General features: G+C 46.8%; 3 protein-coding genes and 3 non-coding genes across 11 annotated transcripts; 2 read left to right on the top strand and 4 right to left on the bottom strand.

The window, feature by feature from the left end:
• Window positions 1-1,785: 1,785 nt before the first annotated feature.
• On the bottom strand, window positions 1,786-1,971 carry LOC135981969 (U2 spliceosomal RNA). Its single transcript, XR_010599188.1, has one exon. It is a non-coding gene; the product is annotated as a U2 spliceosomal RNA (small nuclear RNA).
• Window positions 1,972-3,520: 1,549 nt separating this feature from the next.
• Window positions 3,521-3,706, bottom strand: LOC135981970 (U2 spliceosomal RNA). Its single transcript, XR_010599189.1, has one exon. It is a non-coding gene; the product is annotated as a U2 spliceosomal RNA (small nuclear RNA).
• A 17,258-nt stretch (window positions 3,707-20,964) lies between these two features.
• TBC1D31 (TBC1 domain family member 31) lies at window positions 20,965-57,520 on the top strand. Of its 5 annotated transcripts, none has more exons than XM_005288756.5 (22): window positions 20,966-21,173; window positions 24,789-24,935; window positions 25,239-25,354; window positions 26,691-26,869; window positions 29,716-29,867; window positions 30,988-31,147; window positions 31,373-31,573; window positions 32,836-33,012; window positions 34,928-35,007; window positions 35,108-35,254; window positions 35,642-35,775; window positions 37,044-37,177; window positions 37,910-38,089; window positions 39,098-39,330; window positions 40,266-40,418; window positions 41,374-41,509; window positions 41,852-41,944; window positions 46,040-46,180; window positions 47,580-47,774; window positions 48,209-48,359; window positions 51,348-51,479; window positions 57,218-57,520. In XM_005288756.5, the coding sequence occupies exons 1-22, from the start codon at window positions 21,097-21,099 to the stop codon at window positions 57,361-57,363; spliced, it is 3,264 nt and encodes a 1,087-aa protein (XP_005288813.2). In that variant the 5' UTR covers window positions 20,966-21,096; the 3' UTR covers window positions 57,364-57,520. The 5 variants fall into 5 exon arrangements, with proteins under 5 accessions (XP_005288818.2, XP_005288813.2, XP_005288815.2 ...); XM_008165173.4 differs by lacking the exon at window positions 20,966-21,173 and adding an exon at window positions 23,670-23,692; XM_005288761.5 differs by lacking the exons at window positions 51,348-51,479; window positions 57,218-57,520 and adding an exon at window positions 48,009-48,110 and having other exon boundaries at window positions 20,965-21,173; window positions 48,209-48,345.
• A 6,278-nt stretch (window positions 57,521-63,798) lies between these two features.
• TRNAM-CAU (transfer RNA methionine (anticodon CAU)) lies at window positions 63,799-63,871 on the bottom strand. The gene has a single exon. It is a non-coding gene; the product is annotated as a tRNA-Met (tRNA).
• Window positions 63,872-75,869: 11,998 nt separating this feature from the next.
• On the top strand, window positions 75,870-104,471 carry FAM83A (family with sequence similarity 83 member A). Of its 2 annotated transcripts, none has more exons than XM_065586080.1 (4): window positions 75,870-75,920; window positions 95,100-95,267; window positions 96,858-96,982; window positions 103,609-104,471. In XM_065586080.1, the coding sequence occupies exons 2-4, from the start codon at window positions 95,112-95,114 to the stop codon at window positions 104,126-104,128; spliced, it is 801 nt and encodes a 266-aa protein (XP_065442152.1). In that variant the 5' UTR covers window positions 75,870-75,920; window positions 95,100-95,111; the 3' UTR covers window positions 104,129-104,471. The 2 variants fall into 2 exon arrangements, with proteins under 2 accessions (XP_065442152.1, XP_005288881.1); XM_005288824.4 differs by lacking the exon at window positions 75,870-75,920 and adding an exon at window positions 90,845-92,894.
• An 8,992-nt stretch (window positions 104,472-113,463) lies between these two features.
• C2H8orf76 (chromosome 2 C8orf76 homolog) lies at window positions 113,464-125,160 on the bottom strand. Its single transcript, XM_005288762.5, has 6 exons — window positions 124,566-125,160; window positions 120,601-120,696; window positions 119,828-119,971; window positions 118,324-118,850; window positions 115,831-115,963; window positions 113,464-114,785 (listed from the first exon to the last, which is right to left on the bottom strand). The coding sequence occupies exons 1-6, from the start codon at window positions 124,680-124,682 to the stop codon at window positions 114,627-114,629; spliced, it is 1,176 nt and encodes a 391-aa protein (XP_005288819.2). The 5' UTR covers window positions 124,683-125,160; the 3' UTR covers window positions 113,464-114,626.
• Between the last annotated feature and the right edge of the window lie 3,570 nt (window positions 125,161-128,730).

Below are 128,730 nucleotides of genomic sequence, written 5' to 3' on the forward strand. Positions count from 1 at the left end.
GGGCGCTTAGAAAGGTAAGTTTCTAGCTTGCCTGGTTCAGAAACCGGAAGGGAAATAAAGAGAGCCCACTTTTTTTGGAGAGAGAATCCTCATGATTTTTAAGCCAATCTTGTGATTTTGGGGAGTCTGACTCATGATTTTCCAATGGTGAGGGTGGCAACACTGAGAAGTTACCGATTATCATTTAGCATTTACATTACAGCAGGTTTGGGGTCGGGGGTGGGAGATCAGGATTGGGACCCGTGCGTGCCGGGTGCAGCACGCCACCTGATGCCTTGCCTTGATCTTACAAACCAAGGTACACGGAACGTAGGCCGGGTGGGGAAGAAGTCTATGTAACTCATGCAGTTGTTGATATACGTGTCAAGATGATGTTAAAAAAAATTGTCGAACAGAGTTTGAGCATAGAAGTTTCTGGTTATCAGGGAATAACATACAGATTATCGAGGGTGCCAAGTCTGGTTTAAGCTAAGGTGGCATGAGGAACACATAATCTGCAATATCCCCGATTGGGAGTAAAAGGTTGATGGGTCAAAGTACAGACATTGAGATATGAGGGTATGAAGTTCATAAAGTGGCTATGTTCGGGTGTGGAATATAATGAGTGGATATGATGATGAGGATGGATTGACCCTCATTTGGTGAGATTTAATGTTCAGGGAGTTTATGGTTCCAGTTCATGTAATCCAACGGAGAAGGTCACTTGGTCCCTTTCTCGTAGTGGGAGAACGATGTCACTCTGGCTCACGCCTCCGGGTACTGTCGGTGGCCGGTGACGTGCTCGATGTAGATGTCCCTGGACCATCGGATGGCGTCTGAGACCATGAGGCGCCGCATGAGACGTGCGTAGCGTCGACCGATCCCGCAGGTCCGCAGCACACGCTCGTTGCAGGGGTCCCAGGCGCCCAGGGCTCCGACAATCAGGGCATCCATCTGCACCTCATAGCCCTTCGCTCTCAGGGTGTCAGTCAGGGGGGTGTACTTTTCCAGCTTACGAGCTCGGGCTTCGCAAAATGCCGGAGTCCTGTTCTCAAAGGAGACCGTGACGTCGGTCTTTTTCTGGGCCTCGTCGGTGACGACCACGTCAGGTCGTCGCTGGCTGTCGGTACCGGGGATGGTGCAGTTCACGGAGATCTCCCCCAGGCGTGGCGCGACGGCTTTCACCAGGCGGTTCTGGATGGCGTTGTGGCGCAGCTGCCAGGCTCTGGAGTGGGGTTTGCAGCTGCACAGGACGTGGGGCAGGGTCCCGTTGGGGTAGCCGCACTTCCTGCAACGCTTGTCTCGGTTCCCGTGGCGGACGGCTCCGTTGAGCGGGACGCAGTTGAGCCGGGCACAGTGGCTGAACCGCCAGTCGGCGAAACGGGTGAAGCCGCCCCCAGCGAGGAAGTGGTTGCTGGCGTCCCACTTGCTGGTCAACTCAAAGGCCTGATCTGGTTTACGCTTCAGGGTTTCCACGTACAGCAAGCGGATGGCAACCTATTACCAACCTCCCTCCCCCCCCAAAAACCAAACAAAGAAACAAAAAACCCACCCCCAAAGAGACCCACAGTCTAGAAAAGCAGACTGTTGAAAAAAATCACAGCAGAAAGAAGGCAGCTAGCTAGCTTCTTAAACAGAGTCAGAAAACACCCCCAAGAAAGCATAACAGCATCTTGTCATTAAAAGAACACCCAAAGCACTGCTGGAGATTTCAGCTTTTTCAACTACTTGATAAAAATCTACTTTGAAGAAGCTTCTTCACAGTAAAATTCTTTCTGCTTTTCTAACCAGAACATTCTCCCCAAGAGGAGATGCACCGTTCCTGGAGACACTGCAATACCAGGTCAATGCATGGGGTGGACAAAGCAAGCTCCTATTCCATCCCCCTGTTTCAAAAATCAATTTAATATACAGTCCTCAAATAAAGGACATATCAGATATTAAACTGATAAGAACAGATTTAAATTTTATTAGAGAATATTTAAAAGAAATAAACGATACAGAAAATTTAAAGCGTAAGTTATTGGTCATTGGGGGTAACATGCAGAGTATGGGGGTATGTTGGTGTTTTGGGGCTGGGCAGCACACATAGTATATACACACTGCAATGTCCCCAATGAGGGGTGGGTAACCGGTGGGCGGGATCAGGACACAGTCGATAAACGGTGAGGGTCTATCACCCATACGGGAGGTAGAGATAGTCATGGGTATAAGTAAGCGGGCTGGGTAATGGGGATGGGGTGACCCTCACGTGGCGGAATTCAGCTAGGTTTGGTGGGTTTAGAGCTCAGGGGATAGGATCCAGCAGGGGGTGTGTGTGGGTGCACGAGGTCTCCCCGGCTCACTCTTGGTATTGGCGGTGGCCGGTGATGTGCTCGATGTAAATGTCCCGGGACCAACGGATAGCGTCCGAGACCATTAGGCGTCTCATGAGCCGCGCGTAATGACGGCCCACCCCACAGGTCCTCAGCACGCGTTCGTTACACGGGTCCCAGGCACCCAGGGCCCCAACGAGCAGAGCGTCGACGTGAACCTCGTAACCCTTAGTCCGCAGGGTGTCAGCCAGGGGGGCGTATTTTTCGAGCTTGCGGGCTCGGGCTTCGCGGAAGGCCGGGGTCCCGCAGGTCCGCAGCACACGCTCGTTGCAGGGGTCCCAGGCGCCCAGGGCTCCGACAATCAGGGCATCCATCTGCACCTCATAGCCCTTCGCTCTCAGGGTGTCAGTCAGGGGGGTGTACTTTTCCAGCTTACGAGCTCGGGCTTCGCAAAATGCCGGAGTCCTGTTCTCAAAGGAGACCGTGACGTCGGTCTTTTTCTGGGCCTCGTCGGTGACGACCACGTCAGGTCGTCGCTGGCTGTCGGTACCGGGGATGGTGCAGTTCACGGAGATCTCCCCCAGGCGTGGCGCGACGGCTTTCACCAGGCGGTTCTGGATGGCGTTGTGGCGCAGCTGCCAGGCTCTGGAGTGGGGTTTGCAGCTGCACAGGACGTGGGGCAGGGTCCCGTTGGGGTAGCCGCACTTCCTGCAACGCTTGTCTCGGTTCCCGTGGCGGACGGCTCCGTTGAGCGGGACGCAGTTGAGCCGGGCACAGTGGCTGAACCGCCAGTCGGCGAAACGGGTGAAGCCGCCCCCAGCGAGGAAGTGGTTGCTGGCGTCCCACTTGCTGGTCAACTCAAAGGCCTGATCTGGTTTACGCTTCAGGGTTTCCACGTACAGCAAGCGGATGGCAACCTATTACCAACCTTCCTCCCCCCCCAAAAACCAAACAAAGAAACAAAAAACCCACCCCCAAAGAGACCCACAGTCTAGAAAAGCAGACTGTTGAAAAAAATCACAGCAGAAAGAAGGCAGCTAGCTAGCTTCTTAAACAGAGTCAGAAAACACCCCCAAGAAAGCATAACAGCATCTTGTCATTAAAAGAACACCCAAAGCACTGCTGGAGATTTCAGCTTTTTCAACTACTTGATAAAAATCTACTTTGAAGAAGCTTCTTCACAGTAAAATTCTTTCTGCTTTTCTAACCAGAACATTCTCCCCAAGAGGAGATGCACCGTTCCTGGAGACACTGCAATACCAGGTCAATGCATGGGGTGGACAAAGCAAGCTCCTATTCCATCCCCCTGTTTCAAAAATCAATTTAATATACAGTCCTCAAATAAAGGACATATCAGATATTAAACTGATAAGAACAGATTTAAATTTTATTAGAGAATATTTAAAAGAAATAAACGATACAGAAAATTTAAAGCGTAAGTTATTGGTCATTGGGGGTAACATGCAGAGTATGGGGGTATGTTGGTGTTTTGGGGCTGGGCAGCACACATAGTATATACACACTGCAATGTCCCCAATGAGGGGTGGGTAACCGGTGGGCGGGATCAGGACACAGTCGATAAACGGTGAGGGTCTATCACCCATACGGGAGGTAGAGATAGTCATGGGTATAAGTAAGCGGGCTGGGTAATGGGGATGGGGTGACCCTCACGTGGCGGGATTCAGCTAGGTTTGGTGGGTTTAGGGCTCAGGGGATAGGGTCCAGCAGGGGGTGTGTGTGGGTGCACGAGGTCTCCCCGGCTCACTCTTGGTATTGGCGGTGGCCGGTGATGTGCTCGATGTAAATGTCCCGGGACCAACGGATAGCGTCCGAGACCATTAGGCGTCTCATGAGCCGCGCGTAATGACGGCCCACCCCACAGGTCCTCAGCACGCGTTCGTTACACGGGTCCCAGGCACCCAGGGCCCCAACGAGCAGAGCGTCGACGTGAACCTCGTAACCCTTAGTCCGCAGGGTGTCAGCCAGGGGGGCGTATTTTTCGAGCTTGCGGGCTCGGGCTTCGCGGAAGGCCGGGGTCCTGTTCTCGAACGGAATCGCTACGTCGACCAGGATGATCTTTTTCCCCACCTCGTCCGTGACGACGATGTCCGGGCGCAGCGGGCTGTCGGTGCCGGGGACGGCGCGGTTGACGGTGATCTCTCCCAGACGCGGGTTGATGGCCTTCACTAGACGGTCCTGGACGGCGTTGTGGCGTAGCTGCCAGGCTCTGGCGTGGGGCTTGCAGCAGCATAGGACGTGGGGCAGGGTTTCGTTGACGTACCCGCACTTCCTGCAGCGTTTGTCCCGGTTCCCGTGGCGGATGGCACCGTTGAGCGGGACGCAATTCAGCCGGGCGCGGTGGATGAACCACCAGTCGGCGAACCGGGTGAAGCTGCCTGTGGGGAGGAAGTGGTTGCTGGAGTCCCATTTGCTGGTTACTTCGAAGACTTTACCCTGGTCCGGCTTTTTCTTCAGGGCGTCCACGTAGAGCGCGTGGACGGCGGCCTTCAGCGATCTCTCCAGCACGCCTCTGGCTCCGGGGGTGACGATGATGTTGTCCTCCGTTCCGATCCGCGGTATCAGGACTCCCAGCTCCTGCCGTTCCTCGTTCCATTCCCAGCGGCAGCCCAGGCGCTTTCCCAGCCGGCGCGTGGCAATGCGGGCGCGGGTCCACAGCGAGGCGAAGTCTCCCCTGTCCCGGGCGAAGTCGCCATCCAGGGAGCCGCTCATGAAGGTGGCCACATCTTGGTCGGAGGGAGGTCTGCCGATTCGTTTCTCGGTGGCGGCGTGGAGGGCGGCCATTGCAACGTTCTTCACTTTGGCGTCCGGGCACGTCAGGAGGCGGAAGGCGTGCGTGAGGACCGCAACGTCACAGAGGTCTCCCATACGGGGGACGCCGGCACCACCGTGCCTGTGCTTGATGTATACGAGTTCGTTGCTGGCTCTCCGGGGCAGGGACATCCAGTTTTTGACCAGCTTCCGGATGGCGTTGTCCGCCTTGTTGAGGGGCACCTTTGCCACGGCGGATCCCCTCAGGACGAAGGCGATGCGGGGGATCAGGAAGGTGTTGAGGGCGTTGATCTTCTGCCACGGCGCCAGCAGGGATGTGTCGATTTTGGCGACGTCCTGCAGGATCCCCCCGATGGTGTCTTCTGGGGTCTGCTGGACGCGGAAGCCTGTCGGTGTGCCGAGGTGTTGGTATGCCTGCCCCTCCGCCAGAGGAACGACGGACTCGCCCTGGATGAGGAACTCCGTCATCAGTACCGAGTCCCTCTTGCTCCCGTCAACGTGGAGGGACGCACACTTCTTGGCGTTGAAGCGGAGTCCCGTCCAGTCCGCGGCTCTCCCGATGGTGTCGAGCATGCCCTGGAGCCTCTCGGGGTCGTCCGCGATCAGGACCAGGTCATCCGCGTAGGCCAGGACGCTCACCCTCTCGCCGTGCAGGTCGAAGCCGTCGCCGCCGTCGGAGATCGCCCGCAGGAGCGGCTCCATGGCGAGGTTAAAGACGATGGGGCTGAGGGGGCAACCCTGCTTCACGCCGCTGTGGATCGGTATCTCTGCGGTCTCCCCTTCTACCGATCGGATGGTGGTGCTGCAGCCCTCATACAGCTCCCGGATCAGGTGGAGAAAGGTCTCTGGCATCCCAAACTCCTGTAGGGTGTCGAAGATGTGATGGTGGGGGATGGACCCGAAGGCGTTGGCCAGGTCGAGCCACGCTATCGAGCACTGCCTCCGCGTTCTCCTGGTCGTCTGGATGACGGTCTGGAGAAGGAAGTTGTGCTCGTAGCACCCCTCCGACGGCATGAAGCCCTTCTGGGCAGGGCTGATGGCTCCCCCGGTCGTCGCCCACTCCGTGATCCTGGCTGCCAGGCAGCTGGCGTACAGTTTGTACATGGTGGAGCAGAGGGAGATGGGTCTCCAGTTGCTGGGGTCATCCCGCTCGCCCTTCTTGGGAATCAAGACGGTCATGGCCTTCTTCCAGGAGGTGGGGGAGCGGCCGAAGCGCTTGCACAAGTTAAAGATGGTGGAGAGCAGGAGGCAGCCGGGGTCCCGCTTCTTGAGGAGGCTGTAGGGGATGCTGTCTTTTCCGGGTGCAGTGTTCTTGGTTCTGGAGAGCCTGGCCGTCACCTCTTTAGGGGTGAAGTCGGCCTCCAGGCCATCCGCGTCGGGAATGCGGGGCAGGGGGCGGAGGCACTCCGGGCGCTGCGCGTCGTTCCTGGGCACGCCGCCGAACACTCCGAGGAAGTAGTTGTAGAGGCGCTCGGGCGGGATCGTGCAGTACGACGGGGGCCCGTCGAGGATCTCTCTCACGGCCTTGAGGCGGTTTGTACGGTACATCTTCTGGATCCTTGACGCGGCTGCCGGGTCGAAACGGCGGCCGGTGTTCCTCCTTCCAGCTCCCCTGGTGTTGTTGTCACGGTGCGGGGCGGGCCGTCTCGGGGCAGGCCGGGTGGTCTCCTGGTTCGGTGTCCTCCTGAAGGCAATCTCCGCGGACAGCTCGCGGGTGAGCCTGTCGACGAGTGGGTCAAATTCCGCGAAGGAAGCTGTCGCTTGGAGCTCCTTGATCCAAGCGGCCTGCCAAGGCGTGGCTGGCCTAGACTTTGGCCGCTGGCCCTCGGGCTCCTCAGTCGGCGTGGGTCGTGGGTTTGCCGTGTGGTCAAGGGGTTGTCTCACTGGTGGGTCGGGGGACTCCTCGGTTGGGTCCCGGGGCGTAGTCGCTGGTGGGGTAGGATCGTCACTGGTTGTTGGCGGAATCTGGACCGGGTCAAGGGGGGCGGGGGTGACGCCAGGTCTTCTGTGTGCGGCTGCTGTCTGGGGGGTTGTCACGGGAACGTGTGACCTTCTGGCAGCAGGGACCGGCCTGGTGGCCTCTGGGGCCGTGCCGGTCCGCCGGACGACGGGGGTCTGGTGCCGCGGCCCGGTTGTGGCGTTGACTCCTCTGGCAGCAGTAGTTTGTGGAGCGGGCTGGGGGGTGGACCCCGTTCCCTCGGCAGGTGGGGTTCGCGGTGCAGGTTGAGGGGTCGCATTAGCTCTTCCTGCGGTTGGCGCCCGTAGGGTGGCCTGGGGACCGGCGTCGGGTCCGCGGGGGGCGGGATTCCGGGCGACCACGCGTGGCGGGGCGCTGACCCTTCTTGGGATGGGGTTGCGCTGGTTGGGCGACGGGAGGGCGCTGAGACGCCTCAGCTCAGAGAGCTTACGGGCTACCTGGGTGGATGTGAAAGGTGTCCAGCTGGCAGGGGCTCGGTCAACGTTGCCTGCTGTGGGAGGTGCCGTCTCGATGGTGGATCCCTGGTCCAATGGCTCGGGGGTTGGAGTGGGTTGTAAGGTGGCGGTTGGCGGGGGTGCCCCGTTTCCACGCGGCGCGGGAGCAGCGGGCCGGGGCGCAGGGGGGCGAGAGGCCGGAACCGGAGCTGTCGCTGAACGGGCTCTCTTGCAGCTGGCCTGGTGTGTCTTGCATCTCTTCTGAGTGTCGAAGGGCAGGTTGCAGAGGGCGCAGCTGAAGGTGGTGGATTTGCCATGGCACCTCTTCAAGTGCCTGGTGACTCCTCCGAGGAGGCGGAAACGCCGGGGCGGCGAGCAGATGGGGCAGGTGAGCGCATCAGCGGCAAGGGGGTATGTGAGATAGATGGTGTCCTCGTCACCCCCCTGCGGAGCGGGGGTCTCAGTGGTAGTAGAGGTTTCTCCAGTAGGGGTGTCCCGCTGGGGGTCGGGCGGGGACTGCTGGGGACCAGGGGGTGTGACTGGTGCCCGCCGGGGGACAGGGGAGCCGTCTCGTGGTGGCTGGAGCTGCTGGGGAGCAGGGGGCGTGTCTGGGTACCGCAGGAGGACTGGGGAGGCATCTCGTGGTGATTGGGGCGTGTGGCAGAGTTCCCTTGGCAGCCGGGGGACGTGGGGTGGGGTGTTCAGCAGTTGCGACTGCTGTGGGGCGGTGTGGGGGTCTCCCGTCGGCTGGAGCAGCAGGAGCGTGGAGGATGTCCCTGGCGGTTGGGGTGGCAGGGGAGTGGTTGGGGGGTCCCCCGGTGGCTGGAGCGGCTGGTGGACAGCGGGGGAGTCGCTCTGCAGCTGGAGTGCCAGGTGATGGGGGGGCAGGTCTCCCAGGTTCTGCGGCAGTCGGCGGGCAGCGGGTCGGGGTCCTGTCCGCCGGGGCGCATCAGTGGGCTCCTCGGGCACTGTGAGCGGTGGCGGCTGGAGCGCAGGGTGGGAGGCCCCCTGTAGCTCGGGCGGTGGCGGCTGGGGCGGGTGGTGGGGATCCCCTGGCTGCATAGGCGGCAGCTGCGCGGGGCAGGAGACCCCCGGGGGCTCAGACAGCGGCGGCCGGGGCGGGTGGTGGGGATCCCCCGGCTGCATAGGCGGCAGCAGCGCGGAGCAGGAGATCCCCAGGGGCCAAGGCAGTGGTGACTGGGCCACGTGGCGGGGCTCCTCGTGTTGCCCGAGCAGCTGCAGCTGGGGAGCGGAGCAGGAGTCCCCTGGCGGTGGGACCAGCGGTGGCTGCGGGGTTCCGCGGGGCTCCCTGGGCTGCCCAGGCAGCGGCAGCCGGGGAGCGGGGCAGGAGTCTCCGGGCGGCAGCCGGGGCACGTGGCGGGAGTCCCCGAGCGGCGGCGGCGAGGGTGCGCCGCGGGTCTCCCCGGGCCGCTCTGGCCGCGGCAGCCGGGTAGGGGGGCAGGAGTCCCCAGGCAGCCCCGGCCGCGGCACGCCGCGGGGCTCCACGGGCCGCGGCAGCCGGGGCGCGGGGCGGGAGTCCCCGAGCGGCGGCGGTGGGAGTGCGCCGCAGGGCTCCCCGGGCCGCCCAGGCAGCGGCAGCCGGGGAACGGGGCAGGAGTCCCCCAGCGGCGGCGGCGGAGGCGCGCCGCAGGGCTCCCCGGGCCGCCCAGGCAGCGGCAGCCGGGGAACGGGGCAGGAGTCCCCCAGCGGCGGCGGTGGGAGTGCGCCGCAGGGCTCCCCGGGCCGCCCAGGCAGCGGCAGCCGGGGAACGGGGCAGGAGTCCCCCAGCGGCGGCGGCGGAGGCGCGCCGCGGGGCTCCCCGGGCTGCTCAAGCAGCGGCAGCCGGGGAGCGGGGCAGGAGTCCCCCGGCGGCGGCGGCGGCGCGCCGCGGGGCTCCCCGGGCTGCTCCGCTAGTGGCAGCCGGGGAACGGGGCAGGAGTCCCCTAGCGGCGGCGGCGGAGGCGCGCCGCGGGGCTCCCCGGGCTGCTCAAGCAGCGGCAGCCGGGGAGCGGGGTAGGAGTCCCCCGGCGGCGGCGGCGGCGGCGGCGGCGCGCCGCGGGGCTCCCCGGGCTGTTCCGGTAGTGGCAGCCGGGGAACGGGGCAGGAGTCCCCGGGCGGCGGAGGCGCGCCGCGGGGCTCCCCGGGCTGCCCAGGCAGAGGTGGCCAGGGTGTGGGGCAGGAGTCCCCCACCGGTGGCTGGGGTAGGAGCAGCTGGAGCACATGGCCCGGCTCCCCAAGGTGGACACGCGGCAGGGGCTGGGGCTCGGGGCAGGGGTCCCCAGGCTGCGCCAGGGGGGGCGGCCAGGGCGTGGGGCATGGGTCCCCTGGTGGCATGGGCGGCCGCTTTGGGGAGGGGGGGCAACCCCCCGGCGGCATGGGTGGTGGGGGAGCCGCGGGAGAGTCCCCTGGAGGGGGTAGGTGCTGGGGCTCAGTGGAAAGGATACTTGGCCCCAGGGGCAGCAGATGGTCAGCGGGGCTCCTCTCCAGCAGCTGGGACACGTGGGGACGGACTCCTGGCGGCGGCAGCAGCTGGGCAGCAGTGGATGTCCCGGGCAGCAGGGGCGTGGGGAGGCTGTCTCTCCGCGGCTGCGGCTCTTCCCGCGGCAGGAGCGAGGTGGAGCAGGCTCCCGGTGGTTGCAGCCGCTGGCGGTCGGCTGCAGGTTCTTCCAGCGGCTGGAGCACTGCAGGGCGGCCTTCTGGCGGCTGGGGACCGGGGTCTACCTTCCTCCTCTCGGTGGTGTTCCTGCAGGCTGGTCTGCGGATGGAAGAGCTTTCTGCAGCAGCATCTTGGGGGCGATTCTCCTTGTCTTCGCACTTCCCTCTGGATCTGCTGGATTGCCATGGCTCTGAGACACCGAGAGTCTTCTTTCGGGTAGTGGTCTGAGAAGATCTCCGGGGAGGACCAGGCGTAACAGCCGGGAGCCTGTGTCGAGCAACAGGCTGTGCTGGGACAGTGGTCGGAGCTTTAGGTTGCGTGTTAGGGGTTGCAGAATGCATCCCAGGGCACCATGAGCTCTTCAGGATGGCTGATACAGTGTATCAGTAGAGATTACGATTAAACTGATATAGATCTAGGTAGTAGCGTATCATGTTCAATTAATAAAGATTAAACTGATAAGAACAGACACTACACTTGGACCACAGCTCAAAGAGCCAGGAAGCGATGCAGAAGCTCTGCGACGCACGCACACCCCCTGCTCCCACCGCTTTCTACCGCACCGTGACGAGCTCCCAGACACGCAACCACCATAACTAGGTAACTCTAAGTGAGGATCACTTCCCCGAAATGACTCCAGTGGAAGATTTCAAAGCAAGAAAACCCTTAACGCACGATTCTGTTCAAAGACAGACAAGTCTTGCAGCCGCCTTCCTCTCGCTGGTTTCCCTGTACGCTCCTAATTTGCATAAACTCACCCACTGACCCGTGACTGGCAATCTCTCACTGTTAACTCTTTCAGCAAAAAAAAAAGGGGGGCAAAGAAAGCCTATATTATCTATCCCTTTCTTATACAGAAGCCGTTCCATACCCCCTCCCTCATCATTTTTGTTGCCCTTTTCTGAATCTTTCCAATTCCAATATATCTTTTTTCTTTTTGAGATGGGGCGACCACATCAGCACACAGTATTCAAAGTGTGGGGGTGCCGGGGATTTCTACAGAGGCGATATGATGTTTTCTGTCTTATTATCTATCCCTTTCTTAATGATTCCCAACACTCCGCTGCACATTGAGTGGATGTTTTCAGAGAACTATCCACAACGACTCCTAGATCTCTTTCTTGGGGGGTAACAGCTAATTTAGATCCCATCGTTTTAGAGGTATAGCTGGGATTATGTTTTCCAGTGTGCATTACTTTGCATTTATCAGCACTGACTTTCCTCTGCCATTTTGTTGCCCCGTCACCCAGTTTCGTGAGATCTCTGTGTAGCTCTTCGCAGTCTGCTTTGGACTTCACTATCTCGAGTAGTTTTGTATCACCTGCAGATTTTGCCACCTCGCTGTTTACCTCTTTTCCCAGATCATTTATGAATAAGTTGAACGGTACCGGTCCCAGTACAGACCCCTGGGGGACACCTGGGGGTAAGAGGGAAGATCCTCTTCTGACACTGGCAGGCCAGGTGCCAGCTCATGCCAAGGCCCCTCGGCCTTACTGAAAAGTGACAAATGCATGGCTGGAAACTAGTCTTGCTCGCCTGTTTGTTAGTGTTGTTAAAACAGGCGTTCGATTTATAAAAATGTGTTTCGTGTTTAGACTTTATGAAAAGCTTGTGAGTGGCTGCATCATTATTCTCACCTATACTATCTGTAGCCCACGTTATAAGGCGATAGATAAGCGCTGGCACTAAAACTGTAAAGCCCCTTGCCGCCGCCAGTCAGGAGAGAAGCATTGCCAAGTGTGAAATGCTAGTTTACCAGAAGAGGAGTGTAAGGATGCTGGTTCTGGCGCGACCCAACTGACAGGGCCAATTCGGGACAAATTGCTTAAAGCAGGGCAGTTACAGCCCAAGGCTGGGGTTTTCCCACCTCTAAGGCAAACCAAACCAGCCCGACAGGGAGGACTTTGGTTTTACCCCACTGGCTAACCACGGGTCACACGAGCAATTCCCTTCTACACTCCAGTTTCCCAGTTATGGGGACCAGTGCCACTCGTTCTGGGGACAAATGGTTATGAAAACCAATACCCCAGTAAAAGAAAAGAGGTTCTCTTGATCCCAAAGGACCAAGGCCCAGACCCAGCTCAATACACAAATCAGATCTTACCCACAAATCACGCTGTTGCCAATCCTTTAGACTCTAAAAAAAAAAAAAAAAAAAAAAAATCGAAAGGTTTCTTCATAAAAAGGGAAAAGCTCTAGATGAGAGCTAGAATTGGTTAAATGGAATCAATTACAGACAGTAATGGCAAAAAAAAAAAATCGAAAGGTTTCTTCATAAAAAAAGGGAAAAGCTCTAGATGAGAGCTAGAATTGGTTAAATGGAATCAATTACAGACAGTAATGGCAAAGTTCTTGGTTCAGGCTCGTTAGCAGTGATAGAATAAACCGCAGGTTCAAATCAAGTCTCTGGAGCACATCCCCCGCTGGGATGGGTCATCAGTCCTCTGTGTAGAGCTTCCCTTTGTAGCAAAGTCCCTCCAGAGGTATGAAGCAAGATTGAAGACCAGATGGAGGAGCTGCAGCAGCTTTTTATATTCTCTTGCCATGTGGTCTTTCTTTCTTTGTTCCAAAGACAAGCATTCCATCACCATGGCATGGAAAAACCTCAGAGTTCTGTCCATAGGCAGGTCCCTGCATACCTTGCTGAGACACAAGGCGTGTCTGCCTTCTCTCAGTGGGTCAATGGTATATCTGATGGTCCTTAATGGGCCATCAAGCAGGCTAGGCAGAGCTGACACCAACTTGTCTGGGATGTCACCCGGAAGGAGAGCATACCTTTGAAATACGGACAGTATACAGCCAATATTCATAACTTCAACTACCAAAATGATGCACACATACAGAGAGCATAATCATAACCAGCCAACCATCACCTTGTCTTAGACACCTCATTTGACCCCCTTTAAACAAGATTTGGTGCGACCACATCAGGGACCTTGGTTGCAACCATGGTCTTTACGGCCCCAGTTCAAGTCAATAACGTGACAAGGAGTCATCTCCTTTCCAACGAGAGAAGGCCCCGAGACATCAGACAAGCCACTGTGGATCATCCGTGGACAAAAGACTTGGTTGATTGCTCCCCGTCACACGCCCACCAGGAGGCGGAGACCCGCACAAACGCTTGCCCCATCCGCTTGAGCTCGGGGGGGGAGGGGGCTGGCGGGAAAGAACGGAATAAAAATCCCTGTCGAGAAGAAACTGTTGCCCCTATGCTGCTTGGACTTCAGGGAGATGGCACGCCTTCTAAGCGTAAGCAAGGGATCCCGGCTGTTTGGCTAGGGTTAGCCCTAAGGGACATACGGAGCTTGCGTGTTACAGCAGCTTCTACTACTTTGTGAAACCTCAGACTGTAACTCCTTTGTGTGAGTATGTTTACCTGCTTTAACCTGGTAAATAAGTGTCTTATTTCTTTTCCTAGTTAGTAAAGAGATTCAGCTAGTTTATTGGCCACGCACGTTGTCTTCGGGTTGAGATCTGAGGTGCAATTGACCCGGCTCAGTGACCGGTCCGAGTGACCGGAATATTGTTATGGTTTTTGGTGCAAGGCACCGTCTGTCACAAAGGCAGGCTCACCTGGGTGGCAAGATAGATTCAGGCTGCCCATGGGGGCTGCCTGTGACTCCATGTTAAGGCTGTTCTAGTGCCCGAGGAGTTCACACTTGATACTTGGTTGGTGAAATCGAAATCTGGAACACACAGCCGTGAGGAGCCCCGCTGTCTGCCAGCCCCGGGCGCTTAGAAAGGTAAGTTTCTAGCTTGCCTGGTTCAGAAACCGGAAGGGAAATAAAGAGAGCCCACTTTTTTTGGAGAGAGAATCCTCATGATTTTTAAGCCAATCTTGTGATTTTGGGGAGTCTGACTCATGATTTTCCAATGGTGAGGGTGGCAACACTGAGAAGTTACCGATTATCATTTAGCATTTACATTACAGCAGGTTTGGGGTCGGGGGTGGGAGATCAGGATTGGGACCCGTGCGTGCCGGGTGCAGCACGCCACCTGATGCCTTGCCTTCGCAGTCTGCTTTGGACTTCACTATCTCGAGTAGTTTTGTATCACCTGCAGATTTTGCCACCTCGCTGTTTACCCCTTTTCCCAGATCATTTATGAATAAGTTGAACGGTACCGGTCCCAGTACAGACCCCTGGGGGACACCTGGGGGTAAGAGGGAAGATCCTCTTCTGACACTGGCAGGCCAGGTGCCAGCTCATGCCAAGGCCCCTAGGCCTTACTGAAAAGTGACAAATGCATGGCTGGAAACTAGTCTTGCTCACCTGTTTGTTAGTGTTGTTAAAACAGGCGTTCGATTTATAAAAATGTGTTTCGTGTTTAGACTTTATGAAAAGCTTGTGAGTGGCTGCATGCATTATTCTCACCTATACTATCTGTAGCCCACTTCCAGCTCCAGGCGCTCCTTGCACCACTGCCAGCGGCAGCCAATCCGCTTCCCCAGGCGACGCGTGGCGTTGCGAGTGCGGGACCACAGTGAAGCGATGTCGCGCCCCTCCCGTCCGAATTCCCCATCCAGGGAGCCGCTCAGGAAGGTGGCAATGTCTTGGTTCGAGGGGGCTCTGCCATTCCACTTCTCTGTCGCATCACGCAGGGCGTTCGCCGCAATGTTCCTCACCGTGGCGTCGGGATATGTCAGCAGGCGGAAGGCGTGGGTGATCACCGCGATGTCACACAGTTCACCCATGCAGGGGAAGTTGGCGCCGCCGTGCCTGTGGGCGATGTAGACCAGCTCGTTGCTGGCTCTCTGGGGAAGGAACAGCCACTTCTTCACCAGCTTACGGATGATCTTGTCTGCCTTGTTGAGGGGCACCTTCGCTATGGCGGATCCCCTTAGGGTGAACGAGATGCGTGGGATCAGGAAGGTGTTCAGGGCCTTTATCTTCTGCCACAGTGCCAGCAGGGAGGCATCAATCTTGGCGGCATCCTGCAAGATCTCCTGGATGGTGTCCTCGGGTGTCTGCCGGACACGGAACCCTGTTGGCGTGTCCAGGTGCTGGTATGCCTGCCCCTCTGCCAGGGGGATGACGGGCTCACCCTGGATCTGGAACCCCGTTGTCTGCACCGAGTCCCTTTTGCTGCTGTCAATGTGCAGAGTTGCGCACTTCTTTGCATTGAAGCGGAGCCCCATCCAGTCAGTAGCTCGGCTGGTGCCATCTAGCATACCTTGGAGGCTCTCTGAGTCGTCCGCGGTCAGGACCAGATCGTCCGCGTAGGCCAGAATGCTGAGTTTCTTGCCGTGCAGGTCGAAGCTGGTCGGGCCGCTGGAGATGGCTCGGATGAGCGGTTCCATGGCCAGGTTGAAGATGATGGGGCTAAGGGGGCATCCTTGTTTCACGCCGCAGCGGATGGGGATGGCGTCCGTTTCTCCATCCGTGGCGCGGATGGTGGTGGTGCAGTCCTTGTAGAGGTCCCGGAGGATCTGGATGAAGGTTTCTGGCATCCCGAACTCTCCCAGGGTGGCAAAGATGTGATGGTGGGGTATGGACCCAAAGGCATTGGTCAGGTCAAGCCATGCTACTGCGCACTGCCTCTTGGACCTCCTGGATGGCCGTCTGAAGGAGGAAGTTGTGCTCATAGCATCCCTTGCAGGACATGAAACCCTTCTGCACTGAGCTGACGGCGCCCCCGCACACTGACCAGTCTGTGATCCTTGCCGCGAGGCAGCTGGCATACAGCTTGTAGATGGTGGAGCAGAAGGAGATGGGCCTCCAGTTGCCGGGGTCGTCTCGGTCGCCTTTTTTGTGGATGAGCACGGTCATGGACTTTTTCCAGGAACGGGGAACACGATGGAACTCCTTGCATTTGTTGAAGATGGCAGCGAGCACCAAGCAGCCGGGGTCTCGCTTCTTCAGCAGGGGGTAGCGGATGCCATCTTTTCCAGGGGCGGTGTTTTTGGTCCTCGACAGCCTCGCCTGCACCTCCTGCGGGGAAAAATCTCGCTCCAAGTCCTCATTGAGGTCGATCCGGGGTAGCGGGGAAAGGCACTCTGAGCGTCGCAAGTTGGTCTGGGCCTCGTGATCAAACACATCCTTGAAGTAGGAGTAGAGCCTTTCAGGCTGGATGGCACAGTAGGAGGAGGTCCCGTCGAGGATCTCCCTCATGGCTTTCGTCCGGTTCATCCTGTATAGTTTCTGAATACGGGATGCAGCCGCTGGATCATAGCGGCGGCCGACGTTCCCTCTCCTGCCTTCTCTGGCGGTGTTGTTACGGCTCGGCGCAGGGAATCTGCGAGTGGCTCGTGCAGCTTCCTGGGGTTCCCTCCTTCTGGCCGTAATTTCCGCAGACAGTTCTGCAGTCAGTCTGTCCATCAGGATGTCGAAGTTCTCAAAGTCCTCAGCCTTTGCCAGCTCCTCCATCCAGGCGGATTGCCACGGAATGGCGACCCTCGCTCGTGGCCATCGCTCCTCCTGCTGCGTTGTCTCTGCAGGTTCAGGTGCTGCGGGGACTGTCTGCGGCCTTGTTGTCCCTCGGACTGTGGAGCGGTGTTCAGGTGGGTCTTGAGGCGGGGGTCCTGGTGTGGTGGGGAGGGCAGCTCTTGGTGTCTCCGAGGCAGCACTGGATCTTCCGGGAGGGAATGGGGTTCTGGAAGCACCGGTGCTGGGCTTTGTGGGGGCGTGGTCGTGTTTGGAAGTGCTGGGGATGGTTTTGGTTCTTCTGCGGGCGGCATCCAGCTGGTGGGTCCTCGGTGGGGCATGGGGTTTTTGGCGGTCAGAGGCTCTTTGAGTAACCTTGGAGGAGGTGTTGGGTCTCCCGGGGGCGGGGTCTGGCTGTGGGATCTGGGGGCTATGGGAGGCTCCTCCCTTGGCTGGATCTCGCCGTGTAGCCTGGGGGACAATGCTAGTTGCTCCTATGGCAGGGCGGCATGAGGTTACCTGTGGGGGAGTGCTGCAGCGTCTACTGTCCGTGTTGTGCCGGATGGTTTTTATGAGGTCGCTGAGGCATCTGGTGAGGTTGTTGACCTGGGAGGTGGCGGTGGTCCCCCTCACAGCAGAGTCCAGTGTGGGGATTCTGGAGACGGAACTGGTCCTTTTGGTAGCATCGTCAGTCCTCGAGGTGGGGGTTACGCTTCCCTCAGTTGGCGGTTGGTCCCCCCTTATCTGCTGTTACTATGGGGACGCTGGCTGGGGTGCTGAAGCCAGATCATCGGTGGGGGTCAAGGTTGGAACCCGGAGGATGTCAGTGGGATTCACTTTCGTGGTCGTGGGGGGTCCTCTGCACATGGCTTGATGAAACTTACATTTCTTTTGGGTCTCGAAGGGGAGACTGCAGCGGCTACACCGGAAAGCAATCCGTTTGTTGTAGGTCTTACGAACCTGTTTGCTGAGGGCCCCGAGGGTCTGGACTCCATGGACGGGGAGACAGAAGGGGCAGAGGAGGAGACCTGTAGGGAGCGGGTACTGGAGGTAGATGTGGTCTTCTTCCCCTGCCTCACCCTCCGTGGGGAGGATCTCTGTTGTGCCTGCAGACTTGCCAGGTGATTCCTCTGGGTCTGGTAGAGAAGCTTGGGGAGATGAAGTCGCTCTTGGGGGGGCGCTAGACTCACTGGCCACATTGTCTCTTTGCCTGGAAGGACAGCGTGCGGCATTGAGATCTTGGGCTCTGAAGTGCATTCCCTTCGAGCGGCCCTCCTCCGGACAGCCGGGTGGTAAGTAATTTTGGGGTCTGGGGTTGAGGAGGTGGTTCCTTCCGGACCATCCCTCTCTGGAGCAGCGGGGCAGCGATCAGCATCCTGGTCCTGGGTCGCCGGGGGGCTCCTCCGGTGGCATCCTTCCCAGCGGGGCAGCGATCAGCATCCTGGTCCTGGGTCGCCGGGGGGCTCCTCCGGTGGCATCCTTCCCGGCGGGGCGGCGATCAGCATCCTAGTCCTGGGTCGTCGGAGGGCTCCCGCGGTGGCTTTCTTCCTGGCGGGGCGGCGCTCAGCATCCTGGTCCTGGGAAGCGGGCAGGGTTCTCCGAGGGTCTCCCTCCTGAAGAGCTGTTGAGATATCCTTGCTCCTGGATGTGAAGCCCCGAAGAGCCGTCCTTCTGGAGCCAGGTCTCCCTGCAGAGGTATCCACGGGGGGTTTCTTCAGCCAGCTCCTAATGCTTTTGTTCTTGCAGGTGGTCTGGGTCTTCTGTGAGGCACCAAGGGTGATCTTCAGGATAGGTTTTTGCTGAGCTTTCTGGAAAGCGGGAACAGCAGGAGCCGATGACAGCGTAGCTGAAGCTGAAAGAGTTTTCTTCCAAAATAAGAGAAGTGGAGTATATCTTCAAAGCAGCATCAATTTTTTCAAAAATGGCTGCAGGAGATTCCATCTTCTGGATGGGTGTTTGCAGTTGTCCATCAGAAGAAATTAAACTGATAAGAACAGACACTACACTTTGAAGCTTGAGGAGGTGAAGTTACTCCTGGGGGAGTGCTGGACTCACTGGCCACAATATCTCTTTGCTTGGAAGAGCAGCGTGCGGCATCGAGATCCTGGGCTGTGGAGTGCATTTCCCCTTGGAGCGGCCTTCCTCCGGGCAGTAGTTTCGGGGTCCCAGGTTAAGGAGGTGGCTCCTTTGGGAGCATCCCTCTCTGGAGCAGCGGGGCAGTGATCAGTATCCTGGTCCTGGGCAGTGTGAGAGGTTCTCCGGGGGTCCTCCTCCTGAAGAGCTGGCGAGATGTTGTTGCTCCTGGATGTGAGGTCCCGAAGAGCTGTCCTCGTGGTGCTAGGTCTCCCTGCAGAGATGTCCCCAGGGGCTTTCTTCAGCCACGTGCGGATTTTTTCATCCCTGTTGGTGGTCCGTGTCTTCCTTGAGGTGCCAAGGGTGGTCTTTGAGATGGGCTTCCACTGAGTTTTCTGAGAGGTAGAGGATGTAGGAGTAGCAGCAGCAGAAAGTGGAACTGGGGGTGTCTCAGGAGCAGAGAGAGAATTTTCTTTCAGAATAGCAGCAGCAGAATACATCTTCAAAGCAGCATCGATTTTTTTCAAAAATGGCAGCAGGAGAATCCATCTTCAGAGCAGGTGTTTCAGATGTCCATCAAAATAAATTAAACTGATAAGAACAGATATAACTTAGATAATATTTTTACTTCACGGTCCAAGAGACACAGACAAGGTTTTCATCTCGAGGCCAAAAGACCAAAAACATCAAGACACTTAATCACGGCCTTTGATAGGCCAAGAGACTTAAAAATTTTATTAAAGTTAATGTTTAAAATCAAATTTACACAAATTAAGAGGGAAGGTACTCTACATCTGGGGTCGGGCTTGGGTTATGGGGGATTGTGAGTATTGGTTACAAGATTCACTAGGTACATACATATCACAAAACCAGCATAGATCCAGATTGGGGTGTGGGAGTTTTTAAAGCGTCAGTGGATAAGTGGGCTTGAGTACGCCACCCATGGAATGTATTAAGAGTCCAAATCGATATTGGTGTAGATAATAAGTACATGGGTGGGGTGTGTCCCTCAGTTCGTCAAGGAAGGAAGTGGGTTATTTCACTGGTCGGTGTTCTCGGTTACTTGACCTGGTACTGGCGGTGTCCCGTGATGTGTTCCATGTAGATGTCTCTGGACCACCTGATGGTGTCAGACACCATGAGCTGTCTCATGAGCCGGGCGTAGCATCGACTGATCCCACACGCTCTCAGTACTGGCTCGTTGTGGGGGTCCCATGCACCCAGGGCTCCCATGACCAGGGCATGGATCTGGACCTCATACCCCTGACCTACACTTGATATTAGCTTATAGAGCCGAGATGGGGTTTTCTACCTCACCATGACGAACTCCCAGACACACAACCAACACCATAATTAGGTAACTCCCCGAAATGACTCCAGTGGAAGAATTCAAAGCAAGAACCCTTAACACACAATTCTGTTCAAAGACAGACAAGTCTTGCAGCCGCCTTCCTCTCGCTGGTTTCCCTGTACGCTCTTAATTTGCACAAACCCACGCACTGACCCGTGACTAGCAATCTCTCACCGTTAAACTCTTACAGCAAAACAGGGCAAAAAAGTCTATGCAAGCATTGTACTGCAGCCCCAATGCTCTTTTCTGCTCCTTCCCACAAACTTTCTCAAACATACAGTCAATCACACAGTGACTAATATCCACCATGTTGCATGTATGTCCTAAGGCCCCAATCTGGCAAAAAACATCTATTTTAGAGTTTTACTTATCATTTCTTTTAATCTCCCTAAATTTTGTTTCCATATTGTAATAGAGGGATTATATCTGACAAGCCACAGTACAGAAATACAGTCTGTTGCTGCAAGCCAACATATTGTCTTTCTTGGTGATTACAAAGAACCAGTGGAGAGCTCCCTAAATCACAATGAAGCAAGCTTTTTTAAAAAGAAAGCATCCAGGCCCAAATCTCATTGGCCTTACCCAATCCCTTGAGTCCAACTTCATTGAAAAATAGGGGCAAGCGGTGAAAGATGAGATTTGGGCTCTGCAGGCCACTACTGTTTTATTATTCAACATGCTTGGAGGCCTGTAGTCAAAGAGTTATTTTTTGTGGGGAGTGAAGAAAACCCAGGGAGGGAGTCCCCGCTGGGGACAGCTATTCCCTTGAGTTCCTTCCTCAGCCTCCTGACCTGCTTACGCTCCCCTCATACCTTCCCTCTTGCCCCGCCCACTCCGCTCAGGCCTGAGCCGCCGGCCACACCCACAGCCTCCCCCAACCCACAAAGGGAACTACACTTCCCGGCAGGCGCCAGTGCTTCCGGGATGCGTGGCCTGTTCCATTACCCCGGGGTGGGGGTTAGGGCTAACTTTCTCCCACCAGTGTGTTGCATTCATAAGGTCCAACGGACTGTACCATGGTTCGCACACCCCCTGTGCTCCCTTCCCTCCTCCCGCGCCGCGACCGGCGGGAGAAGTGGCGGTTGGTGCGGAGCCGCCTCGGGGTCCGCGCTGGTCGGTGTAGCTGTGTAGGAGGGAAGCGCCTCCCGCCGCGTGAGGATGCAGAGCTCGGACCTGGGCAACAGGGAGCAGGGCAAGCTCTGGCACCGCAAGCCCGCCCCGGCCGCGCAGCAGGGGTAACGGGGGAGGACTCGGAGGGAGGGGGAGGCGGGACGAGGAGACCGAGGGGGTAGATGTTGATAAGCTGCTCAGGATGAAGGCCGCTGCAAGGGCGCAGCCAGGGGGCTGGGGCGGGGAAGCCCCTGCGCAGGTCTCCGAGCTGTGGGCTGGCCTAGGAATAGCCCATCATGAAGGAAACAAACATCAAGAGGGGGAAGGGATAGCTCAGTGGTTTGAGCACTGGCCTGCTAAACCCGGGGTTGTGAGTTCAATCCTTGAGGGGCCATTTAGGGATCTGGGGAAAAATGTGTCTGGGGATTGGTCCTGCTTTGAGCAGGGGGTTGGACTAAATGGCCTCCTGAGGTCCCTTCCAACCCTGATCTTCTAGGAGTCAATCAAAAGATTTCTCCCCAGGCCAGAAGTCTGTAATACTTTTATTACAGATCTTATGCTGGCACTTAGTGGCCTTGCTCATGGATCCGGTTGTGTTAGGTGCTGTACAAACAGAACGAAGCCAGGCTTGGCCCCAAGGAGTTTCTAGTTTAAGCATAAGACCAAAGACATCAGACGGATCCCGACAGATGGGAGAGTAGGGCGAAACAATGAGGCAGTATGGGTCAGCATGATAGGTCTCAGCACACCCCTTGTCCTAACTGAGTATTTTGTAGGCTTCATGGCCAAGAAGAGTTATAAAGCGGGATTTGAAAGTAGATAATGAGCTAGCCTTGCAGATGTTTACAAGAACACCACCTCCTGCCTTGTGGGGCAGCATAGGAGAAAGTACAAAAGTGCTTGTCTGAAAATTTGACGTACGCAGTGGAAGTTGGCGCTTTGGGCTGATCAGAGGAGAGCCTCAACAGCTTGATAGTGCTTGAGAGGTGTTGGTGAGGGTGGAGATTGAAAACAAGCATCTTATGTTTGATACCATAGAGAAGAAGGAGCCAGTGGAAGGACTCAAAGAGAGGGGTGACATGGTCAAAGTGATGGGCTAGGAAAATAATCTTAGCAGTAGCATTCTGAGTGGATGTGAGTGGGACAAGATTGTATTTGTCAGGGCTAGAGAGAAGGATGTTGCGGTAATCAAGTTGCGAGATGAGAGCCTGGACCAGAGTTTTAACTGTGTTGATGGATAGGAAAGGCCATATTTTAGAAATGTTATGCAGAAAGAGAGAGTTCTCAGTTGAAGATGACGCACAGGTTACGGACCTGAGTGACATGCGGGATGATGGTATTGTCCATAGTGATCAAGAAAGGAGATAGTGGAGAGAGTTTGGGGGTGGAAAGCTAGGAGCTCTGTTTCAGACATGTTCAGCTTAAGCTGGTAGTTGGACATCAGCAAGGAGACATCAGAGGGACAGTAGCATTTGCTTATAATTTCCAAGCAAACATATTTTCAAAACCGCAACCTACAAGGATGCTTGTTACAAACCAAAGCAATATCTCATACAAATAATAAATAACAATATCCAACATATCTGCCTAATTATGGTCTCTTCTCTGTGGTCTTGTTATTGCAGCCCTTATCCTCACTCCTTCCTATTCCTCTCCTGCTAGCTCCTATCCTGTTGTGCAAGTTACCTCTTATTGTGCTGTATGTAAATTTAGGATGAGGTCCTGCAAATTCTTTTAGGTGGGCAGCACTGCATCTGTGCAGAGCCATTTCCAAGATCTAGCCCCTAGTCTGTAATCTCTTTTGGCAGAAGAGTGTCATGCACAGTACTGTATAAATAATACATGTCCTCCACAATTAGAGATTTCTCAAAATCAAGTACTACATTAGGATACTATTTGTTTATCCCTCATGCACACCACACCATGCCTTGAGCAATTAGGAGTTTGAACAACATAAGACATTCTATGATCTTGCAGACTGTGGAGTTGAGATTATGAAGAAAAGCACAAGACTCTGTGAAATGGGAATGATTAGGGGGGAAAAAAAGGAAAAGTAGACTCATGGTCAGGCTTAGTAAGAAAAGACCCTGAATCCTCAAGATTGGGGCTGCTTAAGGCTGCGGTCTGGAGAGAAATCCCCTCCTATGGGCCCTCTGATCTGCCACCGAGGAGAGACAGGGCCTGTGTGATTATATCCCCACAGGATATCTCTCAAACAGGGATTCGCCTTCAACAGGATGACACAGGCTTGGTGTTTAAAAATGACAAACTTCCTGAAGAAAATTACACAGTTCTAGTAGTATTGCAGTAAATTCATGTGCAAATTATTTTGAGGCATCATCAGTGTGAATAGCAAAAATATGCATAATCTCATTTTTAAAAATTGCATTAGACAAAATTGCTTAGAAAGTTCCCAAGAAAGTTTATTAGAAATATAGGCATGTGATGGTAGAGAACAAGTGCAAAAGATGAACAGATATAACTAGCATGTATATTGTATTCAAAAGTTGAGAAACTTTTTGTATAATAGGTATAGAGGTTCTGATTGTGACTCCATAAATTGAGTTTATGATCATTTTGCATTTTATTCCACTTAGAATGTAGCTGGGTTACTTTATTTTCAGAAAAGAGTTTGGATGGGGAGGTGAGTTAAAGACTTAATCTTCTGTAAATATTGCAGACTAACACAACCAGTCCTGTGAAAAGTTGGCTTTTAATTTTTGGTGTTGGGGTAGTTTTCCCATTGTACTTTTTTAATGGTACTCCTGATATTCTCCCATGATGAAAATATTACCAGTTACCATTATAATAAGAAACCTAAAATAAATAAGCTTAAAGTCCATCTGGACTCATTCTGATTGACCCTCACTTCTTTTCTAAAAATAATAGAGAAAGGGTAAACTTAGCAGGCAGGTTACAGTAACTCCAGCTCTTACCTCCTCCTGCCAGCTGGCCCATTTCTTTTGCCCTCTTGAAGGCCTTCTTATCTGGAGAAGAGAGGGGCCTGGGCCTCTCTTTTCCCCTTCTATTGATTCCACTGCAAACTGTGGGGTATAATCACACAGACTCTGTCTCCCCTTCCCACTTGGTGGTCGATCAAAGGGCCCCTCTAAAGGGATTTCCCTCCAGGCAGTTGCCCCTGGTTCTTGAAGGGAGGGTCAGACCCATGTGCTCTTCACTCTCCTACCCCAATCTTTTGGTGTTAGCTGCTGCTTTTTAGACTACCAATATCTCCTTGGCTGCTGCTACTGCTCCCATCCCCTGCTCACGTACAAACCAAAAGGATAGATATCTGTGAAAGACAGAAATGGTAGAGAGCCAGTTTGGTCTCATAATATCTTAAGTTATTAGTGTGACATGACAGAGATTGGCCTGACGCTAATTTTTAAGAATATAGATAAAAGCTGTCTTCAGTGATTTCCTTCCCCCCCCATAGCATATAATTCCCGACTCCACCTAATCTAAATGAATTTTTCTCATGAATCATAGCTACTTTTTAGTTTTTCATTAGATTTCTTTACAGAAGGTCTAATTCGCTTGTCAGACAGCAAATAATCTCTTGTGTAATATACTTTTAAAAACATTTACAAGTGTATGTTCTTCCTCAAAAGTCAATTCTATCAGAATTGCAAAAACATAACCTAAGAATGTTTTTATATTGGATACATTTTAATGATTGTAGAGAAAAGTATGCTAACAATGGTGTAATAAACCAAGAGATTTGTTTGCTTTCCTCATAGAGTCATAGTAAACATTATTCACAGTGCCACAGGATATCATTCAAAGACAATACGTTTTCTGAATGTGGCCTTTGACAGTTCTGGAGATTCTTTACTTGCTGGAGACCACCAAGGGAACATCTATGTTTTTGACTTGACTGGAAACAGGTAAACATTTCTCTTGCTGTGTGGCTCTCAGTTACTAATTTTGATAACCTATATTTTTGTCTGAGGTTTCTTGATATACATAAGTCAGTTTTTTGCAACACTCCTCCCACTTAAGACACTTGTTTCTGTTTGTTAAACTGGGTTTGTTTTGACTGTGACTGGTTGGGAGGGGAAGATTGCATGAAATTTTCTTTCACAAGGTAAAGTATGTTCAAACTGATTAGCATATTTGGTTCATTGGACACTGTTGAAGTGTTTCTGACTATTGGGCTGTGGTTGGTTTTTCTTTTGTTTTTTAAATAGATTCAGTCTTGTTCAGCGAACGATGCAGGCTTGCACTGCTTTGGCGTTTAATCTTCGCAGGAAGACTGAATATCTTGTGGCTTTGGCAGATTATTCCATTAAATGCTTTGATACAGGTAAGACACTTTAAAAATCTGACTAGAAAAATAAGAATAGTTTGATATTCATAGCAAATCCATATCACAATTAATCTAGCATGATAATTAGTTATTTCTAATCTGACTAGTTAACTACTAGTTAACTAATGGCTAACAATATTGGCAATTCATTGTTCAGAAGTTAATCTTCAGAGATAATGTTACTTTCCCCCCATTTAAGAAGTGCATTCTTACTGCTACTGTTTCAGACAATCTGGATTTAGACTCTTTTAATTAAGTAGTGGAAACCAACCAGATATCATTCTGGATTTTGGTATTCTTCCACCAGTATAATTGCTGAGGATTGTAACCAACTGTAGAACTAAATAGCTACTAATAAGATTATAAAGAAGTATATTCCTTGACAATCTAGCTTACAAAATGGTGAAATAGAAGTAGGCATTCATCTTGCCAGAGCTCTGAAGTCCTTCCCTCTCTTTTTTCCTTTCAATATGTATGCACACACAACTAAGAGCAAATTAAGTCTTTGGATGCATTTACACAAATCTTATTGACTGGTCCAAAGACTGCTGGCTGTTCACATGGTGCTGACTCTTTTTTTTCCAGCGTGATTTGGCAGTACAAAACAAGTTTTCAAATAGCTTAAATGCTTTGCTATGTGAGTAATTGATGTAGTTGCCACAAATATATTATCCAGTTGCCAGTGGGAGGGAAGGTGATAATGCAATCATGAATGGGAGAGAAGGTGGTCTGAGACAATCACTCTAAAAGATGGTCAACAGTATGAAAATGTGTTAAACTCCCATGCCTAAAAAATTAATCAGAATGTTGCATCAGATATAGAGGTTCCTATGGTCGTAGCCTGCTGTTCATTAAACCAACCTTCCTTGTATGTATAAATAGTAACTCACTCATTTCACCCACAAGTTAAAACAAGTGTTTGAACCTTCAAACTATGTTGTTTTTTGGAGGGAGGGGGTGTGGTTGAACATTGACATTCCCACTGGCAAAGGCTGCCTAGGAGGCATATCCAACTTGTGAACGGAGCCCAACAAACAACTTTTAAGACTGATCACTGAAGACAGATTAAACAAGTCTATGCAAGATTGCTGTAGAAGAATAACTTATGAAATCCATTACTTCCCACTGATCAGCAGAATGTTTTTTCCCATAGTGTGTAGGAATTACATAAAGGACAACTCACTTGTTCCTCATTTGTTCGATAGAGATGATAAATAAAGATACATTAGGCATTCTCAAGAGACCACACCCTTCAGATTGTTTGTACTGAAAAATACTAGGACTTGTTGTTTCACTTTGCATAACTTTTTAATCAATTTCATTTACACCATAGACACCAAGGAGCTAGTTAGTTGGATGAGGGGACATGATTCTTCAGTATCTTCAATCTCCGTCCATGGTTCGGGCAGATACGCCATTACTACATCCACTGATACAGCACAATTCTGGGATCTCGATACCTTCCAAAGAAAAAGAAAGTTGAACGTCCGCCAATCTGTGGGTATTCAAAAGGTCAGTAAAGAGTCATTAAACAAAGGGTATATAAACATACCTGAGAATACAACTACATACTAAAATCAGGAGTACTTAAAAATATTCTTTTAAAAAAATAGATCAATCTTTTCTTTGTCCTCTAACCATCTCACCTTTGCCATCAGATCTCACAAGATAAGGTTATGGGACAGTAGTTGTGGAGATCTGCAGGGAACACCTAATCACTGCATAAAGTAGTAATGTTTCATCAGTATTGAAGCAATGTCAGAGCACAGTGCTTGAGGGCACTATGCTGCAGGAGATTAGTTTGAAAGACTGTGCCTTAAGACGGAGGTCCTCACCACTTGCGGCCATTGAAAACCCATGACGCTTTTTCTAAAGCGTAGGGCTGTTAACTCCGGTTTCTTTACTGGATTCTAGCTAGGGCTATTACATTCTGGAAGTCACCCTGTAGCTTCAATTAGAGATACACCTTTCACTTCCTGTCTTAAAACTGTTGTGTAGTGAGCACTGTTCAAATAATTGTCATGTTTATCCCAGAGGTGCCTGCACTTCATTAGGGGATGAATTTGATATATCCCTTGTCAATCAGCAAGTGATTGTAGTGTATTCCACATTTAGCATATGTGAGTGGGTAAAGTTTTCTGCCAATAGCTTTTGGAATTTGGTAGAATCCATGAGTTTCCTTGTTGAAATAAACCATTAAACCAACAAAATAAAAAATTATGTAAACTTTGAATGAAAATTTACCATGTTGAGTGCAGATATATAATAAAATAATGTAACAATGCAATACAAAGATAATGGGGCTGAGCCGAAAGCCCTTGAAGTCAAGGAATGCTTTCCTGTTGATTTCAGTAGGACTTGAATCAGACTTAGTATAAGGAAATTCTCTGAAGAATGGGTCTTAGGTCTCTTGTGGGTTATGCTGTCCCTTCAGTAGAATTATTTCTCTGTATTTGATTATCAGTTATTGTTGTATTACAAATTATCAACCATGTAGTATTAGGTATATACAAATTTTGAAAATGCTAAATGAAGCTTCTATTTTAAAATACCAGCGCAGCTGAAGTTCAGGAATTTGTCTTTGTCATTGTAGTCTGTGAATGTATTGTAGAAACTTCAGATAACTATTATTTTTACTCACACTCATATTACAATGGCCACTATGTATTACAGAAATTAACATGAATTGTTTAATTGAAATGGCACAGATGAGACCCACCTCACCATCTGCCATTCCTTTCCATGAATGAGATAATTGCCTTCAGTCTGAGGTCCAAATTAAGGAAAAGCCAGGGTGATTAATGTTGCACTGCATCCTAAACATAAGGTAAACTTGGACTTCAGCTGGCTAACCTAGTCACTGATAAAACAAACACTATGTGTGCTGAGAGGATTTTACTAAAATCCCAAACTAGTGCCTCTCCTTTCTAAAGGTGATACTTTACATTAGGGGTTGTATGAATTTATCTTCTCATCAGGAAGCTGCGTGATTCAGTGAATAGGGCACTGAATTGGGAGTCAGGAGAGCTTGGTTCTGTTCTTGGCTCTGCCGTTCATTTGCTGTGTGTCCTTAGACAAATCACTTAACCTATCTGAGTCTCAGTTTCCCATCTTTAAAGTAGGGATAATTATGTTTACCCACTTTTAGTGCGTTAAGAGGTATGGGTAAGAAGTGCTGATATTATTATTAGAGTATGACTGGGGACACTGACTGTAAAGTTACATTCTGATTTACTTCCTGACCCATCTTGATGGTTTTGCACCAGTCCCAGCAGTGCACAGCTGGGATCCTAGTAAGATCTATATCACCTATGCTCAAAAAGTGCAGGAGCAAAAGCTAATGAATGAGACAAAAAGCACCTCATGATGTTAGTAGGTGAAGAGAGGCAGTTTTAGTTCAGAGAGGAAGAAAAGAGATGAAAAGGGGACATTTTGTTCTGTCCCTTCTCCCAGAGTGCCAAACTGCCATTTCAGCATTATTTTGTGGCCCTTTTTAAAACACTTTTTAGAGTAAAACAAAACCAGGAAACAAACAGAATACCCCAATTCATTAAAATAAAAGAACAGCAACTTTCAACTTGCTTTAGGCCAGAAACTGCTGCTGGAAGGGTAGTCATAGTCATAGGATTTTAAAAGGATTTTCATAGTAGTGGGATTTTAAAAATTGTAAATTTCATGATTTCAGATATTTAAATCTGAAATATCACATTGTTGTAACTGTGGGGGTCCTGACCCAAAAGTGGGATGGGGGGGGGGGTCGCAAGATTATTGTAGGGGGGTTGCGGTTTTACCACCCTACTTCTGCGCTACTGCTGGTGACAGTGCTGCCTTCAGAGCTGAGTGACCAGAGAGCTACAGCTGCTGGCCAGGAGCCCAACTCTGACGGCAGTGCTGCTGCCAGCACCAGCGCAGAAGTAAGAATGGCATGGTATGATATTGCCACCTGTACTTCTATGCTGCTGCCTTCAGAGCTGGGCCCTGGGCCAGCAGCCACCACTCTCCGGACACCCAGCTCTGAAGGCACTGCAGAAGTAAGGGTGGCAATACTGTAACCCCCCCTACAATAACCTTACGACCCCCACCTCTGCGGCCCTCTTTTGAGTCAGGACCCCAGTTTGAGAAACACTGGTCTCCCCCATGAAATCTATCTAGTATAGTATAAAAGTACACAAAAGACCAGATTTCACAGTCCGTGACGCGATTTTCATGACCGTGAGTTTGGTAGGGCCCTACTTACTGCTATATTATTCTGACATTTTTGAAGTTCAAATGGTAATATTTATTTTTTTATAGTATATAAGGCAACTAGCCTGAAAATTATTCTATTTTTTTTTCCTTTTTCGTATTAATTCTTTCAGGTTTTCTTTCTTCCGCTAAGCAACACCATCCTCAGCTGTTTCAAAGATAATTCTATCTTTGCATGGGAATGTGATACTCTTCAATGTAAATACCAGTTGCCAACTCCAATAGAAGGCTCTATGTTGCATTATAAAGTCTTTGCCGTTACCAGGTAAATTGCTACTTAAATACTCAGAAAGAAAATATTACAAAATTCTTAGCAGATAACACAGATTTTTCTCTCCTTTTTTGAAAATGTTTTGCACAAGCGTTGAGCTGTAGTTTTTCACCTCTAAACTAGATACCAAAGTTATTTTTAACAGAAGTCAAAATGTTAGTGTGAGATTTTTTTCCCCCCTCAAAAAAGTATTTAGGTTTTCATACAGAAAAGAAAAGCAGACTAATCACTCTCTCCAACAATCTCTGTGCAGGGCTGCACAGTCCAATAAAGGTGAGGCGTTAACAGAAAACACTTTTGGTACCAGCTCTAAGTGTATTCAGTACAAAGAAGAAAAATGAACTCAGAAGTGCATGAGTCAATCATGTCCACTTCAGGCCATCTCAATTTGCATGCCAGCAAAGAAAAGATATTGCAGCCAAAATTACTTATGAAGATAAGCAATTACAGCAATATTGCCATTGCTGAGAATAGTGAGGTAGCTGGAGCAGTGATCCAAACTTACTATTATTAATAGGAAGTCTTTTATAAAACATTTTAGAAAGTTGCACAACAGTAGTATTCCATTGATAACACTTGTTTGGTTTTAGTTTGTACTAAATGAGTTAATGTTTCCCCATCCTTATCCAGCAACTTACTTAAGCTATTTTATAAACCCATAAAGGATATCACTCTCTGCCACTTGATCATGTTATTTCGTCTGAATAATCAAAGATTTTTAACCGAAGATGAATCAAAGCCCACAACTTTGGAATCTCAACTTCCCCAAAGTTCTGTAGTGATCAGTAGTAGCATTTTGAACCCATCTATAGATTGCACCATTCCTTGCTGAGAACAGCAGCACCACTTTGTACTGCAAACCCATGACCACTGGGAAAAAAAGATCTCTTTAATTTACACTGAAAATGAAGTTTATAAATATCCACTACAAAACCTGCTTTTTATTTCATTTGAGAGCTGTTTCAACATTATATGCTTGCAACACAATACAACAGAAATTATGATCTTCAGCAGTGGTGATTTGTGAGCATTGAAGATAATATGTGGCCCTACAATTGTAACTAGCAATAGATTAGATTGGTCTGATATAAACTTAGTCCTGTTTCTGATGCAGAGATGGCCGGGTGCTAGTAACAGGAGGAAAATCAAATCATCTTCACTTGTGGTGTCTGGAGTCAAAACAGCTGTTAAGAATAATCCAGATGCCTACAAAAGTACGAGCTGTTCGCCATCTGGAATTCCTTCCTGATAGTTTTGATGGTGGTTCTAATCAGGTCAGTTGTATAGGAAGTTTAAGAACAAAATCACGTGGTTTCTTAACTGAAATCACATACTTTCTGAGATTTGCTTTTCTTATTCAATCTATACTATATGCAGGAAAGTTACTACATTAAATATTTGCTCTGTTGCTGCTTCAATTTTTTTTATTTCAGAATTTTGATTTCATTCTTTTCTGTTTTGCAATAGGACTAATTTATAGAAGTCTCCTTTATTTCTAGGTTCTTGGAGTGCTAAGTCAAGATAATATTATGAGATTTATCAATATACAGACGTGCAAACATCTGTTTGACATTGGGAATCATGAGGAGGGAATCAGCACAGCAGCTATTAGCCCAAATGGACGGTACATTGCATCAGTAATGCAAAATGGTAGCCTCAACATATACAGTGTCCAGGCTTTAACGCAGGAAGTAAATAAGGTAGAGTTATAAGTAAAGTAAATCACAAAAACAGCATTAAGATACCAATAAAAGTCAGTCTCCCCCACCCAAAAATTCAGTACTGAAAATACAATTTGTCCTTGTGTCATTGACTCTCATACGTTGTAGCTATGTAATATAGGATGCAAGATAAACAACATAGGGATTATAGACCTCATTTTGTGGTTACTCCAGTCTGTTAGGCAAATTTTGTTTTAAAAATATTTAATCATGTTCTATCTTCCAGTTTTTCTGTTCTTCTCACAGCAATTTAGTCTGTGCACACCTTTTTATCAGCTTGGCTTTGATCATACAGTTTTTTGTCCATTTCCTTCTTGGAAATACTGTACCATGCAACAGATATTGCTTTATCTGCAGACACAAATGAGCTTTGTAATGCTGTGTTTGTCAAGAAGTATTCCCAGTTTATTCATCAGGTCTTGGAAGCCATGATTATAAAACAATCATATAGCTAGTCCCTTATGTAAATAATACATATTATAAAGACAAGGTTTTTATTTTACTATGAAAATAACTTCTGTAGGGAGACATGGGGGGGGGGGAGGAGACGGGGAGACACTTTTCTAAATCCAGAATTCTATATATCATAAATCATCACACTCTAAAAGTAAGCATATAAGGTTTACTGTGTAATAAGGAGTTGAGCACAGGCCTTCAAGTCAGGTGACCTGATTTCCATTCGCAACTTAAATGCTGAGTTTGTGTAGGACTTTTGGGCAATTTACTTAACTGCTTTGTTACTCATTTTTCCTCATATTTAACATGGAAATATTACACATTCTACTCGGGTCTTGTGAGAATTAGCTAATGTTTGTATAGCACTCTGAAGTGCAAAGTTGTATAGTAACATTCAAGTTCACACTGAAGTATTTTATTTTAAACACAGAAAAATACTTGTATGTTAGTCAAACCACATACTAGTGTGCATCCCTGTACATCTAATTCAGAAGATACATTGTTTCTGGTTGAGTCAGCATTTGAAAATCACGATTAAGATAGAACCTACATAAATTTGCTTGTAACATACCTCGTTAAGTGTGTTTAACTTTCATTCACTTATCACATCTTTTTGGGTTTTGGTTTTGGTTTACACTGTGTGTCTCATCAAGTCATGTTTTATAACACAAACATCTTTCAACATGTATAATCTAAAGTGTGCTCATTATAAAGGTGGGTATTGTAAAATGTTCTTTCTTACAGTGTCATAAGATGTTAATTGTATCATTCTTATTTGATGCTAGCCACCACCACCCTTGGTTAAAGTAGTTGAAGATTTGTCAAAAGGCAAGTTGGGAGCAAGTAAACTTACAATGAGAGTAACATCAGGAAGGTCAGAGAGGCCTTGGAAATCGAGAGGAAGTAAAACTCAAACCAGAGTGCTAAAACCACAAGTGAACACTTCACTTGAAAATAAAGAGGTGAGAGCAAATTGTAAATACTGTAAATGTTTCTCTTCTCTATCTGTAGCATTTGATTTTCATTGCCAAAACAACTCTTTCCCCAACAATTTACTTTTCTACATCCAAATGTTTGCTAAATCTTTAATCTGGCCAATGTACTGTTTGCACCTTTTACCTTCCTTACATATCTTTGCTGTAGAGCTTTGTTATTCTAATTTGTTAACTTTACTTCTAAACTGTTTCCCAAGGCTTTCACTTGGTTTATGGTTATCTATATATTTCATGATTGTTACTTTCTGATACTACTGTTTATTTTCTTCATCCAGTTACCTTGCTAATTCTCCTTAATTCTTATCTTAAATGACATGTATCCTCCTTACAATAATAGTAATTACAGCAAAAGGCATTCATTGCTGATTTTTTTATTTATATGTGAGCTTAAAACTTATGGTTATATCCAGACTTTACTGGTAAATTAATCATATATATTTTTAGTCATTTAGGGCAGTGGCTCTCAATCTTTCCAGACTACTGGATCCCTTTCAGGAGTCTGATTTGTCTTGCGTACCCCCAAGTTTCACCTCACTTGAAAATTACTTGCTTACAAAATCAGACATAAAAATTAAAAAGTGTCACAGCACACTATTACTGACAAATTGCTTACATTCTCATTTTTACCACATAATTATAAAATAAATAAATTGGAATATAAATATTGGATTTACATTTTAGTATATAGAGCAATATACACAAGTCATTGTCTATATGAAATTTTAGTTTGAACTGACTTTGCTAGTGCTTTTTGTGTAGCCTGTTGTAAAACTAGGCAAATACCTACATGAGTTGACGTACCCCCCTGAAAGACCTCTGTGGACCCCCCAGGAGTAGACGTATCCCTGGTTGAGAACCACTGATTTAGGGTCTGATCCAACTCCCATTGAAATCGGTGGGAGTCTTTCCATTGAGTTCTCTAGGTATTGAATCAAGCATTTAATTTATATTTTGCTGCAAAATGCCTATAATACTGTGGCAGGTACTACTATAAATAAAATTATTGCTATAGTAGGTGTTACTAGTGGCTGATATACTTAAGATTGAATTCCGATTTCCATTAGGGAACTGGATTAGATGACCTCTCAAAGTCCCTTCCAGTCCTATGGTTATAGCCTCTCTCTTTCATTTGCTTATAATTTTCTCAAAACATGATTTTGTGCTAAAATTTTCAGTGCTTTTTCTCAACCCAAAGTGATATTTTTTAAAGTCTTAGCAGAGTAGGTTCTATCATTTTAAAAATGAACTGGATTATAAGTACTTCCCCATATGGTCTGACTAGAAATTTTACACTTAGATATACAAACCGTTGAAGCTAGAAACCTATATTTGGTTTGAGGCTTATGGAAACTTAAATAAAAAAAAAAAAAGGTCAAGATTAACGGAAATTGATTCAGTATTTTTTAAAGTAATCAATGCTTTCAAGTAATAGTACTTCACATTTCCTGGCACCTTTGATCTGAAGATCTCAAACCACTTAAACAAGTAAGCTTCAGAGCCTCCCTGTTTCCCTGGGATAGGTGACTGTTCACCAGATGGGTTTACTGACATACAAAGAGGTCAAACTTATACAGGGAGGATCCATTTTCATTAGGTATGTTGTGATTTTTTTGTTTATATTAACTTTATCGTAGGGCAGTTACTCAACAAATCTAAATAAATACATTACTTGCCAAAAGCCACATGGTGAATCAGTGGCAGAGCTGGGATTAGAAGTGAGGGTCCTGACACCCAGTCCTGGGTTCTGACCATTATAAATACACATTTAAAAAACAAAACCACATGATCCCTACAACCATGTCCACTAATTCAATGAATCAGAAATAGAGATTATAGGGACAAAAATACTATTTCAAATTACTGTTTGTTTCCTATTTTGTAGAACGAGTTGCCAGATGGATTAAACAAGAAACGTCTACAAGCCTTACTGAAAGGATTTGGAGAATATCCAGCAAAATACAGGTGGGTGTGAGTGTGCACATGCATGCAAATTTAAAATCTCTTTTGCTGTACTGATTTAACAAAGGGAATTTTCTTTGCTAAATCTACGTTTTACTTGCAGGATGTTTGTTTGGCGTGCCTTACTACAACTTCCTGAAAATCACTTCGCATTTAGTAGCCTAATAGATAAAGGTATCCATTCTGCATTTGTGCACTTAAAGGACGAATACCCCATGAAAAGTAGGAAACTGTTGAGAGTCTTACAAAGGTAAATTTATGTGAACGTTCATTGATGTTAAACTATCTGACTGGGACCATCTCTGGGGAAGGTTGGTTTATTTTGCAAAAATTAAGCCCCGCATAAAGTAGAACCTTTTTATTACACCAAAGTTGTTCTTATTTAGCAGTTTTCTGGTTGGTATATTTTATGACTATAGATGCTTTCAGTTTATAAAATATTTTCTGTTACCTCTACAAGAGAGTTAATTGTCCCCTAATCTTCTGCGTAGTTGTTCATAGAATGCCACTATACTTCAGTGCTGTTTAAAATCATAAACTTCAGATGCCTTATCACATTTTTGTGCTGTGATAACCAAGCATGATTCTCTTCCTCTGTACAGATATTTTCTAAGTACTTGTTTGTCTTCGTATACAGGACCTTATCTGCTTTAGCTCACTGGTCTGCTATCTTTGGTGAGACACCATACATACCTCTGCTAGCATTCCCATTTGTAAAATTATTCCAGAACAACCAGCTGATCTGCTTTGAAGTTGTTGCTACTGTAATAGGTAAGCAAGGATTTTTACCACACACTTAACTTATTTAGTTTCCCCAAATTTGCCTTGCTTGAAATAAAGTGGTGTGCATGGATTCTCTTATAGGTCACTGAGGAGTTTATGTACTGTTTTAAAATGTATAAAAGGCATCCACCAGGAAGTGTGATAAAATATAGCTGTTGCAAAAAAAATAAATCATAGCTAACAAACACAATTTAACTTCCTTATATTGACTTTTAACAAGCATCTTTATCAATTTATCTTATCAGTATCTTTTAAGTCTAATCAGTAAAAGAACACTTGTCCAATACAATTTTGTTGTCGTGTTAATCTTTTAAATTCTGGCTTGAGACCGGGCGTGACAGTAGTCAAAAGAAATACCTCTGTCTCAGTTTAAAATATTTATTGTACTAAGCTGGAGTTATCACTTGATTAGGACAACTAGCATTTAGTAGCTTGGCTTCTGAAGAAAAATAGTAAATGTAAAGTATCTTGCACTGAAATTAGTCATTGCAGCTGCTGCAAAGTGCACACATAGCATAGAGTTACCTTGCATAAAAACCCATTTTGCAAAATACATAGTTTGGTTGCAAAATAAGTATCCAGATTTGGTCCTAACAGGTTAAAAATATGTTGATGCTCAGTGACCCAGCCATTAGAGCCCATTACAATGGGATTAAAAAGTGCATCTTTGAATTAAGAATATAAGAATGACCATACTGGGTCAGACCAATGGTCCATCTACCCCAGTATCCTTTATTCTGATAGTGGCTAGTGCCAGATGCTGCAGAAGGAATGAACAGAACATGCAATTTTGAGTGATCCATCCCCTGTCGTCTAGTCTCAACTTGTAGCAGTTGGAGCTTTAGGGACACCTGGGCATGAGGTTGCATCCCTGACCATCTTGGCTAATAGCTATTGATTGACCTGTCCTCCATGAACTCATCTAATTCTTTTTGGAACCATGTTATACTTTTGGCCTTCACAACATTCCATGACAGCGAGTTCTATAGGTTGACCATGCGTTGTGTGAAGAAGTAAATATATACATTTAATAACAGACATATGTGTAATAGAGATATTAACAGATATTATAAAACTAAACCTCTGTTTAGTGGGTCTGCAGATTATAGAACATTGAATTTGTAAGTACTGTAATGTAAGTATCTGAGTCAAAGTGGAAGGAACATCATTTGAAAAGTAAGATGATTTCAGTAGTGTGCCATCCCTCAGTGTCAGAGGGATTAAGCTACAAGTGATTTGTTTTATTCCTTTTGTAGTTAATTGGTGTCAACACTGGTTTGAGTATTTTCCTAATCCTCCAGTCAATGTCCTTAGTATGGTGGAAAATATCTTGGCACATCATGACAAGGAATTGCTTCAACATTTAATAAACTGCAATGTGACTTCACAGGTAAAACTCCAACCTAGCTTCCTAGTTCATATATAACTGTTCATAAATGGCAGTGTTCAAATGCCTCATTTTAGTTTAAACCTTTATTTGCTCATTAAATGAATTCAGAGTAAAATGTGTATTTATAGGAGTATAAAGAACATATGATCATTTGCCTGCAGCTTATCCTGTTGCATTACATGTGTCTCCTTATACATGTTTTAATAGGACTTAAAGTTGCCCTTTCTTGCAATCATATAGATTCAGAAATCTATCAGGGAAAATTATAAATCAATTTTTTATATCATTTTATCTTGGTTTTTAAAATACACACAACTGTGGTGACTGAATTCAGTAAACAGATACAGTAACATAAAACCAAATATTCAATTAAGCTAAAATATACAGTTAATTTATATATTACTAATTATTTAGTTACTAAGAATAATTCTAATTTGAAAAATCATACATCTGTCTTTGAGTAAATGAAAGGAAAGAAAGTAAGAATGAGAGAGGTAAGAAATATATTTATGTAAACCACATCTAGTTCATCAGCTGCATATGGTGGGGACCTTATGTATCTTTTGGTATAGTTCCAATGTGCTATGTATTTACAAATAGATTAAAATCTCAACATCAGATAGGAAAGGTTCCCCTACACATTCAGATTTGTCTTCCTTTGTAATATTTCTATGATGGGAACTGAGAAGCTCTACTAATGGATTATTTTATTAATTTTCCCAATTAATTTAGCTATATGCCTGGCCTCTTCTAGAAACATTGTTCTCTGAGGTTCTAACAAGAGAAGAATGGCTGAAAGTGTTTGATAATATCTTTTCCAACCATCCTTCATACTTTCTCATGATGGTTGCTGCCTATATCATATGTTCCAGAGCTCCTTTGCTTCACTGTAATCAAACAGAGGACTTTGAGGTAAACACCTTACTATATAAGTCAGAGCCTTGCTACCTATATTAGGTAGGTTCAGAAAAGTTTCGTGTATAATATTTATTTTTAGAGAGCTTAAAAAGAAAAGTTACAGTTGAATGTTAGTTACACTGTGCCTGTTTGAGCAATGTCCTCTAGTATCTGATATATTCACTGTGAAATGAATAAAATATTAATCAATTTACTGCACTTGGTTGTATGGGCAGAGAGGAGTATAAAGAAACTTAAGACCTTGCAGAAATTCTTTTGTTGCCAAGGAAAATGTTTCTTAAATATGGAGAATTCATTACCCATTAAACTACTCTTTGTTTTCTGGTTCTCTTTCTGGACTCAGGATTGACATCTGTATGTTAGGACAATATAAAGTGGTTCTGGCATTTTGATGTTTCATTATTTTGCTTTCTAAAATGCAAGCACAGTGAGGCAGTCTTGGTTGATTTCCCCTCAACTTAAATGAAAATATTTCATTGTACTTCTGAAGTTATGGAGAGCATTGGGGAAAGAAAAGTATTCTTTATATGGAAAAATCTCCATTTGCAAATATTAGGGCCTAATTTTGCAGACGCACATGTGAGTAATCGATTACTCATCTGGGTAAAATTATTCTCATGTGTATTGCAGAATTGAGGCCATAACTCATGAGCAGAGTTGAAAGCACTTCTAATCCTTCTCTCACTCAGTATGGCAAAAAGATATATACATACGGGAGAGAGGGCAGACTAACATTCCTAGCATTTGGAGTAAAGGGAGTGAAGCAGAGGTAGTTCTTTCAGGATTTAGTGGTTTGGGTTAAGTCAATTGAGCCTTTATTTATGTATGTATATATGTATGTATGTATGTATGTATTATATTGACTAGTGGTGCCAGGATGACATTTTCTTTTAATCAGCTTTTAGCATACAGAATTAACTAATACGTTTACATACCTATTGGGAAAGCATAGTAACTTGTTCAACTTTTTGTAGGATTTAAAATGAAAACTTTTTCTTACAGTATTTCTTCCATCATCGGAACAATCTGGATATTAATGTTGTGATTAAAGAAGCCTATCATCTTATGGAAGCTACCCCAGCAGACATCCATCCACAACGTATGCTTGATGACTTCATACCACTCACAAAGGGCCAGTACCCAGTATTTAATAAATACCCCAGGTTTATTGTGGATTATCAGACTCAGGAGCGAGAGAGGATCAGACAGGATGAAATAGAATATTTACGAGAAAGGTATTCATGGGAAAATAGAAGGAAACCTTAAAATTGGGAGAGGGGGTAGATATCTATTGGATTTACTGGAAAATAGAGCGATGAGGGTTACCAACTTTCTAATCGCACAATACGGAACACCTTTGCCCTGCCCCGAGGCCCCACCCCTTCTCTGAGGCCCCCACCCCTCGCTGACTCCATCTCCCTTCCCTCTGTCGCTTGCTCTCTCCCACCCTCACTCACTCATTTTCACGGGGTTGGGGCCGGGGTTGGGATGCAGGTTGGGGTAAGGGCTCTGGGATGGGGCCAGAAATGAGGGGTTGCGTGGGCGAGTGAAGGCTCTGGCTGGCGGGGGTGGGCTCTGGGGTTGGGCTGGGGATGAGGGGTTTGCAGTGCAGGAGGGGGCTCAGGGCTGGGGCATGGGGTTGGGCTGTGGGAGGGGGTGTGGGCTCTGGGAGGGAGTTTGGGTGTGGGACAGGGCTCAGGGCTGGGGCAGAGGGTTGGGGTGAGGGAGGGGGTGAGGGATGCAGGATCCAGGTAGCGCTTACCTCAGGTGGCTCCCAGGAAGCAGCTGGCATGTCCCTCTGGCTCCTTGGAGGTGGGGCACACGGCTCTGCATGCTGCCCTCTCCCGCAGGCACTGCCTCTGGAGCTCCCAGTGGCTGCAGTTCCCAGAGCAGAAGCAACGCACGGAGGCCCCGTGGCCGCCTAGGAGCCGGGGAGACATGCCGGCCGGTTCCCGGTAGCCGCGCAGAGCTGGGCATGGAGCCTGCCAGCCGCATGCAAACCAAACTTTTAATGGCCCAGTCATCACTGGGCAATTTGAGCACAGACATAAATTTTATAATAATCTTAATTAATATTTTTCCAATATATGACCAGCAGTTTTTACTACCTGAATAATTTCTTGAAATCTATTTTGGTTTCTATGGTAATATATACAAATATTTTATGCAGACAATTAGTTCACGAAATAGAAGCTAAAGCAGTACAGCGAAAAGTAGAAGATGAGGCCTGGTATCGGAAGCAAGAGCTGCTTCGTGAGGCTGAAGAACAGAGGAGAAAAATTCTGCTGCAAGAAGAGGAAAAACTGGCAGATCAAAGACAGAGGTATTAGTAGTAGTATGAAGCATGGCTGCAGCACCCTGCTATTAAATCTTTTATCACAAGTAGGGACAGAGGTGGCCACTATTTTGTTCAAATTGTAATATGCAGAAGCAGTGCGGTCTAGTGGGTAGGGCATTGGACTGGGAATCAGGCAATCGGGATTCTGTTCCTGGCGCTGCCTTTGACCTGCTGTGTGATGTTGGGCAAGTCACATGTCTCCAGTCCCACTTTTTCTCTTCCCAAACAACTTACGTACTTGCCTCTTTAGTATATCTTTCACTATGTGTTTGTGCAGTGGAGCTTCAATTTCAGTTGTTGCCTTTAGCTGCTACTGTGATAGACGTTATTTATATTAATGAGGGTGCATATTCTCAAATTTCTATTGGCGATAAGAGTTTTTCTTATAAATTAGGACTTGGTAGGTAATTAAAATGTAGAAAGAGTCTATAAACTTTGGGATTATAAACTGTGAGAGAAATTCAAGATCCCCATGAGGGTTTTTTGGTAAAGGGGGATATTTTTTAGACGCATAAAACATACACAATTTTTTTTTTTTTAATTGAGAGTTGCGGACTAAAGGGGTTAAGTGACTTTCCTTATCTACTAATGAATGAGGAGTACAATTCTGGTCAGGAGGTGGAGTAATATTATTGTGAAATTTTCTCAACAAACTAAAGTGCCCCCCCCCCTTTTTTTTTATTTAATTGACACCAATAGTTATAGAATTGATGAGACTTTGGTGGGAAATGGGGAGAGTGTGCCACTCTTTGGATTTCAATCTGTCTTATAACAGTGCAGTTTTCATTTCCAAAACAAAACTATTATGTCAAGAGCGTTAGCAGTTAAAGAGAGTAGTTCATGACAGGTAACGGTTAAGTATTATGGAACATCACACTCTTCAGTGTCAGCCTTCCACCAGTAAAGGTTTATTTATTCCTATGTCATTTTTGCTTTGAAGACTAACAGCTGTGAAAAGAGAGTTGAAAGTAAAGGAGCTGCAGTTATTGGATGCTGCAAGAAGGCGTTTCCTGAAACATCAGCAGGATCAGCGTCAAATGGAGCTAAAACGTCTGGATGATGAAATTGCAAGAAAGGTTTGTTTTCCTCATCTAAGCAATATTTCCTCCAATGTTTATTAAGATAAGTAAATTAGAAAAAATTAATAACTTATGATAAGTAATGAAACCAATTGTAGCATGTTTTGTGAAACAAGATGTATTTAGCCAAAGTTGGGCAGGTGTCTGATTCATTCATATTTGTATAGTTTAATTTGGCAGCTGCTGCTGTCCACACAGTTTACTAAAATTAGCAAAATTTCCTGGGAAAAGCCAGATTGATCCAAATGTTGGCATTGCTGAAAAACGAAGTGAGATGGTGGTAAAGAAAAAACAACTTTTCCATTTTGGGGTTTTTATGTGTATATTTGTTTCCTCTAGGTGTCCATGAGAGAGCGAGAAACAGCTGCTACTGTTCAAGATGTAGAAGTGCGGCAAATGGAACTTGAATCCCAAAGACAGCTTTTTGAACAGGTATATGGCAATGAACTATATACAGTCTCTTGGTTTTTTCTATTTATTTTTTGTTAAATTTTAAAATATGTATACAGAAAAAACAAATTATACATAAACTTCTCAAATATATTAACCATTTGCTACCTAACCTTAGCTGTACTTGAAATACTGAATTATAGATTATATGAATGCTTAAAATATAAATGAAGTATTTGTATTACATAACTTACAAACAAACATTTGTTTATAAAAATCCAACTAGTTCAAGTATTGAAACAAGATAAAGAATAGAAGCAAAGTTCAGAGGAGGAGTATAGAGACTGGGGGAGAAGGAAGTGGATAGAGAGGAAGGAGAGGCAAGTGGTGGGCCTCATGCATTTAACGAGATCATTCAGATACTTCCAGGAAATCATCCCATGTTTCTGAGAATTTTTCTTGGGTATTTGTTACCATATACAATTCTTTCCTTGGTAGCCAAGTTTACGATGTCTATGCTCCAGTCTTCAAATGCTGGTCGTTTTTTGGATTTCCATTTTTGTAATACTAATCTTTAGGTAATTGTAAGTGCTCTGCTGAACCAAAGTTTTTTTCAGATGTATTCAGCTTCCAATCAACATACATTAGGTTTAGTTTGTAATACAATTTTATTTGATAGGAAAAAATTAACTGCAATTCAGTTCTTCCCAAAACATACAGGTATAGGAGCATTCTTAGAGCACATGGGTTAAGTGTGCACCTGCTGAATCACAGTGCAACATTTTTTTCACTTATCGCTGCCTGTTTTGAATAGTTGGAGTGGGATCCAATGCATCCTCCATGTGATTTTTCTGCTAGATTAATCTTAAATGGAGGTCCAAGGAACAGTTCAGAGCACTGACTAAAATTTGTTTTCATTGGTTAGGAGAGAATAATTGGCCTAGTTCCTTCTCCCATTTCTTTTTTAGGGAATCTGTGTTTAATTCAAATTTGCAGACCAAGTGTGCATATGATGTTACCATAGGTCTTGGCAATCTGGGTAATATCTGGAGAAATGAAAGCAGTTCAGGTGGGTCATGGGTGGCGCAGGCATCGGGGCCAAACAGATCAGAGATGGCATGTTTAAGTTGGATATATTGTCCCTCCTTCTTAGTCTCTAGATTGAACCTTTCTTTTGATATTGTAAAAGGGAGGAAGGTATCATTTGCATTAAATTGACTGATAGTCAGAATCCCTTTCCTAATCCAGTCTGGCCAAATGATGGGGTTGCGTGCTATACAGATTTTTGTGTTACCCCAGATAGAGGCCCTGGTATGTAGACGGGGGTGATTTTTAAATTTAGTAGACATAATATGCCAGTTATTTTTGGCTGCCATGATAGTTTGGTAATTGCTCTTTAGGGAATTGGTAGTAATCTCAGTGCAGTGCATTGGAAAGGGGCAAAGAAGCAACAAATTCTGCTTCCAGCTGGAGATAGCCCAGTGTTCTACACCACGAGGGAATGAGCCACTATGCTGCTTGGCTAAGAATTATTGTCTGGTAAAGTTCAAAGCTAGGAAATCTAAAACCACCTGCTTTGACAGGGAGCTGTAATCTATGTAGGAGATTCTGGGTTTGTTACCAACATCCCACAAGAAGGACCTGACCATGGTGTTGATTTTGGTAAAATAAAAGGGAGGAATATGGAATTCAGAATAAAAAGGATCTTGGGAAGAACATTCATTTTGATTGGGGAAAAATAAACAAAGTGAGAGAGAGAGCGCCTGCCATCTATTTAAACTGTTTGTTAACTGCATGATTAATGGGGCTAGATTAGCCTTGGCTGTGCTTTTAATTTCCTTAAGGAACAGGTACCAAGATATCTGAGGTTTGTCTGTTGCCATCTAAGGCTTTGTGTACACTGGACTTTTGTCAGTAAAACTGTTGTCATTCAGACAACACCCCTGAACAACAAAAGTTTTACCAACAAAAAGTGCCGGTGTGAACAGCGCTTTGTTGGCGGAAATGCTCTCCTGCCAACAAAGCTGATGCTGCTCGTTGGGGGTGGAAGTTTTTTGTTGGTGGCAGAGCTCTCTTCTACCTACAAACAGCGGGCGGCTACACTGCGCACCTTTTGGCAGCACGGCTGTAGCAGCACAGCTGTGTCGCTAAAAGGTGCATAGTGTAGACATAGCCTAAATGTAACTAGATCCAGTGAGATCTTCATTGCTTCTGACTTATCCCAATTTATCTTGTAGCCAGAGAATTTACCAAAATTATCTATTGTTTGTGGGATATTTGGAAGAAACTTGTTTTGAATGGTTGTTCCTTTGCAGTTCCCAAATTCCATTTGATTGCTTTGGCCAGATTGGGGGGAGGGAGGCGAGAGAGATAGAGGCCTCTTTCTTTAATTAAAAAGTATCAGTGGCACCTCAGGACTGCTTCTTTGTGCCATTTTTTTCCTTCATGTACATACAAATATAACTTGGTTGTTACAAGTTGCATCTGCACACTTGGGTGAAGAGGATTACTGAGGAAAAAGTTACCATCAGTAGAAATGAGTCTAAAAATAATGCTGTTCCTCTTTGCAACTCCTGTGTTAGTCTATAATATCCTGATGTTTACTGAAGCAATGCAGTGATACTCAGACCTCAGTGGCTCAGGAGCTAAATTAGTGATCAGTATTACCCAAAAGAGCCACAGTAGTGTGAATGCATTGTTGCATTTACTATAGTACTATATATTCATATTTAAACAGTATGACCAGGGAAATATTTAGTTATTATATAGATATAATTCTCATAGCAAAATGACTGACCAAGTATTATTTTATCAATTACAGTTGGTTAATAACATAGTAAAAGCACCCTTAATTAAATCACACAGTCTTTTTAATATCCTGTGCGGCAAAAAGCCACAGGAGACACATTAAAGAGCCCCTAGTGGCTCTCGAGCCTCAGTCAGAGTATAAAATTGTCAATAGCATTATTTAAAAAAAAGGGGATGGGTAAATGTTTATGGAAAAAGAGTGTTTTTCTTTCAAAATGTCTTCATTATTACTGTTCATAAAGCAGTTTCTATTCTGTAATCCTGCTATAAAAATCAGAAAAGAATTCTACTGGGTTTTAAAATATTTACTGCTTAAAGATAGAAAGTCAGTTTCACGTGACAAGTGGCTTCCCGCCTGTTAAAAAGTGCTGCTGCCAGCGGGTAGCTGTAGAAATGCCAATTTTAGTTACAAAGATTGAGCCAGGTTTTCAAAACCCACCGATGCCTATCTTGAACCCATGCGAAACACAACTTGCATGCACATAAGTGGACTTCTGAAAAATCTGACCAATTATTTTCAAATGCACCTTCACATCACTTGTATGTGATAAGAAATACTTCTTGTCATATGAAATTTCTAAATCTGTGCTGAGCATAATGGGATTAACTGTCTTTAAGGGTTCACTTATTAAATATACAGTCAGCTGCAGTGTGGGTATTGTGGCTACGCAACACAAACCAGTCTAAACCTATTTATACTTAGTATCTGTAAAGTCAGCAGCTTAAGGAATTAGTTTTATAATGATCAGGACCTTCAGGATAAGGGGGTAGTGCTTATTTAACTAACTGATCCATTCTAGAAAAGGGTATTGAGAGTCAGGATTCCTAGCTGTGCTACTGACTTGTATGGCCTTCAGCAAATCATTTAATTTCTCTGTGCCCTAGTTTACCATCGGGATAGTGGGTATGATGATATCTCTGTATCTCGCATTGGTGCTGTGAAACTTAATTCAAATTTGAAGTATTTTGAGATCCTTGGATAAAAGGTGCTATAGATGTACAACTTATTTACAATGTGCCTGGTTCATCATGATAGTATTCCAGCTTTACATTGGGGTAATTCCACTGCAGTCCATTGAATGGAGTTACGTCAGCATAAACTGTAGAATCACTGTGGTGATTCAGGTGCAGCGTATATGTTAATATAGAGTGGATAAAGCAATCTGGGGGAGGGAGATACTTATGGTTGGTTATGAAATGCATTAGGGTGGGGTGTACCTGATATCCTTGAACATATTCATTTCTGCACTGACGTTTTTAATATGAAAAAGCCGTAATTATCTTTAATATGCTTAATTATTGTATTTTTATGCACACCTGTTTTTACAGCAACTTGTCAAAGATCAAGAGACAGTGACACAGGAAGTAAAAGGAGAGAGAGATGCCAGTCGAAGAAGGGCTGATCTTGAAGAACATCTAGTTCAGAGGTTGATAGAAATTGATCGGGATGAGGACCGTAAAGCACAGGTGGTAAGAAAATGGATTTAACTTGTATATTTGGAAGGAATTCCTCTTCCTGCAAACAAGCATGAAAATCTTTCAAAGAAAAGGAATCCTAATTTTTCCTGACAACTATACTTACTATATTTTGACCTTATGCAAAGAATCCCACTTTAAGTGCTGTTCAGACAGCTGGAGTATATTGAAGTCCTGCTAGGCATGGCTTGAGTGAAAGCCCTCCTTTGTCTTCCCAGAGACTGGAAGACATATGAGAATTAGCATGACCCTTCTAGTAGATACTGCTGGTTCCCAGTTTATCTTTCTGTCAATAATGTTGGATCTCATGGCAACAAATATCTGGGTTTTGGTTCTTTGTGGTCACAAGTGATGCTCTCTAAAGACTTGGTGGGAATCAGCAGGCAATTTAACTATAGGCTAGGGGTGGCCAACCGGTGGCTCTGGAGCCACATGCGGCTCTTCAGAAGTTAATATGTGGTTCCTTGTATAAGCACCGACTCCGGGGCTGGAGCTACAGGTGCCAACTTTCCAATGTGCTGGGGGTGCTCACTGCTCAACCCCTAGCTCTGCCACAGGCCCTGCCCGCACTCCACCCCCTTCCCTGAGCCTGACGTGCCCTCGCTCCTCCCCCTCGCGTCCCCCCAGTGCCTCCTGCATGCCACGAAACAGCTGATCGGGAGGTGCGGGGAAAGAGGGGGAGGCGCTGGGGGGCGGGGGAAGCTGATGTGGGGGGGCTACTGACGTATTACTATGGCTCTTTGGCAATGTACATTGCTAAATTCTGGCTCCTTCTCAGGCTCAGGTTGGCCACCCCTGCTATAGACATTAACTTCCAAATTACAGTACTCAATAGATGCATCCAGCTTGGCATTACGAGCTTGTTTGGGTTTCCAAGCTCAGAACTCTGAGCAGCACAGTTGAAAGACAGTTGAAGCTTACCCACTGTCCCACTGCTTAGCAACTGTCTCCATAGTTTGTCCAGAAATAATCATATACATCTAGTTTTTTTTAATCTGCCTTCAATTTTGTGGGTGCAGTTAACTGTGGGTAGAAATAGTAGTATTTAGGTATCTGATTTAATTGTAGTTGCAAATCAAGTAAATATTTAAATGTTAGCAAAATGGCACCCCTAAAATATTAGAGGTTAAGTTAAGCCTTCTTTAAAATAAGCCCCATGTATAAATAAGAAGATAGCAGAGGTGAGAGATAAGCAAAGGGAGAGACTTGTAAAGAGAGGATTTGGAAAGAGCTCTACTGCAGCGATAATTCTCTGGCACCTATTGCTGGTAGAGATCTTTAACAATGGCAGTGAAATAAATTTAAGTTTGAACGAAGAACGTTGTTCTTTATCTGTATTCGGATAGTGTGCTAAAGTTAAAGTAAGTGCATTTGGCTGATCACTTTTTCTTAGCTGGCTGAAGAAAGTTTAGCAAAAGCTGATCAGAAGTGCATCGACACAGACTGGAGAATCCAAGCCTTGTATAAACAAAGATGTGATGATCTGGACCGCGAGGCACATTATGAAGAGATAGCTAAACTTCTTCATGACAACAGAGTAAAAGAAGCAGAGTTGCTGAAAGCAATGAAGGAAGAGGAGGATAAAAGGGTAAGCATCTCTTTGCATTTTTGGAGAGACAATGTGCAAAAGAGAAAAAGTGTGTGGCTGTGGCATGGTGCAGAATGAAAAGTCAAACGGTTTTTACCAAAAAAGTGTCCCCCCACAAATTTGTTTTTACCCTAATGTCTTTTCCCTGATTTTGCTGATCAACTAACAGTGTATAGCTAGACTCAACGTTTTTCCTAGTCTAGACCCAGAATAATATCTTTTACCTCCCTTTAGCTGCTTCAAGAGGACCCTGGTGGGCATCAGCAAAAGCTCTTCTCAAAAGTAGAAAACATTAACTCAGTGTCTTACAGCACTTTTTTGTGTTAATTAATGATGGTATGTAACTTTAAATCATTCAAATGGCTTTCTGTGAAGCTTGCTTTTTGCACATTGCACTTGTATTGAAAATGTACTGAAATGAGTCTGTTGTATAGTGGGAAGAAGTTACAGAGAAAAGAGCTCAACTGGAAGCAGAGCAGCTAGCTGTTGCTGCGTTGGACGCACGGAGGAAGCAGTTCTTAGATGATGAAATGAATGACGCAATAGAACTGGCTGAAAAGCTACAAAGTGAAGATGGCTATTTTGGTGAGCATACAATCTAGTACTTCCATCTACAGTGTGCATGACATGGATATTACAATAACTCATCTATGTAAATATTTTTACCAGTATCATAAAAATGTAGGACTGGAAGGGACCTTGATAGGTCATCTAGTCCAGTCCCCTACATTGAGGCAGGACTAAGTATTATCTAGACCATCCCTCCAATGATGGAGATTCTACAACCTCCCTTAGGTAATTTGTCCCAGTGCTTAACTACCCTTATAGTTAGGAAGTTTCTCCTAATGTCCAACCTAAATCTCCTTTGCTGGAATTTAAGCCCATTACTTCTTGTCCTGTCCTCTGTGATGAGCAGAACAATTTATCCTCCTCCTCCTCTATATAACAACCTTTTATGTACTTGAAGACTGTTATCATCTTCCCCCCTCAGTCTTCTCCAGATTAAAAAAAACCCAATTGTTTCAATCTTTCCTTGTAGGTCATGTTTTCTAGACCTTTAATTGTTTTTGCTACTCTCCTCTGGACTTTCTCCAGTTTGTCCACATCTTTCCCGAAGTGTGGTGCCCATAACTGGACACAGCACTCCAGTTGAGGCCTTATCAGTACTGAGTAAAATGGAGGAATTTCTTCTCATGTCTTGCTTACAACACTCCTAATATATCCCAGAATGATATCCACTCTTTTTGCAACAGTATTACATTGTTGACTCATATTTAGCTTGTGATCAACTGTAACTCCCAGATCCTTTTCTCCAGTACTCCTTCTTAGGCAGTCATTTCCCATTTTGTATTTGTGCAGTTGATTATTCCTTGCTAAGTGTAGTGCTCTGTATTTGTCCTTATTGAATTTCATCCTGTTTATTTCAGACCATTTCACCAGTTTGTCAAGATCATTTTGAATTCTAGTACATGCCAGATATCCATCCATAAGTCTGACAAATACGGCCAAACTTTTAAAAGAACCTCTATTTGGTCTCTTCCATCAATTGCAAACACAAATAACATTTAGAAGCTTCTAAATGTATGTACATACATCTAACTACATACACTTCTGTATGTAGTTAAGAATCTAAATTTTGCAATGGGCACCCACAATTGATTTCCACCCACAAAACTGAAGACCATTAAAAATATATCAACCCCTACTTTATATTGTTTTAAAATGTTCGTTGGATTTGTAAGTAAACTGAATGAGAGGGGGTAGTGTTCTTTAAATTTTCATTGAACCAGAAGCTTTAAATTAACTACTAATCATCTACTGTACTGGGAGATGGTGACAGTGGTGGTTTCCCACGATATAACAAAATATTTTACATAAATATACAATAAGTTTCTCTGCAGATTTTACTTCTTCCATTCCAGCACCAGGTTGTTTTCAGACAGAAGAACCAGCACTGTTCCCGTCTCACACCATTAATACAGTTTCAGTTTAATTCTTGACTTTGCCATGTCCTCTAACTGCTCATTGCGAGTGGACAGGGACAGATCTTACTGCATATAGAGTGCAGACTTTGTAGTATAGTCTGTATGTAGTTAGAGAATACAAAACATAATACCAAATTGCTCATTTTGCATTTGTTCCTATCGCCACTGTGGTGTGTGTGTACACATGTCTTTCCTTTGCCACTGGGATTTTGTAAACTCCTAGAAATTGGAGTTGGAAAATATCTGTTAAATCATCTAATCCTAAATCAGGGGCTCCCAAACTTGTTTCGCGGCTTGTTCAGAGTAAGCCCCTGGCAGGCCGTGAGACGCTTTGTTTACCTGAGCGTCCGCAGGTACGGCCGCTCGCAGCTCCCAGTGCAGCAGTTCGCCGTTCCTGGCCAATGGGAGCTACGGGAAACGGCGTGGGCCCCACCGCTTCCTGCAGGTCCCATTGGCCGGGAACAGCAAACCGTGGCCACTCAGAGCTGCGAGCGGCCATACCTGCGGACGCTCATGGAAAAAAAGCGTCTCACGGCCCGCCAGGGGCTTACCCTGAACAAGCCGCGAACTAAGTTTGGGAACCCCTGTAAATCAAAGCAGGATTGTTCCCTATGGTGTATTTACACATTCAACTCTTTGCTCAGCAAGATGAAGCTGAAAAGCTTAAAAAAAACTGTACTATGCCTTAGAGGTGCTCTAAAATTAAGTGGTATGATAGAGCACTGTTTAAATAAATATCTCCAGAAATTTTTATAAAAAGTTTTTTCTTCCTCTGCTGTTTAAAAAACTCTTGAGAGAGAAACACCAACAAAATGATCAGGCCCCACCCCTTATTACCACACACACACTCTTGCACAAAGTTTGTCCAACTGAGGTCACAAGGGTGGCTTGCTGGAAGTGCGTAATTCACATAATGTGAACGAAATTTCAGTTGTCTTAGTCTTCTTACTTAAGGTGCCACCCACTAAGACTACAAGTCCCAGTATGCAATATTCTACCTGTATCTTAATGGCCCATTTGTCATTAGCTGAGTCACTCATATTTTAAAAAATATTGCATTGTGGGACCTACAGTTTCTGAAAATCACAATTTAGTAGAAATGCGTGGTCTTGGCCCCACAGACGGACATTTTTTGTTATAAATTTTCCAATCCCTACTTAATTGGAGCTGCCTGCACACTAAATCTAAGTCCATGTCTTCACAGTGAGTTACTACATGGCAAGCCAGGTGCAAATCTACAGCGTGCCACCTTGCCATGCAGCAATATCCCATGCAAACACTGCTGCAGCCCAGTGAAAGTCCCAGAGTGCAGTTTAGCATACCATGCTCTCTAGTAGTATGCTATGCTTCACACCAGGACTCTTGCTGCACTGTTGCAGTGTTCACATGGGACATTACAGAGTGCCACCTTGCTACACAGTAGATTTGCACCCTAGCTTGCCATGCAGTAATTCAATGTGAAGACATAGTCTTAGATTTAGTGTGCAGGCAGCTCCAATTAAGTAGGGACTGGAAAATGTGGCTTGTAATAAACATTAGCTATTAAATTCTTACAGTTTACAAAGAAACTTCTCTCCATTTCCCACAGAGAGATTGCGTGATTTAAAGACTGGGTGTGTACAGCAAGATTTAAAATTCCAGCAGGTGCTGAGGGAAGCCCAACCCAAGTCAGGATATGTCTGTCTAAATGATTTATCTACAGCAGAGTCCTCAGCACACTGTAAGTTGCTAAACTTTGGAATAGTCTTTCTCTCTTTTCTAATTTTGGAAGTATTACCCGGGCACCAAGTTTGGGGAATCAGTCTTTGGTAAATGTGCAGATTGATTTTTAATTGATTTCACACCTGAAAAATCCCTTTAAAAAACAGTAATTGTGAAGGCAGTAGGCAACTCAACTCTACCGGAATATGAGAGATGCCTCTCGTGTTAGACCCAACTGTATCTTCATCCCATATTTGTATAGAAGTTGCATTTGTATCTATGGCTTAAACACCGTTACATAGCCCTCTGTGGCTTTTCGGAGTGGAGAAAATGTAGAATTATCTGTCATTCAAATCATCTGGAGAGGACTCATTTGTTGTGGCCAATAATTATCTAATCTAATTATCTCTAATTATCTCTTCTGGGCTGTCTCTGCTTCTACAGCCAATGAAAATGCTTGTTAAAAGCTATTCTTTAGTTGTACATCTTATTGGTGAAATCCTCCTGCACCACAGGAAACCTTAATACCTTTGAAACTTTAATAGCACTTTAGCTTCTCCATTTGCCACAAAGTACAGTAATGATACATTTTGCAAAGGACCTAAAAGAACCTCTAGGAAGTAGGAGTTGCTCTCCACTTGCAGTATTTAGAGCTATCTCCTGAGTAATCAAGGGACTGAATGAAGGAATAAAAGTGCAGTAATTGTCTTGTTATATATTTAAGACATAGCCCTGCAGTATTATTCTCCAATAAGAAATAACTTTGTACTACTTTAGTCATGAAAAAACTGAATCCCATACAGGTCAGACTAGATTGGGGTGGGCAAACTACGGCTCTCAGGCCAGATCTGGCTCGTCAGGGCTTTGGATCCGGTGTGTGGGATTGCCAGCCCCGTGGCGCCGCAGGCCCTGCGCTGCTCCTGGAAGCGGCCAGCACCATGTCCCTGCAGCCCTTGGGGGTGGGGGGCAGAGGGCTCTGCACGCTGCCCTCGTCTGCAGGCACCGCCCCCTGCAGCTCCCATTGGCTGGGAATGCAGGCGAGGGCAGCGCGTGGAGCCTCCGGCCCCCCACCCCCAGGGGCTGAAGGGATGTGGTGCTGGCCACTTCAGGGAGCGGCACGGAGCCAGGGCAGGCTGGCAGCCTGCCTGAGCCCCGCTGCACGCCACTGCCACCCTGGAGCCTCTCCAGATCCTTTATGAAGGATCCAATTTCATTGCAACAGAAGACTGACAGTTCTGTAAGATTTCCTGTGAGAGTCTGCATATTACACTGATGCAATCAAGATTCTTTGGAAACCAGGCTCCATGATAAATTATAAATAATAATACTAGAGCAACTGTCCACTTCAAAGCACTTTTACAAACAATCCTCAAAGGACTCCAATAAAGTAGGTACACCGCTACCTCGATATAACGTGACCCAATATAACACGAATTTGGATATAACGTGGTAAAGCAGTGCTCCGAGGGGGCGGGGCTGCGCACTCCGGTGGATCAAAGCAAGTTCAATATAACGCGGTTTCATCTATAACACGGTAAGATTTTTTGGCTCCTGAGGACAGCATTATATCGAGGTAGAGGTGTATTATTCACTCTTTATAAATGAGGAGACTGAGGCAGAGGTGTTAAGCAATTTATCACAGAGTGAGTATGTGTCAGAGACAAGATTAGAACTCAGGAGTTCATCACACAGTTACAAAGAATTTAAAAATAAAGTATGGCCAAACCACACTTAAATAACAACTCATCTGAGCATCCAAAGAAGCTTTACAAACATTAAAATCAATCCTCAACATCGTTATTAAGTAGGTATGAATTTTTACAGTAGAGCTTTACTAATGTGTACTCCTTATTGGTAGAACACTGGAAATGACTGAATTTTACCAGCTAGTAAGTGAGCAAACAAAAAAGCACATCACAAAATGTATTTTGGTAATTTGACGCATGTTTGGTTTTAATTAGTAATACTTCACATTATAGTAATTTATATAAATTACTAAGAAAATCTTAATATTTAGCCTTTGCACTGCACTTTACTATAATATTTTTATACAATTTGGAAGCTGTAATCTGAAACCTCACTACAGCTTCCTACTATTAAAGCTTTGCTCAGTACACTTTTTATCATGTGAATTATGGGCATAGGTGCCGACTTCTGCTGGCACCAGTGGGTGCTCGACCCCCGCTCTGCCCCTGGCCTTGCCCTGACTCCACCCCTTCCCCGCCCCCATTCCAACCCCTTCCCCAAAGTCCCCACCCCAACTCCGCCCCCTCCCTGCCCCATTTCAACACCTTCCCCAAATCCCCGCCCCGGCCCTGCCTCTTCCCCACCTCCTCCCCTGAGCATGTCACATTCCCGCTCCTCCCCCCTCCCTCCCAGAGCTTGTTATGCCACCAAACAGCTGTTTTGCGGTGGCAAGCGCTGGGAGGAGGAGTGGGGACGCGGCACACTCAGGGGAGGAGGCGGAGGTGAGATGGGGCGGGGGTCGGAGTGGGGAGGGGAGCTTGGCTGCACCCCCAATTTTTCCCCATGGGTGCTCCAGCCCCGGAGCACCCACGGAGTCGGTGCCTATGATTATGGGGTATAGAGATCATCAGTACACTGGGAATTAAATACCCATCTTACAGCTGCGCCCTATGTGCAAGAGAATAAGCATTTGTGGATGAGGGGTAGGTTTTAATTTACTGAAGGTCAACAAAGCAAATCTCTGCCAGAGCCCAGAGATATCAGGGCTGCTAGACCACTGCTCTAACTACCAGAATACTCTATAAGCGATTTGACATAATTCCATTCAAGAAAAACAAACAGGATTCTGGAAATACAGTCAAAATGTTTAAGACAAATATTCTGTGGCAGAAAAGTTAAATGAAAGACTTGGGCTGGGCACACTTTTGGGCTTGGCAGGACAATATTTATGGACCAGTTCTATTTGTGCTACAACTAGCTAATTTCATATGTTCTCAGATTAGGTCATCTTTAGCTCTCCTTCTTCCAATCGGTGTAGTCAGTATCAGTCCTTGTTTCAGTTAATTGTTTTCTGTCTCTCACTGGTATGAATGAATGGCACTTATGATATGATCAAGTATAACTCACTTCATGTGTCATCCTAAACATAGAAATTAACCACTATTCTGTCTAGAAAGATTAATGACAACCCTGCAACCAGCTGTTGGGTGATCAAAGCATACTGTATTGCTGCTGTTTAAGAAGACAGTGAAACACTGTTTCCATAAATACTATAACCAGAAGCAATGAAACTGTAGAGCAGTCTGTATAAAACACAGTATGCTTTCTAATATGCATTTTACAACCTTCCATGAAAAAAATAAATTGACAAAAAGAATTCATAAAACTCCTATTCCGGCTATAATTCAAATACTTATAATGTGCTTTTGGCATCCCGCATTTGTATAAGTCATTGTCAGCCTTAAACATGAATTTCACAACTTTCCATCCATTTCCTCGCTGATTGTTCTATTACAACGACCCTCCACCATATTAACTTTGTCAAGGTTATCTGCATCTCCACACCTGTGACCAAAGTACATTAGCTTGCATCTATTGATTTCTGACATCAGGGTCTACTTCTCGCCAATAATTTGTGCCATAATCCCTATACTATGTTATATTTTAATACAATACTAATACAGCAGTTAATCTACTGATGTTAAACTGCATTGAGACTTGTTACCACACAAGTGGCATTAACAAACCTTGTCAAGAATTTTATCATCACCACCATTGGAAGCCAACTGCCCTCCGCCCTACATTTTCACACACAGGTATTGTTTATGGCAGCATAAAACACTTACTGAAATGTTGATTGTATGTCCCTACTGTCTCTCAGAATAATATCCTTTAAATCACTGCTCTGCAGATTTATTTTGAAAGCAGAACCACCAGTTCAGGAAGATGAAACCAATCAATCCCCTCAGTCGTCATTTTTTTCTTTAAAATGTATGCTCAATTAGCTTTCACTTAAAACAGATTGTTCGGTATTTCCTTTTTCTTACATGTTTTGATAAGCAGTGAAATAGTTAACAGTGATGTCATTTACAGTATTATCATTGGCACCTGATTTAACACCCACTGAAATGAATGGGATGGTTCACATATCAGAGCTGTTTGAGGCTCTTTCCAAACTCACTCAGACATTGCTGCACAGGTTACACTGAGGGCATGTTTTCAAGGTTCTCTTTGCAACCATAACAGCTAGAAACTTGCATGAGAATGTAATAGAAAATGAGAAAAGGAGGGAAAAGAAGAGATTCTGTAAAATAACTGAGTTGCCTGTCTACCCCACTTTTTGGCTAGTTCTTTACATCCCTTAGGGAAAACCAACACCAGGAAACACGGTTAAGTATAAAAAAGTCACTTGTTTTTTCAGGTCATATATTAGTAATGGTAAACCTATTTTCACACACATTTTTACAAATAGCATGTATTTCATATATGCATATACTAAACATGAACAAGAAAACACATTGTGAAATCCAGTTAAGACAGACTGGATATCTTTTTTTCCTTTTTTTCCTCTCTTTCTCTCTCTCTATCAAATGAACACTACTCAACCAGTCACCAAAGTCAACCCTAATTCCTTTTGTTTGATGATAATGTTCTTGTGGAATTAATCTTTATTTCCTACGACTTGTAGATTCAAATTTAGCATAATTTCCCCTTTTGAAAATGGTATGTGTTAACAATTGTTAACATTTTGTTTTTCCCTCTATCATTTATGCATCACGGACCTTAAAATCTAATCTCCCCCCTGAAATCTAGTCTCAGCTGTGAAATCTGGCTAGTGTCGGGGAGAAGCAGGGCTGGGGGCTCATCTTGTGCTAGTCTCTAGATCAGGGGTGGGTAAATTACGGCCCACAGGCCGGATCTGGCCTGTCAGGGCTTTGGATTCGGCCCGCGGGATTGCCACCCGTGACGCCGCGGGCCCCGCGCCACTCCCAGAAGCAGCTGGCACCACGTCCCTGGAGCCCCTGCGGGAGGGGAGGCAGAGGGCTCCGCACACTTCCCTCACCTGCGGTACCTCCCCCAAAGCTCCCATTGGCCGCGATTCCAATGGTCAATGGGAGCTGCGGGGGGTGGTGCCTGCAGGCGAGGACAGCATGCGGAGCCCTTTGCCCCTCTCCCCTCCCCCCCCCCCAGGGCTGCAGGAACGTGGTGCGGTGCCAGGACAGGCAGCCTGAGCCCCGCTGCCAACCCGGAGCCCAACCTGAACCCCTCCTGCACCCCGCACCCCAACCCCCTGCCCTGAGCTCCCTGCCTGCACCCCAACCCCTTGCTGCACCTTGCACCCCTCCTGCACCCTAACTCCCTGCCTGCACCCCAACCCCTTGCTGCACCTCGCACCCCTCCTGCACCCTAACCCCTTGCCCTGAGCCGCACTCCGCACCCCCTCCTGCACCCCTGCCCTGAGCCCCCTCCCACACTCCGCACCCCCTCCTGCACCCCAACCCCCTGCCTTGAGCCCCCTCCCACACTCCACACCCCCTCTTGCACCCCAACCCCCTGCCTTGAGCCCCCTCCCACACTCCGCACTCCCTCCCACATCCCAACCCCCTGCCCCAGCCCTACATTCAGGGCCCTGCATGCAATTTCCCTACCCAGATGTGGTCCTTGGGCCAAAAAGTTTGCCCACCCCTGGACTAGATGATCATGATGGTCCCTTCTGACCTTAAAGTCTATGAGTCTGAATCTTTTTAGTGGTTCGTTGCAATATTAATTCTGAGCCTTTTTCATTTCTAGTTTCTTTAGATAGAAGACGAGAAGACCTGGAATGCAGAGAACGGGAACTGATGGCAGAAGTCAGAGAGCTCAGGCAAAAACTTACTTCAAAGGCCCGAACTACATATCCACTACCTCATTTTCCAGACACAAAGTGGACCGCTTAAGAAAGCACACTTCATACTTTAGCTGTACCTTATTAATCACTGGAATTCTAAATAGTTATGTTGTGATCAAAGAGATTGATTTTTAGATTATTTATTATAAATACTTTTGGAAATAATACTTTTGTATATAAAAATAAAATACTAACTAGAAATGTTATAGTTGCTCACGTCTGTTTGTTCTGTCCATAATGATACTTCATTCTTGGTTTTTTTTTTTTAAATAAACATACTTTTTTTTATTGCTGTACTACTGAACAATCAATATTTGAGTACAAGGCATATTCTGATTACACCAATTCCCTGAAAAATCAAAGCACTGTTAAAATGATTTATTTGTCAGTAGTATTAATGGGAGTCTCTTTTGTGATCATTTTAATGTTTTCCATCTGTCTATTATCTGGTACAGTCAACCTGTGGAACTCATTGCTGGGAGAAGTTGTGAAGGCCAAAAGTATAACTGAGTTAAAAAAAGAATTAGGTAAATTCATGGTGAATCGGTCCATCAATGGCTATTAGCCAAGAAAGTCAGGGATGCAATCCTATGCTCTGGATGTCCCTAAGCCTCTCACTGACAGAAGCAGAGACTGGTCGACGGCTCACTCAATAGATTTCCCTGTTTTGTTCATTCCCTCTAAGCATCTGGTACCAGCCACTGTTGGAAGACAGGATACTGAGGTAGATGAACCATTGGTCTAATCCAGTATAGTATTAGGGTTCGGACTTCACAGACAAATCTCCACAGGAGTCAAGAGAAGGAATTAAGATCCTTAATTGCAGAGGGTCAGTTAGCAGCTCAGACTTCCTTATAGGCAGTGATTGATATGTTGGATATTGTGAAGAGATCAAGGGCAACAGCGATCACAATGATAGGCATCATGGTTGCAATCCTCAGGGATCCTCAAAGACATGAACTACAGACAATCTCCCTTTTGAGGATTGTAATCTCTTCATCAGCAAGGCAGCTGCTGCATTACAAACTTTAAAGGATTCCTGAGCTGATGTCCCTGGGTGTATGCACACCACAAAGAAACAGGTTAAATAAGCCTATTCCAGATAGAAAAAAGCTGAAAGAGTCAATCTTCCATGCTACAGTTCATTGGAACCTCCTAGGAAGAAACAAACATTGCATAGAAAAAGATCTGCTGCTGCTGCTTCATCAGAAATGGTGCAGCAGATTCCTCCCTTGAGGTAGCCAGTTTGACAGTTTAGATGAGAGCTGCTTAAAACCATACCCAAAGGATTTGTAGCCCTTCCCTACTGAAATGGGAAACACTTATTTTATTGACAGGATGCTTAGGGAATGTCCCCTCAGATTGTTGGAGCCTGGAAATCATCCAGGTTGGATATTCAGTCCAGTTTCAGGCCCCCCTATTTCCCATTTACTCTCACTTCTCCTTTTCAGGGTTCCCTCTCACAAGAAATGACTATAACAGGAAATAGATGTGCAATCTGGGTACAATCTGGACTGCTGAACAGCTGTTTCCCCTCAATTCTCGAGCCTGGGGTGCCTTTTACACCGCTTTGCTGTGAGAGCAACCACTCCTGATCTGCTCTCACATAACCTCCAGCATGTAAATTGCTCCCAGCTATACTGTATGAGCGCTATGGCCAGCCACTCTTGAATTACACTGCAGAGCAACACCAGCAAATCCCCAGTCCCAGCCTTTCCCCCAGAAACGTGCGTCTGGTAGTGCCCAGCCCTCTCCTGGATAACACAAGCTCATATAAAGTCTGTCATTTTATTAATAGAAAATGATATGCACAAATCCTGTTATCTCAAACGGACTTTCCCAAACACTTCAATCCAAGCACACTGGTTTAGATTAAACAATAAAAAAAAAACTTTATTAACTACAGAAAGATAGATGTCAATTGGTTACAAGTAATGAGGAATAAAACTCAAAATTTAATTGTTTTCCTTCTTATTTCTTTGTAACCAATACCTAATTTAACAAGGTAAGGGAGTTCAAAGCAAAAGTTTCTCTCACCACATGTTTCAGCAGTATTACTGGCTGAATTCCTTTCCACCAGGATCCCTCCCTCAGGCCAAAGCTGTTTCTTTGTTCCTTAGCTGTTGTGGGTAAAGAGAAAGGGAGGAGTAACGGGGCATCTGTTTCCCATTCTAAAACCTTTTTCTCTTGAGAATCATCTCCAGCTAGGATTCAGGAGAAAAAAAGTCTGTGGGGATGGGAACCTGGACCTGTTTCTTTGCCAATATGTAAATTTCTCACTCACCTGTTTTCCTGCCAAAAAATGGCTGCTAAAACAGATGATAGTCCATTTGATTTTGTTGACACCTGGCTGAGGTGTTGGCTAGCAATCAAGCTAGCGTGCTAAAAATAACTCGTCACATCAGCACCAGGATTGGGAGGGGTTGGCTGTCCAGAATATGTAGTCATCCATGACACTGGGCATGTTCACAGGGCAACTAGCCACCCTTGCCACCCTGGATGGACTCTATTTTGTAGCGCACAAGTTCAATCAGAGCTTGCATGGGTGACTCCTCGTGCAGGCAATCACACCCCCTGCTCAAAGTACAGGCATACTATACCTTTGATCCAAGGCACCAGAGTGCAGCTGCCGACAGACAACACACAGTGATGTCCTAAGTGAATAGGCAAAGAGAAACACTGTCCACCCCGTCAGGCAGCAATCTGCGTGTGGTGTTGGTGCATCTGTTACCAGCCTGACAGCTGTGCACCTACCAGACTACAGAACACTAACAAATCACCTGACAGGAAGTTTTTAGAAGCACACAAATGGACTATAAAAGCCTACCATTCAGACAGTTTTTCAAAGGTGGGGTCAGCTTCACATGGTATTATTTGCTACAGAAATAAACCAAAATTGTCCCACCTTATGCTCCAGGGAGACCCAAGTCCAGGATCTCTCTGACACATTTGTCAGTCCTCGACCTTCCGCCCAGGTCTGATGTATGCAAAACCAACCAGGAATTTGGTAGGAAGGGCCAAACAGCTATTTTTTTTCAGCATCAAATGCCTTTATTAATGCTGGGATCAGCTTTTTATTCTGTGTTGGTGGGCCTACAATAGTGGGATCCTGGTTCGTATGGTGCTACGGCAATACAAATAATAATACATACAGCCTTATAGTGTGCATAGCACTTTGCAGGCAACCCCCCCACAAGACACCAGATGAAATCCTGATCCCAGTGACATCGAAGGCAAACCTAACCCTTATTTAAATGAAGCCAGGATTTCAACCATTGTCTCTGCCCCAAATGGCCTACTAATGTAAGGGGTTTTACTCTCCTGTCCCAGGCTTGGTCTCCCCTGCTCCCTGCCTTGCTCATCTGTTCCCTTGATTCCTACAGCTACCATCTAGCTCAGGGGTGGGCAAACTACAGCCTGGGGGGCGCATCTGGCCCTACAGACATTTTAATTGAGCCCTCACACTCCTGCTGCGGAGGGAGGGGGAGGTCCAGGGCTTGCCCCACTCGGTGCGGCTCCCAGCAGCAGCGACATGTTCTCCCTCCAGTTCCTATGCGTATGGGCAGCCAGAGGGTGCCTCACACTACCCCTGCCCCAAGCGCTGCCCCTGCAGCTCCCATTGGCCGGGAAATGTGGCCAATGGGAGCTGCAGGGGCAGCGCCTGTGGCCAGGGCAGCGCGCAGAGCCACCTGGCCGCGCCTCCACTTAGGAGCCCGATAGGAAACATGCCACTGCTTCTGGGAGCAGCTCGAGGTAAGTGCTGCCTGGAGCCTGCACCCCTGACCCCCTCCCACCTTCTGAACCCCTCGGTCCCAGCCCAGAACACCCTCCTGCACCCCCCAACCGCTCATCCCCAGTCCCACCCCAGAGCCCGCACCCCCAGCCAGAGTCCTAACCTGTCCCCCACACACTCCAACCCCCTGCCCTGGCCCGGAACCCTCTCCTGCACCCTGAGCTCCTCATTTCTGGCCCCAATCCCAGAGCATGCACCCCCCAGCTGGAGCCCTCACCCCCTCCCACACCCCAAATTTCATGAGCATTCATGGCCCACCATACAATTTCCATACCCAGATGTGGTCCTCAGGCCAGAAAGTTTGCCCACCCCTGATCTAGCTGCTGCTCCCCTCAGCCCAGTCAATATACTGCTGCTAAAACCCCCCACCTCCCCTGCCTCTCTGCTCATTGATGTCACTGACTTCACCACAGGCACTGCCTCTCCCCCCCCCCCCGCCCACACTTTCTGCATGAAGGGCAGACTTCTCCTCGGCGAGGCCCTACCCAGCTCCACTGAACCCCCAACTGCCTCTTCACCACGCTGCTGTACCTGCCTGTCGCCTTCCGCATCTCTTCCATGTCCCCCCCCCACCACTTCTGCATGGACCAGTCTCCAGCTTTCCATATGTCTTGTGACCCCACCCCACTCCTCCTCCTCCTCCACCACCACATCACTCCTCAGAGCTCAGGCCTCCTGGCAGTGCCCTCTGGGAGTTTACTGCACACAGACCCTGACGTCAGGGCCGGCCTTAGGGTGGGCGATCAGGGCCGTCACCCTGGGCACGCCAACTAAACATCAGGGGGCTAGGAGGCCAAACACGTTTTGCAAACACCCTAGGGCCAGCCTGGCCTGGTATGCTTTGGGCTTGGATGGTTGCAGCAGGGTCTGGCCTGGTTTGTAAGCTGCTGGGGACAGAGACTGGCAATGCCCCCCGCAGTGTCCCCCACTCTGGTACACATAGGCGTGCACACGGGGGGTGTGCCGGGTGTGCCCAGGCACACCCTAATGCAGGGGTGGGCAAATGGCCACCCTCTCCCGGCGCAGCAAGCTGCAGGGTCTGCGCTCCCAGGCCGGAGCGCCCGGCCGAGCGCAGCAAGCTGCTAGCCCCTCCCCTGCCTTCCCCCCTCCCCTGGAGCCATGCTGCCGCGTGCGCAGTGCTCTGGGGGCCAGGGCTGCATGCGCTCCCGTGGGGCAGCGTTTGGCTTCGCGGGGAGGCAGACATGCTCCCCGCTCACCTGGAGTCATGCCGCCATGCGCGCAGCACTCTGGGGGCCAGGGCTCCGCGGGGAGGCAGACATGCTCCCCCGTCCCCTGGAGCCATGCCACTGCGCGTGCAGCGCTCTGGGGGCCGGGGCTGTGCACTCCCACGGGGCAGTGTTTGGCTTCACGGGGAGGCTAGGAGCCTCATCTCATCATGGTAAGGGGTCCGGGGCTGGGAGGGTTGGATAAGGGGTGGGGGCAGTCAGGGGATAGGGAGCAGGGTGGGTTGGATAGGGGGTGGGATCCCAGGGGGGGGTTAGGGGTGGGGGGTTCTCTGGAGAGGGCAGTCAGGAAGCGGGGGGGAGGGTGGATGGGGCATGGGAGTCCCGGAGTCTGTCAGGGGGCGTGGGGTGGATAGGGATCAGGCAGTCAGGGCAGAGCAAGGAGGGTCCTGGGGGAGCAGTTAGGGTGGGGAGTTTCTGGGGAGGGGGTCAGGGGATAAGGAGCTGAGGGGGGGTTGGCTGAGTCGGGAGTTCTGGGAGGGGCTGTCAGGGGGCAGGGGTGTGGAGAGGGGTTGGGGGAGGCAGGGAGCGTTGTATGGGTCAGGAGTTCTGGGGGTCCTGTCAGGGGGTGGGGAGCGGTTGGATAGGCGTGGGAGTCCCAGGGGTCTGTCTGGGGTCGGGGGTGTGGATAAGGGCCAGGGGCAGTCAGGGGACAGGTAGGGTCCTAGGGGGGCAGTCAGGGGACAAGGAGCAGAGGGGGTTGGGAGTTCTGAGGGGGGAAGTCAGGGGGTTGGAAGTAGGAGGGAGTGGATGGGGGCAGGGTGGGGACGGGGCTAGGGCAGGGCTCCCTGGGTGCACACCCTAATGAAATGGGCTGCACACGCCTATGCTGGTACAACCACCACAGGCCGTTGGAAAGGGCCTATGCTTTGCTGCTGAGGGTGGCTGAGCTGTCACCCACTGAGCCAGCACAGCACCACAGCCTGTCACAAGCGGGCACCCCGCGGGCCTGCTAGTGACAATCGAGCTCTGCCACTTTTCACCAACATCGACAGGGCTCCGCAGCCAGCCGACAAGCCCGCGCTGTGTGTGTGGGGCCTTGCCAGCCTATGGCATGGGGGGGGCTGGCACGGATACAGCCGGAGGGGAGGCGTCACCAGCATGGTGGGGGGCAGAGGGTGGGCTCAGTTCAGCGTGTTGGGTGACTGAGATCTGCAGGGTGTCGCTGCAGCAGGGTGCTCACCCCCCCCCCCCCCCAAGTCACTGCCTCCCCCCCCCATCACAACCCAGCCTGGGCCCCCACCACCTGCAGACTTTCAGAAGCAGGATTTTGTAGACCAACATGGGGGGAGGGCGGGGTGGCAAGGCTGTGGTGAGGGTTGAGCTAAGTGCCCCGGCCTTGTAGCCCCCTCCTCGCAATTCCCTGCAGCCCCTGGCCTCCCGGGGCTTCTGAAACCCAGACCGAGCACAAACTAGCGTTGGGAGGGGGAGGAAAAAAAGCAACTACTGCCCCGTGTGAGGATCGAACTCACGACCTTCAGATTATGAGACTGACGCGCTACCTACTGCGCTAACGAGGCGGCTGAAAGCAAAGTCCCCGCACCGCCTCTCGAGCCCGGCCGATTCGCCTTGTAGCTCCGCGACGCTGCTCCAGCCGCCCCTGTTTGCTTGCAAGGGGCCCGGCCAGCCTCCCCGTTCGGCGCCACGGGGACAGCGGCGAAAACGGAGCCGCCAAGGGAAGCCGGGCAGGCGGCTGCGGGGCTCTGGCCCCACCGGCTGCTCCCTGGCAACACCCGGAGACGACTGCATCCCCGCCCCCTGCTGCTCCGCTTCCCCCCGCCCCAGTGCCCGGCGCCCGGCTTCTGCAGGGCACGGGGACCCGCAGCGCTGCCCTTCCCGGCGCCGAGCCGCTGCAAAGCGTCCTTCTCGGGAGCCTGGCTCAGCCCCACGTGCCCCTGCTCCCGCGCTCCTGGGGCTCGCCCGCTGGCGGGGCGCTGCTGGGACACGTGGCTCCAGCGGGGGGGGGACCCCCCCTTTGGCCGGGGGTGCGGGGAGCAGTTTGTCCGACCCCTAGTGATAGGGGAACTCAGGAGCGGCTGGGGGGTGCCGCAAGCAGGGTGCTGCCAGATGCAGCTACCAAGCGTTAGTGACTAGAAGGGAGGCTGCTCAAAGGGCAGGATTGGGGGCCCAGCTACAACAGCCCCCATCACCCCCCCCCCACGCAACTGCAGCGTTACCCGCAGCTCCAGAGGGAGGCGGGGACGTTGCCTCCAGTTACTGTTTAGAAATGTGGCGAACGCTAAGAAACGGTGTCCTGCTCGCTGAGAAAAACCCGAGGTGCGTGTACAGCAGCATCCCCCCGCCAGCCGTGGCCTTGCGAAGGAGAGTCTGGTATGGAGCAGCCCCGATGCCGGCCTCTGCCCAGAACAGCTGCTTGGGCACATGCCCACTCGTCATTGCGCTATAGGGCACCGAGGGATGGTGCAACCAGGGCCAGCTCTAGCTTTTTTGCCGCCCCAGGCAAAAAAAGCCGCTCCCTGCCCCCCGGCAGGGAGCGCAGTAGGGGAGGACGCTGAGCCCGGCTGCGGCCCCACTCTCCCTGGCCGGCCGGCGCGCCGGGGGAAGGCGGCCAGCCCGGCCGTGGCCCCGCTCTCCCCAACCGGCCGGAGCGCCGCAGGAAGGCGGTGAGCCCGGCCGCGGCCCCACTCTCCCCGGCCAGCCGGTGTGCCAGGGGCGGGCGCCAAGCCCGGCTGCGGCCCTGCTCTCCCCAACCGGCCGGAGCTCCGGGGGGAGGGTGGTGAGCCAAGCCGTGGCCCCGCTCTCCCTGGGTGAGCGCCGCCCCGCTCCAGGGGCCGCCCCAAGCACATGCTTGGAGGGCTGGTGCCTGGAGGCGGCCCTGGTTGCACCTTTTTGGCCGCCCCAAGCAAAAAACGGATTGGCCAGAGCGCGGGTGCAGGGGGACCGGCTGGGGCGGGGGGGAGGGAGAGGGAGGGAGCAGGCGGGAGAGAGAGAGAAGGGGGCGGCCAGGGCTACAGCGGGGCGCTGCCATGCGGCCCCTCCTGCTGCACCGCCTCCTGCTGCCTGCCGCGAGGGCTCCGCTCCGGTTGGCGGGGAGGGAAGGAAGAGGACTGCCCTGCAGGGTGCTCTGGTTCTTCTTCGAGTGCTTGCTCATATCCATTCCATTAGGTGTGTGCGCGCCGCGTGCACGATCGTCGGAAGATTTTTACCCTAGCAACACCGGCGGGTCGGCTGTGGAGCCCCCTAGAGTGGCGCCTTCATGGCGCTGAATATATACCCCAGCCGACCCGGCGCCCCCTCAGTTCCTTCTTACCGCCCCTGACGGTCGTTGGAACTGTGGAGCGCTGCTTAGCTGTTCTCCACTTTCCCTAGCTTTTCTTGTTGTATCATAGTTGTAGTTATAGTTATAGTCTTAGAGTTTGTTGTAAGTTAGTTAAGTAGTTGTAAAGTTGTTCTAAATAGTCCAGGGGGTTAAGGGGGTCGTCTCCCCCCTTTCTCCCCCGGCCGCGGGGCCGGGCTCATGCCCAACGCTCCCGGCTTCAAGCTGTGCGCCTCCTGCGCTAAACCTATGCCCACGAGCGACCCGCACGAATCTTGTCTGAAGTGCCTGGGAGAGTCACACCAGACAGACAAGTGTAAAATCTGTAAGGCCTTTCGTCCGAGAACGAAGAAGGAGCGGGACTTTCGGCTCAGGCAACTTCTGATGGAGGCGGCTCTTAGCCCGGACGCTCCTTCCACGAGCAAGGCCCCGGCACCTAGCACCTCGGTGCGCAGTGCCCCGGCGGCACCGGCTGCGACGACCACGCGAGTGGCGTCAGACAAGCCTCCCCGGCACCGGACCTCGTCGGCACCGCAGACACAGCAAGTGCCTCGGCGCCGGTCCTTATCCCCAGGGCATAAAAAAGCCCATAAGACGGGGACATCAGTGCCGAAGACGCCAGCTCCCCCAGTGTCGGGGGTAGAGCCGCGTCCACCGGTGGAGCAACGGAAACAGTTGCCTCCGGCACCGTCGACTCCGGCGCCGAGGCCGTTGAGTCCGGTGCAAATAGCGTCTCCCCCCAGGCCGGCGGTGATACAGTGCCTCCCGTCGACTCCAGAGACCTTCGCGGCGGCGAGAGACTTAATAGCTCTCACGGAGCCGGCACCGCCTCAGCCACCGGCACCGACTGCACCGTTGACTCGCCCGGTCCAGTCGAGGGGGAAACCTGCTTTGATGCGCCCACCATCACAGGGGCTGGAACCTCGGCACCGGTCCAGGTCCCGAAGCAGGTCCCCACGCCGCTCGCAGTCCCGGCGCCGAATATCGTCTCGGCACCGGTCGTACTCGCGGCCAAGATCTACTTCGCGGCACCGCTCCACGTCTCGGCACCGCTATGATCGTCGGCACCGATCAACGTCGAGACGTAGTTCTCGGCACCGCTACGGTCGGCGCTCGACGTCGAGGGGTCGCTCCCGGCACCGGGCATACTCCAGGTCCTCGTCGAGGTCCAGATCCGACTCCCGGCACCGACGAGGTCATCGGCACCGGTCGCGGTCCCGGCACCGATCGCCGGCACCGCGCGGAGATAGATCATCTCCGGACCGGCACCGTGCGGCACCGCAGCCCACCGGGATGGTTTCATCTCTCTCGGCACCGCCATGGCCGTCTAGATCGGTGTCTCGCTCCTCGGAGGACTTGTCGAGATCGGCATACCCCCCTCAAGGGCGCGCCGATGAACAAAATTTCGGCCACTGGCAGGAGATGGCAGAGGACCAATCTCATGGACCATCTCACTGGTCGTTTTGGACCCCGTGGGCATACCACCAAGAACAAGGGGCTCCAATACCATCGACCTCTCGCTCGGGTCACTCGGTTAGAAGGGCCCCAGAATCCACCATCTCTCGGCCTCCGCCAGGAGGCATGGAGGCTTCGGTGTCCACGCCACCCGACACCAGGGACCCAAGTGCAGGTGATGCCCCGGCCCAAGAGCAAGGGGATCAGGACCCCCCCTTGGATCCGGTACCACCGGAGGCATCCTCTTCCTCCTCTCCGGACGAGGCAGTGGCGGGCACTTCATGTACGGGTCCCCCTCCGATAGATCTTCGGGCTCACCAGGATCTCCTGCGTAGGATGGCCCGTAATATGGACCTGCAGGCGGAGGAGATAGTGGAGGTGCACGACCCGATCGTGAACATCCTTGGAGCAGATGCCCCATCGAGGGTGGCGTTACCTCTGATCCGCACGATCCAATCGAATGCGGATACGATATGGCAAACTCCTGCCTCCATTCCACCCACAGCGAGAGGGGTGGAAAGAAAATACTTTGTCCCCTCTAAGGACTATGGGTACTTGTACACCCACCCCCAACCGTGCTCACTGGTGGTGGAATCAGTGAATGCACGAGAGCGCCACGGCCAGCAGGCCGCAGCGCCTAAATCAAAAGAGGCTAAGCGGCTCGACCTGTTTGGCCGTAAGGTCTACTCAGCCGGAGGGCTACAACTGAGAGCGGCGAACCAACAGGCGTTACTCAGCCGCTACAATTTCAACTCCTGGAACTCTATGGGGAAGTTTAAGGAGTTGATTCCCCAAGAGTCCAGGGAAGAGTTTGGAGCCATGGTAGAGGAGGGCAAGAAGGTGGCTCGGACCTCCTTGCAGGCCTCCTTGGACATTGCAGACTCAGCGGCGAGGACCCTGGCTTCGGGCATCGCTATGCGCAGGATCTCCTGGCTTCAGGTTTCGGGTTTGCCTCCGGAGCTGCAGCAAACCCTACAAGATCTGCCTTTTGAGGGGCATGGATTGTTCTCGGATAAGACGGACTCCCGCCTGCAGAGCCTCAAGGACTCGAGAACAATCATGCGCTCCCTGGGGATGCATGTTGTGGGCCCCCAGCGCAGGCCATTTAGGCCGCAACCTCAGCGCTTCTACCCCCCCCCGCCTCGTCAGAGACAAGACTCGGCCCGGAGGCGAGGGCGAGGTGGTAGAAGAAGGTGGACCGGCCCTCAACCCGGCCAGAACCAGGGGCCACCTCGACCACCTTCAGGCCCCAGGCAGAACTTTTGAAGGTGCGGTCGAGGACGGCGCCCCAGTCATCCCCCAGGATCCAGCCCCCTCCTTTCGGGATCGCCTCTCCCACTTCCACCGTGCTTGGTCCCTTATAACTTCGGACCGTTGGGTCCTCCGCACGGTGGAGAGGGGATACGCTATCCAGTTTTCTTCTATCCCCCCCTCCTCCCCCCCTTCCCCGTCCCTCTTCAGGGACCCTTCTCACGAGCAACTTCTTATACAGGAAGTTTCTACGCTCCTCGCTATGGGGGCCATAGAGGAGGTTCCAGTGGAATTAAGGGGCAGGGGATTCTACTCCCGTTATTTCCTCATCCCCAAGTCCAAAGGAGGTCTGCGACCCATCTTGGACTTGCGCGGACTCAACAAATTCGTAGTAAAGTTGAAGTTCCGCATGGTCTCTCTGGGGGCCATTATCCCTTCCCTCGATCCTGGAGACTGGTTTGCCGCCCTCGACATGAAAGACGCATACTTTCACATCGCAATTTACCCGCCTCACAGACGCTTCCTGCGATTCCTAGTAAGCAAAGTGCACTATCAATTTGCAGTCCTTCCCTTCGGCCTATCCTCGGCCCCAAGAGTGTTCACGAAATGTATGGCTGTTGTGGCAGCGTACCTTCGTCGGCAAGGGATACAGGTGTTCCCGTACCTAGACGACTGGCTGGTACGCGGTCGTACCAAGGAACAAGTTCGCGCTCACGTCCACATAATAGTGCGCACATTCAACAAGTTGGGTATCCTACTCAACAAGGACAAATCCACTCTAGAACCTACCCAGAGAATAGAATTCATCGGTGCGGTTCTAGACTCCAGACGCGCACAAGCCGTCCTGCCAGACAATCGCTTTTGCACCATCACGAGCCTCATCCAGGGACTCAAGGCCTTCCCAACTACCACGGTGAGGTCGTGCCTTACCCTCCTGGGTCACATGGCTTCATGCACGTACGTAACCAGGCATGCCAGACTTCGGCTTCGCCCACTCCAGACCTGGGTGTCATCAATATACCGCCCACATCGGGACAGCCTGAATATGGTGGTCACAATCCCGAACTCGGTCCTGACCTCCCTCACATGGTGGCTAGATCACAATGTGGTTTGCGAGGGGATGCCGTTTCACGCCCCACAACCCTCTCTGCACCTGGTCACAGACGCTTCATCTCTGGGTTGGGGCGCCCATCTCAACGAGCACCATACCCAGGGCCTGTGGACTGCACCTCAGCTAGCCCTACACATCAATGTTCGGGAACTGATGGCGGTGCGCCTGGCGTGCCAGGCATTTCTCAATCTCCTACGTGGCCGCTGTGTGTTAGTTCTCACCGACAACACCACGGCCATGTTTTACATCAACAAGCAAGGAGGAGCACGTTCGTCAATTCTATGCCAAGAGGCCATTCGCCTGTGGGACTTCTGCATCGCCCACTCAATCCATCTCACGGCATCGTTCCTCCCTGGAGTCCAGAACACTCTGGCGGACCGGCTCAGCAGGTCCTTTCAAACGCACGAGTGGTCTATCCGTCCGGACATTATACATTCCGTCTTCCAGAAGTGGAGGTTTCCCCACATAGACCTGTTTGCATCTCGAGACAACAGGAAGTGCCACGTGTTCTGCTCCCTGCAAGGTCGAGCTCCGGGCTCCCTCTCGGATGCGTTTCTCCTTCCCTGGAAAGACCACCTGTTTTATGCCTTCCCTCCGTTTCCTCTGGTCCACAAGGTACTGCTCAAATTGCGCAGAGACCAGGCACAGGTAATTCTGATCGCTCCAGCGTGGCCGAGACAACATTGGTACACCACGCTGTTGGAACTCTCGGTTCGGACACCGATCCCGCTTCCGTTGTATCCGGATCTCATCACGCAGAACCACGGCCGGCTGCGTCACCCCGACCTGCAATCACTCCACCTCACGGCGTGGCTGCTCCATGGTTCACCCAGGCAGAGCAACAGTGTTCTCACTCTGTCCAACAGATTCTGCTGAGCAGTAGGAAGCCCTCAACACGGACCACATACTTGGCCAAGTGGAAGCGGTTCTCCTGTTGGTGCGAACAGCGAGCCACGTCCCCGTTGCACGCACCTATCCCTCTCATTTTGGAATATCTCCTCTCCCTAAAACAGCAAGGGTTGGCGATATCTTCAATTAGAGTTCACCTGGCCGCTATATCGGCCTTCCATCCAGGGGAACTCGCGTCCTCGGTATTCTCTAACCCGATGGTCGTTAGATTCCTCAAGGGCTTAGACCGGATGTACCCTCAACAACGTCACCCCGTTCCGACGTGGGACCTCAACCTGGTTCTCTCCAAGCTCACAGGTCCTCCATTCGAGCCACTGGCCACCTGTTCACTTCTGTACCTGTCCTGGAAGACAGCCTTCCTCGTAGCCATCACCTCAGCAAGGCGCGTTTCTGAACTCAGGGCGCTTACATCCGAGCCCCCTTACACAGTTTTCCACAAGGATAAAGTGCAGCTTCGTCCACATCCTGCCTTTCTCCCTAAGGTGGTTTCTCCATTTCATATCAACCAGGATATATTTCTCCCGGTTTTTCACCCTAAACCACATGCTACTCGCCAGGATCAACGTTTGCATTCCCTGGACGTGCGAAGGGCCCTGGCCTTCTATATTGACCGCACAAAGCACTTTAGAAAGACGACGCAACTCTTCGTTGCAGTGGCCGACCGAATGAAAGGCTCACCGGTCTCCTCACAACGCCTATCCTCCTGGATTACGTCTTGCATCCGGACTTGCTACGACCTGGCAGGTGTCTCAGTACCACACCTCACCGCTCACTCCACGAGAGCCCAAGCTTCCTCGACGGCTTTCCTGGCGCAAGTTCCGATCCAGGACATTTGTAGAGCTGCGGTTTGGTCGTCAGTCCACACGTTTACAGCTCACTATGCACTAGTGCAGCAGTCCAGGGACGATGCTGCCTTCGGATCAGCAGTTTTGCACACAGCAATGTCTCACTCCGACCCCACCGCCTAAGTTGGGCTTGGGAGTCACCTAATGGAATGGATATGAGCAAGCACTCGAAGAAGAAAAGACGGTTACTCACCGTTGTAACTGTTGTTCTTCGAGATGTGTTGCTCATATCCATTCCAAACCCGCCCTCCGTCCCCACTGTCGGAGTAGCCGGCAAGAAGGAACTGAGGGGGCGCCGGGTCGGCTGGGGTATATATTCAGCGCCATGAAGGCGCCACTCTAGGGGGCTCCACAGCCGACCCGCCGGTGTTGCTAGGGTAAAAATCTTCCGACGATCGTGCACGCGGCGCGCACACACCTAATGGAATGGATATGAGCAACACATCTCGAAGAACAACAGTTACAACGGTGAGTAACCGTCTTTTCTCCGCGCCGCCGCCCCCTACAGGGCGGCCGGAGCAGAACCAAAAAAAAAAGCCGCCATGCCGCCCTAGGATTGGGCAGAATGCCGCCTCGAACAATCTGCGGCCCCGAGCACCAGCTTGTTCAGCTGGTGCCTGGAGCCGGCCCTGGGTGCAATACCTGTTTTGGTGTGATAAGGTGGGAAACAGTCCACTGCGCGTTAACAGAGGCTGGCTGTGCATGAAGAGCTGAAATGGTTTAATAAATAAATACAACTATGACATTGTTGGCATCACTGAAACTTGGTGGGATAATACACATGATTGGAATGTTGCTGTGGATGGGTACAGCTTGCTCAGGAAGGATAGACAGGGGAAAAAGGGAGGAGGTGTTGCCTTATATATTAAAAATGTACACACTTGGACTAAGGTAGAGATGGACATAGGAGATGGAAGTGTTGAGAGTCTCTGGGTTAAGCTAAAAGGGGTAAAAAACAAGGGAGATGTCACGCTCGGAGTCTACTACAGGCCACCTGACCAGGTGGAAGAGGTGGATGAGGCTTTTTTTAAGCAACTAACAAAATCATCCAAAGCCCGAGATTTGGTGTTGATGGGGGACTTCAACTATCCGGATATATGTTGGGAAAATAACACAGCGGGGCCCAGACTACCCAACAAATTCCTGGACTGCATTGGAGACAACTTTTTATTTCAGAAGGTTGAAAAAGCTACTAGGGGGGAATCTGTTCTAGACTTGATTTTAACAAATAGGGAGGAACTCGTTGAGAATTTGAAAGTAGAAGGCAGCCTGTGTGAAAGTGATCACGAAATCATAGAGTTTGCAATTCTAAGGAAGGGTAGAAGGGAGAACAGCAAAACAGAGACAATGGATTTCAGGAAGGTGGATTTTGGTAAGCTCAGAGAGCTGATAGGTAAGGTCCCATGGGAATCAAGACTGAGGGGAAAAACAACTGAGGAGAGTTGGCAGTTTTTCAAAGGGACACTATTAAGGGCCCAAAAGCAAGCTATTCCGCTGGTTAGGAAAGATAGAAAATGTGGCAAAAGACCACCTTGGCTTAACCACGAGATCTTGCATGATCTAAAAAATAAAAAGGAGTCATATAAAAAATGGAAACTAGGACAGATTACAAAGGATGAATATAGGCAAACAACACAGGAATGCAGGGGCAAGATTAGAAAGGTAAAGGCACAAAATGAGCTCAAACTAGCTACAGGAATAAAGGGAAACAATACATTAGAAGCAAGAGGAAGACCAAAGACAGGGTAGGCCCACTGCTTAGTGAAGAGGGAGAAACAGTAACAGGAAACTTGGAAATGGCAGAGATGCTTAATGACTTCTTTGTTTCGGTCTTCACCGAGAAGTCTGAAGGAATGCCTAACATAGTGAATGCTAATGGGAAGGGGGTAGGTTTAGATAAACTAAAAAAAGAACAAGTTAAAAATCACTTAGAAAAGTTAGATGCCTGCAAGTCACCAGGGCCTGATGAAATGCATCCTAGAATACTCAAGGAGCTAATAGAGGAGGTATCTGAGCCTCTAGCTATTATCTTTGGAAAATCATGGGAGACGGGAGAGATTCCAGAAGACTGGAAAAGGGCAAATATAGTGCCCATCTATAAAAAGGGAAATAAAAACAACCCAGGAAACTACAGACCAGTTAGTTTAACTTCTGTGCCAAGGAAGATAATGGAGCAAGTAATTAAGGAAATCATCTGCGAACACTTGGAAGGTGGTAAGGTGATAGGGAACAGCCAGCATGGATTTGTGAAGAACAAATCATGTCAAACCAATCTGATAGCTTTCTTTGATAGGATAACGAGCCTTGTGGATAAGGGTGAAGCTGTGGATGTGGTATACCTAGACTTTAGTAAGGCATTTGATACGGTCTCACATGATATTCTTATCGATAAACTAGGCAAATACAATTTAGATGGGGCTACTATAAAGTGGGTGCATAACTGGCTGGATAAGCATACTCAGAGAGTTGTTATTAATGGTTCCCAATCCTGCTGGAAAGGCATAACGAGTGGGGTACCGCAGGGGTCTGTTTTGGGACCGGCTCTGTTCAATATCTTCATCAACGACTTAGATATTGGCATAGAAAGTACGCTTATTAAGTTTGCGGATGATACCAAACTGGGAGGGATTGCAACTGCTTTGGAGGACAGGGTCATAATTCAAAATGATCTGGACAAATTGGAGAAATGGTCTGAGTTAAACAGGATGAAGTTTAACAAAGACAAATGCAAAGTGCTCCACTTAGGAAGAAAAAATCAGTTTCACACATACAGAATGGGAAGAGACTGTCTAGGAAAGAGTACGGCAGAAAGGGATCTACGGGTTATAGTGGACCACAAGCTAAATATGAGTCAATAGTGTGATGCTGTTGCAAAAAAAGCAAACCTGATTCTGGGATGTAGTAACAGGTGTGTTGTGAGCAAGACATGAGAAGTCATTCTTCCGCTCTACTCTGCTCTGGTTAGGCCTCAGCTGGAGTATTGTGTCCAGTTCTGGGCACCGCATTTTAAAAAAGATGTGGAGAAATTGGAAAGGGTCCAGAGAAGAGCAACAAGAATGATTAAAGGTCTAGAGAACATGACCTATGAAGGAAGGCTGAAAGAATTGGGTTTGTTTAGTTTGGAAAAGAGAAGACTGAGGGGAACATGATAGCAGTTTTCAGGTATTTAAAAGGGTGTCATAAGGAGGAGGGAGAAAACTTGTTCACCTTAGCCTCTAAGGATAGAACAAGAAGCAATGGGTTTAAACTGCAGCAAGGGAGGTCTAGGTTGGACATTAGGAAAAAGTTCCTAACTGTCAGGGTGGTTAAACACTGGAATAAATTGCCTAGGGAGGTTGTGGAATCTCCATCTCTGGAGATATTTAAGAGTAGGTTAGATAAATGTCTATCAGGGATGGTCTAGACAGTATTTGGTCCTGCCATGCGGGCAGGGGACTGGACTCGATGACCTCTCGAGGTCCCTTCCAGTCCTAGAATCTATGAAATCCTCCTGAAACTGGTTATTTGTGCTGCTTTAATGAGCTTTTCCCATTTTCTCTAACATAATGAGCAACAGGAAGATGAATAGATTTTTTAAAAACCACAACAAGCGTCTTTAATGACTGTATATGTTCAGTTTTTAACTGGATTGATTTATGTTGAGAGGGCTAATTAATTATGCCAAATAATTTTCCATCCTCGTACTTGCACTTAGCAGGTCACTGACTAATTACTTTTTGGCATGTCTGATGCAGCTGCACGCCTATGCTGAGGGCAAACTACAGTTTATTAAAGTCAAATAATCAACTGTTTCTTAGAGACCAGCACATAGTAAACTAGTGTAATAGAGCAGGCAGGAAAGACTCCAAATCCACTTCTCCTTCAGAACTTTAGGGTTGGCATCTTCCACCCATTTATTTATTAAATAAAAATATGAAATAATTAATGTTATGATTTATTAAGAGTGTCTCATTTATCAATAACATTATATAAGCATATTTTCTTCTTTTTATTATTAATTTACATTAATTCATAAAGCAGACACTACTGTAGGAGCTGGGCTACAGTTACACTGAAAATATTAGGACTATAATGTTTAGATGACACAGTAGTGAAAACATTTGTGCTCTGAGCTGCATTCATGGTGAATTATTGGTCTCATTTTCTCTAGCCCAGCCCAGCCCAGCCCAGCCCCCAGAGCCCTCAACACCTTCTTTGCAAGCTCCTTGTGTCTAGAAGTTAGGTCCTATCTTATAAGTTGCTCCACGTGATCCCAGAGGGACACTCATGTGGAGTAACTTGCAGAATCAGGAGCCGAAATAGTAAGTGATGCATAGGTGCAGGAACTAGAGGTGCGGGGGGTGCTGGCACCCCCAGGTTTTATGTGGGGCTCTGCTCCCAGTCCCACAAACCGAGTTCCATCTGCAGGTGTAGCAGCAGAAAAAGCATCTGTCCAATTTTGCTACCAGTAGCAGTTTCTGCCATGCAAATATGGCCTTTTTGGCTACCCATCAGAACTTGCTGTCATCTGATACAGCAGTAGCGAATTCGGAGGGATGAGGGTTTGCCTTTTTTGTGAACAGAGGCTGCTCGAAGAAGTGGGCTGTAGTCCACGAAAGATTATGCTCTAATAAATTTGTTAGTCTCTAAGGTGCCACAAGTACTCCTGTTCTTCTTTTAACAACAGGGAGTTTCGCAAGGGAGTTCTCCAGGTGAAGGAGGAGCAATACAGCACCCTTGGGGTAAGTGACTGTCTGTAGTGTGTGTTTGTTTGTGTTTGGGGGTTACTTGCTGTGTGCTGAGCTTGTGTTTGTCAGTCTGGTTGGTTGGTTGAAGGACCTTGTGCTGTGGCTGGCAGTTCGAAGCTGTGAGCTTCAAAGGAAGGTCTGAAAGCTAGAAGCCTCTGGTAAGTGGCTGAGCCTTAATCAGTGGGCGGGGCATTCACATAGGCCAGAGCTTTATAAAGCAGCACACAAGCGACTGGGGAGCTTTTGCGACCAGGGGCTGCTAACAGGGAGTTTCGGAAGGGGAGTGGAAAGACAGCAGGGGTCCCTTTATTCCCCGTAAACCCTATAAACCAAACTACATTCAAAACCTTTTGCTTAAACAATCCTTTCAGTAACTAGGAGACAATGCAGGCAGAAGCCCAGTTGCAGAGTGGGGGCTATCCAGTTTATTGCACTGAGTGCAGCATGTATGATTACCTGCCCTGTGGACGGATGGCATATGTATGCATTCGGTGCAAGGAGCTCCTGGCCTTCAGAGACCACGTACGGACTCTGGAGGCAAGGGTGGCGGAACTGGAGGAGCTAAGGGAGGCAGAGAGGTATGTTGATGAGGCTTTCCGGGACACTGTAGAATTGTCCCACCTCCGGTCAGACAGCCCCTGCACTGTTGAGGAGGATGAAAGGCCCAGGGAAGCAGAGCAGTCAACGGGAGCAGAGGGAAACCTTCCCATAGTTGGGACCCTCCTTCCAGATGGTGCTGGGGTTACCTCTCACACTGAAGTTGCCTCTCTGCGGGAGGGAACTCCAGTTGCTAGGAAAAGGCAGGTGTTAGTAATGGGAGATTCGATCATTAGAAACATAGATAGCTGGGTTTGTGATGACCGGGAGAATCACATGGTGACTTGCCTGCCTGGTGCGAAGGTTGCGGATCTCTCGAGGCATCTAGACAGACTTACGTGTAGTGCTGGGGAGGAGCCGGTGGTCGTGGTACATGTAGGTACCAATGACATAGGGAAGGGTAGGAGAGATGTCCTGGAGGCCAAATTTAGGCTGCTAGGGAAGAGACTGAAATCCAGGACCTCTATAGTGGCATTTTCAGAAATGCTCCCAGTTCCACGCACAGGGGCAGGTAGGCAGGCAGAGCATCAGAGTCTCAATGCGTGGATGAGACGATGGTGTAGAGAGGAGGGGTTTACATTCATTAGGAACTGGGGAAACTTTTGGGATGGGGGGAACCTATACAGGAGAGATGGGCTCCACCTAAACCAAAGTGGAACCAGACTGCTGGCACTAAACATTAAAAAGGTTGTAGAGCAGTTTTTAAACTAGGAGATGGGGGAAAGCCAACTGCTGCAGAGGAGCATGTGGATCGGACAGAGACTTCTCTTAGGGGACAGTCTAATGATAGAGAATCTCCAGGTTATAGTCAGGAGCAGAGGATGGAAGAGGATAAAGTAGGGGCCAGATCAGATGATAAACATTCACATAAAAAAGAATCTAACATATCAGAAAAGGGCAGACAAATAAACAGTGACAAGTTTTTAAAGTGCTTGTACACAAATGGTAGAAGTCTATAATAAGATGGGTGAACTAGAGTGCCTTGTGATAAAGGAGGATATTGATATAATAGGCATCACAGAAACCTGGTGGACTGAGAGCAATCAATGGGACACAATCATTCCGGGGTACAAAATATATCGGAAGGACAGAACAGGTCGTGCCGGGGGGGGGGGGGGGGGGAGGCAGGGGAGGAGTGGCACTATATGTGAAAGAAAATGTAGAATCAAATGAAGTAAAAATCTTTAGTGAATCCACATGTTCCATAGAATCTCTATGGATAGAAATTTCATGCTCTAATAAGAATGTAACATTAGGGATCTATTATAGACCACCTGACCAGGACAGTGATAGTGATGATGAAATGCTAAGGGAAATTAGAGTGGCTATCAAAATTAAGAACCCAATAATAGTGGGGGATGTCAATTATCCCCATATTGACTGGGAACATTTCACTTCAGGACGAAATGCAGAGATAAAATTTCTCGATACTTTAAAAGACTGCTTTATGGAGCAGCTGGTACGGGAACCCACAAGGGGAGAGGCAACTCTAGATTTAGTCCTGAGTGGAGCGCAGGAGCTGGTCCAAGAGGTAACTATAAACAGGAGCGCTTGGAAATAGTGACCACAATACAATAGCATTCAACATCCCTGTGGTGGGGAGAACATCTCAACAGCCCAACACTGTGGCATTGAATTTCAAAAGGGGGAACTATGCAAAAATGAGGGGGTTAGTTAAACAGAAATTAAAAAGTACAGTGACTAAAGTGAAATCCCTGCAAGCTGCATGGGTGCTTTTTAAAGACACCAACTTCAATGTATACCCCAAATTAAGAAACACAGTAAAAGAACTAAAAAAGAGCCACCGGGGCTTAACAACCATGTAAAAGAAGCAGTGAGAGATAAAAAGACTGCCTTTAAAAAGTGGAAGTCAAATCCTAGTGAGGCAAATAAAAAGGAGCATAAACGCTGCCAAATTAAGTGTCAGAATGTAATAGGAAAAGCCAAAAAGGAGTTTGAAGAACAGCTAGCCAAAAACTCCAAAGGTAATAACAAAATGTTTTTTAAGTATATCAGAAGCAGGAAGCCTGCTAAACAACCAGTGGGGCCCCTTGATGATCGAGGTACAAAAGGAGTGCGTAAAGACGATAAAGTAATTGCGGAGAAACTAAATGGATTCTTTGCTTCAGTCTTCACGGCTGAGGATGTTAGGGAGATTCCCAAACCTGAGCCGGCTTTTGTAGGTGACAAATCTGAGGAACTGTTACAGATTGAAGTGTCACTAGAGGAGGTTTTGTAATTAATTGATAAACTTAACATTAACAAGTCACCAGGAGAAGATGGCATTCACCCAAGAGTTCTGAAAGAACTCAAATGTGAAGTTGCGGAACTGTTAACTAAGGTTTGTAACCTGTCCTTTAAATTGGCTTCTGTACCCAATGACTGGAAGTTAGCTAATGTAACGCCAATATTTAAAAAGGGCTCTAGAGGTGATCCCGGCAATTACAGACCGGTAAGTCTAACATCAGTACCGGGCAAATTAGTCGAAACAATAGTTAAGAATAAAATTGTCAGACAAATATAAAAACAAACTGTTGAGCAATAGTCAACATGGTTTCTGTAAAGGGAAATCGTGTCTTACTAATCTAGTAGAGTTCTTTGAAGGGGTCAACAAACATGTGGACAAGGGGGATCTAGTGGAAATAGTGTACTTAGATTTCCAGAAAGCCTTTGACAAGGTCCCTCACCAAAGGCTCTTAAGTAAAGTAAGTTGTCATGGGATAAAAGGGAAGGTCCTTTCATGGACTGAGAACTGGTTAAAAGACCGGGAACAAAGGGTAGGAATTAATGGTAAATTTTCAGAATGGAGAGGGGTAACTAGTGGTGCTCCCCAAGGGTCAGTCCTTGGACCAATCCTATTCAACTTATTTATAAATGATCTGGAGAAAGGGGTAAACAGTGAGGGGTGGCAAAGTTTGCAGAGGATACTAAACTGCTCAAGATAGTTAAGACCAAAGCAGACTGTGATGAACTTCAAAAAGATCTCACAAAACTAAGTAATTGGGCAACAAAATGGCAAATGAAATTTAATGTGGATAAATGTAAAGTAATGCACATTGGAAAAAATAACCCCAACTATACATACAATATGATGGGGGTTAATTTAGCTACAACAAGTCAGGAAAAGGATCTTGGAGTCATCGTGGATAGTTCTCTGAAGATGTCCGTGCAGTGTGCAGAAGTGGTCCAAAAAGCAAACAGGATGTTAGGAATCATTAAAAAGGGGATAGAGAATAAGACTGAGAATATATTATTGCCCTTATATAAATCGATGGTACGCCCACATCTCAAATACTGCGTACAAATGTGGTCTCCTCATCTAAAAAAAGATATACTGGCACTAAAAAAGGTTCAGAAAAGGGCAACTAAAATGATTATGGGATCCATTCCAAACCCCTATGAGGAGAGATTAAAGAGACTAGGACTCTTCAACTTGGAAAAGAGGAGACTAATGGGGGATATGATAGAGGTATATAAAATCATGAGTGATGTGGAGAAAGTGGATAAGGAAAAGTTATTTACTTATTCCCATAATACAAGAACTAAGGGTCACCAAATGAAATTAATAAGCAGCAGGTTTAAAACAAATACAAGGAAGTTCTTCTTCACGCAGCGCACAGACTTGTGGAACTCCTTACCTGAGGAGGTTGTGAAGGCTAGGACTATAACAGCGTTTAAAAGAGAACTGGATAAATTCATGGTGGTGAAGTCCATTAATGACTATTAGCCAGGATGGGTAAGGAATGGTGTCCCTAGCCTCTGTTTGTCAGAGGATGAAGATGGATGGCAGGAGAGAGATCACTTGATCATTGCCTGTTGATCCACTCCCTCTGGGGCACCTGGCATTGGCCACTGTCGGTAGACAGGATACCGGGCTAGATGGACCTTTGGTCTGATCCAGTACGGCCGTTCTTATGCCTTGAGACAATTTGCAATTGATGTATTTGATTATTGCAGGGTAAAATGAGAAAGACACTTCTGCATTCAATGACAGTGTGCTGTGCTGAGTCACCTTTGCATTTTATATGTCTCATTTTGTCTGTGACTAAGTCTAAAGTGAAGTGAGATTTGGGGTCCTGAGGGTAGCAAATTGTGGCAAAATAGGGCCCATTCATCATACCTTGCTACCCATGCACCTGTCACCAGTCCAGGGGTCGTCAACATCATCACTTGTATCATTGCTTGAAACAACCTCTTATGTTTTTCACTGTGCTGTTATGAGATACAGTGCCATCCATTTTTCCAATCTCTTCTGAGGGTGTTTTTTGTTCAGTGTCACCAATAGCAATTTCAATTCCGATGTTTTCCTCTGATCTGCTTTCAGCAGATAATGTTGGTTGCTCTTTAAATGGTTTTAAGTGTGCCATACTGTACATGGTTCCTAACAGTTTCCCTGAGATGGTTTGCAATTTAACTCTCTTAGGGTACGTCTATACTTACCTCCGGGTCCGGCGGCAGGCAATCGATCTTCTGGGATTGATCCCGGACGTGCTCGCCGTCGACGCCGGTACTCCTGCTCCACGAGAGGAGTATGCGGAGTCGACGGGGGAGCCTGCCTGCCAGGTGTGCCACGTAAGTTCGAACTAAGGTACTTTGACTTCAGCTACGTTATTCACGTAGCTGAAGTTGCGTATCTGAGTTCGAAGTGGGGGGTTAGTGTGGACCAGCCCTTACCCTCAACAGTCTTAATTTTGTATGGTCCCCGATAGCTAGATTGCAGCGGTCCTCCTTTTCTTGTTCTCTTTTTCGCATTCAGTAACATAACAGTCCCCAACATCAAATGTTACTTCCCCATATTTAGAAGTCTTTTTTTAGCAGAATGTCTTTGTTGTTTTTCTTGTGCTTTAGAAATGTTACAAAAAGCCACTGCAATGTCAGCATCATGTCTAGATTTCATATTTATGCTGTACTTTTTGCAGAAATCTTCCCTGAATTTATTCATATCTGGGATCTTTGTAAACAAATGGAGAAGGGGTATTTGTAAAATGAAGACACACAGAATGCCATATGTACATGAAAAGCTGCTGGTACTAACATACACTTACTGTGTAACTCTCTAAGACTTCTTCTGGAAACACCAGGTCATCGCAAAACATTAGTCAAAAGGGTGAAATTTTTGTTGTTGCGTGTACTTTAGTTTGCAAAGAAAACAAAATGGGCTCAAGGAATTCATCCTAATTACTCCCGGTGTCATCAACCATCTTCCGCAATGCTCTGTAACAAATGATGATTGATTCGTTTGTGGGGGGAAAAAAGCACATGTACAGTCTTGACTGAAACAAATTATACATAATCAAAAAGACGTAATACATTGAAAGTATTTTTGATTATGTAACACATTGATTTTGAAGACTTTGTAGTGAGTTGCATCTTCTGGCATAGTAGACTCTACTTGCCATTAGTACTGTAATATTCCCACCCATTCACTTACCTTTTGATGGATTCATTAGCATTTTCAGCCAAGCCATTAGTTTGTGGGTGGTACAGGCTGGTGAAGCTCCGTTCTATTCCCAATCTTTTGCAAACATACAGGTTAAACTGAAAGAAAATAAGTTACACCATAAACTTACATACAGACTTGTCTTAAGGAATGTTCCTTCGCCTATTTGCCATTACTTTTATGTGTAATTAGCAACAGGAATACCCCATCTTTTAATATTTACTATTGGAAACAAGTTGTTGCAGGGTTTTTTGGTAGATATGAAGACACCCAAAAAAATGTTATAGCAACCCTGACGGTGACCAACAGCAGTTTATCAAAAAAAGTATGGTGATTGTTCTCAAACAGTTGTCAACAACAATGTGCCTTTAATAATAATAAAAAAAAAATCACAAGGGCGATGAAACTTATGCTCACTGTCAGCTATCTGTGACCTGATAGTGAGATTGAATACATAGTAAAAATAACATGGGAAGAAAAAAAACAAAAAAAAACAGTCATTACCTTATTATTGAATTCAGGACCAAGATCTGTCAGTATCCACTGTGGGCATCCACATCGAACAACCATTTTGTACATGCTGTTTGCCACCTCATATCCATTTTGAAGTGGAAAGGCTTCCACCCATCTTGAAAGATAATCTATGGCTGTCAGTATATACCAGTATCCATTCTTTGTCGCTGATAATGGTCCTATTAAATCCATTCCCACCAATTCCCAGATCTGAGTGACCTATATGTAAGGTTACAGTCATACTTCACATTTTTCTTACTAAATGTTCTTAATAAACCCATATGTCATAAGTAGAGTACACAATGGAATATGGTTACAACAGCCACACAATCAGAATGTAAAGCCCACTTTTAAAAACAGAAGAAAAAGAAAAAAAAACAAACACTGGATAACATACTTGAGAAATAAAGCAAAGTCATAGGGTTTTTTGGTAACATTTAGAATTTATACTAATTTCTCATGTAACTGCCCAATATGTTTGTTGCACGACCTGCATAGATAGCAAAGGAGATTTTCTGGAAAATTTGAATAAAACTAGTGATCCCAATCCCGGTCCCATTGAAGATAAGGTTAACATTCCAAATAATCCCAGGGTTGGACATCAGGACCATCATTTACAGGCTGAAGTTTCCAATCTAATGTGTCAGTATTATATGAAAAAAAAGGGTTCCTTGCCTTCCAAAGAAAAGTTGAGAGCAAATTGATGCAGGTTCAGTCTGCCTGCTTTATTCATTCCTTCAGGATGTTACACTAATAAAATAATACCAACAGGATCTTATAAGAGGGATAAGGCAAAATGCCATGTTTATTGTAAATACAGACAGTTGTTACATTCGTTCATTCACACAAACACTCACACAGGTTCTGCATTAATCAGTTATAGCTACCAGCCTGGAAGTTGCTCGTAACAGAATTACTGGCCAGGTCAGGGCCGGCTCCAGGCAGCAGCCGAGCAAGCTGGTGCTCGGGGCGGCAGATTGAACGAGGCGGCATTCTGCCCAATCCTAGGGCGGCACAGTCGCTTTTTGTTGTTGTTGTTGTTCTGCTCCGGCCGCCCCATAGGGGGCGGTGGCACGGAGGACGGGAGCACCCTGCAGCAAGCCCGGCAGGACAGTCCTCGTCCTTCCCTCCCTGCCGACCGGAGCGGAGCCCTTCCAGCAGGCGGCAGGCGGCGCGGCGGGAGGGGCAGCGTGGCAGCGTCCCGCTGTAGCCTGGCCGCCCCCTTCTCTCTCTCTCTCCCGCCTGCTCCCTTCCACCACCCCCCACCCCGGCTAGCCGGTCCCCCTGCACCCGCGCTCCGGCGCACAGATCACTGGTGTTTGTTTTTTTATTTGCTTGGGGTGGCCAAAAAGCCAGAGCCGGCCCTGGGCCAGGTATCCTGTCCACAAGAGTGGAGCCGAGTCTGTGTCAGATGCTCACCTGATGCTCCTGGAGGGTGGTAGCAGAACCAGAGACTCAAAGTTCTTAGCCTTTAGAGTTCATTTTTATAGGAATAAATTCCTATGTCAGTCTATGGGAATTGCTTCAGCCTGCTGTTGCTGAATTAATCAGCAGGTGACACATTCCTGATGGCTCCGTGCTGTCAGATGTTGGTTTTTCTCATCCTTTGAGATGGTGAGGTGGATTCCAGTTTGCCCTCCGGGGGTCATCTGGTTGTTCCCACTTGACGCCTTCTTCGGCTGATGGATACTGCATTCCTAGGCTAGCACCTCCCTGATCATTCATGTAAACCAAGCATTCATTCACATACCTTCCTTCTTTTAATCACATTTATTTAACTGTCTCCACCACTTTCGGGGTGTTACTAATTTATTTGAGACTCCCTGCCCTTTGATTACAGAGGGAGGGGTTTGTTTTTCTGTGCTGCCTCTAAGAGCAGTTGCCATTACAATATATCGTTTTGAGTGGAGAGTTAATTAACGGCTTACCGCGTTTGTTTGCAAAGTATCAATTACCAAGCCTGCTTAGAGAACAGTCAATTGACTGTTTGCAAGTTTTACATAGCAATAAAGTATCTTTCTGAGAACAGATGCAATCAATGGCTTACAAGTTTTACACAGACAGTAGCTTGTAAGTTAACAATAAATCCAAGAGATCTTTTACTTGGTAATGCTATGAGATTTAAATTATGGGGGAGCAATTATGGGGAATCACTTTCATTTCTAATATAAACTTTCTTTAATATCCCTACAATGATATGTGTTACTCCTTATATATGCCAAAACATTTGCAATTTTGTCCTCAAAAGATTTCCCTGAAAATTGTTCACAACAGAAAACCGTTACTTAAGTGGAAACAGGCAGTATCAATCCATATAAGACTCAAAGTTCAGTTAGAAGGTCTGAGATGCAGGGCCGGCTCCAGGCACCTGCCGAGCAAGCTGGTGCTTGGGGCGGCAGATTGAACGAGGCGGCATTCTGCCCAATCCTAGGGCGGCATGGCTGCTTTTTTCTGTTGTTGTTGTTCTGCTCCGGCCGCCCCGTAGGGGGCGGTGGCACGGAGGACGGGAGCGCCCTGCAGCAAGCCCGGCAGGGCAGTCCTCATCCTTCCCTCCCCGCCGACCGGAGCGGAGCCCTCCCAGCAGGCGGCAGGTGGCGTGGTGGGAGGGGCCATGTGGCAGCATCCCGCTGTAGCCCTGGCCTCCCCCTTCTCTCTCTCTTTCCCACTTGCTCTCTCCCCATCCCCCCCCGCTAGCCTCAAAGTATAAGACTCAAAGTTCAGTTAGAAGGTCTGAGATGTACATTGAAGACATATAAGCGGAGTAAACCAAAATCAACAATGCATCATTCATAAGCCAGTCACAAGACAGACATAAATTGCAGCTATGTGCATAATTCTGAAGTATTTGTGGCTTACATAATATGGCTGTATTTGATCAATGCAGATCAAATGTTATTTGACATAATGAGATCACCTACAAGATTGCAACCAAGTATAATCATAGTATGCAACCATAGGTTTCAGAGTAGCAGCCATGTTAGTCTGTATCCACAAAAAGAACAGGAGTACTTGTGGCACCTTAGAGACTAACAAATTTATTAGAGCATAAACTTTCGTGGACTACAGCCCACTTCTTCAGATGCATATAGAGTGGAATAAATATTGAGGAGATATATATACACACATACAGAGAGCATGAACAGGTGGGAGTTGTCTTACTAACTCTGAGAGGCCAATTAAGTAAGAGAGAAAAAAAAATTTTTGAAGTGATAATCAAGATAGCCCAGTACAGACAGTTTGATGTACTGGGCTATCTTGATTATCACTTCAAAAAAAATTTTTTTTTTCCTGGCTCTTTGAGCTCTGGTCAAGTGAAAATGAGCTCTGGTCAAAGGACAAATTCTCTAAGTTTCTCTAAGTTATTTTGGTCCAGGCTACACAATAAGAACTGATCATTCCTGGTTATGGGCAGTATTCCTTCAAGGGAGCTCCTAATGCAATTAGGTAGTTTCAGTATTTTGGATGTCAGTAGAGGATTTATTACTAGAATTGGTCTGATAATTACTGAATTGTGTATGTGTAGGCATGGGTTAATTACCATCTGCAGCAGAGATTTCCCTGCTTTCCTGATCCCAGAGTTCAGTGTGGTTCTTGCCTTGGAATCTCTGTTCTCCATTCTGTATGCTAATGGAGGTGCCTCCCTTTCCCATCTTTGAAGCAAATGAGGCTAGGGAGTTTCCTTAATCATATCACCCTTGTCTGGATGGGCTTAGGTGTGTCTCCCACTGCCTTTTCATTGCTTTTTGTAAGTCTTTCTTCTGATCAGTTTTGGCTCAAGCAGCGGCTGCGGGAGGGGGCCTTTATGCGTCAGACTGGAGAGCTCCTTGACACTGTGGGATGGGGGGGGGGGCAGAGTGGCAAGAATGACCGGCCAGACATGGATTCATAGATTCAAGGACTGGAAGGGACCTCGAGAGGTAATCGAGTCCAGTCCCCTGCCCTTATGACAGGACCAAATATTGTCTAGACCATCCCTGATAGACATTTATCTAACCTACTCTTAAATATCTCCAGAGATGGAGATTCCACAACCTCCCTAGGCAATTTATTCCAGTGTTTAACCACCCTGACAGTTAGGAACTTTTTCCTAAAGTCCAACCTAAACCTCCCTTGCAGCAGTTTAAGCCCATTGCTTCTGGTTCTATCCTTAGAGGCTAAGGTGAACAAGTTTTCTCCCTCCTCCTTATGACACCCTTTTAGATACCTGAAAACTGCTATCATGTCCCCTCTCAGTCTTCTCTTTTCCAAACTAAACAAACCCAATTCTTTCAGCCTTCCTTCATAGGTCATGTTCTCTAGACCTTTAATCATTCTTGTTGCCCTTCTCTGAACCCTCTCCAATTTCTCCACATCTTTCTTGAAATGCGGTGTCCAGAACTGGACACAATACTCCAGCTGAGGCCTAACCAGTGCAGGGTAGAGCAGAAGAATGACTTCTCGTGTCTTGCTCACAACACACCTGTTAATACATCCCAGAATCATTTTTGCTTTTTTTGCAACAGCATCACACTGTTGACTCATATTTAGCTTGTGGTCCATTATAACCCCTAGATCCCTTTCTGCCGTACTCCTTTCTAGACAGTCTCTTCCCGTTCTGTATGTGTGAAACTGATTTTTCCTTCCTAAGTGGAGCACTTTGCATTTGTTTTTGTTAAACTTCATCCTGTTGGGGGGGACCCTGGACCTCCAAGGCCCCAACAGTGGTGGGGGCCCCAGAGCCAGCTCCACAGCTGCAAAGTGCCTCCACATTTTGTCACGATATTTATAGTAAAAGTCAGGGACAGGTAACGGCCTTCCATGAATTTTTCTTTATTACCTGTGACCTGTCCCTGACTTTTACTATAAATATCTGTGACAAAATTAATTATCTGGATAATGGGAAGGATTGCACCCTCAGCAATTTTGCAGATGACACTAAGCTAGGAGGAGAGGTAGATACACTGGAGGGTAGGGATAGGGTCCAGAGTGAAAAGACAAATTGGAGGATTGGGCCAAAAGAAATCTAATGAGGATGAATAAGGACAAGTGCAGAGTACTTAGGACAGAAGAACTCCAAGCACTGCTACAGGCTGGGGACCGACTGACTATGCGGCAGTTCTGCAGAAAAGGACCTGGGGATTACAGTGGATGAGAAGCTAGATATGAGTCAGCAGTGTGCCCTTGTTGCCAAGAAGGCCAAGGGCATATTGGGCTGTATTAGTAGGAGCATTGCCAGCAGATCGAGGAAAGTGATTATTCCCCTCTATTTGGCACTGGTGAGCATAGGTGCGTTCAGGGGAAGAGGCGGAGGTGAGCTGGGGCGGAGAGCTGCCAGTGGGTGCAGAGCTCCAGCCCCGGAACACCCACGGAGTCAGCGCCTATGCTGGTGAGGCCACACCTGGAGTATTGCATCCAGTTTTGGACCCCTCACTACAGAAAGGATGTGGACAAATTGGAGAGAGTTAGTTCAGCGGAGGGCAATGAAAGTTAATAGAGTGCTGGGGTACATGACTTCTGAGGAGAGACTGAGGGAACTGGGCTTATTTAGTCTGCAGAAGAGGAGAGAAGAGTGAGGGGAGATTTGATAGCAGCCCTCAACTACTTGAAGGGGGGTTCCAAAGAGGATGGAGCTAGGCTGTTCTCAGTGGTGGCAGATGACAGAACAAGGAGCAATGATCTCAAGTTGCAGTGGGGGAGGTTTAGGTTGGATATTAGGAAAAACAATTTCACTAGGAGGGTGGTGAAGCACTGGAATGGGTTACCTAGGGAGGTGGTGGAATCTCCACCCTTAGAGGTTTTTAAGGCCCGGCTTGACAAGGCCTGGCTGGGATGATTTAGTTGTTGTTGGTTCTGCTTTAAGCAGGGGGTTGGACTAGATGACCTCCTGATGTCTCTTCCAACCCTAAACTTCTATGATTCTATGAAAACTTAGCCTTACTCAGAAATATTGCTATGGAAACTTAAGTTGTAAGGGACAACAGTCTGAAACCCAGTAACACTACTTTGTTATTCTGTGACTGCAGAGGTGTTAACAGGGCATTGAACATGAAATGATCTTTAACAATATGTTCTGACTACTTACATTAAAGAAATCCATTCCATCTTGGTTTAGTAGAGAGACCTCTGATTGACCAATAAGAATCTGGTGTTGCAGGTCCCCATAGTGTAATCTATATTTGCTTCTCCATTGTCAGTGCAGCTTTTATTTTGGTGAGTTTTGCACACAGATGCAGGAATGTGGACTTGCCCATCCAAACGTTCTGCAGCCACTGCTCATCAGCCCAAACCTTCATTGTTGCAGAAGATTTTTGCCCTTGGGAAGGATGTAAGATGACACAATATAATACACTTACTGAATATTTGTGAGTCAACTTCTACACACAAGCAATGACGTGTGAACATGGGGCACTAAGGGCTGGATTCACCGGCAAAATAAATGCAGCAAAAGGCAATCCCTCATTGGTGGATCAAATGCAAAGGAATTGTTGAAAACAGGACAGGAAATCAGTCATACTGGAAGTCACATGATCCAACAAAATAAACTTGTGCTATAAAAAGAAAAAGAAAAAAAGGTAGAATTAAAAACTACAAATCAAAGTAAAAAACCGTAGCAAGTGCTATAATAGAAACACAGATGGAATTGCTAAAACCAATAACTACTTACTTAAATATTTTTTATGAGCATTAGCTATTAAAATTAAAAAAAAACCAGCACAATGACATGCATTGCACAATGATAATATGGATAAATGGTTCAGAGTAATAAAAATAACATTTTTGATGGAGCAAACTATAATAAAAATGGATTACAAGGAAGAGAGCACAATTCAGGGAATCACAGCAGCAGATAAGACAAATTTGACTTATAATGATAGGAGACTCTTAAGTACTCAAAATGTGTGACGCAGAGTTTGAGAGAATGTAGGTAAAATATTTCACTGCATCAAGTCTCCTGTGGCAGTAAAGTAGCACCAGGGGCAGCAGGTTTGTATATTTTTTAGTGGCATTCAGAACGAGGCCAAGGGAGTTTTGCTGTGGAAGAGTGTGGTAAGGTGCTGCTAGAGAGGCCTTAATCAGCTCCTGCCACTCCAGCCCCAATCAGGGGATTGGACTGGGGCTGGGTAGATAGCCTGATGCTTGCCTGGTAACTGACCACACCTGCCAGCCTCCTTAGCAGGAGCTAAGAACAAGGGGAGTGGAAACCAGCAGGGGAAGGTCAGGCTCAGAGGGAGTCTCCTAGTCTGTTGCTAGCCAGGCCTGTGGCAAGCCAAGCTATTGTAAAAACCCTGTTATATAGTTGGAAACTGGTGGTGGGGATTAGATCACAAATAAAGAACATGGGTGTTACACCAGACTGAAGTGTCTCTGAGAAGAGGGGGAGAAGGGCTGAACTGAAGGGGCATGGTGTGTGCCCTGTTATAGAGGGGGTTTGGGGTGCAGGCTATAGGAGGGAGTTTGGGTGAGGGGAGTGGGCTCTGACCTGGGGCAGGGGATTGGGTTGCAGGAGGGGGTGTGGACGTGTGGGCTCTGGGAGGGAGTTTAGCACCTCAGCTCGTTATATAAGAGAAAGGAGCTGCAGTGACTTCATATAGACTTATAAACTGATAGAATGTGTGACGCAGAGTTTGAGGGAGGGAGTGTATGTACAATATTTCACAGCATTAAGTCTCCTGGCTGTAGCAGTAAAGTAGCACCTCAGCACTTATATAAGACAGAGAGGCGCTGCGGTGTCTAAGCATTGACAGTCTAGGAATTGGGATGCCTGTGCCTTTAAGAACCCAGCCCCAGGAAAACTTGCCCTCTGCTCTGGGTCTGACATGCAGTGTCCTGTGAGGAGAAATAAAAAAGTCTCTGCGCCCCCCCCATTTGCAAGCACAGCAGGTGTCATCCTACCAGGGGCGGTTCCAGGCACCAGCGCACCAAGTGTGTGCCTGGGGCGGCAAGCCACAGGGGGCGGCCTGCCGGTCGCCGTGAGGGTGGCAGTCAGGCTGCCTTTGGCGGCATGCCTGCAGGAGGTCCACCGGTCCCGCGGCTTCAGCGGCAATTTGGCGGCGGGTACGCCGAAGGCGCAGGACCGGCGGACCTCCCACAGTCATGGTGATGAAGGCTGCCTCACTGCCGTGCTTGGGGCGGCAAAATACAGAGATCGATCCCTGCATCCTATGGGGTAATTTACCCCCTCTCCTCCTCCCTGGATGGGTTTTGTCCCTGGACAGGGTCTGGCAGCATCTCCCCCCTCTTTTGCTGCTACCTCCAGTAGCTTGATTCCCCCCTGGCCAGTAAATTTCTGCCCCCTGCTCAGACCCTGACCCCCTCCCCACTGCGATTTGCCCCCTTTGCTCCCTTTTAAACTCTCCAAAGAGCAGGCAGCAAAGTCTGACTGCAAATAAGGGCAGAGTGAGGGCAGCTGCAACAGCAGATGTTACTGTGCCTGCTCAGTTCGGGTGCGCATGCTCAGTACATCCATAGTAGGGAATTCCCCACCTCCAGCTATGGCCTCCTTACCCCTAGCCAGGTCTCCGCTCCCAGAGACACGGCCCTGGTCCTGGCCCCAGCTTGGGGACGGGGGGGGAAGACAGGGTAAGGGGGCTGGTTTTCAACACCCCCACTATTAAAAGTGTTCCAGCACCACTGAAGTGATGTCTTGTCAATTATCTCCTGGGTGAGCCGAAGAGCCACCTGAGACACAGTGAACTAAAGAGTGATATTCACAAAGGTATTTAGATGGCTAATTCCTACCAATTTCAATGGCACTTACCTAAGAGACTTCACAGCAGGTGAGTGGCAGCACCAGAGTCAAACACAGGCATTGTGACTCCAATATTCGCAACCCCACACATTCAAAAATCAAGAGTTGGGGCCCAAAATCATGAGATTCTTAAAAAGCAATAAATTTGGGGCTCTTTATATTTTCTTTCTGGTTTCTCAGCCTTTCAGGTGCACTTGCACCATGTTTTAAGATTTTCTCCACAACCAGGAAGTTGTTGTTTTTTTTTTAAATAAAAGCCGCGATTCTTGTGCAATCACTTGGCTCCAGGAGCTGGGGGGTTAAGAAAAAAGATCACAAGATGTGATCAAATTACTATGAGAATCTGCAACACTGTGATACTTTGATCCCTGCATGAGCCCTCTGACAACATTCCCTCCCAGTAATAAGCTTGTTTTATTTTCACTCAGTGGTGAGTAGTTTTAAAGAAATAAATTACTGAAATCCCTAAAGTAATGGTTAGATATTATGCATGGGGCACAATTGTCACGTTTAGTCCATTTTAAAACTTGTTTTCTTGGCTTCTTTTTTTTTTAAACAAACAGTCATGGTGGCACTAGGTGCAGCCAGGGGCCAGTGCCCCTTTAAATTGTTTTGAAATTATGGACTGGCTGCTGTCTTCATTCGAGTTAACATCTGAGTTGGTTTGGCTGCACAATAAATGCTATAGGAACCCTCAAGCTGTTCTGGAGGTTGTGCAACAATGCTTAGAAATGTACCTCCTTTTGCCTCAATGCTTCCACATGCACACCCTTCAGAGAGTACTGCAAGGAGGTATGATTAAATCAGACAGAACTGGGTACTGTGAGGTTGAACTCTTCATGTGCCCTCAGGGCAAGGTGTGTGTCTATCAAACTGGCAAATTAATCAGCTTTAAACCTATGTTCCATCTGAGGCAGAATCCTTGCTTAAGCACGACATCTGCAAACCAACCTCTTCAGTTTTTGGATACACTTGTACCAACAAAATCAGCGAGAGCTTGTGGCGCCAATTTGCCTTCGGTAGTAACATTTATTTGTTTTTATTAACAAATGATTCCTTCAACAAAAGGGAATTTACAACAGAGTGGAGTCCGCAAGTGGGAAGCTCATTTGTTCTTTGTTTACATACAAGGTGAGCTGTGTTGGTCTCGTCTGTATAGTCTATATGCACAGTGCTCGCCATACGCATCAATCAACTGCTGATACAAAGAATAATGAGCCGATCGAGACATGTGGGCAAGATAAGGAAACGGCTAGAGGAGATCAAGAATCAGTCTGTCAGGCCAACAAAAGCAGATTTCAGCCACCATGAAAGTGTAAGACTAGCTACTGATGCCCTTTTGGACGGTGGGACTGAATCTTATCTCCGAGCCTTAAATGAAGAAGGAGAGGTGGATTTTCTGTCATCCGTGGAAGCTCAGTATATCAAGAAAAATGCCAGAGAGCCTTACTATGCTAATGAATCTCACGCAGAGAGGGAGACAGGACCAAGGCAGAATGATGCTGGTTCTCTCCAGTCAGGAACATACTTCCCTATATCTGAAGGCAGTGAACCAGCCCTGCATCACACATGGAGCACAGCAGAGAAGCCCTATCTAAAGGAGAAATCCAGTGCCACTGTGTATTTCCAAACAGAGAAGAACAGCAACATCAGAGACATTATACGCCGCTGCATCAGCAAGACCAGTCAGGTAAAGAGAAACTCCATGTTTCCTTTGGGTTTGTTTTTCTCCCTCCTTATAAATACTGTTGAATGTGGTGCTTGGTTAGAACAGACCCTGGTATGTTCCTTGCCAATGCACCTCTGTCTAAGCAGGGGTGATACAAGTCATTCTATGCTTGCCCTATCTCTTTTGCAGACAGTACCTCTCACATCGTGTTGTGAAAAACTGCAGCTGGTTTTGTTATGTGAAGGTCTTAAGGTAACAACTGTGCCATTGGGTTTGGCATTAAGGGAAACCAAAGTAAAACCAAGCAAGCACCTAACAATTTCACTTATGTCCTAGACTGAGCTAAATTCAAACCCAGTCCTCCAGTGATTAGAAGTTAGTACATTAATTCACTGGCATACCTAAACTCTCTTGTTCTTCATGTTTAAAATAAAGGTATCCAAATAAAATAAATGTATCCTAGTTGCACAGCCATTTTGTATTTGGAACATCAGTGCACCGCCTGTCTGAACCAGATCTCTGCATAAGCATTATGAAAACCTTAACATGCAGTTTTGCTCTGCAAAGTGACTGTAAGAATGGCACTTACTCAACAGATCACTCCCTGTGTGTATTCAAAGCAATATCTTCTTATTTTAGTGACTAAAATAAATGTTCACTGCTCTTTTTGACTCCCCTTAGCCTTTCAGAGCCAATGAAGATAAGGAAGTGGGAGCTAGGTTTTCTTCCTTTTTGTGCACCTCAAACAGATTTGTTTACTAAGTTCTAACCAAGTACATCTGTGCAACCCATGAGTTTGGACAGGTGTCACTGAGGTCATAATTTGAAGACAATAGATAGAACAGGTGTCAGTGAGGGTCTAATCTGGCCTGTAGAACCTTTGTTACTGGTGATGGTGCAGTAGAAGAAAAGAATCCGTTTTGAAGCTCAGACTCCACGTTGGGTTTGAAGGGTTGGCAGTTAGAAAACACATCATTGTATTTGTAAACTGAACATGTTTTATCTAGAGATGTTTGCAAGACAATAAACATGGACCCTCCAATGATATTTTTACAGACACTTTTCAGAGTAAAATTTCACTTTATCCCCAACTGTTTTTACTTGGTCACTAGCACCCATAGCCATCTGTGCTGTGAGTTACTCTCTCTAAAGGGATGGGACATATGACACTTCTATCAGCCTGCAGCTACTTTGGCTTATCTAAAAGGTTGTCCTTAGAACAGGAGGCACCTATTCCTCCAGAATGTTGCAGCGTTGTGTGAATAGAATGGAGTTGTGAGTGAGACTTTGGAGGAGACTCTGTAAAAGGCTTACAATGAAAGTTGCAAGAGCTCTTATGCTGTAGTCAGATAAATTTCATTTTTTTGTTGATGGCTCCAGGAGACGCAGCACAGAATGTGCAGCTCAAGGAATATAGGGGGCAAAGGTGGCTTTATACCTCCATCTTGAATCCTAGCTGTTGTGGGGCCAGTTTAGCCCACTTGTGTACATTAGAGCAGCCAGAAGATTCTTTTCCTTTGGTTTCTAGTCAGTTTTACTTTGAGACTCTCATACACGAACTCAGTTGTTTGGGTGTAATTGGTGTGGCGGCGGGGGGGGGGGGGGGGAGAATGTTTAATCCCAAATAAAATTACTTGAAAAAATAATTGAAAAAAATTCTATTAATATTAGGCTTTATGAAACTCATTTTTAAAATGAAATCTAAATGTTGGTCCTAACCTGAGTCCACCGACATACGGACAGTTGTAGAATTGAGGATTGCTCCAGGCTTGAGGGGTAGCATGGAAGAAGCTTCTTTCTATGAATTTATACTGCATACATTTGATTTGTGGGAGAAATTCAGCTACTTGCTAAGCCCAGTGTGTATCTTATATGGAATAATCCCGTTTTAGCTATTTTCTTATTGTTTTCTGATTGTCGTTTAATTATTTTCCCGAGTACTGAACTCCAGGCTACAAGTTCCTAGGTCACTCTAAGATTTCTTAGTAAAAGGACCTATAAAGAAAAAATGATATTTTAGACTGGTTTTATATGAGCAATAAAGTAATATCAAGATATCCCTTTGAACTGGGTGCTCATCTATATACAAGGAAAGGGATCTCTATAAAATATCCCCCTCTCCGCCACACCATTTAAGCTTTTATTTGTAAAATAAGCATTATATTTTACTGGCATCCCAAAATCATGTATCTTTGCTCTGTTTACACCAGTGCCTTTTCTCCCTAGGTTCTGGCCATTATGATGGATGTTTTCACTGATACCGAGATATTCTGTGATGTGCTGGAGGCGGCTAACAAACGAGGTGTTTTTGTCTATCTGTTGCTTGATCAAAGCAATATAAAGCTCTTCAGTGAGATGTGTGACAAGGTGCAGATTGCAGAGGATCACTTCAAGGTATTGCTGACTACACAAAACTCTTAAAGCCTTAGAGCTTTCGGTCCTAATTTCTAACGTGTTTTGACTCATACTCTTCTGCGGTAACTCAGTATCATGGGTATTAATTTGAATTGCGATATAACAAGTTTCTGGCTGCTAGCCTAATTTGTCTTCAACTACGTGAAAGAAAACTGAATAAAGAAATAAACTTTCTTCTCTAAACGGCTCCCAAGTTTCTAAGTAAATTGAGGCTAATTAAAAATTTTCATGATGGCGTTTGAACTTTTGTTAAATCCCCAAGCCGAGGAAGCATAAGAACTAAGGAGCTGGTTTGTTTATTGAAAATATGCCTTCATGAAACACAGGGTTTAAAAACTTATGAGCCAAAGTGTGCTCCCCTTTATTCATCCAACGAACATGACTGATCTGTTAGGGCCCTGATCCTACAAAGACTTAAGCGCACGTGCTTAACTTTATACCTGGCAAGTAGTGCTGCGGAAATCAGTGGAACTAGCACCAAGCACAGTGCCATCCTGGTCTATGACTAGGGACCCTCAGGCATTACGGGTTAGATTCACAAAAGGACTTAGGTGACTAACTGCCACTTTAGATGCCTAAATCCCAGAATTGGGTCTCACTGGGATTCATAAAGCCCCTGCTCTGCTGTCACCAAACCGTAAACTTGCTCAGCGCCTAAAGTCTCACAGTAAAAGCTTCCAAGGCACCTGAAAGCTTCCGAGTAAGTAAGAAAGTAAAAGCTTCCGAGACACCACGTGCACTGCAGCCTCATGCCAGGTGTCCGGACACCTAAGCCCGAAAGTGTTGTGTGAATATTGAGAAGACAGGCTTTCTGCCACCTAATTCACCTGCGGGGCCCAATCCAGCAAGCACACTGAGAGTTCACGTAGCAGATTGGGCCCGCATAGGCGAGCTTCTACAAAGCAGCTGGGAGGAAGGGGAGGAATGTTCCACTGTGAAGAAATATCTGTAAGTCTTTGTAGGCTCAGGGCCTCATTAATAAGAGGAGTGGGGTTTAGCCCAAGATGTTTTATACTAGAGACAACGTAAAACACTAAGAACCAGATCCTCATCTGGTGCAAATAGACATAGTTCCCTGGGAGTTAGTGGAGTTACACTGATTTACACTCACTGAGGATCTGACTCTAGGGGTCTAATTCTAGTCACAGCTATGGACATACCCCTGCCATTCATTTCAATAGGTGGTGTGTCACCGTCATAGATCTGGGGGGCCCAGCTGTGTCCAAAAATTTACAATTCTATACAGTATAGCTCCATTTTGTATAGGTTTCCATCCAAAGGTCAAATGTATAGCCCAGTTTGCTCCCCCATTGAAATCAATGGCATTGCACCACAAGACAAAGTCTGACAAAGATTTGGTCTAAACTCTGTGCAACAGCACTTTACAGTGTTAAAATATACAGTTGGGGAATTAAATAAGAAATCCTAGCAGAGGGAGGGGGAAATTAAACGATAGAGGCTAGGGGAGAAGAGCGAGATTACCAGCTAAATTTTGCAATAGGATGATGAATTTTAATATGTGTTTACTGGTTGTTGTTGTTTTTTTGTTTTTGTTGTTGTCTTCTTTAGAATATTTCAGTCCGAAGTGTTACCGGAGAGGTTTACTGTGCCAAGTCAGGCAGGAAATTCTCAGGGCAAATCCAGGAAAAATTCATCATCTCTGATTGGAGATACGTTCTCTCTGGCTCATACAGGTGAGATCAGTCATCACATTTTCTACCTGAGAATAATTCTATTATTATTTGAATTGAAGTTGCACTTAGGGGTCCTACTCAGGGATCAGAGCCCCATTGCGTTAGGTGCTGTACACATGAAGGCTGGGTTACAGAGAAAAGTATTTCAGAAAGGAAAGGTTTACTCTGGGTTATGATTCATAGGCCCTAAGCATACTGAGGATCAAGAGTGGTTCCCCTTAAAGTGTTTTTGGGTGTTTTTTTTTTTTCCTTCTGAGAACCATGTTATAACCATGCAATGGTCAAATTGTACTACAGAGACTATTTACCCTGCACAGCAAAATTTGGCTATCATCATTCTCAGAAAAAAAGATCCCTGTCTCCAGTGGTCCTGGCTAACATGCCGCAAGCCATTCATGGTTATATGTGGTAGTTACTGGTGCAGTCTGGAACTGTGGCAAGTTCATATTAAAGCGCTACAGCTTAGAGGAAGGATGGCGATGTGGTTAGGGTGTTGAACTGGGACTCAGGAAATCTGGGTCCAATTCTTAGCGCTGCCCCCCAGACTTCCTCTGTGAGGTTTGCCATTGACTTCTGTGGTGCTAAGCTTTCACCCTTAATCTTTCTGTAGCTTGGTTACACATCTATAAAAAATGTGATGATAACCCTTATTTTCCTACACCCTTTGTCTGGCTTGATAGTAAATTATTCAGGGTGTAATGCCTAGCACAGTGGACTCTGCTCTCATTTGGGACATCTAGGCACTACTCTAATACAACTAATAAATAACATTTATACACATAACACCACTCTTGTGGTTTCAAAGGGCAATAGGCTGCGAAGTTTGAAGTTCCTTGGTACAGCTGATCTAAATATTAATTGGTTCAGTCTCTACCAGAGAAAATTGGAGCTGATTAGAACTGGTCAGCGTTTTTCCTTTTTTCATGAAACATTTTGAAAATATAATTGTTTCTATTTTGAATATTGCAAGGAAATATCTTTTGTGGTTTCTGAAAACTGAAAACTTTCCAAACCACAGAGATGCTTGTATGAGACACAGCTGGAGTGAATATCTCAAGTATTTATGTGCATATCCAGCCAATCAAGGAGTCAGGAAAACATCAAGTGACAGCATGTCACAACCTGTACCCAATCAGAATTTACACAATGGCAAACCAAAAATAAATAAATATATGTATTTTAAAATTTCTATTTTTCCCCTCACAAATAAATAAAACATTTTAAAAAATTGAAAATTTGTAGCTGGAAATTTTCAGATAACTGAAACATTTTGCTGGAACCAAAAAGTTTTCATAAAAACTGTCATTTTCAAATATATGCTGCTTAAAAAAAAGGTTCAAAAAATGTTGACTGGCTCTAGAGCTGATGGCCTATCCTAGTAGAGACTGGGATCTAACTTAACTGTTCATGGCTGGTACCAAAGAGATTGTGGAACAGCCACAGAGCAGAACTAGAAAGCTGCTCATAATATTGTGCTTACCACATTTTTCATGTCATGAGCAAATCATTACCAAGAGACATGTTGTACATTTCCATCACCTTATGGATCTCTTAATGTGGCATAGATCAGCCTCCGTTTGGAGATTCACTCTCTATATGACAAGTAGCTAGTTGAAAGGAAAGTATAAACGCTAGATTCCTGCCATCTGCCTTAGCAGATGTGGTACGTCTAGCCTTTATTTTCTGTTAATTACGCCTATAACATCTGGCCTGCAATGTTTTCATACTGGTATAACTATTCTAGTTAGAGGTGTGGCTTTATTGTTTTTAATCAAACTAAAGTGGTACAGCCCACTTTAATTAATTTCCCTTCCAACATGTAGTGTTGCTAATTCTTGCAATTTTATTATAAGTCTCACAACCTTTGGAGTTTTAATTAAAGCCCCAGCTGCTAAGATTAGGAGACTGCATGAGAATCTGAGCATTCATGTTTAAAAAACTACATTTCTAATCCTCATGGTTACAGAGAAAATCTTGAAAACTTGACTCACGTGAATCCTACAGGCTCAAGAAACCAAAAGGCAAAGAAAAAGATCCAAATTGTATTATTTTTTTAAATGTCATGCTCTTTGGGGGGGTCTGACCAGTATGAGAACTTTTATACCAGTATAAATGTGTCCACACTGTGCATAGAGGAAGGGGGGGATACAGATAAACTGATATAACCTGTGTGTGTAGACAAGAGCTCTGCTGGCCATAGAGACAGCCATTTTGTGTTCAGTTCTGGGCAGACCGTGAGACACACATACATTGGGTGCTTTTTAAAGGACAGTTTATTTTTGTTCTTTCTACTTCTGTGTTCTTTTAATCTTCTGACTGAAGATACTTGAATGCTATTAGTATTTGGCAAAACAGAACAGCAGATCCATGTTGTATTTGAATGTGTGTGTAAGGAAAGCAAATGTGAAGCAATGGGGAAAGCAGACGTTTACTCTAGCAAAGATTTTCTCTTTGCTGTAAAACGGCTAACACACCCACCCACCCACCGTTCATATTCAGAGTCATGCCTTGCATTTATCATTGCTGTTGCAAGCTGCTCTAATCTCAAGAGCCTTGTCAAACTGCATAACCTTATACTCAGGCCAGCAGAGGGTGCGGTGAATACCAAATCTTTTATACACAGTTTAACTCCATCAAGCCCTGCCGTGGTTTGAGTATTCATACAGCTTACCATAGCCTCGCACACAATGTGTTGTTTTTATAGGCTTGCTAGCTTTTGCTTTGTTCACTCTTAAGTTGTTTTCCCCTCACTCCCCTACCGCACCCCCAGTTAACCCTGAATCTTAGCCAGCAGTTTATACTCCTGGGGAAGAGCAATGCAAACAAGCCTTTTTGATGAGTGATGATAATAGAGACACTTTTGCAACAGATGTTCTTTAAGAGTCTCAGGGCTTGTCTATACTTACGCGCTGGTTCGGCGGCTGGCAATCGAACTTCTGGGTTCGATTTATCGTGTCTTGTCTGGACGCGATAAATCGAACCCAGAAGTGCTCCCCATCGACTCCGGTAATCCTGCTCGCCGCAAGGAGTACGCGGAGTCGACGGGGGAGCCTGCCTGCCGCGTCTGGACCGCGGTAAGTTCGAATTAAGGTACGTCGACTTCAGCTACGTTATTCACATAGCTGAAGTTGCGTACCTTAGTTCGATTTGGGGGGTTAGTGTAGACCAGGCCTCGTTCGTGTAGGCCTTAAAGCTAACACAAAATCATGTCAGCTTAGCTTTTTGTCATGGATCATTAGAAGGGTTTGAATCTGGTTTAGGGGGTAGTTTCCATACAGTTTTATCACCTATATCTCTGGCTTTGGGTTGTTGGAGCATTTTATGTATTATAAACCCTACTTTTTCTAATTCTCTCTAGTATGTAATCAAATCAGTCTTTAGCAATGTTAGGTCAAGTATATATTTGTGTGCGCACTCGCAGTGCTCATAAAAGATGGCAAATTAAAAGCCCTGGAGAGTGAACCCCTCTCCTAGAGTGACCATATTTCCCTCAACTGAAAACGGGACACCGGGTAAGAGATGGTCAGTGCTCAGGGGAGTTTACTTTTTACATTTCTGAGGTACAATCCTTTAAGTAAACTTCTTACTGTCCTGTTATGCAAGGTGTCCCAGGTTGACCCAGACATAAGAACAACCTGTAGTGTCCAGCCGGAGAGCGGGGGCTGCTGCCCAGGGGACAGGTTTGAAAGCAGCACGCTGCCTGCCAGCAGCAGCAAATCTCTCCAGTCATGCTGCTGGTGGGCAGCGCTACCTTCAGATCTGACCCCCAGGCAGCAGCTGCCACGCTCACCTTGCCTGCCAACATCACAAATACCATCTTGCTTATTGCCCAAATCTCATGATTCCAAATCCAAGCCCATCAAAGGTAAAAAAGAGAAAACAAAAACAAATATGAAACCCATCATAAGGTTTTCAGCTGATTTTACTCATCAGATCAATTGCGACTACATTTTTTATGGAATCTGAAGAAATAATTTCTCCAGTAGTGTCTTCAAAATGCAAAAAGACAAAGCATTTAAAATAGTGCCGGTCGTATACAACTGAGCACAAGGTGTACTGAAGCTAGTAGTATTTATAACTGCCCTTCTTATAACATGCAGTGTTATATCCTCTTCAGTACAAAGAGACTTAATTAGGATGGGATTTTCAGAAATACTCACAACTCTGCTCCCATTAACGTCAATGGTAAAAACATCACTGGGAGAAGAGCTGGAGTAAAACTGAGCTCCCATCCACAAGGTGAGTTCAGATTTAAATCTGATCTCTGAAGCACCATGCACACCTGTGGTGTTGTGAATGTGAGATACAAAGGAAACCCAAAGAATTTTAGGTCAGGAGCTGCCAGTGAAATCCACAACATTGCACTGACAGTTTCCAGATGAACTGTTGCTGAGAGAGGTTAGAGCAGGGGTGGGGCAAACTATGGCCCGGGGGGGGGGGGGGGGTGCACCCAGCCCTCCAGACGGTTTAATCTGGCCCTCGAGCTCCCATTGCGGAGCCGGGTCTGGGGCTTGCCCCACTCCGTGTGGCTCCTGGAAGCAGCAGCATGTTCTCCCTTCGGCTCCTACACGTAGAAGCAGCCAGAGGGCTCCGCACACTGCCCCACCCCCAGGCGCCACCCACGCAGCTCCCATTGGCAGGGAACTGTGGCCAATGGGAGCTGCAGGGGTGGCACCTGCGGACAGGGCAGTGTGCAGAGCCGCCTGGCTGTGCCTCTGCTTAGGAGCTGGAGGACAGACATGCCGCTGCTTCTGGGAGTTGCTTGAGGTAAGCACTGCCCGGAGCCTGCACCCCTGCCCCCCTCCTGCGCCCCAACCCCTGCCCCAGCCCTCCAAACCCCTCGGTCCCAGCCCAGAGCAGCCTCCTGCACAACCAACCCCTCATCTCCACCCCCACCCCTGAGCCCACACCCCCAGCTGGAGCCCTCACCCCCTCACCCCAATCCCCTGCCCCAGCCCAGAGCCCCCTCCTGCACCCTGAACTCCTCATTTCTGGCTCAAACCCAGAGCCCGCACCCCCAGCTGGAGCCCTCACCCCATCCCACACTCCAACCCCCAATTTCATGAGCATTTATGGCCCGCCATACAATTTCCTTACCCAGATGTGGCCCTTGGGCCAAAAAGTTTGCCCACCCCTGGCTTAGAGGATACAGTCAAAAAGTGAACTCCAATGTATTAAGAATAAACTCGGAACAGGCTTTTCTACATCATTAGGGAGGTAAACTACTAGAATTATTCCAGAGAAATATCAACTAAGGAGTGAATTAATAAAACAGCATTAGCCTCAGGCTGGACGAATCCTTTTCACACCCAATATTTCTTACCTAACATGATTCATTATAAAATTTCTTATTTAACATGATTCATCTTAGGCAATGTTTTCAGCTCTTCATATAAGCTGCACACATAGTCTACTGTGTTTTGAATGATGCTTTTTGGATGAGTTTATACTAATGGTAAAAATTACTGCTTCCCCTGAGCCTTCCCCTCAGAGACGGGAACGCTGAACTTAGAAAATATGCTAACATGGAGATAAAAGTTTCTGATGGAAGAGTTGGGTAGTTCCTGAAAGAAGATGCATCTATAGATACAACTGGAGCAAACGGGTTAATATAGGTTTATTATTCTCAGAACTATTACATATAAGGTGTGTGGCTCTTCCTTTGAAATCAGCCAGCTCCTGCTTGCCTTATTCATTTAGTGCCCGATCCATTTCTCATTAGTCAATGGAGAGTCTCATTAACTTAGTATGAGTTGGAGCTGGCTCCTTCTGCTTACTAGATACTCAAAACTACAGTGTTGCTTGCAGGATAGACTGATACTTCAGTAGGATTACTCATAACAGAAAAACCAGCAAAATTTGGCTCAGTGTCTACATAGCCTTTTGCATTAGTTTAAATAAATTGATTCAAGATGGCTCCTTTGGCTAAAGTGATGCAACTTTGAATACGGACAGTTCTCTCTTTTTGTGTGTGTCTGTGTGACGTACAACCAGAGTAATACAACACAAAAGCCCAATGTAAAGGTACAGATTTTGAAATATTCAAACATACTTGCTGTTTAACACCATATTAGGAATACTAGTTAATGCAACAAGGTACACATCTCAGCTGCAGGGCTTCCACTGCACACATGTCAGAATTCTTGTTTGTTTTGTTTTTTGTTGGAAGACACTTTAATAAGATGGGATATTATAGTAAAAAGACCCCTGTCCCCTCACTCTGACAAGGTGAAAGAGTTGTGTGACTAGGTGAGGGATTTTGAATAAGATTCAAGTGGTAGATTTGACTCATTGCTATCTATACAAATACCCAAACTATCACTAGGCTTGTTGGAATTAACTTTTATATAACGGATTTGGTTCACACTACTCCCTTTAGGGGGGTAATCAGCTTGACAAGGTTCTTGAAGGCTTCAGAGACAGTTGTGATAACACTGTTTATCATACCAAAGACAGAGGACTGACATTAAGTTACTTGCATCTCATCTGGAAAACCAATCTTGTTAATACATGTGGACAATAGGGTTGAACAATATAATACAAAAGCTGTTGGCATCATCTTTGCATTGTTCTCCAATTCCTCATGGACAAGGTTAACACTGACTTTATGTTCTCTTTTCTTCCAGCTTCACATGGCTGTGTGGCCAGGTTCACCGGAACTTCCTTTCCAAGTTCACTGGCCAAGTTGTAGAGCTCTTTGATGAAGAGTTTCGACACCTCTATGCTTTGTCCAAGCCAGTGATGGGACTGAGCTCTCCCACACACACAGTGCCCTTCTTGCTAAACACGAGCACCACCACCCAAGGCAGCCTCACTAGCAGCAGCAACCAGGGAAGTGCCAATACTCCTTCAGATCCATTCAGTAGCTTGTCGGCCAATAGCACATATCAAACCAAACAACCCCCCAGCACTCACGGGTACAGCAGCAACCCAACATCACAGTCACCACTTCATAGAGGTAACTCCTTCCATGGCTACACCTCATTCATGTCAACCCAACCATGGAAGACCATCCAGACCAACTACTATCAGTGGCAGCATGTTGCTGACACCCCAGCACTCCTTTATAATAATGTTAATATCTACAAACCTATGCGACTTAGACAAGATGATGTAAACAGGTCAAGATTAAACCCATTGTGGTGATGCCTTCACAAAGCTAACCCGATTACATAACCACCTTGTTTTGTATTGCAAACAAATGTATTGAAGATTCATTTTAGCAATAGCCTGAACAGCATAGAAATTATGTATAATATAAAATGGGGAGACTTGCAAGATTGTGTTCACTCTTTATTTTCTTTCAAGCCCAAGGGATGATTGTATGTTTCAGTCACAAAGGACAATCACCACCAAATGTTTCTCAAATTAATAAAACCTAAGTCTGCTAGCACTGAACCCTTGCATATATGAGGATACTGTTTAGGAACAAAAGTAGTAGCATTGTTTAAAATGTCGGCAAAAAGAACAGGAGTACTTGTGGCACCTTAGAGACTAACAAATTTATTTGAGCACTTCTTGGGATGTAGCCCACGAAAGCTTATGCTCAAATAAATTTGTTAGTCTCTAAGGTGCCACAAGTACTCCTGTTCTTTTTGCAGATACAGACTAACATGGCTGCTACTCTGAAACCTTTAAAATGTCGGTTACATAATGTATTCGTGGTCAGGTGGTTAGCATTGCCAAATGAAAGTGGATAAAATAACAGTTTATTATGATGATTTGTATGTGCTCGTGAAATCTTCTATTTACTCACTAAAGATACTGACAGCAGCACTGCAAGTTCTCTCATTCCCTGCCAACATGCCTCAAGTGATCCTTCCTGACTTGGAAGGATCACTTGAAGAGCTGAGAGTAGCACAGCCTCCATCTCCATTTGGTCTTTGACATCTCTGCTGAGACTGGTAATAAGGGTGCCAGCTGTTGCCGTGCTTTCTGTGAATAGACCTGTTGTGATGTTCCTCTGGTGTTATCTGGACCGTTGATCTGCTAGGTCACTCCAATCCTTGACTCTGGGAGCCAGCCTTACCCTCAGGGCCAGCTCTAGTTTTTTTTGCTGCCCCAAGCAAAAAAAAAAAACTCTCTGAGAGCAAAGTGCCGCCCCTGGAATGCCGCCTCTAGAGTTGTGCTGCCCCAAGCGCGTGCTTGGTTTGCTGGTGCCTAGAGCAGCCCTGCTTACCCTGCTCTGCTGTGAGAATCCCCAATCCCGGGCTGGTCACACATAGCCTCTAGCACGTAAGCTGCTGCCAGCTACGTGAGCGAGCACTTTTGGCCAGCCGCTGCTTGGATTGTGAAACCGAATGACACGAGCCAATATCTCCGATCCCAGACACAACCCTAGGAACCTCCGTCTTGCAGTTTCCAGTTATGCTCACTGGACACTGCAGGCTTATATGAGTTCATCAATTTAACAAAGAAATTGATATGTGCCTGGCTTGTTATCCCAAGGGGAGTCTCTGACACACTTCTACCTGAAACAGTGCGTTTGGTTTGAATAAATAAATGTATTAACTATAAAAGATTGACTTATAATCACTTAAAATCTAAGCACAACAAGTCAGATTTGGTCAAATGAAATAAAAGCAAAATGCATTCTAAGCTGGTCTTAACACTTTCAGTGCCCTTACAAACTTAGATGCTTCTCACCACAGGCTGGCTGGTTGCCCTTCAGCCAGGCTCTCCCCTTTGATCAGCGCTTCAGTCACTTGGTGGTGATGTCTAGATGGAGGTGGGAGAGAGAGGAAGACCATGGCAAACTTCACAGGCACCAACTCCGTGGGTGCTCCGGGGCTGGCGCACTCACAGAAAAGAATTAGTGGGTGCTTAGCACCCACTGGGGAGATCAGCTGTTGGCAACTGCCAATCAGCTATTTGGCATGCGCAGCAGCCCCCATCAGCTCTTTGGTTGGTTGTGGCCAATCAGCTGTTTGGTGCAAAGTCCCCGCCTATCAGCTGTTTCCCCTGTGGCTGCTGAAGCTCCCAGCAGGCTCCCACCTCCCACTGCAGACAGGTGAGAGTCCTTTTAATTTTCAGGGCAGAGGGAGCTGGGCTAGGGGGGGCAAGCAGCCAGGGCACGGCAGCTTCTGGGCTAGCTGCAAGGGGAGATGGGGTGGGCAGCTTCTCAGCTGGCTGCAGAGGGGAGTACGGGCCAGGGTGTTTCTCGAGGACCAAGCCAGCCATTCTCAGCCCACGCTGGTGTCTCCCCCAGGACCTGTGCCCCACTCCAGCCAGGAGAAACCAGCTGCAGATCTCCCTAGTGCTGGGCAGGGGGACAAACTGAAGGACATGGCTCCTTTAAGAAAAGTTTGCCCTTGTGTCTGATGAGTGAACTGGGCTGGGGCCAGCAGCTTGCCCTCCCCCCATGCTCCCTCCAGCCAGTCAGGTGTGCCCAGCCCCAGCCAAAGGTGAGAGGGGCTTCACTGCAGCTCCAGCCCCAGGTGCAAATGAGTAGCCGCCCCCAGCCCAGACCCAGCCTGTGCCCAGACCCCTCCTACAGGGGCTCTGGGAGCTCCCAACCCCTACGGTTCTGACCCAGGTCCCGGGGCTCCGCATCCCTTCCCGTGTGTGTGGAGGGACAGGAGGGGGCAACACACCACCAGTACTTCTAGCCGCTTCCTCCCTGCAGGCTCTTCTCCATGGCTGGCTCTCATGCCTGGTAAAGTAACGCTTGCCCAGCTCAAAGCTGTGCCTCCCCGGGCCAGATCAAGCCTGCCTGAGGGGCTTTTCCTCCCAGAGAGGAAGTTTATTCCACCCCTCCTCCCCAGTCAGCATCCACTCCTCCCCGCATCAGGAAGGATGGATTTCCTTCCCCTGGATCCACCCCCCACCCCCTCCAGCTCCCAAGAAATTCCTTCTGTTGCATCCACCCCCCTGTATCAGCTTCAAGTCAGGAGAGGCTGCTTTGCTTCATCTTGGGACACCTGAGCTCCTCTTGCATCAGGATGCTGCAACCTGGTTGAGGAAGCAAACCCCCTCCCCACACACACCTTTGGCCATGGTCCCACCAGGGGCTCCCCTCTCACAAAAGTTGCAGAGTGTGTGAGGGAGTCAGTGAGTGAGCTTCAATGGGGTGGGGGGGCTGCAGCCCAGGGGACTGGGAGGAGCTGGAGTGACAGCAGCCACACAGCAGGATGAATGAATGGGCCATTTCTATGCTGGGCTGTTGAATTAAATTTCTCTCCCTGCCTCAGGGGGGGTAGTTTCTGGGCTGGCCACAGGGGGTGGGGGAGACAGAGCCACTTTGAGTGCGTGGGTGGGAGTGGACACTAGCCAGAGCCACCAGGAGGTGGGGAGCAGAGAGAGAGAGAGAGAGAGAGAGAGATGGGTGGAGAGCAAGAAGAGGGAAACATCAGGAAGGGGAGATACCAGTGATAGACACTTTCAATAACTAGAATGAAAGTGTATAAATATGCTGAAAATAGCCTCCCCTCAAAACTGGCAGAGCACCCCTCCAGCACACACACCTTGCCCTTACGGCAGGAGAGGGCAGAAAGGAATGAGCGGCAGGTGGGAGGCATTTAGGGAAGGGAATCAGCAGGCAGGAGGCCTTCGGGGGGAGTTGGGAGATGGGGCAGAGCAGGGGTAGGAAGAGGTGGAGTGGGGGTGGGGCCTTGGGGAAGGGGGCAGAGCCAGAATGGGGCACCCACCAGCAAAACCAAAAGTCAGCACCTATGGCAAACGTCTCTCCCTTTTATCAAGTTCTTTCTTCCCTCTTGGTTTTGCCCCCTGCCCCCTTCAGAGTCAGGTGAGCATTACCTCATCGCAGTCCCAAACTGACCAAAGGAAGGGGGGTGACTCACTCGAGAGTCCAACAGATCCTTTGTTGCTGCCTAGGCCAGTATCCTTTGTTCCTGTGAGGCTGAGCTGGGTTTGTTCCATACATGCCCCGATGAGGTGTGAACTGCCTTTCTGTTCCTGGAGAGTTTTACCTGGGCTTGTTTTAAGCCATGAGGACACATTTTCAGCCTCATAACTTTATACATGAAATTACAACCTGTAACATTACTATAACAACAATGCTCAGTGCATCATGAGCCTTCCGAAGACACCTGACAAACTTTGCATCCGATACCAGACAATCATATAATAAGGATGAACATGGGGGTACAGGGTGTTCCCCGAGGTACAGTGTGTCACACCTGTTAACTATGAATTGGATTGAGACCACCAGCTTATGTTACACAGGTCACCAGAAGCCAGTAGATGGTAACAACTTTCAGTTACTATCATCTTTGGCTAGCTTTAATCCATTAACCTGTACGTAAAAAGCTTTCTAACCCCTTAGCCCAGTACCACCTATTCTCTCATCACAGTTAGTTACACAATTGGAAACTGAAACCTCCCATTTAGGAGAGAATCATAGAATATCAGAGTTGGAAGGGACCTCAAGAGGTCATCTAGTCCAACCCCCTGCTCAAAGCAGGACCAATTCCCAACTAAATCATCCCAGCCAGGGCTTTGTCAAGCCGGGCCTTAAAAACCTCCAAGGAAGGAGACTCCACCACCTCCCTAGGTAACGCATTCCAGTGTTTCACCACCCTCCTAGTGAAATAGTTTTTCCTGATATCCAACCTGGACCTCCCCCATTGCAACTTGAGACCATTGCTCCTTGTTCTGTCGTCTGCCACCACTGAGAACAGCCGAACTCCATCCTCTTTGGAACCCCCCTTCAGGTAGTTGAAGGCTGCTATCAAATCCCCCCTCATTCTTCTCTTCTGGAGACTAAACAATCCCAGTTCCCTCAGCCTCTCCTCATAAGTCATGTGCTCCAGACCCCTAATCATTTTTGTTGCCCTCCGCTGGACTCTTTCCAATTTTTCCACATCCTTCTTGTAGTGTGGGGCCCAAAACTGGACACAGTATTCCAGATGAGGCCTCACCAATGTCGAATAAAGGGGAACGATCACGTCCCTCGATCTGCTGGCAATGCCCCTACTTATACAGCCCAAAATGCCGTTAGCCTTCTTGGCAACAAGAGCACACTGTTGACTCATATCCAGCTTCTCGTCCACTGTGACCCCTAGGTCCTTTTCTGCAGAACTGCTACCTAGCCATTCGGTCCCTAGTCTGTAGCAGTGCATGGGATTCTTCCGTCCTAAGTGCAGGACTCTGCACTTGTCCTTGTTGAACCTCATCAGGTTTTTTTCGGCCCAATCTTCTAATTTGTCTAGGTCCCTCTGTATCCGATCCCTACCCTCTAGTGTATCTACCACGCCTCCTAGTTTAGTGTCATCTGCAAACTTGCTGAGAGTGCAGTCCACACCATCCTCCAGATCATTAATAAAGATATTAAACAAAACCGGCCCCAGGACCGACCCTTGGGGCACTCCGCTTGAAACCGGCTGCCAACTAGACATGGAGCCATTGATCACTACCCGTTGAGCCCGACGATCTAGCCAGCTTTCTATCCACCTTACAGTCCATTCATCCAGCCCATACTTCTTTAACTTGGCGGCAAGAATACTGTGCGAGACCGTATCAAAAGCTTTGCTAAAGTCAAGGAATAACACATCCACTGCTTTCCCCTCATCCACAGAGCCAGTTATCTCATCATAGAAGGCAATTAGGTTAGTCAGGCACGACTTCCCCTTCGTGAATCCATGCTGACTGTTCCTGATCACTTTCCTCTCCTCTAAATGTTTCATAATTGATTCCTTGAGGACCTGCTCCATGATTTTTCCAGGGACTGAGGTGAGGCTGACTGGCCTGTAGTTCCCCGGATCCTCCTTCTTCCCTTTTTTAAAGATGGGCACTACATTAGCCTTTTTCCAGTCATCTGGGACCTCCCCCGATCGCCATGAGTTTTCAAAAATAATGGCTAATGGCTCTGCAATCTCACCCGCCAACTCCTTTAGCACCCTCGGATGCAGCGCATCCGGCCCCATGGACTTGTGCATGTCCAGTTTTTCTAAATAGTCCCGAACCACTTCCCGTTTCTAGAGGACAATTTTATCTTGAAAACATTTGCATAGATTCGGACTGGAAAATAATGTCCAGTAAAGGAGATGGACGGTCTGAAAGCAAAATCTTACCAATCACACACCTTACAGATATTAGGCTTAAAGGGCTCAATTCATCCTAGAGGATGAATCTATTATAACTGCAGGGATCTTCGAAGTCCTCCCAGTGGTCATTTGGTTAAATGAGAAGATAATAGACAGCAATTGGCAGTCAAGAGGTGCTGTGTGTCTGTAACTCTGATTGAAGTCAGTGGCCATTACAGGTGTTAAGCCCCTCTAGAGATCATGCCCCAAAATGGCATATCCTATATTTGAAAGAATCCTTGGAAATGATGGAAGTTTCAATAACTAGGAGGAAGGCATAAAACAATCATAAGGCAATTCAGGCGGCATACATAAAGGATATTCTATTTAATTTGTGCAAAAAAAGTTAAATATTCTGCACACAATATTTTAAAATTCTGCATATTTTATTTGTCAAAATAACAATATAATCATGCCAGTTTCAATTATTTCGGTAATTTATTTCAAAATACCTGTCACAAATATGTCTAACAAACAAAGAAGATTCGGAAAATGTTTTTTGACAAATAGATTCCTTACTAGGCATACGAATACAGAACTTTGAGTAATAATTCATTTAAACTACAGTACAAACACATTTCCTGCATCCCTCAGAAGCAGTGCAAAGGCTTGTGGGAGTCAGGGGTAATGGAGGAGCTGGGAGAGAGGGAAGTAATTGCTGGCCAGGAGCCTGGGAATGAACCCGGAACGTTGTTGAGTGTGGGTGGGAGAAGTATGGAACGTATGTTTGTTTGTTTTTGGGGGGTGGGGGAGGGATTGTTAGGGAGTTGGGGAGCCTCCCCCATGCAGACCCTAACACCCAGCCTCTCCCATTCAGGCACATCTGCCCCTGTACCCATATGTCCTGCTCCTCCCTCCCCATGTCTCTGCACCCCCACTCAGCCACCCCTTCTCCCTTCAAACCCCTGCACCACCTCTCAGCCACTCCCCTCCACCCTGTCCCCATATAGCCCTGCACCCCCACTTCCACATTCTCATCAGGCCCTGCATCCCAACTCCCATTCAGCCCCTGGCTCAATGCTGTTACCCCACTAGCTCCTGTGCCCCTTTTCTAATCTGTCCCCCCACTAGCCCTTCTGAACCCCCCAGCAGACCCATGTGCCCATCCCTCTCATATCCTGTGTCCCTTCACCTGGCCCCATGGGCAGGGTGCTGTGAGGAACACAGCCTCTCCTTCTCCCTGTCTGAGGCTGGCTGCTCCAGACCGCAGCCAGCTGCCCTCTCTTCTGGCGCCACAGCCACTACTGGAGGGCAAAAGGTGCAACTGCAGTCTCTCTCTGGCAGAATCTATTTTCTGGGGAGAAAACACAAATCTACGGAGGACATTAATTCTGTGCATGCACAGAAGTGCAGAATTCCCCCAGAAGTAACACTAGGCAATAGATTTTTGCAGTAAGATCTTCAAGCATTTCCAGAGTATAAACACCAAGGAAGAAATGGAATTGTTTGAGGTGGTGCAAGGAAAGGGAGTGATCAGAAAATTTCCCCCGACAATGAGTTGTTAGGTTGTAGAACAATCTCCCTTAGGAAGCTCCTTCTTACCTAGTAAAATGGACAAAACACTAGAAAATGCATTGCAGGGAACAGTTCTGCACTAGCAGGAAGATGGTCTCTGACTATCTTGGCCTTTTCCACCACTAACATCTATGATAATGATTAGAGCACAGAACTGTGTTGATAAGCCACTGACTAAAATTGCAATTCTTTGTATATAGCAAAAACATTTTGTGGCATCTGTTTTTATTTGATTTTCATTGACACCTTGTTCTGTTATCTACCAATAGCCATCAGGACAACCATAACCTATTCTCTTTGTAAAACAAATTTTAGAGACCTCCATTAAACTCCCTTTGTGAGCAATGCTTTGCTTATTCCTTTCCTCTTAACTTGTGCGGCTTGTACCATCTTTTCCAGTAGCATAACTTGTTTCTATATAGTCATAACCAAAACTGAATGAAAAATTAGATTTTATTTCCACTGAAATCGATTAAGCCCATGTAGCCTATTGGCCTACTTAGGGTGCTAATGTGTTCTGTTCATATCTTTAATAGAGATGTGCCAAAGGGGTCAATAAAATATTTTGGTAGTGCCAGCTTTGTAATTCAGTTAGTGTAAATGCAGCTGCCAGAGAGAGCTTATTGCACCTGTGTTCTGGTATTTATATTACCTACGAGACCCAGTCAGGACTAGGGACTGCGTAAATACTTATTAGAAGACAAGCCCTAGCCCAACAAGCTTACATTCTAGGCTTAGATCTCTAAAGTCTGTAGTGGCTTTACATTTATTTCCACTTCCAACTCAAAGTATGAAGTTTTATAAGTTAATCTTTTACTGACTTGGGTCCTGCATATCTTTTTTTGGTGCAGTAGAAACCTGCTGAGAGAGCAGGAGGCTGGCTATAGAGGGTACACAGTAGAGGTCCTTCTACTCTAGAACTTGCTTCACCCTTTGGAAGGCCTGTATATTTACAGGATTTTCTGAGGAGATGGAGCGTGGTTGGGGAGTTCTTCCTGGTAAGCAAATCGATAAACAATTTTCCTTGTTACTGTGAACTCCTAGGCCGGGGACTGCAGTTTACAATTTCAGCAATAAATTAAGCCAAACATCCTAAACAGGCTCCCACAAGCTAAACTGGCCAATGATCAACAGCACATGTAATTACAAGCAGCTGCAGAAGTGTCCCAACTTTCAGCAAAGCCCGATAAAGATACTGACACACCACTCACATTTGCTTGAGGAGAAAGGCTCATGTAAACAACACCATGAGACTCCACTCCAACTCTGCTAATTGTGGCAGTGAACAACTGATTATGTCTGCCATAAATCAGAATCACTGCATTCAAATGCTTATTAACAGTATTAAAAAGCATATAGTTAGATTGTGCTCTCATGCAACAATCACTTTAGAACCATTATAACTAGCTTTCTATAAATCTTCCTATCCAAAAGTAGAAACTGACAGTCAATGAAGTACATATAGTTGTGTGTAAGCATCAGTTTATTCAGTGTCCTCTTTAAAAGAGCCCAATGAAGTGTTTTAAAAGTAAAGAATACACATGACTAAAAGGAATACTTGGTTATATTTAAGTATTCTTGACAAAACAACTACCTTTCACAACAAGCTGCCCAGGATGTGGTTTATGAACATTAAGTTACAAAACCACCATAAATAATTTGATATGACATGGAGGCAATTTTTTTTCCCCCCAGGAGAAGCCCAATACTTAACTTTTACTGAACACAAATGATTACTGAGTATTACGGGCAACTCTGAACAATTGTTTTAAAGTTCTGAACTCCATTTAAAATTACCAGAGAAGCGTGGTTTTGAGTGTGGGATTACAGTTCAGTGAATTTGTTTTTAAAAGCTTCAGCATTCTTTAGTACATTGAAAAGAAAGGCAAGCACAAGATAAGGAAAATCCACAAGACAACAAAATCATTATGCTGAAAGAGTATATTTTGATTTGGTAACAGTTAATGAAAAATTAATGAGAACAGAATACATTCAATGTTTGAAGAGGAGTAGGGAATAATTTTTTTTTTTTTTTAATTAAGAGCACACCTTGGTTGCCTGGAATGCAAACTATGTTGATCAGAGAAAACCAAATAAAGATCTCTGCCTTTTCCAAAGCACAGAACAAGTCCAAACCATGTAATTTCACTGCTTTTAAACTTACAGCAAACAGGTGTCTGGAGTCATTATAAACTGAAGGTTTAACATGAAAAACTGTACAGATGAGAGAACTGTTTGCAGTAGGATCAACACTGCATTTCTCTCTCACACAATTTCACAAAGGGTACTATCAGACTAAGTTCTCTCCAATATGCATAGCCTCAGAAACTTAGTATTCTGAGCCCTCTGCACAAGCAAAAGTGGAGATGTATAGTGAGTTCTACACTTGCACAGAAAACCCATTAGTCTTGAAGAGAGACTCTCTGTACAGACCAGAAGGGACATTTTAGCATTACATTTTTAGAAAGTCAGAGAGTTGCTCCTTATTGAAAATATTCTGAATACAACTTAATATATTAAGGTTCCCAGCTATCTGAATTTGAATAGTAGAAATCTCTCTACTTATAAAGAAATACTAATTTTAAAAACAAACCCACCAGAGTTTAAAATAAGAAAGTGCTAATTCCACAGTTCTAAATACAGCAAGATAAAACCAAATACTGAAGAAATTTCAGGCTAGATATTTGTGGTGAGATTCCCCTAAGGACTTCAGAGCTGCAAAGAAATCCTAGGTGAGGTGTGCCCAAAAAGTAAACTTTGTGATGTTCAGTGTTGCAATATGCCTTTGAAGGCTAAGAATGTCACTTGCCGTGGCCCAGTTTTAAACTGGATCTGTTACGTCTATTGGAAATGCTGTAGCACAGAAAGAAAAAGCCAACAAGTATGCAAGGAGACTGATTATTATAAATGCAGCCAATGTTCTTAAAAGATATAGAATCACGTTACTTTAAAAATAAAGTAATATGAACTTTATTCCATAAAAGTTATTCCGTCATCATTGGAGGTAGAGAAGATAAAAAAATAAATACAACAATACCCTGTAAATTACTTATGCTGGAATATATATATCTGGGAAGAATTGTCTGTCAAAGTGACAAACTGTCTTGGAGCTTTTTGAACCATTTGCCTTCAAATTCTATAGCTGATGTAGTTACCAAGGATGTCAGTGCTGAAGGGCCTACACATTTTATCTCTCCCTGAACATCCTCTTTCAGTTTTTCTGGAATGAGATCCTCTCCCATAACCTGCAGGTGAAATAAAAAGGGGAAAAAAAAGCACAGAAAAATTACCAGCAGTGAAAATAATACATTCTACAGTAAACAAACATATACTTACATCTAGGAACACTAATAATACAACCGAGCTAAAATTTCCAACTCATGGTCAAACTGTTCACCTACTGCAGTGTGCAACAAGAATGGGACACTGAAGTCCCATTGCTCACAGAATGAAAGTGAGAAACCTCATTGCCAAATATAAATTCAAGTAATTCACACATGGCAGCAGCAGCAATATTTTGATTTTCCAGGAAGGCGGGAATTATACCAAGAAATGCATGGGAAGGGAGACATTTCCTTTCCCAGATTTCTTTGTGATGTACTAGATAATCTGCATACTATTGCCCTCTAATGGATGGAATCAGTCCTGCTCTAATGTGTCAGCTTGCAATGGACTTGCCTTTTAGTGGCTGATTAAATAAAAAGTATAAAGCCCTACTAGTGACAGCAAAAGGAGATTCTCCTTGAGTTCAAAGTATATAGATGCCTATGTGTCTTGAGCTCAACACCACAAAATCCTTTGAGGCTGCATGTTTGTAATCTCTATGAACTCAGACATGGAATATATACCCACTCTTATGGAACCATCTAAAACGAGTGTAGAACCTAGTACACAGAATAAGACGACAAAAATTAATACTGTTAAAATAATTATTGCAAGGAAGTTTGTTTGGTTTTCTGAAAAACTAATAAGAAATTGGAGTGTTTAATAAAACTCCATGCGTTCTCAGTTTGTTGCATGTTTATAATTTTCTCTCCTGCATACGTTTTTCTTAAAATGAAACCTGTATTCTAATCAAAGCAAAAACAATCAGGTAATAACAGAATACCCCAAAACAACATGCACCTCTTCAGAGTACCTGCAAATGTAAGTCTGAAGAATCGGTGCTAACATAATGCCCCCTCCCCAATCCCCTGGAACATTTCCATTAGACAAATCTCTGCAGACTAAGTGGATCAATATAAGACAGTGTCTATGAACTCTTGTTTCACAATGAAATGGTACACTCACCTCAGTAATCAACAACAAGGATTCTTCCTTTAAACCAAAACCTTTTACTTTGTCTTCAGTTTCCCGCTGAACCTTTAAATTCTTCTCCAGAGCAAAGGATGACTGTTGCAACTGTGTAATCTGAAGTAAAAGCCTGAAAGTAGAAAGTCTCAATGAAGATATGCAGCCAATTCAGAGAAGTGCCAACTGTCAAAAATATTAAAAAGACAACACGAAATCAAGACTTTTAAAGTATTGTTTTAAAACAAACTTTTTCTTGGGATTTTTAACCAGGGAAGCAAAGAAAGAGGAGAAATCTGTATACATCTATGCAGGTTATATTATGCTCAACACCGTAATACGAGATACACCATGATTTGATAGGAGATACCCAGCTTCAGTGTACATCCTGTGCTCAATGTCTGATTTCAGACTTAACAAGAAAGCAGCATCTTGCTGCATATAGAGATATCACTGTAAACAGAAGAGATAGAAACTTTAGTTTTAAGACAAAAAGGCACTTTAGATTCTGAAGAATCTCACAAGCTCATGCTCATTTCCACATAAACCAGTCCTCAAATGTAGTTCTAAAATCTTTTACACCTATATCCATTTCAGAGGAAGTGCTGCAAGCCTGGGCATAATGCTTTTAGTACATTTATAGACAAGCTCTTTCACCAGCAGAAGTTAGTTCAATAAAAGATATTACACCTCACCCCCCTTGTCATTCTGAAGTGGGGATTTTATATAAAGTCCACAGTTTTAGAACAGAACCTTATTCGCTGGGGGGGTGAAATTCATAGGAACATCTCTCCCAAGGAGAAATTCACCCCATGTAGAGGGCCAGTCAAGACCCATGCATCATTTATGTCTCACTTAAGCCCAGAAAAGCCTAAGAATGCAGTGCGACTTCCATTGGACATAGGCCTTGTGCTGGCACTCTGCACAAGGATGAATTTCACCTAGGAAGAGATTTAATATGCAGATGTGTGTATATCTAAAAATAAACTACAACATTTGAAGACACTGGGACAAAGTTAAACTATAGTGTTTACAAACACCTGATACTGAACTCTGTGCATGAAACATGATGCAAAGCATATCTTTACCTTGAATGTAGTTTTAATACAGTAACTCCTCGCTTAACGTTGTAGTTATGTTCCTGAAAAATGCGACTTTAAGCAAAACGATGTAAAGCGAATCCAATTTCCCCATAAGAATTAATGTTAATAGGGGGGGTTAGGTTCCAGGGAAATTTTTTTCGCCAGACAGAAGACTGTATTTTTATATACACACACACAGTATAAGTTTTAAACAAACAATTTAATACTGTACACAGCAATGATGATTGTGAAGCTTGGTTGAGGTGGTGGAGTCAGAGGGAGGGATATTTCCCAGGGAATGCCTTAATGCTAAATGATGAATTAGCAATTGGCTGAGCCCTCAAGGGTTAACTCATTGTTGTTAATGTACCCTCACACTCTACAAGGCAGCAGGAATGGAGGGAGGGGAGACAGCATGGCAGGCAGACACAGACACGGTATATGTGTGTGTGTGTGTATGTATGTGAGAGAGAGAAAGAGATGCACATTGCCCCTTTAAGTACGCTGACCCCACTCTAAGTACACAGCCTTGTTAAGTAGATCAGCAAACTGAGATGGCAGCTGCTGCCAGGAAGCTCCCTCCGTCCTGAGCCCTGTCATGTGTCCCCCCTGCTCTACGGAAGATGAAGTAAGCAGGGTGCTGGGGGGAGTGGGCCTCGCTGACATAGCGCCCCCTCTCCTCCCACACAGCAAGCAAGAGGCTCCCGGGAGCAGCTTCAAGGCAGAGGGCAGGAGCAGCACAGGGCAGTGGGGGGAGGGACAGCTGAACTACCAGCAATTGATAGCCTGCTGGGCAGCTGCCACACGGGGAACTTAGGGGAACGGGGAGCTGATAGGGGGCTGCCGGTCCACTCTAGTTCCAAGCCTCCCACCAGCTAGCTGCAAAGGGCTGCTTTTCCTGCAAGCAGTGGACAAAGCAGGCGGCTGCCAAACGACGTTATAAGGGAGCATTGCGCAACTTTAAATGAGCATGTTTTCTAATAGATCAGCAGTGTAAAATGAAACAACGTTAACCAGGATGACTAAGTGAGGAGTTACTATATAACAAATAAGTGTTCTCTCTCTTGTGCATCTCTAGAAAAACAAACTTAAAATTGTCACATTGTCTCAGTCTTGGTACAGTTGAAAATATAAATTTTAATATACTTTTAGAGTTCTTAATCCCCCCGCCCCCTCGACGGACAGTTATACCTCACCCGTTCTGAGGTGTACACTGAACATTTTAAAATTCCACAGGATGACTAACATATTCAATGACTTACGAAATCTTGGATTCCCCAACAATGAGGGAAATATTTAAATTGACAATATCAAATTTTGATATTAAGGTTTACGAATACTACATTTAAAAAAAAAATCTTTTTGGACTAAGGGTAGTTAAGGTTATCCCTTTAATTATATATTTAGTTACCTTGTTCTAACAAAGGAGGCACATGCCTTTATCCAAACATCTTTCAATGCTTCCTGTCCCCAGAGCTCAAAGGTAGCATGTTTCATTTTGTCCCGTGTTTCACATTCTTCTGTGATATGGAGGGATCCCTCTACCATGTGGCTATCACTGTAAGATACTGAGTTGTCTCTGGTTGTTTTTATAGAAAGTGTTGACCAAACGTCTTCTCTCCCGCTGAGCGTTTTGTGACATTGAAGGTTCATTTCTTTTCCAAACAGTCCTGGTGAGGTTTGGAAAACTTGGTCAATTGCAGTACAATCTTTGCATTGAACAAGTTTCATTTCTGAAATGGATGACGGAGGCAGAGTCTGTAAACAGCTCATATAAGCCTCAGCAAGTAGCTTCCAGTTCCATGGGTTAAAAGGATGTAAGGAAATCAGTTGCTGTAGGCATGTGATCTTTTCCTCTATATTTTTCAGGTGACAATAAATGGCAAACTGCAGGTTGAGGACAGTTGTTAAATGATCTGTGTTAGTTGCCCCATTTCTCTAGAAACAAATTATGACAGATTAAACACAGTAGAATGGACACAGTCATCATTATTCAGGAAGATATTTTTTCCAGTGATGGACAAATCCCTCCCTCCCGCTCTCCGCTTATGATTTCCAAAATTAATTATCCAAATTCTGTTAAATATTTTTAAGATAAGCTGATATAATTATGTGCAATCAGCTACAGTAGATTCAAAGAATGCACTCCCCTAAGTGGTGCCTTATCCGAACCTGACAGTATCATCCTTGAATTTTATCACTTATCTTTTTTATAGTTTTATACTGCCACCCATCGACACAGTATCTGAATGCCTTCCACATAAAACAATAGCAAAAGCAAAATCCCTAGTGGACTTCATGGACTCTCTGGCACTTCTCCTTTTACAGGATCAGAACTCTGCATGGGGTAAGATTTTTGGAGGTGTGTGGAAGGGGTTGGTAGTAAATGCTTGGGAGTAAGAGGGGTGTTCAAATTGGGGGTGCCACTTACGGTGAAAAGGTATGGACTATTCATTTACCCCCTTTCTTAATTACATTAATCCTGGCCAGCAGAGCAAATAATAATAATAATAATATATGGAGATATACCTATCTCATAGAACTGGAAGGGACCCTGAAAGGTCATCAAGTTCAGCCCCCTGCCTTCGCTAGCAGAACCAAGTACTGATTTTGCCCCAGATCCCTAAGTGGCCCCCTCAAGGATTGAACTCACAACCCTGGGTTTAGCAGGCCAATGCTCAAACCACTGAGCTATCCCTCCCCCCTAACCACTGAGCTATCCCTCAAGATTCTACTCCTCTCTAAGATTACCATCAACACTTCTGTGGCAAAGTGTTTTTTGCACTGAGCGCACACAAAGGAGTTATTTTATAGGAGAAGGAAATTTTTCCAGAAAATAGTATGTGTAAAAAAAGAGTACTGATCATGGTATGTAGGTGTTGCAGGGGGTGGGGGGAAAGGACTGCATAACTAACCAGTTTTTCTGCAATATCCAGAGCCTCCTTGTGCCTTCCTAGGTGAGCTAAACACCGAGCCTGGCCCTCTTGGACATCTCTTCTCATTGCAACGTTACTGGAAGGTAACAGCAGCAAGCAGCTCGAGTACTCATACAGGGCTTTCTAGTAGGATGTTTGCAAAAATAAAAGTTAAAATGAAAAGCAACAGGATATAGGACTAAGCAGAACTAAACGAAAAAGATCAAAAGCTATAACTTGAATATGCACCACAATTACAGCTATAATCTGAGTGGATAGGAATTTGAAAATCAAATTAACAACTTATTTTGTTTAAGGTGACCTGCCAAGTACTTTGAAAAAAATGGGCCTGAGCTGGTTTTTTGGAGGGGGTGTGGAGGGAAACGGTGAACGTCTTTATTATGTATAAATATTAATAAGGATGATGAATATAAAAAGTGTTAAACCCAAGCCTTCAGACTGATGAACAATCTCCACTATCACTGACGTAAATGAGGTATCAGAAAACATCTGGAGAAATCTGTTCTATAACTCAGCTGATAAGTCAATCCTTACAAAATATATTTGATTACAGAAACCATTTTTCATTTGGACCCAGTCTGTTTTAAGTGGAACCTGCTATATTTCAAGTTTTGAGCCTTATCTGCTTGAGGTTCCCCTTAAGAACTACAGGACAAACATTCAAGCTGTCGATGCAGAAAGCTTCAATTATCCAAGACCTCAATCTGACTTATATCCCCGTTTCGCAGAAAGTACTGGAACCATGAAAATACCTGAAACTCTTGTTGTCTGTATGCCAAATCACCTCTGAATTTTTTGGCAGTTAGAATTTCAACATCGTCCTCGCTGTTTGCGTCCTCACAAAACCACTGTAAACACAAAGGAAAATATTCAAGTGTATTGTGGAAATTGAAGTTATGATTTTCAACTTGGCTATTAAGCAGTTTACAACAACAACTACCAGCGTCTGGACTGAGTAGAGTATTTCAGGATGAGACTACACAGCAGTAGATTTGTAAGTGGAGTCACAGCATGAGGGCCAATGCAGCCATTATATTTAGAACAGGGGCAGTCAAACTATCTAGCCTTTGAGCCATTTTAAGCTGGCCCGCGAGCTCCCGCTGGGGAGCAGGGTCTGGGGCTTGCCCCACTCTGGCGCTCCAGCCAGGATGCTGGGTCGGGGGCCGCACCCCGGTGCTCCAGCTGGGGTGCTGGGTCGGGGGCCACACCATGCGGCTCCCAGAAGCCGCGGCATGGCATTGCTCCGGCTCCTACGCGGTCCAATGGCCGCCTCTGATGCTCCAATGGGAGGTGCAGGGCCGGTGCCTGCAGATGAGGCAGCGTGCAGAGCCACCTGACCACGCCTTCGCATAGGAGTTGGAGAAGGGACATGCCACTGCTTCCAGGAGCAGCTTGAGGTAAGCGCCGCTTGAAGCCTGCACATCTGAGCCTCTCCCCACACCCCAACTTGCTGCCCCACCCTTGAACCCCCTCCTGCTCTCCAAACTCCTCGATCCCAGCCCAGAGCACCCTCCTGCACCCCAAACCTCTCATCCCCAGCCCCACCCCAGAGCCTGCACCCCTAGCCAGAACCTGCACCCCTTCCCGAACCCCTGCTCCAGCCCTGATCCTCCTCCCGCCCTCCGAACCCCTTGGTACCTGCCCGAGCACCCTCCTACACCCCAAACTCCTTATCCCCAGTGCCATCCCAGAGCCCGCACCCCCAACCAGAGCCCACACCCCTAACCAGAGCCCGCACCTCCAACCCCAATTTTGTGAGCATTCATGGCCCACCATTCAATTTCTATTCCCAGGTGTGGCCCTCAGGCCAAAAAGTTTGCCCACCCCTGATTTAGAAGCTACCACACCAAGCTCATAAACAAGTAAGTTCACCATAATGGGTAAAGATAATACTGCATTAAATGCAAACATTTATGGTACAATAAGTTAAGATTGCGAACCAGACATCTAAAAAAAATAAGGAAATTAAAAAGCTAAGGTTTCAACAGCAATTTATCTCAGGTATGTTACACAGCCTATGTATTTTATAGCAGGGGTTCTCAACTTATTTCTTTCTGAGCCCCCTCCCATCCCCCCCAACATGCAATAAAAACTCCATGGTCCAGCAGTGCCACAACAACTGCTTTTCTGCATACAAAAGCCAGGGCCGGCATTAGGGAATAGCAAACAGGGCAGTTGCTTGGGGCCCTATGCCACAGGGACTACCGCAAAGCTACATTGCTCAGGCTTCAGCCCTTGGTGGAGGCCTCGGGGCTTCAGCCCCAGGCAGTGGTTTTCGCCTTTCTGCTCTAGGCCCCAGCGAGTCTAATTCTGGCCCTGATTGACGGACCCCCTGAAACCTGTTCGCAACCACCTAGGGGCCCCCGGACTCCTTAAGAACCACTGTTTTATAGCATACCTTAAGTACTGGCAGGCTGAAGTGTATAGTCAACAAATAGAGTAGAAATCTAAACTTTTCAATTTCCTGATTCACATTCTTGGTTTTCTGAATTTTAATGTTGCATTCACAGTCATTTTCGCTTTTTTTCCCCCTAAGAAAGATTAGAGATATGCCACTGAAAAGTTTTCACAAAGTTCTGCTCCTTCTAAAGTGCCATAGCAGCATGACTATTCTATTCGACAGATTCTTATACCCTCCTCATCACCATAGTATCCGAGCATCTTCCAGTCGTGCCTTATCACCATAACTAACATTTGCCATGTGTGGTTCATTCTCTCTCTCATCCTCTCCTCAGGATGTGTTCAATGGAGAGTTTGGTTTGATAGGGTGTGGGTGGAGGCTAGAGGGGTGTGTTTTTTTAAATGTACATGCCACTATATATTTATGTTAGAGCAGACAAATGGCCTAAACTCTGAAACACTGTAAAGACTACTCTCAAAGCCAAAATGGACTATCTGCCATCAACACTCATTTTACCATGAAAATTTTACTCATTTTGGACACCATGAAAAACTGTATGGATTATTATTTGTATTACCATAGGAGCCTCAGTCATGGACCAGGATCCCATAGTGCTAAGTGCTATACAAACACAGAACAAAAAGCCCCAGCCCTGAAGAGTTTACAATCTAAGAAATGGATAAAGGTCTAATGCACATGTATGAACACTGCAGGCCCCATTCTGCTCTCATTTAGACTAGGCACTGCAAGAACCCCATCCCCTAACAGTGCCCTAGCCCAGCCCCTCCCCACAATGTCCCTCCACAACAGTGCCCCTCAATCCAGCATCCCAACAGTTCACCTGACCCAGCCCCCCAGACACAGTATCCCCCCAGCCCAGTCCGTACTGCCCGTACAACAGTCCTTAAGATTGCCACCTTTCTAACTGCTGTTAACCAGAGCCCTACAGGCCCTACTCCTGCTCTGCCTCTTCCCCTAAACCCCCATCCTGTTGCTCATTGGACGTCTCCACATCCCTCCCCCCAAACTGGGCTCCCTCTGCTGAGCAGGAGCTGGTGCTGGTTAATGATCTGGTGCCTCCCCCTGCTCTGCGGTAACCAGACTGTTGGTGTCCAGTCAATACATCTGACTGGATACTGCCAGGTCCCCTATTCAACTGGACTTTCCCTATATGGCACCCAGACACAGAAGCCAAAAACTTGACTGTCTGGGTAAACCCCAGACAGACGGCAACCATAACATGGCCCCCAACTCCCCAACAGTACCCCCCAGCCCAACCCTCACTGCCCATACAACAGTGACCCCCAGCCCCCTAACAGTCAGCCCAGCCCCCCCACCCCAGCCCCCACTGCCCATACAACAGTGCCCCCCAACTCCCCAACAGTACCCCCCATCCCAAACCTCACTGCCCATACAACAGTGACCCCCAGCCCCCTAACAGTGAGCCCAGCCCCCCCACCCAAACAGTACCCCCCAGCCCAACCCTCACTGCCCATACAACAGTGACCCTCAGCCCCCTAAGTCAGCCCAGCCCCCCGCCCAAACAGTGCCCCCCCAGCCCAACCCTCACTGCCCATACAACAGTGACCCCCAGCCCAGCCCTCACTGCCCATACAACAGTGACCCCCAGCCCAGCCCTCACTGCCCATGCAACAGTGCCTCCCAGCCCCCTAACAGTGACCCCACAGCCCCCACTGCCCATACAAGTGCCCCCCAGTCCCCTAACAGTGACTCCCCAGCCCAACCCTCACTGCCCATACAACAGTGACCCCCAGCCCCCTAACAGTCAGCCCAGCCCCCCCAGCCCAGCCCTCACTGCCCATACAACAGTGCCCCCCAGCCCAGCCCTCACTGCCCATACAACAGTGACCCCCAGCCCAGCCCTCACTGCCCATGCAACAGTGCCTCCCAGCCCCCTAACAGTGACCCCACAGCCCCCACTGCCCATACAAGTGCCCCCCAGTCCCCTAACAGTGACTCCCCATCCCAAACCTCACTGCCCATACAACAGTGACCCCCAGCCCCCTAACAGTGAGCCCAGCCCCCCCACCCAAACAGTACCCCCCAGCCCAACCCTCACTGCCCATACAACAGTGACCCCCAGCCCAGCCCTCACTGCCCATGCAACAGTGCCTCCCAGCCCCCTAACAGTGACCCCACAGCCCCCACTGCCCATACAAGTGCCCCCCAGTCCCCTAACAGTGACTCCCCAGCCCAGCCCCCACTGCCCATACAAGTGCCCCAGCCTCCCTGCTCCTCGTGGGCCCGGCGGCAGAGGAAAGTCCCCGGGGGCTCCCGCGAGCCGCCGCCCCTCACCTGAGGCTCGCAGCGCTTGGCGGTGTAGGCCGCGCAGCCGCCGCCCCGGCCCCCGTCCCTGCTCCGGGCGAACACCGAATCCTCGAATTCGAACCCGAACCCCAGCGCCAGCTCCATCGCCTCCGCAAACCGGCCTCCTTGGCCACAGAGTCTCCGGCTAGAGCGCCCCCCGTCCCGGAACGGATAAAGCCCTGGCTAGAGTGTCCCCTGCTGAGCCTAGCCAGAAGGAGATGCCCCGCAGCGGCTAGTGTGCTCCCCCACGGGGACCATAGAGAAGCGCGGAGCCGCGGCAAGAGTGCCTCCCCTGATGGGGTATTGGGCAAAAATCAAGGAGGACGCGGCTAGAGAGTCCCTCCCTGGCTATAGAGAGGCACTGGCGGCAGCTAGAGTGGCACCCCGTGCTTGCGGTAGCCATCTCGGATTCGGGCAGGGCGCTCCAGGGGCGGCGCTGGCATTGAGGGGGAAGAGCCGAGACGCTGATGGGAACCGAGCAGTCTGAGGGCATTGGGTCAGGCACTGCGCCCCAGGGACTGCAGCTCCCGGCATGCAACACACCTTCCTCTGCCAATGGGGGTGTGTCAGACGCGGAGATTACAACTCCCAGCATGCAATGCTCTGCGTGCTGGGGAACTGTAGTTCTTTCCATGCCCCGTTGCATGCTGGGAGCTGTAGTCTGAGGCTTTGCCAGTGCTGCCTGTGGGCGGTGTATGGCCCGCGGGCTCCCTGTGGCCACGCATGGGTCATAGGCAGGATAGGAACTGCTCTCAGAGACACATGGGCCTCGCACCACTTTCTCTTTTATCCCCTGCCGGAAAGGTTAATATTTGCATTAGCACCAGCCACCAGAATCCAAGATTAGTAGGAGCGTTGCCAGCAGATTGAGGGAAGTGATTATTCCCCTCTATTCGGCACTGGTGAGGCCACATTTGGAGTATTGCATCCAGTTTTGGGACCCCCACTACAGAAAGGAAGTGGACAAATTGGAGAGTGTCCAGCAGAGCGCAACGGAAATGATTAGGGGTCTGGAGCACATGATTTATGAGGAGAGGCTGAGGGAACTGGGATTGTTTAGTCTCCAGAAGAGAAGAGTGAGGGGGGGTTTGATAGCTGCTTTCAACTACCTGAAGGGGGGTTCCAAAGAGGATGGAGCTCGGCTGTTCTCAGTGGTGGCAGATGACAGAACAAGGAGCAATGAAAGTTGCAGTGGGGGAGGTCTAGGTTGGATATTTCACTAGGAGGGTGGTGACGTACTGGAATGGGTTACTTAGGGAGGTAGTGGTGGAATCTCCCTCCTTAGAGATTTTTAAGGTCAGGCTTGACAAAGCCCTGGCTGGGATAATTTAGTTGGTATTGGTCCTGCTTTGAGCAGGAGGTTGGACTAGATAACCTCCTGAGGTCTCTTCCAACCCTAATTTTCTATGATTAGGGGCCCGAGTATTACCATGTGCACAGGTAGGGAGGGTACTTTACCACAGTGCAGGGGTTCTTAAACTTCTTCTTTCTGAGCCCCCCCCGCTATATAAACTCCACAGCCCACCTGTGCCACAACAGCTGGTTTTCTGCTTATAGAAGCCAGGGCTCACATTAGGGGGTAGCAAGCAGTGCAGGTGCCTGGAGCCCCAAGTCACAGGGGCCTCCACAAAGCTAAGTTGCTTTGGCTTCAGCCCCTGGTGGCGGGGCTCAGATCCCCAGGATTCAGCCCCATGCAGCAGGACTTTAGCTTTCTCCCCTGGGCCCCAGTGAGTCTAACACTGACCCTGCTTGGTGGACCTCCTAAAACTTGTTTGAGGCCCGCACAAGGTGCCCCAGACCCCTGGTTGAGAACCACTGCCTTAGTGCACAGGCATCAGGGAAATGGGAAAGGATTTGCATCCAGCTCTAAGTGTGGGCATTTCCTGTTTGAATTTCTGAGTTTGTGAAGAAGGGGTTATAATGGTCACTGTCTGGTAACTGCAATGGGAGCAACCAAGTGGCTGCTGTTATAAACAGACCTACAGCAAATGCAAACCTGTAAAAACCAACACCCGGGTCTTTCTCGTAAGAGCAGACAGATAAAAGACTCACCCAGGGCAGAACTTCAATGTTAATGTCTCTCCCCCTCCCCTGCCAATAATGCAGTAATATATACATCTTAGAAAAGGGTTTTTATTTAAGGTAAAAAGAAAAACGTACTTAAACTTCGCATTTCTATAGCCTTACCTGTAACAGGCTTCAAGACTACAGGGAGGCGAATACATCTGGATGCACACTTTTGCATTTAACTTTCCAGTTTCCTAGTCAGACTTATCTGACTTGGTCTTTGCAATATAAACTTATTTCTCTTTTAAAAACTAACTGTAGTTTTGATGCAAAGAAAACTAAAGCAGTTACATTTTTCTACATAGAGTCATGTGTAAAGGGACATGGTAGATAGCTAGATTTAGTCCTAAACTTTCTGGGGTTTTTTGTTTGTTTGTTTTTAAAGTTTCTCTGCTTACTGTGATGACAGTGAGAGAGGGGAAGTGACAAGTCATTGAAGCGAAGGAAGTCAAGGCTTGATATCTATAATAAACATGTAGTTGGGGGGGGGGGGAGAGAAATGGAGCCATCCTTGTACAGTATAAAGGATTATTTTTTGTCTTTACAATTTGCTATTAAGCATGGCAAGTGAGTGCTGCCTCCCTGGTTACGAGAGCTATGTGTGTAAAGTGAGTACATCCTAAAAATTGTTGGATCTGTTATAACCCAGGAGCCTGCCAATTAAGACATGGACAGAGAACTAAGTGACCCTGCCAGCAGGTAGGGGATCTTGGGGGACTACTACTGCACTGGTGGGGTGTAAAATAAACTTTATTAAGAAAATGCAAAAACAGGGAAAATTTAATAGTGATGGGTATAGGGTTTGTTAAGGTAGACAATTGGGGAGGGGTTTCTTTTAGTAAATAGGATAGGGGGTTTCAATAGTGGGGTACAATACAGTTGGTAAACAATTAACACTGAAGTATAAATGTAACAGGTAGCTAACAGTTTCTATGTAAAGGGTGTGTCACAGCAGCATATAACCAACTGACAGTTATGGGTAAAATGTGTTAAATAACCAACAACTCTAGGTAAAAATGTGTCACAGTGGTGTAAACGTAAAATGTGAGGGGTGTTAGAGAGAAAAAGGGTAACCAATGGGGTTTTATGCTAGACTTTAGGAATACAATTGAGGTCTGGCAGCAGTAGGAGCAGGGTGAGCACGTGGGGGAAGGGATTAAGAGAGAAAGAGAGAGAGAGACACAGAGAGCAGACAGGCTGCAAGTTTAAACAGTAGAGAGACTGCAACGAGTGACTGGGGAGCCAGGTTTGGCAAGAATTTATTGTAATAGTTAGCGAACTCAGTGACTGAACCTATGACATGGCTTCAACTTTCTCCAGTGTCTTATGCACAGTCCTTTAGCATCTGTGATGTGTCCACGGTATGTAACTACTTCCTTGAAGACCTCACATTTGTCTGGATTCACCTGTAATCCATATTCTTCCAACCTTTTGAAAACTTGTGCCGGATTCTTCAAATGATCTTCGTCACTGGATCTGGTGATAATGTCATCTAAGTAACAGCTTGGTCTGTTTCCCTGTGGCAGACTTCCGGGGTATGAGTCGATTATGAGTCCAAATATGAGTCGATTATACTGGAAGAAGCCTTTTTCAGTGTTGATGGAGAGGAATTTCCTCAACCCTTCTTCTACTTCCATTTGACTCAATTTTTTCCAATCTTCCCTCATAGGTCATGTTTTCTAGACCTTTAGTCATTTTTGCTGCTCTTCTCTGGACTTTCTCCAATTTGTCCACATCCTTCCTGAAATGTGACGCCCAGAACTGGACACAATACTCTCATTGAGGTCTAATCAGCACAGAGTAGAGCGGAAGAATTACTTCTCATGTCTTGCTTACAACATTCCTGCTAATACATCCCAGAATGTTAGTTTTTTTTTTGCAACAGTGTTACACTGTTGACTCATATTTAGCTTGTGATCCACTATGGCCCCCAAATCCCTTTCCACAATTCTCCTTCCTAGGCAGTCATTTCCCATTTTGTATGTATGCAACTGATTGTTCCTTCCTAAATGTCCTTATTGAATTTCATCCTATTTACTTCAGACCATTTCTCCAGTTTGTCCAGATAATTTTGAATTTTAATCCT

The sequence above is a fragment of the Chrysemys picta genome, chromosome 2 (assembly GCF_011386835.1).
Source record: "Chrysemys picta bellii isolate R12L10 chromosome 2, ASM1138683v2, whole genome shotgun sequence".
NCBI lineage: Eukaryota > Metazoa > Chordata > Testudines > Emydidae > Chrysemys > Chrysemys picta.

Excerpts from the sequence above, each read along its gene's own strand:
- TBC1D31 (XM_005288756.5), top strand. The coding sequence starts at position 21,097 with ATGCAGAGCTCGGACCTGGGCAACAGGGAGCAGGGCAAGCTCTGGCAC. Across the intron at positions 41,945-46,039 it reads AAAGACAGCTTTTTGAACAG|CAACTTGTCAAAGATCAAGA; the intron begins GTATATGGCAAT and ends CTGTTTTTACAG. Across the intron at positions 46,181-47,579 it reads AGGACCGTAAAGCACAGGTG|CTGGCTGAAGAAAGTTTAGC; the intron begins GTAAGAAAATGG and ends ACTTTTTCTTAG.
- C2H8orf76 (XM_005288762.5), bottom strand. The coding sequence starts at position 124,682 with ATGGAGCTGGCGCTGGGGTTCGGGTTCGAATTCGAGGATTCGGTGTTC. Across the intron at positions 119,972-120,600 it reads ACAGACAACAAGAGTTTCAG|AAAGCCCTGTATGAGTACTC; the intron begins GTATTTTCATGG and ends ACATCCTACTAG. Across the intron at positions 114,786-115,830 it reads CCTTGTTGTTGATTACTGAG|GTTATGGGAGAGGATCTCAT; the intron begins GTGAGTGTACCA and ends TTTCACCTGCAG.
- FAM83A (XM_005288824.4), top strand. The coding sequence starts at position 92,418 with ATGAGCCGATCGAGACATGTGGGCAAGATAAGGAAACGGCTAGAGGAG. Across the intron at positions 92,895-95,099 it reads GCATCAGCAAGACCAGTCAG|GTTCTGGCCATTATGATGGA; the intron begins GTAAAGAGAAAC and ends TTTTCTCCCTAG. Across the intron at positions 95,268-96,857 it reads TTGCAGAGGATCACTTCAAG|AATATTTCAGTCCGAAGTGT; the intron begins GTATTGCTGACT and ends TGTCTTCTTTAG.